Here is a 124,375-nt window from a genome sequence, read left to right on the forward strand (position 1 = left end):
AGATACCATCTCATGCCAGTTAGAATGGCGATCATTAAAAAATCAGGAAACAACAAATGCTGGAGAGGATGTGGAGAAATGGGAACACTTTTACACTGTTAGTGGGAGTGTAAATTAGTTCAACCATTGTGGAAGATGGTGCGGTGATTCCTCAAGGACCTAGAGCCAGAAATACCATTTGACCCAGCAATCCTATTACTGATTGTATACCTGAAGGATTAAAAATAATTCTACTATAAAGACACATGCACACATATGTTCACTGCAGCACTGTTCACAAAAGCAAAGACTTGGAACCAACCCAAATGCCAATCAATGATAGACTGGATAAAGAAAATGTGGCACATATATACCATGGAATACTATGCAGCCATAAAAAAGGATGAGTTCATGCCCTTTGCAGCGACATGGATGAAGCTGGAAACCATCATTCTCAGCAAACTAATACAGGAACAGAAAACCACACACCACATGTTCTCACTCATAAGTGGGAGTCGAACAATGAGAACACATGGACACAGGGAGGGGAACATTACATACTGGGGCCTCTCAGGGGGTGAGAGACTATGGGAGGGATAGCATTAGGAGAAATACCTAATGTAGATGACGGGTTGATGGGTACAGCAAACCACCATGGCACATGTATATCTATGCAACAAACCTGCACATGTATCCCAGAACTTAAAGTATTATAGATAGATAGATAGATAGATAGATAGATAGATAGATAGATAGATAGATAGATGAAACAACAAATACTAGCTTTTTATACAAACACAAATATTTCTTATGTTGGGCTTTTAAAACCATTTAGCCATACTAGAGTATTTCCAACGTTTTAATCGAAAAATACATCATCTAGTATCTTAAAAGAGAATTGCAACTGGTATAATCTTTAGTTTTTAAACCAGTGCTACTCCAAGTACAGTCTGAGGACCAGCAGCATCATTAGGATGTGGGAGCTATTTAGAAATGTAATCATCTGGTTCCACCTGAGATCTACAGAATGAAAATCTCTACAATTCCTGACTCTCTCACAGGAGTTAGGAATGTGTCGTTTAACAAACTCACCAGGTGATTCTGATGTATGCTAAATGTTGAGATATTAATCTAGATACATATGAAATCTCGAAGCTAGAAAAAATCTGGGGGTCTTGTAGTCTAGTCCTTTTTCAACTGGATGAGAAACTGAGATCAGAAAGGGATAAGGTTCATGTCTACGTGGCAGATCTGAGATCCCAACTAGAACTCCTGATCCCAAGCCTGGGTTCTCTTCCCTTCAATAGTCGAAACAAAATGATTTTCGATTAATACTAAATGGAATTTGAGTTAATACTAGGTGCAATTTGGGATCCAAAATATAGTTATCACATATTGCAAATTGTCAAATTAACCAAAAGTTATTGAATTAAAAAGAAGAATGGAAATTTTGTAGTCTTTGGCTGCTGGGAAGAAATCATGCCGAGTATGACCTTTCTCCTCACCCCATCACTGAACAGTAAGCACGTAGGCATTGCGCATACACACAGCTATACATAGGGAAATTTCACTCCAGATGTGTGAGTCTGTTATGAGGAAGTCCTTCCTGCCAATGATGAATTTGGGAAGATCAGACATGTGACTTATTCCTGACCTTAGAGGGAGAACATTAGTTCTTTTACAATGAAGAAATATGCTTACCATAGACTTTTATAGATTCCCTTTATCAGATTGAGAGAGTATCCTTGTGTTCTTTCTTTGCTGAGAATTTTTTTCAGGAATAGATGGAGGATTTTGTAAGTGCTACAAGAGATAATTTTGCAAGTTCACTGCAATAACTTTTTAATATGATTTTTCTTTTTTAGCTTGTAACATTGTGAATACATTGATATATTTTCTGCTAAACCAACCCTATATTTTTGGAATAAAGCCCACTTGCTTATGATATATTATCCATTCAATCTATTTTGTGCTCAATTTGCTAATATGTTTGAAATTTTTGTACAAATGTTTATGAGAAATACAAATCAGTAGATGTTCTTGGTTTTTTGTTTGTTTGTTTGTTTTTTCCTTGGAATTCCCTTGCCTGGTTTTGATACTAGTTTAATAGTAGCCTCATAGAACAAACTGAAAAGTATTCCTGATTTATTAATTTTTGAAACAGTCTATGTGAAATTGATATTGTTTTCCTATTAAATATTTGTTAGAGCTCACCAGGTAAGCAATCAGCCTAGAGTTATCTTTGTGGGAAGTTTTTGTTTGTTTTGTTTTTGTTTTTTTCCACTCCCTACCCCCTCTGCTGTAGGAAGTTTTATAACTACAATACTACAATTTCAAGTTCTTTAACAAATATAGGTGTATTCAGATTACCTATTTCTTTTTGAGTGAGCTTTGATATTTAATGTCTTTCAATGATTCATGGCCTGGAAATTCTCTCAAGGCATTAAACTAAGGTGATTATAGGGCTGCCCCATTTGTTTCCCATCTATCAGAAATTATTGTTCTTGTTGCCTTATGTAAAATGGATTAAAATTATTATTTCATAATACTTATACATTTTAAATTTGTCTTATATGCATGGGTATCCCTGCTTCTTAATTTTCACTAAAAGTGAAAGTTATACATCATGCCTTTCATTGGCCTTTGCATGGTATATATTATCCGATGTATGGTATATCTTTTCCCATGCTTTTACTTTTAATCTATCTGCTTTGTCTTTTCTATTTAAACTTCATTTCTTATATTAAGTATACAGTTGAGTCTGCCTTGAAGAAAAACAAAATTCCATCTGACCATCTCTGCCTTTTATGTAGCATGTTAGGCTATTTACATTTAATATAATCATTAGTATATATTGATGTAAATCTACCATCTTGGTATTTGTTTTCTAATTGTCTTTTCTGCAACTTAGTTTTTTTCTGCCTTCTTTTGGATTAAGTATTATTTTTATTATATTTTATTTCTACTATTGACTTATTATCTACTCCTTTTTATTTCATTGTTCAATGATTGCTTTAGAGTTTGCAACATACCTCAATAACATCACAATCCACCTTCAAATAATATTTTTTAAACTTGTATATAGTCTAGCAACCATATAATTATATGCCTCCATTTCTCCCTCCTGTTCCTTGTTATTCTACTATTTTTGTAATGTTTTTTCTGAGAACTTTAAACTTCACAACACATTGATATTATTTTTGCTTAAAACATCATCTTTTTTAAAAATTAAAAAATGAGTTAAAAGTCTGATATTCATTTTTATCTATCTTTTCTTTCAGATGCTTTTCATTGATTAGTTTACATTTAAATTTCCTTCTGATATCATTTTTCATCTGCTTAAAGGAGTTTGTTTAATATTTCCTGTTGTATATGTCTGCTGGCAATAATTTTTTCAGGTTTATTAGTCTGAAAAAAAGTTCTATTTTGCTTTGTTATTTGAAACATCTTTTCACTGGATAAGGAATTCTATATTGACCATATTTTCTTTCAAATATTTGAAGCTGTTACTCTACTCTTTGCTGGCTTAACAGAAGTCTGTTATTCTTAAACTTATTCTTTGTAATGTGACTTTTTCTCTGACTGATATTAAGATTTTCTCTGATTTTCTATAATTTGATTATGATGTGACCTGGCATTCTTTCTTAATGATTTTTACTGAACTTCCTGGATCAGTGAGTTCCGTCCACCCCCTTTCCTCTGAGATTTCAATTATACATGTATTAGCTAGTAGATATTGTCCCAAGGATCTTGAATCTTTTTGGTTTTTTATAAATCAGGATTTTGTTTTCTCTGTTTGCTTTATTGTATACAGTTTCTATTGCTATGTCTTCAAGATAATTAATCTTTTCTTTTATGATGTCTAGTGTGTTCTTAATTCCATATGGTGTTTTCCATTTTAGTTATTATATTTTTCACCTCTAAAAGTTCCATGTGAAATGTTTTTATATCTATTTTTTCTTATCATTTTATGTTTTGCTCTACATCATTAAACATGTGAATTTTGTTTGTAAGAGTATTTATACATTGTTGATAATTTCATCATTGCTATTATTTCTGGACCAATTTCTATTAATTGATTTTTCTGTTAGTTATCGGTCTTATTTTTGTGCTCTTTTGCTGAACATTTTAATTTTAGTTTTGATTGGTAATGGGCATTGTGGATTTTATATTATCAATTGCTCTGTTTTGTTATTTTCCTTTAAATAATGTTGAGTTTTGTTTTGGCATGTTACTTGGAAAATTTTAATTATCTAAAAGATAAGTTACTTATAATTAGTTGTATCATTTTGAGTCTTCTTTTAAACTTTATTACAGTGTGTCTGTAGTATAAAAACTAAAGTTTCAAGTGTTGTCTTTATATCTTTGAGCCTCACAGGATCCACTCCCATGCTGTGAGTATATGTGACCAATAAACTTCTGCCAAGGTCTTTCTGTCCATTGTTAGGTATCCTGTGTTCAGTCATCTTATACTATTTAGGGTGAGAAATCCCTTCTTTACCAGTGGGGTGAGTAGAAGGTCATCAAAACAGTGTCAAAAGCAGCCCTCCATCTGAGACCAATGCAGCACCACTAAAGTGATACCCTTTCAATAATTCTATCTGATGCACTTCGTTTTACATGATCTTTACACATCCACCGCTAGGACCATGAACAGCTCTCAATTCTGCATGAATTGTAGAAATTATTCTGCCTACCCCTTTATGGCAAATCTTTCTGTGATCCTCAGGTAGTTTTCCTTTCACTCATGTGTAGATCACTTAGCTAAAGACTCAAGGGGCCCCTCTAAAAATCTCTGGAACTCTTTTTGTGCAGTTTTCTGTTAGTAATCTCACTAGCAAATTCTAGCCAGCTCACCCACCCCAAGGTCAGATTTTTTTTTTTTTTCTTTTCAACTTAGCAAGACCACTAGGCTCTCTGTTTCGGTGTCTATACCTGTACAACAGCATGAAAACTGCCTCTAACCAATAAATTGGTAAAATCATAGGGCTCACTTTATTTCCCTTCTTTCAGGAATCACAGTACTGTGCTGTTTTCTTGTCCAATTTGTAAAAACTTCTGTGCCCCGTGTATCTATTTTTGTAGTTGTTTAAGGCAATAGATGTGGGTAAAATCTGGTACCTATTAGTTAATATTGAACAAATTCAAATCACCAGAAAAGTTCTAATTTAAAAATTTTAAGTGCATTTTTAAACAAGTATTTGTTTGCTCGTAAATCTTTTTAAATGTTTTTTCTTTCTTTTTTTTTTTTCCGAGACGGAGTCTCGCTCTGTCGCCAGGCTGGAGTGCAGTGGTGCGATCTCAGCTCACTGCAAGCTCCCGCCTACCAGGTTCACGCCATTCTCCTGCCTCAGCCTCCCGAGTAGCTGGGACTACAGGTGCCCGCCACCATGCCCAGCTAATTTTTTGTATTTTTAGTAGAGACGGGGTTTCACTGTGTTAGCCAGGGTGGTCTCGATCTCCTGACCTCGTGATCCTCCTGCCTCAGCCTCCCAAAGTGCTGGGATTACAGGCATGAGCCACCGCTCCCGGCCTCTAAATGTTTATTTTTCAAATAGAAATGAAAGCTAATTCCCTTTGAAGGAATGCTGAGATATTTACAGATGTATGAAGGACCTAGTCTTAAAGGTTTACTTTGAAACCCTAGAAACTCAATTTTCACTAAGATGTATTTGTTGTTCCTTAGCAATGCTTCCCATTTTTTCTCAATTCCATCTTGCAGATCTTTTGTCATCGTATATCACTGGATTATCTAATCTTTCTATTTCCGTTCTCGATCCTATTTTCAATCTCTTGCTCATCAATGCCAAACAGATTATTTATCACTATCTTCACCATAATACTATCCTGCTCAAAACTGATAGTTTTCTAATGCTTACATCATTAAATCAAAAGTTTAAAAAATTTGAGCTGCCTTATAACCTATACCATAAAACAAATGTTATCTACTACTAGTATTACATTCTGCCTACAATTCAAAAGCCTACAGAATGTGTTTCTAACTTATTTCTGCTAGTAGTGAAGGTCACAGATTTAATGGTATTAAACTAAAATATGATTAGCTTCCTATTTTTAAACATCTACTTGTCAGTATTTGAATGCTGCTTTAAGGGATAATTCTTCTCACTTTTATATATTATAATATGCATCTGTAATATATATGTGTAATATATAGTATATGTCATACGTAATATATATAACACTATATATTACATATGCATATTATACCTTACACATATAATATAGGTTATATATGTGTTAAAGTACTTTACATGTAATAAAATGTTAATTTTAATACAACTCTGTATAGTAGATTCTATATCCATCTCCATTTTACAGTTGAGTAAATAGACAGTTAAAGGCATACACAAATATACACCATAAATATATCACGGTACTTCATATGTGTATATGGTTTCTCTGTTTCCAGAATTGATCATCTTAACCAGCATGGACAATGTAAATAGAATATGTAAGTGGGTAATGTAGAAAATATAAAGGATGCAATTTTTATTTATTTATAGAATCTTGAATTCTATAAATAAATTATATCATAATTCAAGCAACAAAAAGTAAATAGAAAAAGGGTGATGTATGTGATAAAGAGTAAAAGCTCCAATGACTACTTAATAGTCATGTAACTTTACATACCACTGCATCTCTTACATACCATACCACTTTTTTTTTAACTTTTAAGTTCAGGGGTGCATATGCAGGTTTGTTATACAGGTAAACTTGTGTCATGGGGGTTTGTTGTACAGATTATTTCATCACGCAGTACTAAGCCTAGTAACTGTTAGTTATTTTTCCTGATCCTCTCCATCCTCCCACCCTCTGATAGGCCCCCGTGTCTGCTATTCCCCTCTACGTGTAATGTGTTCTCATCATTTAGCTCACTCTTATAAGTGAGAACATGTGGTATTTGGTTTTGTGTTCCTGCATTAGTTTTCTAAGGATAATGACCAACAGATCCAACCATGTTTATGGCTGCATAGTATTTCATGGTATTCCACTTTTTAACTAATATATCTAACTACCATTTGAATAAATACTGTTTGTTTAAGTACCATTAAATATATAATGCAAAAAATAGTTAAAATTAAATAATAAATTTTTAGAAGTACAAAAGGAGTTAATAAATGCATCATGTCATTCTTAAGTCATCAATGGTCAATTAGATCAAACATTATGAGTATAGGGTATACCTGAATAAGTTTATAAATAAGACTCATTTAATAGCTATGTATTGACTAAATTCTGCAGAAATTACACTGCCTTTTCAAGTATCTTTGTAATATGAAAAAAAATTTTGAATGCAGGATTTTGCATAAGCAAAACCTTAACAGAATGAAAAATTGGTACAGAATAGACATAGAATAATGTGACACTAAGCAAATGATATTCAAAACATATGCCACTCATTTAAAAAATTATTTAAAGAGAAATCAGTAGTCTTAAGTGCCTTTATTAAGTTAAATACAAGGCTGGGCGTGGTGGCTCACACCTGTAATCCCAGCACTTTGGGAAGCTGAGGTGGGCAGATCATTTAAGACCAGGAGTTTCAGACCAGCCTGGCCAACATGGCAAAACCTCGTCTCTACTAAAAATATAAAAATTAGCCTGGTGTGGTGGCGTGTGCCTGTAATCCCAGCTACTCAGGAGGCTGAGGCAGGAGAATCGTTTGAACCTGGGAGGCGGAGGTTACAGTGAGCTGAGATCGTGCCCCCGCACTCTACCCCAGGTGACAGAGCAAGACTCCATCTCATAAATAAATAAATAAATAAATAAATAAATAAAGTAACAAGAAAATAAGGGTTTACATCTAAGAAATTAGAAAAAAGGAATAGCAAATGAAAAATAAGAAAGATGCTGAGCATTAAGTATAGGGAAAATAAGAAAACAAATAAAAAGAAAATAAAGATACAGATGAAAGGAATTAAGAAAGCTAAAAGTTGGAATTTTTATCTCAGCAAAAGAATGAAATGGCAGAATTGGAAAGCACGAGAAGAGCATGAGCAAATACAGCCAGCAGAGCTGGTACAGGTGCTTCTCTCTGACTATAAACAGAAAATTGTGGAAGAAATAATTTTTTAAATGGCTTAATACAACTCTTAACTTGAAAGACTCCAGGAGCGATAAATGAAGTAAAATAATTATAGGGAAGGAAGATGAAGCTAATATCCTGGCCCATGGAGTATTCAACCAGGTATTTCAGTAGGGCCTGGGATTCTAAGTCAAACAAGCTGACTGAAGTATGACAAGGTATCAAAACAGTGAAAAATATTTACACACTTCTCTCAGAAAGTGATAGTCAAAGCAGGTAAATTTTTTAAGGATAAGAAGTTTTGAGCAACAAAATTTATAATTCAGAGAACAATTAGGGAATGCACATTCTTTTCGAGCTCAAATGAGACATTTTTAAAGTTGACCAGGTTCTAAGCCACAAAGTAGTCTCAGTGTATGCCGAAAAGCTATCAAGGTATATACCACATTTTATAACTACTTGGCTCTAAAATAAAAGTACTAATGAAAAGATAGCCTTAAAAAACAAGTAAACCAACATCTTAGTGGAAAACATGTGGGCATTTAAAAGAGCAAAGTTCTGGACAGGCCATGAGTCAAAGAAGAAATCATATGGACAGTGATTATTATTAAACATTAAGTCATGAATTACAATTAAACTCTCAAATAGCAAAACTTGTGCAATGTAATTAAGACAGTTTTTAAAGAAAAATGTATAGTCTTAAAATGCACATATTGCAAAATAAGAAAAACTAAGAATTAATGAATAATTCACCCAATAACTAAAAATAATAATACAGTAAATCCTAAAAATAGAACAAAGAGAATAATAAAACTAAAATCAATTATCAATTAATATTAAAAACAAAGATACAAAACAGAGAATAAAATAAACCAAAAATTGTTTTTGAACAAACTAATATAATAGAAAAATCTATAACACGTTTGATGAGAAAGAGAAAGAGAGGAAGACAATGCAAGAAGAAGGAAAGGACAGAAATAGAGAGCAGTAGAGTTGTGCTGGTAAACCAGCTCTCTCTAGGGTGGGAATTGGTTCCTATTCATAGGGGTCTCTGATTTCCATGGTGTAGATCCTGCCACCAATGCTGATTTTAATCTACCAACATGATGCCACTGAATGCAAATGGGGAAGAGATTCATAGACACTTGGCTCTTGGCAGCTGGAACAAGTCAGCTCCAGCACACCACTGGAAAGATCACAAAGAAAAAATATTAGAACGGAAAAACAGGAGCCAGTGGAATAAAAATTTTAAATATTATAAGAATATTCTGAATAACTCTGTCAATATAAATGAAAACTTGGACAAAATGGACAATTTCTTAGAGAAATGTAACTTACCAAAGTAGACCCCAAAGGAAACCTGACAAAAACAAAATTACAGCTAGATAGGAAGAATAAGTTTTAGTGTCCTGTAGCACTGTAGAATGGCTATAATTAAGAATAATATATTATATAGTTTCAAATAGCTAGGAGGAGGATATTGAATGTTCTCAACACAAAGAAATGATAAATGTTTAAGATGATGGATAAGCTAATTACCTTGATCTGGTCACTATTTATTATATGTATCACAACATTGCTATGTACCTATAAATATGTACAATTATTACCTATTGGCACATAAATATGTGCCAATTTAAAAAACTGTTTTAAAAAACCAGATCATTAAGATAGTGAATTAATAGCTTAAATAGTAAAGATAGTGAATTAACAGTTTACAATACACCAATTACTTAACATAACAAAACAAACAAAACAAATGGGCCCAACAGATTTTTAAAATGAGTGTAACCTAATTTTTATTTTATTTTATTTTATTTTATTTATTTATTTATTTATTTATTTATTTATTTATTTTTGAGAAGGAGTCTTGGTCTGTCACCCAGGCTAGAGTGCAATGGTGCACTCTCAGCTCACTGCAACCTCCGCCTCCTGGGTTCAAGCGAATCTCCTGCCTCAGCCTCCCAAGTAGCTGTAACTACAGCCATGCACCAACACACCCAGCTAATTTATTGTTCTTTTTTTGTACTGGAATTACTATTTGAAAGAAAAGATCAACCCCAAATTATACAAACGATTTAGAGGATATGAAAAGAAGAAATTTCTCTGTAGTGATCTCATTTTGTCAGGCCAAGATAGCCTTTACCCCAGAATCAGACGTAAATACTATAAGAAAGGAAAATTTTAAGTTGATGTCACAAAGGCTTCTAAATAAAACCAGCAAATGGAAGCCTTCAATGTTTGTCTGTATGCCTCCATCTGAGTATACCATAACTAAGTTGGAAACATCTACATCAAAAGATTTTTTTTGTATCAGTAAATCTATTACTGTAATTTCCACATTAACAAATTAAAAGAGAAAAATGATATGATAATGTCTATAGGTACAGAAAGTATTTTTGATAAGTTTTAATAATCATTCATGATGCTAATAGCAATTGTAAACTCTTAGCAAACTAGAAATAGAAAAGTATTAGTCTGACCAAAACTATATATTAAAACTTTCAATAAACATAATATCTTTAAGGAAATTATAAATGTGTTCCTTTTAAATTAAGAATAAGACAAGATATCTGCCATTACCACTTGTATTCAGCATTGTACTAAAGGTTGTAATCTGTATAGTAAAATAATAAAAACAAACAAAATGAATATGGAATAGAAAGGAAGAAATATAAACTTATTATTTTTGTTATATTGTTGTGAATACAAAAATTTTAAGACCTGATGAACAAATTAAGTACAATAAGGTTGCTATGAGATCACTATAAAAATGAATAGGGTTCCTTTGCAATAGCAATAGATCTCATTCACAATAATTTTAGAAATGTTAAGTCACTTGGGAATAAATCTAACAAAATAAGCAAGATATATAATTCAAATTATTTAGTGATATAAACCCTAAATAAATAGAGAGTACATCATGTTTGTGAAAAGGATGACTCAATATTTGAAAGCTGTTATTTCTTCCTAAGCTAGAATTGCCATATTTGGCAAATAAAAATATAGAAAAGCCAGTTAATTCTTAAGTTCAAATACATGAATAATAATTTTTCAATATAAGTGTGTCCCAAACATTACTGCATACTGTTGAATAAAAAATTATGACATAGGATAAACAGGCAGATAGATAGATAGATAAATAGATAGATAGATAATAGAGATGGAAATAGTTAGATATAAATATACAGATACACAGTCACGTGTCACATAACAACAGGGATACATCCTGAGAAATGCATCATTAGGTGATTACATCATCTTGTGGACATCATACAATGTACTTACATGAACCTAGATGGTATAGCCTACTACATACATAAGCCATGCAACATAACCTTTTGCTTCTAGGCTACACGTCTGCACAGCATGTCACTGTATTAAATATTGCCGGCAATTGTAACACAGTGGTATGTATTTGTGTGTCTAAGCATAGAAAAGATACAGTAAAATACGGTATTATAATCTTATGGGACTGTTCTTGTGTATGCAATATGTCATTGACTGAAATGTCATTATGTGGCACAGGAGTGTATATAAAATGTGTTTACCTGTACTTCAATTTAACTGGGCATCCTGTATTTTATTGGGCAACTCTATGCTAAATTAATCTATCAATTCAGTACAATCCCAACATAATTTTTTGTAGAATTTAAAAATAATTCTAAAATTCACATGGAAGAGTAAGGCATGTAACGTAAAAATATGAAAATTACTTTTCCAAGAATAATGGGTAGTTTTTTGGCTTAGACCTGTATGTTTAAAGAGACACTTCTAAGAAGTCTAACCCCAAACAGAGGAGTATCTTTCTCAAAGATAAATTCAATGTTTTACCCCAGAACTCAGAAACCTTAGCTCTGTTTATAACTGCATTGGCCTATTGATTCCTTCCAGGTTGCAACAAGAGGGGAAAGGAGAACCCCCATGTCACTGGTTCTTTCTTTAATTCATAGTCTCTTCTCTTTCTGTCGAGGAATCAGAGTGCTTTCAAGTTGATGCAATAAAATACAAAAATAAAACTACTCATTTTGATTGAAAATGAATCATGGCAGTCATTTGACCTCAATAACCACATTTCAGGTGTGATCCTGTGCTATTCCCTATGCTGGTATTACATCCAACATCTCATGAGAAAAGTAAACCAGGTAGACAGATGATATTGGTAAGATGGTAGAATTATTTTACAGTTCTATCCTGGTAGATAGGTGAAAACTAGTAACAGGAAATTTGGGAAAATAATATACTTACATAAAAGTGCAATCATGGGTAGAACTTGTATCAGTTAGGATTCCTTAGGTGCAAGAAACAGAAATCACCTCGGCCTAACAAGCACATAGGAATGCATAAGAGGAGTGGAGAATATAGGACACCTTTACACAGTCTTAGCGTCAGTCTTGAAGAAGTCATGAGCCAAAGTATCTCTGGGGAGAGGAGAAACTAATGGACAGTCACGGCCAGCTGGGATTAATCATCACAAACTGCTTTTTCCATCTTTTTCTGCATTTCACATGAGCTCCAAATTTCAAGGAGAGAAAAGCATCTGATGGTATCACTTGGGTCACATGTCTATCCCTTGGCTAGGAGAAATGGGGACATCTTGATTGGCAGTTCTATGGCTGCCAATAGTGAAGAAGTAGCTTTTCCAGTACAAGTTCAGGGCATCATTTCAAAAGAAAGGGAAATGAATTTTTGGCAGGCATAAACAACAGATGTCCACTGCATGACTGAATAACACAGATTTTGGGAAATGCATCCATGTAGAGCAATCTTATGATTACCAGTTGAACCTTGGTGCAGAACCCCTCTTTTTTGATAAAAGAAAGAATTCTCTCAAGATGAATCATTCTGGGAAGTGGTTAGTAGTAGATTAAGAAATGAGGTGGGTCTTTCTCTGGGGGAGGAAGGGTCTTCCTTCACTCTCTGGGGCTGGAGGCATTGTGCTGAAACCAAGATGTTATTGTAAAGCTACCCCTGACCATGGTGGCTGCTGAGCACCTCTGTTCACTGTGCAAGTAGCAACAACACCAACCATGAAGAAAGATAAGCTACTTTTAGGAGCTTCCAGTATTCATGACAGTGTTTGTGGCATCCTCCTATGTCAAGAAAAGGTGCCTCTCAGTGAGTGGTGGATAACTGATGCATGCTGCTCCCCACACTCCAAAAAAGAAAAAACGAAAAACAAAAAACACTGCCCTTCCCATCAAAAAACAAAACAGAAAAATAGTCACTTGCACTGCAGGGGAAAGTTTCTGTTGCCCAAGATCAAGATGAGTTTTCACTACTGGTGATCAGGGGACAATCTGGTCAGCAGAGTAACCTTCAAGAGAATCGGCAGCCACAGTAACACAGCATAGATGCAAGATGAGAGTGCCAGAGTGAAAGAAAGCACTTCTTCCAGAGCAACTTCTAAACTCTACATATTCAGTGAAACTCCATTTAACCATTCTTGTATAATAAGGTAACATACAAAAACACTAAGAGGAAAACAGATACATATATGCGTGTGTGTGTGTGTGTGTGTGTATATATATATAAAAACAATAGTACAAGGGTGGTGGCCAGTTTGCAATCTTTTGTTTATATATATACATATATACACACATATATGTACACACATATATAAAGTTTTGAATCGTGTTTTATTGTATATAATAGAACAAGAGAGAAATTTCACTTAGGAAATATTTGCTACTAATATTTTCAAACAATTTTTTATTCCCTTTTTATTTGTTTAAGGTATTTTTGATGTGCAAAAGCTTGCCAATTTTGTGACGTCAAAAACGTTATCCTTTTCGTTTGTAATTTCTTCCATTTCTTCTATGTTCAGAAAGTACTTCTGTTCAAAACACCAATGTTGTGGTCTCTATAATTTATTTTTTAAACTTTGGCATAGGCAATGTGCTATTATTTAAGGGACAATTGATTTAACTTATGCTTTATATAAGATCATTTGCCCTAATCAGGAATGCTCATACAAAAGGTAATTATTTAGCATTTAATCAGAAAGGCCACATTTCAAAGACTATACGTACTGCATCTAATTTATCTTTGATGAAATTGGTGCTTATTGATGAAATTAATGGTATGGGAGATACATACATTGAATAAAAGATTTCAGAGACACTTCCACAAGCATTCAGAGTGTCATATCCTACTCACGTAAGGATGGCACCAAGCCGTGATCCCTAGTAAGATTTTTTTGCATGCTTTCCAATGGATGTATGGGTGGCAGAATTTGATCTGCAATTGCTTTCTTTATAACCTGATAGGTTGTGGGGAAGTAGTTGAACTTCATCCACCTCTGAACATTGGAGGCTACTACTAATTTTTAAAAATAACCTAAGAGTTATACAAGATTGAATTGGCTTACACCATTTCATGAGAATGAGTTAAATATTCACCTGTATCTTCTTCTCACTTATTTCTGAGTTTTATCTTTTGTAGCCAACTCTTGACCCACCTGAAGTTTTGAATCTCAAATGGCTATGGGAATGGAGCCATTCACATAAATGTGTGAGGCAAACCGGCATAAAACAGGAGGTGGGAAGAATTGTGCCAAATTGCAGAGCACCAGGGGAGCTGTCACTCCTCCATTCTTGCCAAATGCTGCCATCTGGGAATGTGAGTCCAGTGTTGTTGTATCCTCTGTTTTACTTTTTCCTCCCACATTAAAAAACAGAAAACAAAAAAAAAAAAATTATAGTTTGTGTTAAATTTTTTTGAGTGTTATAATACGATGCAACAAACCATATACATTTGTGGCCCAGTTATAGTACAAGGGTGGTCACCAGTTTGCAATCTTTGGTTTACAGTATAAGAGGTGAATGTAACATATATATTTTTATCTCCAAGTAGGCAATATTTCCCCAAAATTGTTGGAAACAGTCTTTCTCGTTAAGATCTCATCCTTCCACCACCAAACACTGTATACTTATATACTAGCAACTGTCCTACTAATAAGTATATTCTTCCACCACTTCCATATTATTTTCATAACAAATTCCACAATTTTAACTATTACTATTTTTGGAAGCATTTTTAAAACTATGAAAAAATCCTCATCCATTTAAAAACCAGCAGCTCTCCACTGGTATTGTTTTACAAATTTTTCTTTCCTGTACACTTAAGTAAATTTAAGAATAACCTTGTGCATCTTCAACAACATCCTTTGATATGTTAATTGAAATTTTATCTCCTAAATGGTTATTGCTAATATATAAATTTCTTTTTATTTATTTTGTATCTGAATGTTTGACTTACATTTCTTCTGGTTTTAAGAATTTTAAAATGTATTATTTTAGGTTTTCTAAGCATATAATTATCTGATCAATTGATAGCCCATTTTCTGGGCTATGGAACATTTTACATAACATGAAGAGTTTTGAGTTATAGAAAGCTTGAAAGTGTTTGACAGCAAACTATCATGCCTGGAACTATTTTTTTGAGGTAATACCATGATTATTGGATATATTTTTTTTGATTCTTCTCATGTTTATTTTCCTAAAAAACTATTTACTTAAGACCTTTATTGATACCAACTATGTGTCATTGTTCTATGTGCATTGGGTAATAAAGACACACAGAATCCTCTGTATGTCCTTATATATGAAAGAAACATATTCTCAGAAGACAGATAATAAACCAACACATAAAATTGTAAAATATCAGCTAATGATAAATGCCCAGGTGAAATTAAGAGAGTGTGATATTATGCAGAGTGGCAGGCTGAGGGATTTTGAGAAGCTATGGGTAGACAAAACAAAAACCTCTCTGAGAAAGTGACTTTTAAGCTGAGACATCACTGACAAGAAGGAACCATCAAAAATCCAAGGAAAGAGATTCCATGTAGAAAGCACAGTTAGTCCAGATTGCGGGAAAAATTTATTTGTACACAAAGATTGGCATGCTCCAAGTTACCCATGTGACCAGAATTTTCAGACTTATTAGTACAACATAATTTAATACTGTTAACTTCATGTCTTTTCTTTTTTCCATCCTTAATAATGCTTGTCTTTGACATCATTCTTAATAAAATGTGCCTATGATATAGCTGCTACATTATGCATTTATTTTTAAATTAAAAGTTTTGGATTATCAATTCTACTTTCATTTTTATATTTAGAATTTTTTTCCTCTATTTTTGCTTCCTATTTAAAACTATTTTTATTTTTAGTAATAAACTTTTTTTTTTTACTACCAATATTCCTGAGGTAAGTTTAGTCCACACTCAAAAAAAAAAAAGGCTAATGCCTTGTATTCTTTGTATTCTTTCTATTCTTGTTTCAAAATTGTCTCAGATTATATTATTTTTATCATTGTCTAAGATAGGAGATTTTGCTTTGAACGTTTAAATGATATTTTATTCCCATCTAATACTTTTAAATTAATATCCAGTTAATTCTATCATGGTCAGAAAATATGAATTTTTGATTTGAGAAATGTATTGAAGTATTCCTTTCAGTCTAAGTACATGAGTTTATTTTTTTCTGTCTCTTTTTGGTATTTCATGGGCACCTAAATAAGTTATAGTCTTCTCTTGTGGATATAAAGCTTTAAAGCTTCTCATGTATCTATTGATTTAGCCTTATATAATCATGCAATTTCTTCTTGTCATTATCTTTTTTATCAATTATTTAATCTAACAAAGGTTGAGAGCTGCATCAGTTGCCCCAAATTTTTTTTCTTCAAATGTTTTTTATATTTTTAACAGTCTACTAGGACTGAGAAAGTAGGAAAGCCAAAAATGTGAAAGTTTGTAGCTAGAGTATGAAACTATTTGTAGCCAGACATAGGACCTGTAACATGTATAAGGATGTTTTGTGTTGTGACTACTACATGAAAAGCTAACTCAAACTGACTTAAACAATATTGAGGCTGTATAAGCTCACATAATTGAGAAGTTCAGAGAAAAGACAGCTTTTAATTGTGCTTTACTGAGGCCTCCCCATTCTCTTAGTCCCGCTGTTCTTCATGTATCAGTTTCAACTTCAAGTGGCTTTCTTCACAGTAGCAATATGAATGAGCCAGCTCCAGGTGTGACACCTGCACTTGCTGCTAACCAGAGGAGAAGAGAGTCTGTATCCCAAATTATTTACAAAAGTTTGGGAATTTCATATGGTAACAGAGGTCAAATGGTCACATCTTTATAGTCACTAGCCCAGGGGTTGGTATGCACTCACTGGCTTCATCTATTTTACATGCTCCACTTACAAGAATGAAGTACTGTTTCCCAGAATGTCATGGCCCCTCAATGGAAGTCAGGGACAACTGGTGCGTTAGTCAGGGTTCTTCAGAAAACAGAACAAAATGGCTATAAATACATATATAGAAAAAGATTTATTATGAGGGAGTGGCTCATACAATTATGAGTCCCACCATCTGCCATCTGCAAGCTGGAAGCCCTGGAAGCCAGCAGTGTAGTTTCAATCTAACCCCAAAAGTCCGAGAACCAGGAAAGCCAATGATGTAAGTCCCAGTCATGTCTGAAGTCCCAAGAACCATAAGCACCAATGCCATCAGGCAGGAGAAAATTAATGTCCTCACTCAAGAGGAGAGAGTGGATTTGCCCTTCTTCCACCTTTTTGTTCGGGCCCACAACAGATTATATGATGCCCATCTGCATTGGTGAGGGTGATCTTCTTTATTCAATCTACTGATCCAAATGCTAATCTCTTCTGGAAATACCCTCACAGACACACTCAGAAATAATGTTATACCAGCTATGTGGTCATTCATTAGCCAGGAGAGTTGACATATTCAATTAACTTTCACAATAGGGAAGAGAAGAGGGGAAAACCAAATTTTAGTCAGAGGAATAGAAAATTCCTAGGTCTGGCAGGGTGTGGCGGCTCATGCCTGTAATCCAAGTACTTTGGGAGGCCAAGGCAGGTGGACTATGAGGTCAGGAGATCGAGACCATCTTGGCCAACATGGTGAAACCCTGTCTCTAATAAAGATACAAAAATTAGCTGGATGTGGTAGTGCACGCCTGTAGTCCCAGTTACTATGGAGGCAAAGCGAGGAGAATTGCTTGAACTGAGGAGGTGGAGATTGCAGTGAGACAAGGTCATGCCACTGCACTCCAGCCTGAGCCTGGCAACAGAGTAAGACTCCGTCTTAAAAAAAAAAAAAAAAAAAAATTCCTAGATCCCTGGGCATGGGCCTCTGAAGTTAAATAGAGAAGAAAGTCATCAAAGTCATGAATTTTAAGGAAATTCATATTTAGAATACTATAGATGTTAAAAATTGCAGGGTGATCATAACTGAAACAGACCAGGACAGAAACTAGAGAGTACCAATACTACTTAAAAGCTTTTTTTTTTTTTTTTTTTTTTTTTTTTTTTTTTTTTTTCTTGTTAAGGATCCTACTCTGTTGAGCAAAATTAAATCTACCTATTACTGGCCAGGCATGGTGGCTCACGCCTGTAATCCCAGAACTTTGGGAGGCTGAGTGGGGTGGATCACCTGAGGTCAGGAGATCAAGACCAGCCTGGCCAACATGGTAAAACCCCATTTTGTATTTGTAAAAATACAAAAATTAGCCAGGCGTGGTGGCAGATGTCTGTAATCCCAGCTACTCGGGAGGCTGAGGCAGCAGAATTGCTTGAACCCAGAGGCGGAGGTTGCAGTGAGCCGAGATCACACTGTTGCACTCCAGCCTGGGTGACAGAGTGAGACTCTGACTCAAAAAAATGAAAACAACAAAAACAACAACAACAAAAATCTTCCTATTACTTCAAGAAAACTGATAATATTCAGTCTGCAGTAATTTGGAATAAAGCTTGACTCATCCAAAAATTTGAGCATCTTAAAAAATAAGAAGACAGCAAAAGCTGCAGGTTACACATATTTGTTATTTAATGATACACTATTACCTTCCCTGCTACAAGGATGTGTGTAGTCCTATAATTGCATCAGGTCCAACATTTACTTGAGTCATGCATTTCAAAAAGATACTTTCCCAGGGGTGGGGGAAGGAAATATTGCCCTAGAATAGCAATAGCACAAGTTAAATCTGAAAATCTCTAGCATGAGCCAAGATTACATCAAACGTGACTATTTCCTTAATTCTGTCACACTAGCTAATGTTGTCTAAAAATAATAATGACAAAGTTTAAAGGTGGATTACCATGACAATTCTGTTTATGAGCATTCCATATTATGCAAAATAAAGTTTATTTTTAGTTTTCCCTGACTGCAGAGAGACAATAGTTACTCTTAAAGAATCTTCCCCAAACTGGAATTAACAGAATTAAAATTAAAACTTTCTATATTGAAAATGCATCATAAACAATATAATTACTAAGGCTTAAATCTCATTTATGAAATCTTATTTATGAAACTAAAATGTATAACCTATATTACTGAAAATGTCAAGAAATTAGATATGGATTTTACTCAAAAAAAAAAAAAAAAAAAAAAAAAAGGAGGAGGAGAGAACAGAAAGAAAAGAAAAAGGCCAGGCTCGGTGGCTCATGCTTGTAATCCCAGCACTTTGGGAGGCCGACTCAGGCGGATCACTTGAGGCCAGGAGATCTAGACTAGCCTGGCTGACATGACAAAACCCGTCTCTAGTAAAAATACAAAAATTAGCCAGGTGTGGTGGAGGGTACTTGTAATCCCAGCTACTTGGGAGGCTGGGGAAGGAGAATCGCTTGAACTCGGGAGGCAGAGGTTGCAGTGAAACAAGATTGTGCCATTGCATTCCCGTCTAGACAACACAGTGAGGCTCTGTCTCAAAAAAAAAAAAAAAAGATACGGATTTTAAATTTATATTTCTTGGGAAATTATGTTTCAGTTTAGAAAATAATTTACCTGTCCATTCCAAGATGGCTGAATAGAAACAGCTCCAGTCTGCAGCTCCCACCGTGGTCAACGCAGAAGATGGGTGATTTCTGCATTTTCAACTGATGTACCTGGTTCATCTCACTGGGACGGGTTGGACAGTGGGTGCAGCCCACAGACGGTGAGCCAAAGCAGGGCGGAGCATCGCCTCACCCGGGAAGCACAAGGAGTTGGGGGATTTCTCTTTCCTAGCCAAGGGAAGCTGTGACAGACTGTACGTGGAATAATGGACATTCCTGCCCAAATACTGCACTTTTCCAATAGTCTTAGAAACGGCACACCACGAGATTATATACCATGCCTGGCTCAGCAGGTCCCACACCCACAGAGCCTTGCTCACTGCCAGTGCAGCAGTCTGAGCTTGACCTGCAAGGCAGCAGCCTGGCAGGAGGAGGAGCATCCACCATTGTTGAGGCTTGAGTAGGTAAACAAAGTGGCCAGGGAAGCTCAAACTGGGCAGAACCCACCGCAGCTCAGCAAGGCCTGCTGCCTCTGCAGATTCCAACTCTGGCGGCAGGGAATAGCTGAACAAAAGGCAGCAGAAACTTCTGCAGACTTAAACATCCCTGTCCGACAGCTCTGAAGAGAGCAGTGGTTATCCCAGTACAGTGTTTGAGCTCCGAGAATGGACACACTGCCTCCTCAAGTGGGTCCTTGACACCCGTGTAGGCTAAATGGGAGACACCTCCCAGTAGGGGCCGACTGACAACTCATACAAGCGGGTGCCCCTCTGGGATGAAGCTTCCAGAGGAAGGATCAGGCAGCAATATTGGCTGTTCTGCAATATTTGCTGTTCTGCAGCCTCCACTGGTGATACTCAGGCAAACAGGGTCTGAAGTGGACTTCCAGCAAACTCCAACAGACCTGCAGCTGAGAGACCTGACTGACAGAAGGAAAATTAACAAACAGAAAGGAATAGCATTAACATCAACAAAAAGAACATCCACACCAAAACCCTACCTGTAGGTCACCATCATCAAAGACCAAAAGTAGATAAAATCACAAAGATGGGGAGAAACTAGAGCAGAAAAGTTGAAAATTCTAAAAACCAGAGTGCCTCTTCTTCTCCAAAGGATTGCAGCTCCTAGGCAGCAATGGAACAAAGCTGGATGGAGAATGACTTTGACGAGTTGACAGAAGGAGGCTTCAGAAGGTTAGTAATAACAAACTTCTCCAAGCTAAAGGATGATGTTACAAGCCATAGCAAGGAAGCCAAAAACCTTGATAAAAGATTAGACGAATGGCTAACTAGAATAAACAGTGTAGAGAAGACCTTAAATGACCTGATGGAGCAGAAAACCATGGCATGAGAACTATGTGATGCATGCACAAGCTTCAATAGCTGATTTGATCAAGTGGAAGAAAGGGTATCAGTGACTGAAGATCAACTTAATGAAATAAAGTGAGAAGAGAAGTTTAGAGAAAAAAGAGGAAAAAAAATGAACAAAGCCTCCAAGAAACATAGGACTATGTGAAAAGAATCTACATTTGATTGGTGTACCTGAAAGTGATAGGGAGAGTGGAACCAAGTTGGAAAACACTCTTCAGAATATTATCCAGGAGAACTTCCCCAACCTAGCAAGGCAGGCCAACATTCAAATTCAGGAAATACAGAGAATATCACAAAGATATTCCTTGAGAAGAGCAACCCCAAGACACGTAATTGTTAAATTCACCAAGGTTGGAAATAAAGGAAAAAATCTTAAGGGCAGCCAGAGAGAAAGGTCGGGTTAACCACAAAGGAAAGCCCAGCAGACTAACAGCAGATCTCTCGGCAGAAACTCTACAAGTCAGAAGAGAGTGGGGGCCAATATTCAACATTCTTAAAGAAAAGAATTTACAACCCAGAATTTCGTATCCAGCCAAACTAAGCTTCATAAGTGAAGGAGAAATAAAATCCTTTACAGACAAGCAAATGCTGAGAGATTCTGTCACCACCAGGCCTATCTTACAAGAGCTCCTGAAGGAAGCACTAAACATGCAAATCAACAACTGGTACCAGCCACTGCAAAAACATGCCAAATTATAAAGACCATTGATGCTAGGAAGAAACTGCATCAACTAACAGGCAAAATAATCAGCTAACATCATAATGACAGGATCAAATTCGCATATAACAATATTAAACTTAAATGTAAATGGACTAAATGCCCCAATTAAAAGACACAGATGGGCGAGTTGGATAAAGAGTCAAGACCCATCAATGTGCTGTATTCAGGAGACCCACCTCATGTGCAAAGACACACATAGGCTCGAAATAAAGGGATGGAGGAAGATCTACCAAGCAAATGGAAAGAAAAAAAAATGCAGGGGTTGCAATCCTAGTCTCTGATAAAACAGACTTTAAATGAACAAAGTTCAAAAGAGACAAAGAAGGCCATTATGTAATGGTAAAGGGATCAATTCAACGAGAAGAGCTAACTATCTTAAATATATATGCACCCAATACAGGAGGACCCAGATTCATAAAGCAAGTCCTTAGAGACCTACAAAGAGACTGAGACTCTCAAACAAAAATAATTGGAGACTTTAACAACCCACTGTCAATATCAGACAGATCAACGAGACAGAAGGTTAACAAGGATATCCAGGACTTGAACTGAGCTCTGCATGAAGCAGACCTAATAGACATATACAGAACTCTCCACTCCAAATCAACAGAATATACATTCTTCTCAGCACCACATCACACTTATTTCAAAATTGACCACATGGTTGGAAGTAAAGCACTCCTCAGCAAATGTAAAAGAACAGAAATCACAACAAACTGTCTGTCAGACCACAGTGTAATCAAATTAGAACTCAGGATTAAGAAACTCACTCAAAACTGCTCAACTACATGGAAACTGAACAACCTGATCCTGAATGACTACTGAGTACATAACGAAATGAAGGCAGAAATAAAGATGTTATTTGAAACCAATGAGAACAAAGACACAGCATACCAGAATCTCTGGGACACATTTAAAGCAGTGTGTAGAGGGAAATTTAGAGCACTAAATGCCCACAAGAGAAAGCAGGAAAGATTTAAAATTGATACCCTAACATCACAATTAAAAGAACTAGAGAAGCAAGAGCAAACACATTCAAAAGCTAGCAGAAGGCAAGAAATAACTAAGATCAGAGCAGAACTGAAGGAGATAGAGACACAAAAAACCCTTCAAAAAAAAAAAAAAAAAAACAATGAATCTAGGAGCTGGTTTTTTGAAAAGATCAACAAAATTGATATACCGCTAGCAAGACTAATAAAGAAGAGAAGAGAGAAGAATCAAATAGGTGCAATAAAAAATGATAAAGGGGATATCACACCACCAATCCCACAGAAATACAAACTACCATCAAAGAATACTATAAACACCTCTACACAAATAAACTAGAAAATCTAGAAGAAATGGATAAATTCCTGGACACATACATGCTCCTAAGAATAAACCAGGAAGAAGATGAATCTCTGAATAGACCAATAATAGGCTCTGAAGTTGAGACAATAATTAATAGCCTACCAACTAAAAAAAGTCCATGACCAGACGGATTCACAGCCGAATTCTACCAGAGGTACAAAGAGGAGCTGGTACCATTCCTTCTGAAACTATTCCAATAAACAGAAAAAGTGGGACTCCTCCCTAACTCATTTTATGAAGCCAGCATCATCCTGATACCAAAGCCTGGCAGAGACACACACACACACACAAAAGAGCATTTTAGACCAATATCCCTGATGAACATCGATGCAAAATCCCCAATAAAATACTGGCAAACCAAATCTAGCAGCACATCAAAAAGCTTATCCACCACAATCAAGTTGGTTTCATCCTTGGGATGCAAGGCTGGTTCAACATATGCAAATCAATAAATGTAATCCATCACATAAACAGAACCAATGACAAAAACCACATGATTATCTCAATAGATGCAGAAAAGACCTTTGACAAAATTCAACAGCCTTTCATGCTAAATTTCTCAATAAACTAGGTATTGATAGAATGTATCTCAAAATAATAAGAGCTATTTATGACAAACCCACAGTCAATATCATCCTGAATGGGCAAAAACTGGAAGCATTCCCTTGGAAAACTGGCACAAGACAGGGATGCCCTCTCTCACCATTCTTATTCAACACAGTGTTGGAAGTTCTGGCCAGGGCAGACAGGCAAGAGAAAGAAATAAAGGGTACTGAATCAGGAAAAGAGAAAGTCATATTGTCCCTGTTTGCAGAGGACATGATTGTATATTTAGAAAACCCCATTATCTCAGACCAAAATATCCTTAAGCGGATAAGCAACTTCAGCAAAATCTCAGAATACAAAATCAATGTGCAAAAATCACAAGCATTCCTATATACCAATAAGAGACAAACAGAGCCAAATCATGAGTGAAGTCCCATTCACAATTGCTACAAAGAGAGTAAAATACCTAGGAATAGAACTTACAAGGCATGTGAAGGACCTCTTCAAGGAGAACTACAGACCACTGCTCAACGAAATAAAAGAGGACACAAACAAATGGAAGAACATTCCATGCTCATTGATAGGTAACATCAATATCGTGAAAATGGCCATACTGCCCAAGGTAATTTATAGATCAATGCCATTCAATACAAATGACTTTCTTCACAGAATTGGAAAAAATTACTTTAAAGTTCATATGAAACCAAAAAAGAGCCCGCATTGCCAAGAAAATCCTAAGCCAAAAGAACAAAGCTGGAGGCATCACGTACCTGACTTCAAACTATACTACAAGGCTACAGTAATCAAAACTGCATGGTACTGGTACCAAAACAGAGATATAAACCAATGGAACAGAACAGAGGCCTCAGAAATAACACCACACATCTACAACCATCTGATCTTTGACAAACCTGACAAAAAACAAGAAATGGGGAAAAGATTCCTATTCAATAAATGGTGTTGGGAAAACTGGCTAGACACACGTAGAAAGTTGAAACTGAATTCCTTCCTTACGCCTTATACAAAAATTAATTCAAGATAGATTAAAGACTTAACTGTTAAACCTAAAACCATAAAACCTTAGAAGAAAACTTAGGCAATACCATCCAGGACATAGGCATTGGCAAGGACTTCGTGACTAACACACCAAAAGCAATGGCAATAAAAGCCAAAATTGATAAGTGGGATCTAATTAAACTAAAGAGCTTCTGCACAGAAAAAGAAACTACCATCAGAGTGAACAGGCAATCTACACAATGGGAGAAAATGTTTGCAATCTACCCATCTGACAAAGGGCTAATATCCAGAATCTATAAGGAACTTAAAACAAATTTACAAGAAAAAAACAAACAACCGCATCAAAAAATGGGCAAAAGATATGACTAGATACTTCTCAAAAGAAGGCATTTATGCAGCCAACAGACACATGAGAAAATGCTCATCATCGCTGGTCATCAGAGAAATGCAAATCCAAACCACAATGAGATACCATCTCACACCAGTAAGAATGGTGATCATTAAAAATTTAGGAAACAACAGATGCTGGAGAAGATGTGGAGAAACAGGAATGCTTTTATACTGTCAGTCTGGTGTAAACTAGTTCAGCCATTGTGGAAGAGAGTGTGGCGATTCCTCAAAGATCTAGAACTAGAAATACCATTGACCCAGCAATCCCATTACTGGCTATATACCCAAAGGATTATAAATCATGTTACTATAAAGACGCATGCACACGTATGTTTATTGTGGCACTATTCACAATAGCAAAGACTTGGAACTAACCCAAATGTCCATCAATGACAGTCTGGATTAAGAAATGTGGCACATATACACCATGGGATACTATGCAGTCTTAAAAAAGGATGAGTTCATGTCCTTTGTGGGGACATGGATGAAGCTGGAAACCATTATTCTGTGCAAACTATCACAAGGACAGAAAACCAAACACCACATATTCTCACTCATTGGTGGGAATGAACAATGAGAACACTTGGACACAGGACAGGGAACATCACACATCAGGGCCTGCTGTGGGGTGGGGGAAGGGATAGCATTAGGAGAAATACCTAATGTAAATGATGAGTTAATGGGTGCAGGAAACCAACGTGGCATATGTATACCTGTGTAACAAACCTACACATTGTGCACGTGTCCCCTAGAACTTAAAGTATAATAAAAATAAATAATATATATATTGACTATATATATAAAACAAAGAAAAAAATTTATTACTTTTTGCCAAAGACAATATAAGTTATGAAATTATAGGTATTTATTCTTATGCTTTCTAGTAGACTGAAGGAGAGACTGGCGGAACTAGCTCAGAATTTGAGATAGGTCAAATAATGTAATCGTAATAGCTAAGGTTTTTCAACCTTGGCCAAGTTTTTCAAGTTTGGCCAAGCTTGGCCACTTGTCTTAAATTTCATTGTCAAATCTCTGAATAGAGATGATAATTTACCCGTTTTGTGGCTACACATAAAAAAATGATATTTGGATACAGTACGTAGCATGCCTGAATTAGTTTATGGCTCTCCTGATCCTAGGACTCATCATGTCTTTACTGAACCTTAACTGATGCATGTTCATATTCCCCTCAGCCAGTCTTTCTCTGTTCACCATGATTCTACTCTGGGCTACCTGTGAACATTGGTAACCTCAATGAGTTGCAGTTGTCTGATAGTACAATGATGAAAAGATATTCGTGGACCTGGATCGTTGTGGTGAAAAAAATGGTTTAAGATCTTAGAAAAAAACAGGCAATCAACTATTCTAGTTCTTTCCATATTTCAGAATATCTATCACCCTGAGCAATATAATAAATCATTTTTTAAACTTTTTGAACCAGATACTGGATGCCCAACCTTATAATGGCACTCCCATCTTCTTCTTTATATCTAAGGGAGCTGGAAAAAGTTGTTTTTGAGAATTCTTTCATAGATGGTTTCTTGTTTGGTTTTGTCAATCGAAGGCATTCACATGAAAAAAGGTGGAAAGGAGAAGGTGATTTCTTTCCTATTCATTTCTGGTTCTGACATTGGAGTGGTAGGTGACTGCTTATGGCTGAGTTGCTGGACTTCTGCAGGCTCAATGAGCATTTGGGACCCTGACTTCCTATTACAGCAATTCATAAAAAGTGCTCCAGAAGCTTCCAGGAGCTCCCAGAACACCCTTTGCTCCTCCAAACTTAGATGAGCTGGTGACTTTCTGCAGTTACTGATTTCAAGGTATCCTCATCTTTCTTTTTTAGTTCCTTCAGTTTTCCAACACTTTTGCTACCATTTCACTACATTAGAGCCTCTGTCTGAAATACTTAGGGTGGCTTTTGTTTTCCAAACAGAATCTTGCTTGACAAACTTCTGTGAAAATACTTCAAACTTTTAGGTTATAATTATATTAAACTCATACAGTATGCATAGGGCTTCATAAATAAATCCTAAATATGGATGCTTATAAACCATGTAATTTTGATTTCCCAAATCCTAACCATTTTGAGGAAAATGTGACATCACAAAACATAGTTGCTGCTTTGATGACCATAAGCAATTTCCTTTACGTGATGGAGTACATTAAGTGACTATTTTGTTAAAATAATAAGCTAGCTTAAAAAACCTCCACTGTTAAAATACAGCATTTATTCTTATCTTTCAATACTATGCTCAAGGAAACGTTATGTCATCTAATGAAACAAGCATAGACTTTGGAGATATCAAAGCTACTACTGTCAACAGAAGACATCTAAAAAGTAATAAATACATATTATATATGTACAAACAGGTTAGGAAGTAAATGCATGTTGACTTTATAGTCAAACCATAAAGTTTGACTCAGTGACTCTTGGGCTATTTTCTAGCCATACATTATCCTAATTCAGTTGTAATGTCTGTGGTTGATGTAGGAACATTAAGAACCATTAGAAGAGAAAGCACTGATAATCACATTAGGTAAAAGAAAAATACAAGCTAAACTGGCTAGTATATTATTATTTACAAAGGAATTCTACTAGAAAATAATATACTGTTTGATTACTGTAAGAAGAACATCAAATGATAGGACAGAAACCAACCTATCTATCAGCTCTGGGAACAAAGTTTTTAATTAAAATAAAAAAAATTCGCTCTCCAGAGCTTCCTCTTGGTTTGATTTCCATTCATCTGCTAGCTCTAATGACTGGTACGTTCCTGAATCTGGTTTGTTCTGTTTCCAGGCATACGAGAAAGCTGTGTCCATAGCTATCAGATGATTGCCAGCATGTGAAAAGGGAAATTTAACTTGGACTTGGTAAGCAAAATAGCCCCAGACAAGCATTCTCATTTGGTCTCAGGACGCTTTGACAGTGTTAAGTTATAGAAGACTCCAAAGAACTTTTGTTTATGAGTTAACCAATATTTACCAAATTAAAAGTTGAAACTGAGAATGGTTTACAATATGTACTAGTTCATTTAAAAATAAGACCCATTAAGTATTAACATACTTTATATTAAAAAAAAAACCCTACATTTTCCAAAACAAAGCTAACTGAATGAGTTTTACATTTTTTTGTACATCATTTTAATGACTGGTTTAATAGATACAGTCAAATTCTCATATCTGCTTCTGTAATCAATCTATTGTTATATCACGTATCATGTAGCTTCTGGAAAACTCCACTGTACATTTGAGAGAGTGCAAGTAAACAAAGTAACTAGTATCTTAGTAGTATTATGAGAACAATTTACTATAAGACACTCCACAAGAGTCACAAGACCCATACGGGTCACTAGATAACACTTTGAACACCGCCACCCTAAATTAGCCACATCAGTGGTTTCAACATACATTCTATTGTAACACATCATTTTCTCATGAAATGCATTTTCATGGATGTCTTAGAATATTAAGTAAACAAAAAAAAATGCTTTGATCCTTAAGTAAAACAAACAACATTGGACAATTTTGAGTGTTGGAAGGATATGTGGAGAAGAGTAGGCGCTTGGAGACGTGTAGTATTCAGGAAAGCATTTTGTAAGTTGTGGGAAATAGACAATGAGCTATAATCAAACAGGCCACTGGGTAATTCCTAGCAGTCAGCTGCAACTTCTTTACCTTTGATTCAATGAAGCGAAATGGAATCCCAGTTATAGTAACATTGTTACAGAAATATATTGAAACTGTTAGGCTCGGATTTATTTCTTTAAGCAAATAATCTGAAGTTTTGGTACTTAAAATTACTGGAAACCAGTTACTCTTAATTACTGGAAACCAGCGCTCTGACAATGTTGAGAGGTGCTGTCCTGTATTATTCAAAGATATAAACTTCTCACTATCTTTTTTTCAAGTGGCTGATGGAGGTAGGGTGTATAGTATGCCATGCATTCAATTCTGCTCTTCATATGCAACTACTGAAAAATAATGAGAAGTTCACTTTTATTCATATATATAAAAAGTGTGTATAAGTGTATATGTATACGTATATACATATATGTACATATACATAAGTATCATGTGTATATATATGTGTATATATATACACAGTCACATACATGAATGTGGTTGTTTTTTTTGAGACAGAGTCTGGCTCTGTTGCAGTGAAGGCTGGAGTACAGTGGCACGATCTCAGGCAACTTCCGCCTCCTAGGTTCAAGCGATTCGCCTGCCTCAGCCTCCCGAGTAGCTGGGATTACAGGCGTGTGCCACGATGCCTGGCTAATTTTTTTGTATTTTTAGTAGAGACGAGGTTTCACTGTGTTAGCCACAATGGTCTTGGATCTCCTGACCTCGTGATCCGCCCACCTCGGCCTCCCAAAGTGCTGGGATTACAGACGTGAGCCACCGTGCCCGGCCATGTGTGTATTCATTCATTCATTCATTCATTCACTCATGTAACACATATTTACAGAGAACCTCTTTAAATGGGTCAGGCACTATTCCTGGCAGTTGAGATACAAAATAGAACACACATTCCTGGCCTCCCAAGTCTTGCGTCCTCATGTGAAGAGACATATGATGAAGATTAGTAAGTAAAATAAATTATCCATTACATTGTGATAAGTATTAAAAAGTAAAGGAGGAAATATGAAATATCGGGAATGGGAAATGTCATGATTTAAAATGTGGTGACAAGTAGAAGGACTGACTGAAGAGTTGGACATCTGAGCACATATGGAGGAAGCATGACGGGGAAGAGTGTTCTAAGCAGAGGAAACCGCCAACTGCAAAGACTATGAAGTTGGGAGCCTGTGGAGAGCTTTCTGGGAATACAAAGCTGGGTAAACAGTCTGTGGGGTCAAAGATGTAATGAGGGGAGGATTTTAAAGTCATTGTTAGGACTTTGGTTTGTACTTGTGTTGGGAAGCCATAGGAGACTCTGAGCAAGGGAGTTACGGTATGATCTCACTTCTTTTTAAGTAATTTTGGATTCTGTATTGAGAACAGAGTCAAAGAAAAGACTAGTTCTTGGTCTACCATAATACTATAATCCAAACAAGTGATAATGTAGATTGTAGTGGAGGTGGTAAGCAGTTGGATTCTGGATATACTCTGAAGGAACAGCCAACAGATTATATGCCAATGTATATAAGACATAAAAGAGATGAATTAAAGATGGGTTTGAACAAAGAAAAATGCAGCCATTTGAAATACAAAGACCCTGGGTATGAGTGAGAAGAGGTGGAACTAGTTGACTACAGTCTGTGCCTGGATTCAAATCTTAGCTGTGTGTCTCTCTCTGTAAAATGGGAAGAATAATAGTGTCTACCTCATAGTTTATTAGGAGAATTAAATGAGTATATATGAATAAAGCACTTAGAGAAACACCCGGTACATCGTTAGTTAATACTAGCATTACCTCTTCAAGCTGGAATCTTCGAGTACATATCAAATTTTAGCTATTCTCTGTTCTTGGGCTGTGTAGGATACAGGGACAAAACTGAGTGGCTAATAAGAAGATAAAGATAGAAAACTAAGCTTAAAGGATATACACTTCAATATTTCTACATGTATAGAACTTATAAGAAAAACAGTATTGCATACATGCACAAGCATCACTGAACTAGATGCACCCTTCAAGAGATTGGTTGACATATTAATATATGTGAATAAAAACCCTGAAATAAACTGATTTCAGGGGAATAACAGAAAACATACACATTTCTATACCTATAAGGGCACTGAAAACTTCCAATCCTGAATCAGTTAATGAAATCCCAAAATGCGAGAAGACACTGTCACAGAATGTTGAAATACATACTCTTTTAAAGATAAAAGGTCTGCTCTTCCACCCTCTTCATTTTCCTACACATTAGGAAAACTTTATCAGTTCTGAAAAAGGAAACGTACATGCTAAAATGGTGAATTACTGCTAGAGGTCTGATGTTTAAAACCACAGGCTTGCGACCAAAATAACCTATTTAATTTTAGATTCTCACGCAGATTAATTTCTTTCTTCAGTTTCTCAGGCACTATTCTGTTTTTTTAAAAAGGGGAGGGCTCAAAATAAAATACCAATTTTTTCCCGTATTAAATTGCTCAACCATTAAAAAGGTGAATAAATTGGAAAGTCCTAAAGTACTCTCTCCCCTCCATCCCCGCCCACGACCCTCCTTTTTTTTTTTTTTTTCTTGAAGTGGAACAAGCAGTACTTTTGCTAAGGGATCTTCAAGCCGAAACTCAGCTAGGCGCCCCAGGGCTTCCTCGGGATAGCAAAGCTGGATTTTTGAGCAGCACCACCTGCCGGGCCTACACACGTTTTACTTCCTCCACCCCAAATCTCTCTCTGCTGGAACTGCATTCTTTCAGCGCCTCTGGGCCCTAATACAACCAAAGCACACTCTAAAGCAGCCAGAAGAATCCAAGCAGCGAAGTCGCCGGTCCCCACAAGCAAGAGAGTGCGGGCAGGCAGCGAAGCGATGCAGGGACAGAAAAAGGAGACGCCGGAGCCAGCTCGCGGGTGCGCGGCACGGCTTCCGCCCCGCGCGGCCCCGCCTCCGTGACGCGCCGAGTGGTCACGTGACGGCCGCGCGCGTTCCCGGCCGCTGCGGGCTCCGAGGCCAGAGAGAAAAGACTGCGAGGTGGCCGCAGCTGTGGCCGGAGAGGTGGGAGTCGGAGCGAGGCCCTCTCGGGGGAGCAGGGTGAACGCCGGCCACTCTAGGATCCTCACTCGGGGAGAGGAGGCATACCTCGCGGTGTCACCTCCAGCCGCAACGTACTCCGGGTCGGCCTTGCGCTCGGGGCCTGAGAGGGGCGGCGGCGGGGTCAGGGGCCGGTACGTAGATGGACGCCCTTGGGCTGGCGCGGCCCCGGCTGTCCGCGCAGAGGCGGGATGGGACAGCTCAGCCCTTTCCACCACCCCCGCCTTGGCTGCTGGGGCAGGCAAGACGACCGTGACAGCCCATGCGCTGCCCGAGGGCGCCGCAGCCCCTGCCCTAGGTGACGGCCGGAGCTGGTCTCGGTCCGGGTGCGAGGGGCGGAGCAGCGGCCATTACTGCGCAGCCTCTTCCGCCTGAGCCCGCGTCGCTGCCTCGGGTGGCAGGCGGGTCCCTCTCCTCCCCTTGGGCCGTGGTTTCAGGCCTTTACCCGGGGACCTCCTGGCCTCGAGGTGTAGGGGCGGCGATGGTTTTTCGACAGTAGCCTGCTCCCTGTTTCCCGTGTGGGATCAGACAGTTTAGGCCTTGGGTCAGATCGAAGCCAGGGCATACAGTCTGCATTTTTGTCTTTTCCCGGAGTGTCTCTGGCTGCTGCTTTCTCTTCTCTCTCTTCCTCCTTTTTTTCCTCCTCCTCGGTGTCTTGGTCTTGGCTAATACGAAGAGAGCAATCCCTGCACCTTGTTCTAGTGAAGCCCAGCGCTGCATATTCTTAGTTGTTTTGACGGCTGTTGAAGCATCGGAACAATTAAGAGATCTCACAGTATCCCTTGAGCCTCCAAACCCTCTGTGCATCTTGAAAGCTGAGACTGTTGCTTTGTTCTGTTTGTTGGGTGGGGAGTTCTCTTCCTACCCTCCATCCCATGAGAGGAGTGTGGGTCTTCCATTGTTGTCGCTATTTATTTTGCGAAGGCTTCTAAAGAATGTAAAATTGTTTTTAACAGTGTGGAGAAGGAACCGTCCTCTCCACAGGTAAAACCTACAGGACTGTAAGTTTACACACACATCCTGGCAACTAGAATTTTTTATCGTTAATGATTTTGGTATACGTTTTAATTTCTTTTCTACAAGTGCCATTTTAGTGAGCACTTATATCTCAAGTTTTGAACATTTTGTTTAATATTTTTGTAATATTGAAACAGTGTAGAACTGAGGTGAGAAGAAAGCCCAAAGATAGGGAACGCTTTGTTCTTTGTATGATTGACGTTTCAGGTACTGGGCGCATCACCCCCACCCCGTGTGTGTACTTTTCAAATGGGATGTGAACGTATAATGGCATTCAATCCAGTATATAATTATAGAATTTGGAAGACTTAGGACATTTTAGTCAGTGAATCTATATTTAGACTTTTAAAAGACATGGCATGTAAGGACACATGGAGAAAATGTCCCACACTAATACCAGGATTTGTGATTCTTGCTTTGCTGTTTTATGACTAGCAAATATTGTTTGTATAGAGTGCCTGGGTGCCCTAAAAACACATGAAAATAGGTCAAGTAAATCTCGTTTTAAAGAGAAAACCGGAAGAGTGAAACACCACTCTAAAAATAGATTTTGGATGTGTTTGTTTTGGTGCCTTGTGTATCTTAAAGTGGAGGATGTTGTTCAGTCCAATCTTTCATTTAGAATTTATGTCTCAAAGGGGCCAGTGTGTCATGTGGGCAGAATGGAAATACATTTAAATATTTTTTTTCTTTGCTGGTTGTTCAAAACTTGGTAGAATTATAATCATCAGGAAAACTTTCTCCAAATAGCTAGTCTTTTAGACAAGAGAAAGAAAAAATTAACTTTTTTTAAAAGGAGATGTCAACTTACAAAGTGTTTTGTTTCAGTCTCCACCAACTTAAATTGTCAGAGGAAAGGAACAGACTTTTTTAAAAAAGGATCCAAAACGATATTTTGAGTTGAAAGAAGAAAAGGATATTAAATATGTTGTTTTCACAATATCGATCTGTTTAAAGAGTATTATTTTATATGTTAACCATATACTACCAGGAAACATCTAACAGCTCTGACAGTTGGGAATTCGAATGCGTATTTTTCTCCCGTGTTAGTAATAGAAGGTACTGAGCCTTTTCCATTCTCTTACCTGGTTGCCTTGTGCCTGAGGAATCTGAATTTGTGGAACAACATCTTTGTGGATATAGAAACCAATTTATGTAACACTTGGCTACAACCACCTGTGCTTACTTATGGACTGTGTTTAGTTTTTGTGGCGTATTACCTTTTGGGTTAATTCAAATCCAAAGTGTTGTTAACTGACTGCTAATTAAAGCATTTAGAACTTAGAATTACAGAATTATACAGTAGGATGAGATAACAAAAGACTGGGGGTCTTTTGACTTGACCAAGGTCACACAGATAATTTTCCAAAGAGCTTCCTTATTTATGAAATAGTTGCTGGCTAAGAAACATCTGTGTGTGATATGATTAAAAGATAGTATTTGTTCACTTTTACATCTCATGTTTTGAAATAAAATGCAAAGCCCACTTTTTTGTTGTTTTGAGAAAAATTAAAGGATTTAATGCACTAGTATAAAGATTGTGAAGGCAGTAAGTAGATTGCCACATAGTAACGTCTTAAAGGGAAGTGATTCTTTAAAATAAAGTATCAGACCCCATTTAGTTGAAATGAGTTTTGTCTGAAGTTTCCAAGTATGACCTATTCTTTTTCTCAGCTAATTTTTAGCAGGCGATGATTAGGGCATTTAGTTACATATCTCAATTTGGGACTGGTTCATAAAAAATACTAAGATGTGTCTGCTAACTCACATTTAGATTTATCTACTCCTTTTATGTATATATAATTTTTTTTTGAGTTGTATACTAAAAGTGGGAACATTTCAAGTATTTTTTCTGTCACTAAGTGCTTTCATGTAGAACATTTCCTGTTTTGTGTATTTTGAATAAATGGTAAAAATCTTACATTAGCTGTTAATAATTGGAAAAATACAGTAAGTCTTCAAATATTTATAATTGATATTTGTCTTTGTTTTTATATGTACTTATATTGATGTTACATGCTCTTTTTTTTTCTTTGATTAAAGATAATCGCTTGCTTGAATCTATTACCTGAAAAAACTCGACTTTGATCTTGTGACTGACTTGAAAAGTGGGAGTATGAATATTTGGAGTTGTTACAAATTATAAATGGTACAATATTACTTCATTTTTAGTTGTATTTATTTTTCACTTATTTGAATGGGTCAAGATTTAAATTCATTGATAATCCCTAAACCGCTTTGTATATTTTTAAGTTTTACTTGTCACTTTTTTTTTTTCCTTCAGAATTGTTAGGGGCAAAGTATCTAATTTGGTTTTAGACTTTTTCTTTTTTTTATGTTACCTTCTTAATAGATCATCATATTAAGTTTGGTGTAAAATTTACAAGTCATTCATTCCAGTAGGAATTATGTATGTTTGAGTTATTTATGTTTGGCAAATTAATTCTGGCCTGCAGTTAAAATTATGCTGTTGTTTTACATCCCCCTATTGGTTAAAATAAAAGCATCCGTTCTCCTCCAACTTTAAAAAAATCTTTGTTTTCAAATAATATGGGTGTTTTCTGAGGACTTCTTCACATGGCTGTTCTAAGTATTACATGTATGCCCTATTTTGTGCCCAGTTGAAATTATAGTTGACCATTGAACAAGGCTTTGAACTGTGCAGTTCCACTTATACAAGAATTTTTTTTTCTGCCCCTGCCACCCCTGAGAGAGCAAAACCAATGCCTCCTCTTTCTCCTTATCCTGAAAAGGATGAAGACCTTTATGATGATCCATTTCTACGTAATGAACGTAAATATATTTTTCTTCCTTATGGTTTTTTTTTTTTTTTTTTTGAGACGGAGTCTCACTCTGTCACTAGGCTGGAGTGCAGTGGTGCGATCTCGGCTCACTGCAACCTCCGCCTCCCGGATTCAAGAGATTCTCCTGCCTCAGCCTCCCAAGTAACTGGGACTATAGGTGTGCGCTACCACACCCAGCTAATTTTTGTATTTTTAGTAGAGATGGGGTTTCACCATGTTGGCCAGGATGGTCTCGATCTCTTGACCTCATGATCTGCCCACCTCAGCCTCCCGAAGTGGTAAGATTACAGTCGTGAGCCACTGCACCCGGCCTCCTTATGATTTTTTTTAATAACATTTTCGTTTTTTTAGTTTATTGCAAGAAAACAATATATAATACAACATAGAAAATATATATTGATCCACTGTTTATATTATCAGTAAAGCTTCCAGCCAGTAGTAGGCTATTAGCAGTTAAGTTTTTGGAAAGTCAAAAGTTTTCCTGGAATTTTGACTGTGCAGTGGGTAGACACTCTTAATTCCTCACATTGTTCAAGGGTCAACTGTATAAATTCTCAGAGTTAGTAGGTGATGAGTCAGTTTGGCAGAATTGGGGCTACCTAAACCTGTTAACTTTGATTGTAACAGAATATGCAGTTTTCTTTTTTATCTGTCTTTGGCAAAAGTCTAGGTAAATTAACATTGAATTCATTGTCTCTATTAAATGATTCCTGTAATGACTTGTCAGTTTTGTAATGAGGTTAATATGCAAGACATTCTAGACCAGCATTGCCCAGTAAAGTAGCCACTAGCCACATGGAGCTATTGAGCACTTGACATGTATCCAGTCTGAATTAAGTTGGGCTGTAAGTGTAAAATACACACTGGATTTCAAAGATTATGCATACACTTACCCAAGAACATAAAATATTACATTAACAATTTATATTGAAACATATTGAAGTGGTAATGTAGAAACGTTGGATTAAATAAAATATATTATTGAAATTAATTTTACCTGTTTCTTTCTATTATTATTTTTGTAGAAATGGGGGTCTCACCATCTTGCCCAGGCTGGTCTGTAACTCCTAGGCTCAAGCCATCCCCCGCCTCACTACCCCCAAAGTGCTGGGATTACAGATGTGAGATACCATGCTCGGCCTCTTTTTATTATTATTAATGTGGCTAATAGAAAATTCGAAACTGCATATGTGGCTTGCATCATATTTCTGTTAGATAATACCTGACCTTTTCTGTGAGAGACAATACGTTGTAGAAAGACTTGTTTAAAGGTATATTTGAGTTTGAATCGCATCTCCCAATATTGATGGCTTTGTGACTTTAGGTAAGTCATTTAACTTCCTGAGCTTAGGCTTCCTCATTTGTAAAATAGGTACAGTCATATTTCACAGTTGTTTTGAGGATTCAGTGACATGGATTTGGTAGTGTTTCACTAACTGTAATATGCGAATCACTTGGAGATCTGGTTCTGTAGGTCTAGGGTGGCACTTAGGATTTTCGTTTGTGAACAGCTCCCAGGTAGGGCTGATAGTGCTAGTTGGGAATCCCAGTTTGTATAGCTAGGATCTAGAGCATTATATTAGTTTTAATTCATTTTCTTTCCCTGGCGTTTATCCAGTTAGTCTGCACTTTGAAAAAATTATTCATGAGGATATAGAAATTGAAAAAGTCACCAAAGCGTGCAAGATTGACTAAAATTATTTGAACTCTGCACTCAGGGTTACTGTAGGATTCCTGTTTACATCTGTTAAGTTTTTGGTCTGCTTTTAGCTGGAGTCACTTTTGTTGCTTGGATAATACTGCTAAATCTCAGCCAAGAAGACCTAGTTATGTTGTTTTACGCAAATGTATTTTTGAAAGATAATGCATAATTAGAGGTGAAATAAAAGAATGCTCAAAGTCAATCAGAGGGCAGTACAATTGACCCTTGAGCAACACGGGCTTAAGGGTGCCAACTCCTTGCACAATTGAAAATCTGAGTAAAGTTTTGACTTCCCCAAAATTTAACTACTAATAGCCTACTGTAAAGTCAGTTAACACGTTATGTATGTTATATGCATTATATACTATATTCTTTTTTTTTTTTTTTTTTTTTTTTTTGAGACGGAGTCTCGCTCTGTCACCCAGGCTGGAATGCAGTGGCCGGATCTCAGCTCACTGCAAGCTCCGCCTCCCGGGTTTACGCCATTCTCCTGCCTCAGCCTCCCGAGTAGCTGGGACTACAGGCGCCCGCCACCTCGCCCGGCTAGTTTTTTGTATTTTTTTTTTTAGTAGAGACGAGGTTTCACCATATTAGCCAGGATGGTCTCGATCTCCTGACCTCGTGATCCGCCCGTCTCGGCCTCCCAAAGTGCTGGGATTACAGGCTTGAGCCACCGCGCCCGGCCACTATATTCTTAAAATAGAAGAAAAATTACATTTAGAGTACTGCATTTACCGATACTGTGTTTATGTTACCTGTTTACAAGGTGTCTGTCTGAAATGATGGGTAACTGCAGCTGCAGACCCATCTAGGGCACATACCAAGTTAATTTAACTTCTTGTAATGGCATGACTTTTCTTGGCTTCTTGGGATCACTTCTAGCATCACTAGTGGCACTTCACATGGGTCCCATGGTGTTATTCAAGGTTTATGGTATTGCACTAATGATGAAAAATGTGCAGGAACAAGAAATTACGTTTTACTCCAATACACGCAGAGCTGATTAGTGTCACACAGCATATTAAGTGGAAATTCATAATAGCAACAGGAAATTATTACAATATGTACTATAATTTTATATGGCTATGATTCATACTGCATCTTTACATTTGTTTAAATTTCTTGTACCACCTCAAATGGCACCATATGTGTCTGTGTTTGCTAAGTTTTGATACACTTTAACTTATAATTTCTCTACATTTTATAGTACTAAATGATAAAATAGACTATATGTTTTATGCATTCATAATATACCTAATTTTTTCTTTTCCTTTTTTTGATATTTCAAGACTACATGATTCATCTGCAAGTTTTTTCAAATTGTCACAAATCTCAAAAAAAATTTCCAATATATTTATTGAAAAATCTGTATGTATATAAGTCATTTTGTTTATTTCCAACCTGTGTTGTTGAAAGGTCAACTGTATGAAGTTATCGTCAAAGATCTTTGAAGGAAGAAATGAAATCATCAATATTTTGAAAATTAGAGAAAGCCATTTCTAAGAGAATCCTAGAAATTACTTCTGGCAAGAATTAGAAAAAAAAAAATTGAAGAAATCGGCTAAAATAAATATGTCTTTGGCTGTGTTTTTTTTTGAAAATGGCATTAATATAATGAAACTGGAATATGAGTTATGGTCACTGATACATTCTTTTGTTTACTCCTAAACGTAACTAGACTAGAGGAGTGTGATGAGGGCAAGGATGTTCTTTTGAAGGAGAAAGTTCATGTTGATGGAAAGTCATTATTCATAGATACTTTGCTGTTATTTCAGTACAATTAAGTAAATAGTTCTCTGCTCCTGGGTTTGTGTGTGTGTGTGCTTTGTAAGGGGCTTTTTCAAATAATTTTGCTATTGATAAGTTACTCGAATTTAATCATTAGTCTTTAAATAAGGGAAGCAGAATGAGAGAACTGCATCTCCTTGAATTAATCAGATTTTTTTTTTTTTTAGTACCTTTGTTCTAGTGGATATGTAGCAAAGCTTTTATTTCAATATTTGTGGCTATAGCTTTATTTCAACGATGTGAAATAGTTTTATAGAAAAGATTACAGCTTATTTAGGTGTTCAAATATGGGGTCTTTAGAGGATTTTTTTGTACTTGTTTTGAAGCTGCTTTGTTTCAGTTAACTTAGATTCCTTTAAGAATCAACTTTTGTTTCGGAGATAAGATATTTATGGGTAAGACCTAGAGGAATAAATTAGATTGGTTAGAGATAATGTGTAAATGAATTCAAGAGATAAGGAGAATTAGAAACAAGGACATATTTTTTGTGTATTTCATAGGAATAAAATGGTACCTTCTACACGTCTGAATTATTAAAGTACAAATAGTGATTAAACAAAATTTTTAGAAGAAATGTTTTAATTGAATCTCCCACACTAGAAGTTTTAACATTCAATCAATTAGGTTCTGAGAATGATGGATTGGTACATCTTAAAAGACTTGTAAGATAGCGAAGGATAGACAGTGCTAATGACCAACAGCAACACCCAGCAGGACTTTCTTGAGCAAAAAACTTCATGTTCGAATTGTGGGTAAAGGCTGGGCATGGTGGCCCTCACCTGTAATCCCAGCACTTTGGGAGGCTGCAGTAGGAGCATCACAGGACTCCTTCCTGGTTAACAGACCCTGTCTCTTAAAACAAAAGGGTAAAGTAAGAGCAAATTGACTTTTGAGTGATGGTCCGAAAACCTTTGTGATGGGTAAAGGGTAGAATGTCTGTATAATTTTTCTGAACTGGAACACTTTTGTTAGGAGACGAAGGGCAAACTGGACAGATGCTGCGCTAACGTATGTGGTCATCCTAGTGAAGAATCATAACCTTTATTGGGGAAAGAGCTTTGTGAAGCTGTTTTGGCTGTTCAGAAACCCATCTTGGTTTATGCTTAGATTTTTATCTCCATTTTGGAGAATTCATTGCCAATGAACAATAGCTGGGTAAATGATTTGCTTGCCAGAAGATACAAAGATGGGTTGAATTTTATATTTGTAAATGTAGGAACTCCTTTAGATTTTAAGTTATATAAAGAAAGGATTAAAACTTAGATATTTTTATGTATCTTACAGATTCCAGCTGGGTGCCTTGTTCACAATTAGAACTCAAGTGTTATTTGAATAAATCGAATCCTTTGATATTCTATTCCTCACAATAGTTACTTTTAGGAGTTGATTTTTTATTCATCCAAAAAATATCAGTTCAACAAAAATTGATTGACACTTTACTAGCTACTTAGAGATATAAAAAGGTCCCTATCTTCAGGGGGTTCATGATTTCACAGAAGAGTCAGACTTCACAAATGAATGAAATTAGTGCATGTGATAAATTCAGTAATAAAAAAACATACAAAATATATAGAGAGAACAATTAACTTTCTGGAGGTAGTCAGAGAAAATGGTAGGGATAACCATTTCTGTGTAATATATTAAAGAACAAATAGGCATTCATAAGCTGTAAAAGGGAATAGATTGTACCAGGCAGGAGGAAATACAGAGCTACAAAGGGAGGTTTGCAGGACTATGAGTAATTTGATACAACTAGATTATTAATCTATGGGCGGTTGTTGAAGATAAAAAAGACTAGAGACTAGTTATTTACAGTTTATATCTTTAAAACCTTTTAATGTCCTAAGGAGCTTTGTCTTTATTGTGTAGGCTGAGGAGCCAATATTGTGCTTCACATATGGAAGAAACCTGGTTCATTTTGCCTTTTAAGTATATCATTCAGTCCTAGCTACTTGGGAGGCTGAGATGGGAGGATCACTTGAGCCAAGCAGTTTGAGGTTGTAGTGAGCTATGATCATGCCACAGCATTCCAGCTTGGGAAACAGACTGTAGAGTGAGTGAGTGTGTGTGTGTGTGTGAGAGAGAGAGAGAGAGAATCTCAAAGGCTTAGTAAATGAATTTGAGGGTGATAGTGACACAAGATAATCAGGCTGTACAATAGTTCAGGTGAGAGATGATGTAGGTTTAAACTAGAGCATTAGCAATGGGTAGAGAGGATAGATTCCAAAGGGATTAGGAATAAAAGTTGACAGAATTTATGTTGTGGTTGGTTGGGGTGGGGGAGCAGGAGGCTGTGTGGTGAGAGAAAGGACTTTGTCTTTTTCTCCATGAACACAAAAGTAGTTAAGGCATGAAACCTGAGATGTCATATTGTAAGAATTATGCAGAAATGGGGGTTTGTAAAATGTGTGTATATGAGAGATAAAGATAGGAGGGAGCCAAGGGTTCTGTTAAGTAAGAAGTAAAAAAGATTGGGTTCCAGAATGGGCAGGAAAGGAAATGAGATGGTCAAGAGATTGTAGGTCCCCATGAAATTGAAGAGCAGGTGTGGGAATGAGTAGGCTGGAAGAACCAGAGCTTGTGATCTGAGAGTCGGATTAAGATTTCAGAGAGGCAGCAGTTTAGGTGACAACTAGTTTCAAATGTGATCATAACATTTGGTTGCCGGAGAGGAGATTAATTTCTTCGAATTTAGGATTTAAGGAACTGAAAATTGAGGACAGTGTTTCTCAGATTGCATTTGAAGGACTAATGCATGAGTACCACCTGGGGTGAGATTCCTAGGTTTAAACCTATGTCTACTGGCCTAGAATTCCTAAGGAAAGGGGCTGAGAATCTGTATTTCTAATAAGCAGTTTCAGTGATTCTGATCACTGAAGTTGGGACAAGTTTCAGAACCTGTGCAATAGGTGTTGGATGGTTCATTTTCAAGGCTATTTAAATAGGCTCATAGTTATGTCAGCAGTTAGGATGAAGAGGATGATCAGTAGTGAAAAGATGACATTAATCCCTTACAGGTGGTGAGAGAGCAGTTTTAGGGGATTATAGGGTATGTTAAAGTCAGTGTGATAGAGACTTGAAAGAAATAATGATGTTGGAGCAGTAAATTGTCTCCTCCTGTCCTATATATAGGGAGTGTATGAAAATGTGCAGTTTCTGTTTGGAGTAGGCTGCAGCAAGGAAATGAACATAGCCTTCTTTGGTGCCATTGAAGTTGTAGGCTCCTTGAAGGTGGTGAAAGGGTTGAGAGGAAAGTCAAAACAGTGGAGTCCATATCATCTAAAGTCAGAGTAAAACAAAAAGCCAGGTTTCTTAGAACCCCTGTTTAGTCAGTATATTAGGCAGGGTTCTCTAGAGGGACAGAACTAATAGAATATAGATATATGAGTTTATTAAGTATTAACTTACACGATCACAAAGTCCCACAACAGGCTGTCTGCAAAGAGCAAGGAGAGCCAGTCCGAGTCCCAAAACTGAAGAACTTGGAGTCAGATGTTCGAAGCAGGAAGCATCCTGTATGGGAGAAAGATGTAGGCTGGGAGGCTAGGCCCATCTCTCTTTTTCACGTTTTTCTGCCTGCTTTATATTCACTGGCAGCTGATTAGATTGTGCCCACCAGATTAAGGGTGAGTCTGCCTTTCCCAGCTCACTGACTCAAATGTTAATCTCTTTTGGCAACACCCTCACAGACACACCCAGGATCAATACTTTGTATCCATCAATCCAATCAAGTTAACACTCAGTGTTAACCATCACAGTCAGTTACTTTTGAAAGTTCTCTGATTTTAAAACAAATTGTTTGTTCTGTTAAACATTTGGTAGGATAAGTCAGCTTGTATTTAGAGGTTACATACGGCCTTAAGAATATGTTTCTTTAAACACTAGAATTTTGAGATACCTTAGGGAGATAGATGCCCATAGTATGAGAGTCACATGGAACTAAAAGAATATTCAAGTCTCTTCTATTTTGTGTTTACTGTGAGATCTGTCATTTCTTTCGTTATCATGTGTTCTTGATTGTTCTGTGTAATGTGATGTGTGTCCTGTAGTGGACATGGTGAAGTGAAGAAGGAAATACTAAATGAGAAGAAAGAAGGTTAATGACTGAGATGGTACAATTTTTTAAGAGTACAATTCCATGTAGTTAATTTCACTTACAATGTTGTGCAACCATCACCATTATAGATTTTCCACAACTTTTTTTTTTTTTTTTTTAGCATTACAAACAGAAACTCTGTACCCATTAGGCAAATAACTCCTCACTTTCCTTCCCTCAGTCTCTGGTAACCTCTGATACCTTCTGCTTCTATGAATTTGCCTATTCTTGATATTTCATATAAGTAGAATCATACATCTTTCCTGTATCTGGCTTATTAGTATGTTTTCAAGGTTCATCTATGTTGTAGCACATATTTCTTTTTATTACTGAATAATGTACTGTTGTATTTGTAGACCACATTTTGTTTATCCATTCATCTGTTGACAGATACTTGAATTGTGTCCACCTTTTACCTAATATTTCTGCAGTGAACATTGGCATACAAGTATCTGAGAACCTGTTTTCAATTCTGTTGCTATATCCCTGGGAGTGGAATTGCTGGGTTGTATTGGTAATTACGTTTAGCTTTTTGAGGAAGCAACAAATTATTATTCACAGCAGCTACACCCTTTTACCTTCCTACCAGCAGTGTTCAAATGTCCTATTTTTCTACATCCTTACCAACACTATTATTTTCCCCTTAAAAAAGTTGTAGCATCCTTATAGATGTATCATTGTGATTTTGATTTACATTTCCCTAATTGCTAATAATGTTAAGGATCTTTTTGTGTGTTTATTGCTCGTTTGTATATCTTCTTTAAGTTCTTTGCTCATTTTTTGCTCACTTTTTAATTGGTTTGTCTTTGTTGTTGAGCTGTAGTTCTTTACATGTTCTGGATACTGAATGTTTATCAGATACATGATTTGCCAAAATATTCTCCCATTCTGCAGTTTTTTAATTTTTTTAACAGTGTCTTTTGATGCACAAAAATTTTAAACTTACATAAAGCCCAATTTATTTCCTATGTTTCTCATGCTTTTGATGTCATAACTAGGAATCCATTGCAAATCTAAGGCCATGAAGATTTGCCCCTGTGTTTTCTTCTAAGAGTTTTATGGTTTTATTTCTCATATTTAGGTTATTGGTTCATTTTGAGTTAACTTTTATATATAGTGTAAGGTAGAGGTCCAGCTTAATTATTTTGCATGTGGAAATCCAGTTGTCCCAACATTAGTTAGAGGCTCCTCTTTCCCCCATTGAGTAGACTTGATACCCTTTTGGAAATATCAGTTGACTATTGATATATGAGTTTATTTCTGTGCTCTCAATTCTATGTCATTGGTATATTTATATCTATCCTATGCCAGCACCAAACTGTCTTGTTGCCTTAGCTTTGTAGTAAGTTTTGACATTGGATTTTTCAAGATTGTTTGGGTTACTTAGGGTCCTTTGCAATTCCATATGAATTTGAGGATTGCTTTTCCATTTCTGCAAAAAAAGGTCAGTGGAATTGTCATAGGAATTGTGTTGAGTCTGTAAATCACTTCGGGTAGTATTGTCATTTTAATATGTTAAGTCTTCCAATCCATACATCACTTGTCTATTTACTTAGCTCTTCTTTAATTTCTTTCAGTAATGCTTTATAGTTTTCTGTGTACAAGTCTTTCACTTCCTGGGTTGATTCCTGGCTATTTTATTCCCTTAGATGCTATTATGAATGAATTGCTTTCTTGATTTCTTTTTTGGATTGTTGTCTGCTGGTGTATCAAAATGCAACTGATTTTTATGTGTGTCAAACTTGTAACCTGCAACTTTGCTGAATTTGTTTATTAGCTTTCTTGGGGATTCTATGCGATCTTCTATATAGAGAGAATAAATATACTTTTACTTCCTCCTTATCCGTCTGTATACCTTTATCGCTTTTCCCTAATTTGCTCTGCTAGAACTTACAGTCATGTTGAATAGCAGTGGTAAAAGCATGCATCTTGTCTTTAATTTTTTCCACTTTTAAGATAAAGTTTTCCACTGAATTTTGTGAAAGGATTATAAATAATTAATTGATTCTCTTGATTTTAATTACTCTTTTTTCTTTTGCAGCATAAAGAATGAACCAGCAGTGGAAGAGAAAATACTGCAAGCTGGCTGACTGCTGATGAAGAAAATGCTTTATTTTTATGGCAGGCATCTGTGGGATCTGTAATAGTAATGTAAGTGTAGCATCATTTTTTTTTTCAGTGCTGTAGTAAATTAAGTGGATTGGTTTAAAGCACAGTAAATTGAGTATCTGTCATATTTAGTTTTAATTATATAAAATGAGCATTTTCTGTTGACTTATAGGTGCTTTATTAACAATTTATTTACATTAAATTATCGTTAATGTAGATTTCCAAGTCTCCTCAGAGGGAAAAATCTCTAAGAAAAACTGAAGACACAGGAGTTTGCTCATAGAAGGCTAAAATACTGAAGAGATCTCCAGGTCCTCTGGGTTCTACCTTCTTTTTACATAATAATTTTCTTAAATAACTAAGCTAGGCAAGTAGTACTAGCTTTTATAAATAAGACAAACTACTGGGTTATAAAAACTCTAGTTACTAAAAACTTGTTTCACTAAATTAAAGGAATTTCTACATAATTGATTTTTTTAATGTAGTACCTCATTGCTTTTTATTCATATCACTTCACTCTGATCCCCAGTTTTACTAGCTGTGCTTTCATCATTTATCTTTGCATGAAATGCTTTAAAGTGTTACATACTACCTTGGATTTGTCCATATTTAACTTCACCCTATTACTGATGAAACATTTTTGCACTATGAATATATTTGTTTTCTAAAGTAATATAAACCATATGCAACTTGATGTCACTCATGAAAAATGTAGTGAATATTTTATTGACTTTTAATTATAGCATTTTTCTTATTAGACCAAGAGTGACCTTAGTAGATCCTATTTCACATTTTCCCAGTTTGACATAAAACTTGCTATCTGCTCTTCCAGTATGATACTGGTTACATGTAATGATATCTATTAACAATAATTAATTTATTACTTAAAAGTATGACCATATTTTTATTCAGTATTGAAAATTTGATAATTGAAAAATGATACTAATAAACGTTTGTCTTTAAAAATACATCTTTTATTTAATCCTGTCCATTTATCTATCTATATACATTTTTAAATATCTTAATAGGTCAGATAGTCTAGGTGCTGGTCATCAAGGAGCTTACTATGATCTAGTAAATGAGACATGTATGTAATTAAACAGTGGAATAGATGCCATATTAAGGTAACAATAAGATGCTATTGACACTGAACAGAGGGAGAGATTAATTTTATCTGAACGGTTCAGAGTGAACAGAGTAAGTTTCACTTTGCCTCTAAAGAATGAGTAGAATTTTAACAAAGAAAATTAAGAAACATTTTTCAAGCCAAGGGAATGAGGAGGGAAACAACTGCCTAATCATCAACACATTTTAGAGGAGTCAGGTAACAGTAATATGTGGGAAGGCAGGGTAGGAGAAAGAGAATTCAAAATAAGTGCCGGGAATGAACATTTTATTTAGTACTTACTATATTACCAGATTTTACATTTATTTAACATAAAATCAATGTTAATTGATTTTCATACTTAGGGACAGAGTATATTGATCAGTCTTGGAGGAGTTAGGTGACAGTACTAACTAGATGTTGAGTGGTTAGCTTTGTAAACAAGTAGCAGTACCCCATATTGAGCCAGGAGGAATAATGATAAGACAGAGTAAAGGTAAAGATAGATTTTCAGGATTTATTTTTGACTTACCTAATTTCTCAGTGATAGAGGTGTTAGTATATTGATAAACTAGGAGGGAGGAGTTTTATGATAGTCTTTGGGGAATAGGGAAAGAAAGATGTCTTGGCCGAGTAAAAGGTTACTGGGATTGATGGTGTTTAGGAAATCAAAATAGCTACTAAGTGTGTGGGGTTCACAACTTTTGCACCACACAAAAGTGAATTGTATGGTGAAATTTTTGTCACTTAGAATAACTTGCTTGATTATTCTTTATTGCGAATGTCTCCCTTGTTGGCTTTTGTGGTGGTGGTCTATCTTTATTCCCTGTTCTTCTCTGACCGTTCCTTACACCCCTTCCTGGCTATTTTACCAGACAAATATTGGAGTAATTCAAGATTCTGTGGCTGGCCCTTTTGACTGCTGTCTCTACAGGTTTAATTTGGGCATTTACTCATTTTCATGGCTCCAAGGACCATGTATGTGTTGGTGAGTCACCAGACTTTTTTCAGCTTAGATTTATTCTTGGAGTACCAAATGAGTAAATTCAGCTGTCATCTATCTATCTCCACCTGGAGACCTTAATAAAGTCATTATGTCTGAGACAGAACTCTCCTCAAATTCTGAATTTTGGTGAATGTGTCACCACCCATCAGTAACCAAATGCTTTCATTTCTTTTTCCTTAGCATTCTTATATTATTGGAACCTTACATCAGCACCCTGCCTCTAATTATCTTATACTTGCATTACTACCTGGATATTCTAGTTTCCCTTTCACCTACCTCCTCCTGCATTACCATACTTTCCTCCAACCTGCTGTTCAAATGGTCTGGAAGCTACTAAACTGGCTGTTAGTACCTGATGTAAAACCTTTCAGTGAACTCCTCTTGTCTCATTAGTGGTTCATATGTGGACCAGCTTCATAGAAATCCTTGAGCCCCTTGAAATTATGTGTAGGATTGTTCCCTTTTTTGTGTCTGTAATTGGATTCTGAATTCAGACTTTAAAAATCTGATTTTTAATATTTGGAGTTTTTATTGCTGGCTAAAAATTTCTTGAATACTACATATACTAAAGACCTTTTTTGCTTATAATAATTTTGCCTTCCATTTGACTAATTATCCAAGAAGTTTCAAGGAAATCTGAGTTCTTGGAGATTTCCACTAACTCTGCCCATACCCCTCTATATTTTGTCTTCTTAAGAAGACGACTTAGTATTAATAAACTCTTAATAGTCTTACAGAAATATTTCACATGGTTTATCTATTGGAAGAAGGGGATTTATACTTAAAAGTTGGAATATCACATGAAGAATTCAGTGAAAACGTCTTTGAAAATAAGTGATGTATTATACTTATTAATAGAATTGGACTACACTCCAAATTTCTATGTGTTAAATTTTTAGTTTAGTAAACTGGAAATAAATTCCCTTTTTCAAAATGATTCAAAATTAGAATTTTATGAGACATTTATGAGATAGGGAATACCTCTTTTGATTAGCATTAATACTTGCTTTACACAAAGGGAGGGGAAAAGCATTTCTTATTTACATATTGGTATGATCATCTGCATACATTTAGTCTCCTACCTATTTTAAGATCATTGAAAGTATGCAAAATAGAGCCTGTGTAGGGTAGATTAAAATGGTTTTTTAAAAAGCCTTGAAGTATGTCTTACAGGTAGACTAGCAGTTTGGGGTTACTTTGTGTCTATCTTGTTACACATTTTATGTGTATCTTGCTTATTACATGTGCCTCATTCAGAATTAAAGAAGAAATATTACTAAGTTTTTCTGCCCATTTGTTGGTGATAGACTAACAGGATACTTGATGGGCTAAACAGAATCAGAATTTATAAACTGCTATGGCAAATTGATAGTTAAGAGTGCTTCAGATGAAATAATGACCACTTAGCTGACTGGTGTCCATTGTTTTCAGATTAACTTTGTCCAACTTTACTTCATTCTAATGACAGAACCAAAATACCTGCACAAACCGAATTGTTTTGCCTTTCCAATTGTGTTGTTGTTACAATTCATGCCTTCTCCTGGGATGATTGTAATTGCTTAGTTTTGAAATTACGTGTTTTGGTTTATTCATACATGCAAGAGTAAGAGTCATGCAAAATATTGATCATATTAAGTAGGGTGGAGGATAATGTTTTTAGGTTGAAAACTTTTTTTTCTGTAGATAAACGAGCTGTATGTGATGGAAAACTGACTTCTTGGACCAGTTTTACTTAAAACAAATACAGTAGGTTTGGAATTATGTATTTAAAAGCATGGCATTGGTCCATGTGACATGTTGGGTATCTTGTTTACATTTTACCAGACTTTATTTTTATTTATGTTTTAAATTTATGAGCCTGTCCTTTGCTCATAAGGTACTTAGATGGTTTAAGATATAGACTTCTTATATAAAGATGTTGCTGTTGTTTTTCCAAAGTAATGATGATCATCAGCCCATTTTTCTATTTAGTCTTATGAATAGAATTATGAGTAGACTCTATTAAATTATTACTTGTAAATGGATTGCTTTCCTGTTCTTTTTCTTAACTGGAGCTTTAAATAAATATGGAACTTGGAACAAAAAGAATTTCAGGAATTTTATGGAAACTTACTTTTTTGACCTAAATTGAAAGGGATGAAAGTTTCTGAAAACCTAACAAAATGTGTGCACAGCCAATTCTTTTAGGGGAGGAAATAGGCAGGGAATGTTAATTGGCTATTTAAAAAACATATGCCTTAGTTTGTAACTTATTGTTGTTTCAAGTTACAAGATCTTTGAAGGCAAGTGTTTATCTCAAAATATGTGAAAGCTTTTATAGTGCTTAACATACTAAGACGTCCTATTAGGGTTTATTTAGAACAAGCTTATCCAACCTGTGGGCAACATGCGGCCCAGGGTGGCTTTGAATGCAGCCCAACACAAATTCATAAGCTTTCTTAAAACATTATGTGTGTTTTTTTTTTTTTTTTTTTTAGCTTATCAGCTATCATTAGTGTTAATGCATGTTATGTGTGGCCCAAGACAATTCGTTTTCTTCCAGTGTGGCCCAGGGAAACCAAAAGATTAGACACCCCTGACTTAGAACTTTCCATAGGTTAGGAAAAATTTGTACTTTCTTGATGTCTATAACCTAGAATTTTTGGTAAAGGAATTGATTGGAAATGTTATTAAAAGTTGAAAATAATTTGGAAATTAAGCATTTTAGTGATCAGTTCTTCCACTGAAACTGTGTCGCTTCCTTTACTAAATATGTGTCATCTTTTTAAAAACTTAATATGTTGCTTCCTTTACTAGAAAATTGCCATCTTTTTGAGCCTTGTCTATTGAGGAACCAAGAACACAGAAAAGGCAGTAAAAAGAAAAAAAAAAAAAAGGATTGTTTTAAGATTGGATGTGCTGTGATGATAGCCTAGGATTATTGTTTTTCAATTTTTGATGAGCGTAAGCATTCTTAGTGACTATATCTTTTGTAACTACTGGACCCATTTAGAATGGCAGAATTAGCTGGCACAAAGATTGTCATTCATTTTAAGCTTTAATCTCTGACATCTTCATCTTCATTTCTCAGTCTTTTTTACTTATCAGTGGTTTCCTCCCTCTATTATTTTCTCCCCTTTTAATTTTTTTTTTTTTTTAACTATGGGGAAAAAAAAATTAAATGTTTCCTTAGCAGGGCACAATAAGGCTTTCATGACTTGGCTTTTGATTATCTTTACACCTTCATCTCCTGCTCTTCCATTGCTTGTATGACTATTTGACTCAGTGTCTTGCACATGCCTCTGCCTGGAATCTGCTCCACTGCCCAGGCCCCTCTGAATGAACACTAAACTTTCTAACCTATGTCCATCCTCTCATCTCTCTCTCTCTCTTATTTTTGTAAGTATGTTAACACATTCTGATTATGCAGGAATCAGGCCATATTGTAATTATCTGCATATTTGTTTCCTTATTTAACAGAGTACTTGTGTGTCTTATTTATCATTAGACCCATCAGTACTTAGTATCTAGACCATGGTAGGTGTTTGGTAAACGTTTATCTGAATCAGCAAGGCAGAAATTATAAATTTTATGTCAGTGTTTAAGCTGGATACATCCAATTTGACAAATCTTTTTTCTTCCTCCTCTTCAGGGCATCTTCAATATTCATGTTATTTTCTCCCTTGGTCTTATGTGATTGTTACCTTTATGAAGCTTTAGTGATTACAAAGCACTTTTTTTGTCCATTTTTACCTGAGCTTTGTAAACTCTGATTTGCAGGTAAGGAAATTTAGACTAAGGGTTTAACTGCATGCCTAAGAGCACATAGTTAATAAAGAACTCTAAAACTCAGATTTTTAGATTTCTTGTCTAGCGTTCATTTCACTGTATAATAGCTGCCATGATCCTTTTTCCCTCCACTGGATGCAGCTTTTCATTATATAGTTCTTCAGTGTGTTTCTCCAGGGCCGATCTGTAAGTGCACTGATGGAATTTTTATACATTCCCAAAGTATGTACAAGTAAATGCTTATAAAACGTTTTCATTGGTTGGAGAGTTTTTCTTCTACTTTCATCTTCATATCCCCATTGTCTAGAATGTGGCTTGCATATAATGCACATAATAGGTGGTTAGTATTTTCATAATTGTTGAATTAAGATATTGCAAGAATTAAAACATGACTTTAATATTTTATGTATTTTTTCTTAGGATGGCTGGCTGTGGTGAAATTGATCATTCAATAAACATGCTTCCTACAAACAGGAAAGCGAACGAGTCCTGTTCTAATACTGCACCTTCTTTAACCGTCCCTGAATGTGCCATTTGTCTGCAAACATGTGTTCATCCAGTCAGTCTGCCCTGTAAGCACGTTTTCTGCTATCTATGTGTAAAAGGAGCTTCATGGCTTGGAAAGCGGTGTGCTCTTTGTCGACAAGAAATTCCCGAGGATTTCCTTGACAAGCCAACCTTGTTGTCACCAGAAGAACTCAAGGCAGCAAGTAGAGGAAATGGTGAATATGCATGGTATTATGAAGGAAGAAATGGGTGGTGGCAGTATGATGAGCGCACTAGTAGAGAGCTGGAAGATGCTTTTTCCAAAGGTAAAAAGAACACTGAAATGTTAATTGCTGGCTTTCTGTATGTCGCTGATCTTGAAAACATGGTTCAATATAGGAGAAATGAACATGGACGTCGCAGGAAGATTAAGCGAGATATAATAGATATACCAAAGAAGGGAGTAGCTGGACTTAGGCTAGACTGTGATGCTAATACCGTAAACCTAGCAAGAGAGAGCTCTGCTGACGGAGCGGACAGTGTATCAGCACAGAGTGGAGCTTCTGTTCAGCCCCTAGTGTCTTCTGTAAGGCCCCTAACGTCAGTAGATGGTCAGTTAACAAGCCCTGCAACACCATCCCCTGATGCAAGCACTTCTCTGGAAGACTCTTTTGCTCATTTACAACTCAGTGGAGACAGCATAGCTGAAAGGAGTCATAGGGGAGAAGGAGAAGAAGATCATGAATCACCATCTTCAGGCAGGGTGCCAGCACCAGACACCTCCATTGAAGAAACTGAATCAGATGCCAGTAGTGATAGTGAGAATGTATCATCTGCAGTTGTTGCACAGCACTCCTTGACCCAACAGAGACTTTTGGTTTCTAATGCAAACCAGACAGTATCCGATCGATCAGATCAATCGGGAACTGATCGATCAGTAGCAGGGGGTGGAACAGTGAGTGTCAGTGTCAGATCTAGAAGGCCTGATGGACAGTGCACAGTAACTGAAGTTTAAATAAAAATGTCTTCAGCTCCATGCTCAAGGTTGAAAAGGTTACCTGTAAATTTCTGCCCGCATAACATTATACTCATCCCTAGTAGTGCATTTTGGGAGTTGGGGTGGGAAGGGGTATGGGAAGGATAGACCCGTAATCAAAATGTCTAACATGTCTCTGTTGAGAAATTTATTTAATGTAAGGAACTTGGGTGTTAATAGTTGAGAGCTGTTTAGTAATAACCCAGTTTTCTCGAGGTCTGTTTACTTTATAGTTTTTAAAAACTTCTGTAGTTCTTTTGGCCAGTGTGTTTGTATTATCTGTGCATTAATGGTCCTCATCTGACTCCTGCATTGTGTCTTATTTTTCTGCATGGATTGGCATAAGACCATTACTAAAATTTGGCACCTGTGAGATGTTTGATATTATGAGCAGGAAGCATAATTTAATGTAAGAATAGATGTGAATTTGGGATTTCAAAATAGATGAATAACTACTATTTTATAGTAAAGTTATTGATATGGAAATGAAAACAGCCAGTAACTTATGTTTCAGAATGTTTGTAACACACTTCATGGCGTTCCCATAGGCTTTGCTGTCTAGTCTTATAGTTTGAGGTTTTTCTGGTCAGCATTTTTCTTTTTGATTACAAAATTTATAATTTAATAAATACTAGAGTTTATCAGAAACAATTTGTCTCTTGTTTGAGTGTGGAAAGGGTGTGGAAACATTTTGACATTTGTGACCAAAGGTCACTTAAAAAGTGGTAGTTTTAATTGGTTGTTTTCAGCTTTAAATCACCTGCCCAGAAAAGTCTGATTTTTTTTCTTGAGATTATTTAACAGATTATTATTTAAACAGAACCTATAGGCAGTGTGTATATAATAAATATATATGGAAATAAAATTAAAGCAGATACCATTAATATTTTATATTTTCCTTACCATATTCATTAGTAGTCTAACACTCTGGATTAAATGGCAGACTTACAGTGTTAGCAGACATGAATTCACTTTAAACAAAATGTTGTAGACCACAAAATCCACTTTTATTTGGTAGATTTTACATCTATGGCCAAATAGAAAATATTAGGTTGACACAGTAATCTAGAATTTACCTCTGAAAAAAAGTAACGTGAGTCTGTCTAACCATATTTTCCGAACTCAACAGTAGGATCATGTATAAGGCAAATGCAAGTTATTTTTACCATGATTCTCAAATGTGAATTGAATGTTACAGTAGCAAATACTTTTGACCTCTTGTGATGAGTCAGAACTAGAACTTAATTCTTGGACTTTCACATTTTTTAAAAAGTGTATTTCTGGGATGATCATAAACATTTTATGTTGTGCATTTTTACGTTTACTTTTGAAAGACAGTTATAAAAGGTTAGTTGTTTTTCAGGAAAAAAAAAGAAATCTGATGTAAAAATGGAAATTTATGTTGCAAGATGCTTCATGAGTCCCTTCGAGTGGTTTTAATTTTAAAACTACATCAACAGTAGTTGTTTATTACTAGTTGGAAATTCCAGGGCACACAAATGAATGTTCAATTTGTAAAATCAGTTGACTTTCCATGTCATGGCTACCACTGTTTAGTAGATAATTTATAATAGAAAACTAATTATTGAAAAGATCAAATAAAGTTCCAAATTTGTAATGCGTAGTGAGGTACATCTTTTTTTAAATTAAGGGCCATTTCCCATGAATTTTACTCCGGCTGTTTGGAGCAGAAGAAAATAATTGATCATATCCTTTCTTGTTTTCTTGTTCCCTGATCTCTCCCCACTTTTGCTCTTTAATAGCAATACTCATTATTTTGGTAAATTATTTCCAGGTAAGACAGGTAAGACAAAATTTTACGAAAAGTAACACCAGGAATAGGTTTTGTATAGAAGCTCTCCTTTTAAACACTGCTCTTTGCTTATAAGCTAAGAATTATTATTGGAATTGAGAGCAATAATTTTTAAGCCAAAAGTGTATATTTTAGCTAAATGTTCCAGATTATGCAGTAAATACCCAAGTGAATAACTGGCAAGAAATGAGGTAAATGAGTTCAGATATTCAAAAGATGATTAAAAACAAGTCTGCATATTAATAGTAGCCTTCAAAGTAATTCTGATGTTCATATTTAACATCATTTAACATTTATACATATTAGTCACTGGAGCTTTACTTGGAGTACATCCACATGAAAAACCAATTATTTATTAAATTTTCCTTTCTTAGCAATAGCCTCTAAATTTGCAGGCCCACCCCAAACTGTTCCTAAAAGATCTCTTTCATTCTGTAATGCTTCCTCCAAATATAGCTCTCTGCCTGAACAAACAGATTTTTTCAAAGCTCTGATTACTTCCGGTGGCCCTTGGATGAATTGCTTTAGCCATTCTTGTGCCTCTTCTAGAGATTTACTTTCATCTGAAGACTGCAAGACCTCTTCAACCATTCCTATGTGTAGAGCGTATTTTGAATCCAGTTTAAGGGCCCCACTCAGCACTTTGAGAGCTTGTCTACTTCCGATTATTTCAACTAGCCGGGTGGTGCCACCCCAGCTTGGTATTATGCCCATCTCTTTGTGGACGAATCTGATCTTACTCTCTGGAGTCATTAACCTGTAAGAGAAAAAAGAAAAGCTTAATTGTAACTCTCTGAGTGTGTGTATATATGCCCTAATCATAAAGTACTACCCATTCATGATCTGATGTGAACTCTCCACAGATCTTTATAGGTAGATATATTAAAAACAATGTTTGAAAAATATGGTTGTTTTGTCTAGAATTTAATTCACTAATAGTATTTAAAACTTCCTTTGAAAACAGTATCAACATTTTTTGTTGTGCTTGTTTACCCTTTGCAAACAAGAACCTACTCTTTGTTTCTAAAAGCCCAAAGTTGGTATTTCTTGAGTGGTGACCTAATGAGAGGATCTGGATCAAGTGAAAGTATGGGAGTAGGAAATGTTAGGTGCATACTATGAAAAACAAGCATATTAAGTTAAGACTCTCAAAAGTCCTTAGGGGGAAAAAAACCGTTTTAAATACAGCATCTATTCAGCAAATATTTACCAAGAACTACCAATGCCAAGTGGTGTTTTAGGTGCTGAGACTACAGGAATGACCAAAACAAAATCCTTGTGCTCAGGAGCTTGTTTTCAGTTTGGAGAGAGGCACTAAACTATTATAAAGTCAGTGGCAATGAGTGCTTTATAGCAAAAAAAGAAAAAGAAAAAATGAGGCAGGAGACTATTGACTTGAGGATATGTGTGCTGGGGGTGTGCTATTTGGGACGAAGAAGGACTGAACATTTGAGCAGCTACTTGAGGAAGTGAGCAATACAAAAATCTGGGAAAAGATGTTCCAGGAAGAAGGAACTGCAAGTGCAAAAGTCTTGAAGTAGAACTGCTTAGTATCTCTGGAGACAAGTACAGTATAACTGAAACATGGGGAATAAAATGAGAAGCACACTTACAGGCCTTAGTAAGGAGTTCGGATTTTATGTATTTTTTAAGTGTGCAGTTATTTAGAGGAGGTCAACCAAAGAATTAGCGTCTGACACTTTACAAGGGCTGCTCTAGTTGACATGTGCATGACGACCTTATTTAGCATTTCAAAGCTCTTATACCATTTTTTTTAAGGAACTGGCAATACAACTATTGCAGAGTTGGATTTAAACCTAGGCAGGTTGGCTTCAGTATCTTCATGGTACACATAATAGTTAGCTAGGCAAGGTAGAATCAGGTATACCAGTAAGAAAGTTATTGATAGAGGCTTGGATTAGACTGATAACAGTGAGTTTCCCTAACGGGTTCATTTTCCCCAATCATGGGATTTTTATGAATAGGATGATTAATAAGGAAAGAATAGCAATAAAGGGGAGTTAACACAAAGAAATTGGTGGGCATAGCAAACGGCCTCACATTTGCCAGTTCAACAGACTGAGTAAAGTTACACGATTTAGGAAATGCTGCTGATGCGTTTTACTTTGAATGCATGCTTCAAAAAGCTTTCACTTTCAAATTACTCAGTACAAAAAAAGAAGACCTTAAATGCAGGTGATTTGGTTCTATTAGCACTAAGAACAAAAAACTCACTCTTTGACCCCAGAGAATTCTGACAAATGCCCATTTATTAACTCACTGGGAAACTTTGTCTTCACAGTTGTGAATTTTTACAAAGGAAAATATGCCTTGATTATGAACAATTGCTTCTAGAGGCAAATAGCTATGAAAAATAATAGTTTTCAAGAAATAATTTTAAAATTGGGAGGAAGAAAGAACAAGTCTTATAAAAATCTGAATTTATCACAACATTGTAAGAGGAATACTGCTTTGTTAAACAGAAAAGAATGTCAAAAGGAATAGAAATTATAGAAATAATGTCTAATATTCTTAGAATAGGAATACTGTCAATATTGAACCCAATCCTATAGGCTTTTCACATAATACATTAAATATGTAACTGTTCTGAACTGAATCCTGGAATTGGTTCAGAGCTGCGCCTGTATGGAGTAAAGGACTATGCCAGGAATAAATTCATTTAGAATCAGCTGAATATAAAAACTGGTTAAAGTCCTAGATGTTGGATTAATGTAGACGAGCTTATGACAACAAAAGTTATTACCTATGTAAGTACATTCATATTTGGAATTATTTGCTTCTAAAGAAAAATCATCATCATCTCGATGGTGAATTTTTTCCATTTGCCTTACTTTATAAGGTAAAGTATGTCTTTCGGAATCATATTTTACAACTCCAACAAATATTTTACAACTCAACAAATTTTATCTTTGTAAAACACCTTTTGTGATCAAAATCTAACATCCATTCTTTGCAAACTGTATACCTTGGGTGTGCTTGTGTACTGATATACATTAAATATATATTAAATAAATATGACCAAAAAATTCATTGGTGACAAAAGAACACAAGTAGTTTCCTCTAATAAACACAGCATTCAGATGGTAACCTTTACAAGACTAATTTAACCTAAAACTTGAAGTTTAAATATAAAATTTAAAATGCTGAAAAACCTAATTTAAGAAGGACATTGTTATATTATCAACAAGATGTATCCCAAAACAGTTTCCTGATAGATCCTACAGGATTATACACTAATTCCTTCCAGAGTTTAGATGCAGTTGCCTGGTAATATAATTATTGCAAGGGATAATCTATGCAGAGTAATGGAAGACTTAGTTCTTATAATTTTGAAGACTTATGACAGACTTAATTTATAAAGCCATATTAAACTAGCTTTATTTGACAAGTAAAAGAATGGTGTCTTCTGACTGTTTAATAGCATAATCATTGGCAATGTTTAAAATTTCCTCTGACATCCTGGGGCAAAGGAGATGAGATGAGATTAATCAAACGTGGATATACTTCTTGTTACCACTGTCTGGATGAAACAATGTTATAGGAAAAACTACTGACAACTGGGGAAAGAGTTTCACTTTTGACAGGTGATACAAAGTCAAGTGTTGATGGCACCAGGAAAGACTGTTCAGTGAGTTACTACTTTTTGATGTAGTAACTTAAGTTTCAGGTCTTTGAACAAATGTATTCAAGAACATTCTAAAAAAAAGTTACCAAATGTTACTATAATAGGAACTTTTTAGTGGAAAAGTTGCAAAACAAAAACAAAAACAAAAACAAAACAGCCTTTTTTGTAATGTTGATTATTAAAGCAAGGTACTCCTAGTAAATTGTGTGATGAAGGATGGAAATATAAATAATTGAATTGGAAGAATGTACAGCTTTGATGTGACGTGCATATACTCAGGGGCCAGACTGCTGGGCTTGAAATCCTAGCATGGCCACTAGACTGGCTACATACCACACATTGTAAAATATAGTGAAGGCAAAAGAAACGTGGTACAAAGAGGAGAGGAAGATTCATCTCTAGATCTTAGGAAGGTACTTAACATCTCTGCATCTCTTGATAGATACTTTGAACATACGTACTCCACAATTCTTTTATAGTGTCTTTATGTTTTAAAACATCTGTGTGAAATTGCCTCAGACAAGTCTACAAGAGAATACAGTATTACCTACTTTTATTTCGAAATATAAAAGTTGTACATATTTTGTTGTCTGATACATAATAAACTCTATGTATACTAGCTTTTATTACTATTAAGTTGGTGGTATTGATAGGCCAGTAAAAATAACAGTAGTGTTTCTGCTAGTGAAGTAGTATAAAGTTGTCCCCTGGATTAAAATCACATAACCTCTAAATATTCAAAGTAAAAGAGCTATGCTCAACACTGTATAACCAGCAAACACTCTTGTTCTTCGATGCTGGTTATATAAATGGAGACCAAAAGACATACTAAATTTTTATATTGCCAAATAAAATTAGAAATAATGCTGTATTCTACTACAGATACAGTTGAAGCAGAAGATTGCAAGCTGATCTTTTAAAAAACAGATAAGACACTTATCCCTCTAAGATTTCTTTAAAGAGAACTGTTCAATACAAGTAAGATAAATATCTTGAAATTTTAAACCATTGATGTTACAAAATTAACATGATGTTACACATTTAAAGTTTGGAATCACTGATTTAAGTATAAATAAGCTTTAGTTTAGGGCCAGAAACTCTGCTAGTCCGTTTACACTGATTGCATAAAGGGCCAAGGACAACAACGTAAATTGCTCACATGGGGAAATATAGCATAGAAAATTATAGAATTAGCAACAGCATCTCTGACCACAAATAATACTTTTTACAATTATGCCTCAAACATAAACCTACTTGTTCACACATATATTTTCCTGGCACCTTTTCCCTTTTGTTTTCTACCATCTATAACATCACAAAACAAACTATGGAAAAGAGAACCTAAAAATTCTCCCTATAATCTCAGCTTTCTGATTTCCAAGTCTCAGATGATTGGCTTCATGAGTTTCCATTCATTTTATGCAAAGAGACTGCTTGAATAAGAAGGTTTATAGTTGAATGTGTGAAAATTTTTATTTGTGTGTGTGGTTGAGAGGGGGGAGCAGACATAAAAATGTTTTGTGATATTTAAGTCTGATTTTAACATTCAGTAATCCTGGCATGATCAGAGGTAGATTTTCTTGATGTCACAGCTCTGAAGTAAGAACTTCCAAGTAATGTGGTAACTACAAAACAAAGCAACATGGGCAGTGTGACTGCTTCCTGAGGTGGACATCTCCTATTCAGAGTAAAGTTACTTCCAAATCAAAAATGGGATTTGTTATTTTCAAATTGGGGTGGGGGCGGGATTGTCTGTGCATGCATTTATTTGTGTATGTGCAAGTGTGTGTAATATTGTACTTTATTTATTAAGCCAGTATTTTTTTTTTTTTTTTTTTTTTTTTTTGNTGAGACAGAGTCTCACTCCATTGCCCAGGCTGGAGTACAGTGGTGCGATCTCGGCTCACTGCAACCTCTGCCTCCTGGGTTCAAGTGATTCTCCTGCCTCAGCCTCCCAAGTAGCTGGGATTACAGGTGCCCACCACCACACCCGGCTAATTTTTGTATTTTTAGAATAGACGAGGTTTCACCATGTTGGCCAGGCTGGTCTCGAACTCCTTACCTCAGGTGATCCACCTGCTTCGGCCTCCCAAAGTGCAAAAGGCTACCTTGTAAGCTCCTTTGGGATAAGCATGTTTATAGCTCCCTTTCTTTGTAATATACTTTGAACTAATGCGTAGCAGCTGGAAATGCTAATACCTTGGCTGAGGGTTATTTATATTCATGAAAACAGCATTAGAGATTGAAAACAAATCAGATAGGCAGGCTCTAATTGGATAGTTGAGAATTTTATTTCACTAGGGAGATAAAGGAATAAAAATGTGCTTTTCATTTGGTGTATAAACAGCTCAATACCCCAAAGGAGAAATGGGAAAAGAAAATGCAGAGAAGTCATACACATAAATAAGCCAACATGAAAATTTATGCATCACCAAAAATCTCTAAAAAGGCAAATAAAATTTAAATATAATTTTTGATTATCAAAATTATAAAAGATACCTTAAAAGATTATACTCATTGTAAGAAAGGATGCTCTCAAACAGACATTTTCTGCTGGTGGTAATATAAATTGGTAGAATGTTTCCTAGAAGATAACGTAGCAATTATCAAAAGCCTTGTTAACACTGCATATCCTTTGATTAAGTATTTGTGCTACTTACATGATTTATTTTCAGGAAATAATCTGAAATGTGGGTAAAGCCTTTTGCATAAGGTAATTATCACAGCATTAATCATTTTAGAGAAAAATTGGAAACAACAGACCAACAGAAAATCAACAGACATAACTGCAAGTGGAAATCTAGTACATGATCAGGTGTTATCTCAAATCACTGGAACACAGAAGGCTTTCTAAAACAAATGCTGTTGGGACAAATAATCATTTGGAAAAAAGATGAAATAAGATCCATTACTCACACCATACATGAAAATAAGCTCAAAATGGATTAGATATATAAATGTAAAACACAAAACCATTCAAGTACTAGAAGAAACACACATGAACTTCTCTATAACCTTGGTATATGGAAAGGCTTTTAAATTACCACTCGAAATCCAGATGCAACTTTTAAGAAGATTGACAGATATGACTACTTTCGCGCATGTGTGTGTGTGTGTGTGTGTGTGTGTGTGTGTTTAGATGGAGTCTTACTCCATTGCCCAGGCTGGAGTGCAGTGGCACGATCTTGGCTCACTGCAACCTCCCTCTCCCAGGTTCAAGCGATTCTCCTGCCTCAGCCTCCAGAGTAGCTGCAACTACAGGTGCGCACCACCACACCTGGCTAAATTTTTTTATATTTTTAGTAGAGACAGGGTTTCATCATATTGGCCAGGCTGGTCTCGAACTCCTGACCCCGTGATCCGCCTGCCTCAGCCTCCCAAAGTGGATGTGTTTTTTTAAAAAGGCTTGCATGGCAAAAAAGAATAAAAACCAAAAACAAGCAAAGTCAAAAGACAAGCTGAGCAAATATATGCAAAACATACCACAGATAATGACACTATCCCTAATACTTGAAGAACTTTAAAAAAAATTGAGGGAAAAAAACAAATATCCTGTTTAGAAATAAGCAAAATGTGAATAAATAATTTACCAAAATTTTTTTAAAATGGTCCTTAAGACATATTAAACCATAATCAACTTCACTTTAACAGAAATGGGCTGTGTGCAGTGGCTCATGCCTGCAATCTCAGCACTTCGGGAGGCCATGGATCACTTGAGCTCACAAGTTTGAGACCAGCCTGGGCAACATGACGAAACCCCGTCTCTACAAAAAATACAAAAATTAGCCAAGTGTGGTGGTGCATACCTGTAGTCGCAGTTACTCCGGGGGCTGAGGTGGGAGGATGACTTGAGCCCTAGAGGCGGAAGTTGCAGTGAGCAGTGATCGTACCACTATACACCCCAGACTGGGTGAGATAGAGCAAGACCTTGCCTCAAAAAGAAAAAGAAAAAAGAAGAAAGAAATGCATATTACAACTATGCTGAAATGTTGTTCCTTACCCATGAAATTTGCAAATTCAAAAGTTTAATAGTAGGCTCTGTTGACAAGGCTAAGTGAAACAGACTAGAGGGAATGCAGACTTGTCTATCTCTTATGGAAGAAAATTCGGCAATAATAAATATTCATTAACTCATTAATATTTGTTTAACTTTTGATTCAGCAATCCTATTTCTAGTGTTTATCCTTAAGATATGCCACTAATATTACTAAAAAGTATACATAAAGTTATTCAGTGCAACATTCTAACATATTCAAGACATAAAATAAGGCTGGAAACAAGGGAAAAAATTTAAACTGAATGCAAAAACTAAAGCAAGGTATTTTCAAATGAAATCACATTGAGGGAGAAAAGGAAAAATCAGGCAGACAGCTAAGGCTAGTCCTTGGAGAAATAGCCTGAAAAATCACAGCTACAGGCACAAACAGAACAGCCTGGGGAAAAACTAAACTGCAACTACACTAATAAGAAAGCAAGACCCAACAGAGCCTTTTTTCCTTTGTGTGATTAGTGGGCTTCCAGGAAAAAGATTCCTCCCCTTTTCAGGCATATACATGGTAGGCTCTGTGGGAACTTGCATAGGAACGGGGGTGGGCTTACCTGAAACAGACCTGCAAGTTACACAAACAAGAGAAGCTGCACTTTGTGCTTACCCAAGACATACCCACAGCTGCACAGATAAGGAGAGTTACACAAATAGCTACAGATGAGGGGAGTTTCTTATAAAAGCTTTTGGATTCAACTGTAAAAACAGCAACCCACTCGGGCCCCCTCTCCACTGTGAAGAGCTTTCTTCTTTCACTTATTAAACTTTCACTCCAACCTCCCCCCTTGTGTCGACGCTCCTTAATTTTCTTGATTGTGAGACAAGGAGCTTGGATAACACCTCAGACAACGAGACCATTCACCCAAGACCATTTCAACATCAAAGAAGGAAAAACAACAAAAACAACAGTGAACTAATCTAAGTAACTTTTGAACACAGTACAATACTTTACCCTTAGTCTGGGTGAAAAAAATATATGATACACAAAGATAAAACACAATAGCAAAATGTTAAAAATCGTTGGATCTGAATGAATGGCACAGGGAAATTATTTGTGTTACTCTCATGCCTTTTCTGCAAGTTTGTAATTATTTCAAAATTAAAAATTAAAAAATACAATTCCAGTTTCTCTCTCACACCAAATTCAATAGTAAAATATTAAATATTAGATATATAGAAATGTGTACATGCTTTTTTTGCCAAGAGTTGATGCTAAAAGCCAAGCAGTCTGTCATTTTCTATTTTCTAAGGTAGTTTTGAGAGATTTTTCTCTATTTTCCCATGTTTTTAGAATAATATTTTTCTCTATTTTCCCATGTTTTTAGAATAACTAGAATTAGAAAGTAGAATCAAGGAATGAGTGTTTTAAGTACTTCCTGAAGCACATTCTAGAATCTTGATCTTGAAACCAAGCTAACCATTCATACTACAGGTATGTTTAAAATAATATCTATCAGAGAATCCTTTATAAATTAGGTATACAGTCATGCATTGAATAACAACATTTCAGTCAACAATGGACTGTATAACAATGGTCCCATAAGATTATAATGGGGCTGAAAAATTACTATAGCCTGGTGATATCATAGCCATTGTAATGTCATAGAACAATGCTTTACTCACATTTTTGTGGTGATGCTGTTAAAAACAAACTTACTGCACTGCTACCTGTACAGAAGTATAGCACATACAATTATGTACATTACATAATACTTGATAATAATAAATGACCATGTTAATGGTTCAGGTATTTACTGTACTATGCTTTATTTATTTATTTATTTTTTCTGAGAAAGGTTCTCACTCTGTCACCCAGGCTGGAGTGCAGTGGTGCCATAATGGCTCAATGCAGCCTTGACCTCCTGGCCTCAAGCGATCCTCCTGCCTCATCCCCCCCCCAGTAGTGGGACTACAGGCATGTGCCACCATGCCCAGCTAATTTTTGTATTTTTTGTGTCTCACTATGTTGCCCAGGCTGGTCTCCAACTGCTGAGCTCAAGCAATCTTCCTGTCTTGGCCTTCCAAAATGCTGGGATTACAGGCATAAGCCACCACACCCGACCTGTACTTTTTATTTTAGAGTGTACTCCTTTTACTTTTATATGTAGAAATTAAATGTAAAATGGCCTCAGGCAGGTCCTTCAGGAGGAATTCCAGAAGACAGCATTATCATCATAGTAGATGACAGCTCCATGCATGCATGTTACTGCCCCTGAAGATCCTGACTCTATGTAGGCCTAGGCTAATATGTGTGTGTGTCTTAGCTTTAAAAAAAAAAAAAAAAAGATGAATAGAATAAAAATATAAAAAAAGAAAATACTTTTGTACAGCTGTACAATGTATTTTGTATTTTACATGAAGTGCTGTTATAAAAGAATAAAAAAAGTTTTTTTTTAAATTAAAAAGCTTATATAGTACAAAAGTTAACAGTTAATTCTGTCTTCTGGAATTTCTTCTGAAGGACCTGCCTGAGGCTGTTTACATTTAATTTTTTATATATAAAAGTAAAAGGAATACATTCTAAGTGTACAGTAATGTCCTAGGCCTTCACATTCACTCACCACTCACTCACTCACTCACTTACCCAGAGCGACTTTCAGTCCTGCAAGCTCCATTCACCATAAATACCCTATACGAGCTTTCAGTTTTTTATCTTTTATATGGTACTTTTACTGTACCTTTTCTGTTTAGATACACAAATACTTACCATTGTGTTACAACTGCCTACAGCATTCAATACAGTAACAGACTTTACAGGTTTGTAGCCTGTGAGCAATAAGCTATACCATATAGCCGAAGTATGTAGTAAGCTGCACCCTAGATGGTATAATTAGGTTTAACTACATATTATGATGTCTGCACAACAACAAAATCACCTAATGACACACTGGTCATAAAGTGTTCCTATCATTAAGCAATGCATGACTGTATGTAGGTACTATTACTGTTTTCTAAAAAGTAAGCAAACATTAAAAAAAATAAAAATACAGTTTACAAAATTAGAATAACAAAGTTATCACTTTTCACAGGCAATGAAATAGAAATATAAAAGTTAGCAACAAATCTGACAATTAAATTCCCTATGCCAAGCCCATATGTGGTAGGTAGATTGGCCCTGAAGAGATGACCTAATCCCTGGCAACTGTGCATGTGTTACCATACATGGCAAAAGAGACTCTGCAGATGTAACTAAAGTCACATGCTTAAAATAGGAAAATTTTCTTGGATTATCTGAGTGGACCCAATCTAATCATGAGAACACTTAAAAGCAGAGAAAATTTTCCAGCTGTAGTCAGAGAAATGAAGCATAAGGATAAATAAGAGAGATTCAAAGTATGAGAGGAATTTGACTCGCCACTGCTGGAGGAGCCACATGGAAAGCATGAGAAGGAATTCAGAAAGCCTCTAGGAGCAAAGACTCATCCCAGAGCTGGCAGCAAGGAAACAGGGACTTCAGTCCTTCAAGTGCCAAATTCTACCAGTTGGAACCTGGATGAGCCTGGGAGTTAATCCTCCCCTAGAGTCCTCAGAACCCACTCCACTTAGATTTTGGTCTCATGAGACAAGGTTTAGAAAAACCAGCTGAACCCAGCTGGACTTCAGACCTATACATCTGTGAGATAATACTGTGTTGTTTTAAGCCACAAAATTTGTGGTGGTTTGTTATAGCAGCAACAGAAAACTACTACATGTATTAACATTTTCTTAATTTCTATTTCATTCTAAATATCTTTAATTTGTCAAGGTGGACTGAAAATGAGAGGCTATATTGTTTTATCACATTTCTAGCTTTTCATTTCCTCACATCAATGTTGTCACTAAAATGGAAACATAATGCTTGACTAGATTCTGACCATTGAAAAATACCAATTTTTAATTCATGTTAGTTTTTTGCTTTTAAAAAATGGTTTTTAAAAGCCATTTTCTCTTGGAATATTTTACATGAAAAGTATGACTCAAGTGAGGGTCTATTGATGCAAAGTGGAACTGAGTGTTTCTGACATATGTATTCATTACATCTATTATCAGCTGGTGCTCACAGGGTTTTAGGGGAAGGGGACAGTGTTAGAATGCTACATGAGTTCATTTCTTTTATATATTCATATTAAGTATCTCCGTCTGCTGAAGTACTTCCATTGGCATGGATGAAAATGTCAGTTGAGTGAATTCCAGGCAATTCTCCAAGGTAAGAAAGTTAAACAAGCTAAAAGGGCCAACACACATAAAAGAAGGAACGTATCTTTTTAGCAAATAATATCAAAGCTTTCCGTGTTGTTTTAGAACAAGCAGACATTCTTAGGAAATAATTAAAACAATCTGTCATAGAAAATAACTGGTGAGGTATTGATAAAATAAAGGGGAAAAAATCAGCTAGAGGAACTTGTACTGATTTATCACTTCCTGGAAACTGGGGCTACCAATGTAGTTCATTCAGTATGCAATCCTCTCTATTAGCCTCTAACATTTAAGAACTATAGTTGCTTTTGGTAGGTGGGTTTTTAAAAGGCTGAATAGCCTAGGACAGTGCTTGTCAAATTTCTCTGGTCAAGGATCAATTTCTTCATTTTTAAAAAAGCTGTCTAATCGATTGCAGACCAATAATTTTGTAAAATATAACAAAAACATATTACTAGAAAAATGAAACAGAAAACCAAGGCATAAGTTTTGTGAATGGCTGTGCCTAGCACATGTGGGTGCTAAAATATGTTTAATAAACAAACACCACTTTCAGAAAAGCTGGTCCAAAAATGAATAAGATTTCATCAGAAGCTTTTTGACAAAAGCACCTGGTATCTCCAGATACTGAGAGTAGGCAGTACCCTCAGACATCTTGTAACACATAAAATTAAATATTTTATGAAGCTCTAGGATTCATTACATTTTCTTCAATTAGAGAATGACAGCTAGGCAATTTAGCAGTATTAAAGGATTATTTTTCCTGCTATTGTGCTTTTCTGTCCTAAACCTTAACTACACTTAAAACGTCGATGAGAAATCAATATGAAGGATGGTGCAAAAATCTAATAAAGATGAACACCAGAATCTACGTTAGAGGGTTTTCACTTATTCCAAATGACATCTAGAAAGTCTTAATTTTCTTGAATTTTCATTTTCTTTTACACAGAGGATTTTTCAGTGTAATAACGCACACTTGCATATAGCTTAAGATTCTTTTTTTTTTCTTTTTCGTGTTGCCCAGGTTGGAGTGCAATGGCGCGATCTCAGCTCACTGCAACCTCCGCCTCCCGGGTTCAAGCGATTCTCCTGCCTCAGCCTCCCGAGTAGCTGGAATTACAGGCGCCTGCCACCATGCCCAGCTAATTTTTGTATTTTTAGTAGAGATGGGTTTTCACCAAGTTGGCCAGGCTGGTCTCGAACTCCTGACCTCAGGTGATCCACCCACCTTAGTCTCCCAAAGTGCTGGGATTACAGGCCTGACCCACTGTGCCCAGTCTTAAAATTTTTTAAATTATATATTGAGATGTACATTTTATATTTATGTGTTGAAATTATATATTTCATAACTACCTGTATTTCAATGTAAAGTGAGGAATGCATTTAATACTTTCACACATAGAACATTTCCTGTTTAGTCACATATCAAGCATAAAGCCAATGACTGCTTTCTCCTCACATAATAAAATGTAGTAATAGCAGCATTCTAATGCAATCTGCACTGATGACAGCAGAGGGCACTGTCATATAAAATAACCTTTTTTAATTGTGCATAAGAATTCTGCCCATTATTGAACACTAGTTTTCAAGAGGTTAGGATTTCTGTAAACTGTCTTATACACCAAAAAAACTGGAAAATCTCTGTATGTGTGAACATGAAGTGACATATTTTAACGGATGAATTGAAACCTGAGTCATAAATTATAAAAAAGAAAAATTAATATAAAATTTACTGTTTTTCATAAGTTAGCATATGAATCTTTTCTCATTCTATTTCTACTACCATATGATGCCATTTATATAAAGTCAAAAAATTAAAAATTATATTTATTTTGGAATATTTAGCTTATAAAACTATAAAGAAAAGCAAGAAAGTAATTACCATAAAATTCAGGGTGAAAGCCAAGTTATGAATACAACAGGAAAGTTCTTGAAGGAAATTCAAAGTGCTAATCCAGTGAACACATGAATAATAAGGAAGTGAAACAGTCTTATTGCTAATATGAAGAAAGTTTTAGTGGTCTGGATAGAAGACCAAACCAGCCACAGCATTTCCTTAAGCCAAAGGCTAATCCAGAACAAGATTCTAACTCTCTTCAATAGTACAAAGGCTGAGAGAGGTAAGGAAGCTGCAGAAGAAAAGTTTGAGACCACAGAGGTTGGTTTATGAGGTTTAAGGAAAGAAGTCATCTCCATAATATAAAGGTACAAAGTGAAGCAGTAAGGGGTAACATAGAAGCTGCAGCAAGTGATCCTGAAGATCTAGCTAGGGTTATTGATGAAGGTGGCTACACTAGATAACAGATTTTCACCGTAACATCAATGATCATTTGGCAGTATTCCCTGTGAGCCAGTGGTGACAATGGCCATGGGGCGACCTTTGGAAAGGGGAGAGAAGACTGGAAAGGTCTATGTCTTGTGGTCTGAGTTACAGGTCAGGCAAGTCAGAATACCAGCTAGACTTCTAAAGTTTTTGACTGTAGTGTCAGGCTCCCAGACAGCACCTCTGGACTTGTCCAGAGTCTAGTGGAAATCACCACCCTGCAAGGAAGAACACAGGACTGGCTGGCTTTGCCACTTGCTGATTATAGAGTCCTAGTGCCTCAAGTGAACATAGGAGGTATCCAGGGGGTGGTTATGGAAGGCTTGGGCAAGACCCAGTGCTGTGCTAGCTTCAGGTTTGACCCAGCACAGTCCTAGTGGTGGTGGCCATAGGGCTACTTGGTTCACTCCATCCTCAGCTCCATGGGGCTCAGCACAGGGAAAGAGATTTCATTTGTTTGGGAAAAAGTAATGGAAGAGAACAAGAGTCTCTGCCTGGTTATCCAGAGAATTCTTCTGGATCTTCTCCAAGACCATCAAGGCAGTATCTCCACAAGTCTGCAAGAACCACAGCATTACTGGGCTTCGGATGCCCTCTAAAGCAGACACAGCTTAGACCATGACACCTAAGTCTTTCTGAGTATCTGGAAAGTCTTCCCAAGAAGGACCACTACAAACAAGCTCAGACTGTGAAGACTATAATAAATACCTAATTCTTCAATGCCCAGATACCAAAGAACATCTACGAGTATCAAGGCCACCTAGGAAAACATGTACCCACCAAATGAACTAAATAAGGCATCACAGACGAATCCTGGAAAAAGAGATATGTGACTTTTCAGACAGAGAATTCAAAGTAGCTGTTTTGAGAAAACTCAAAAGAAATTCAAGATAACACAGAGAAGGAATTCAGAATCCTATCAGATAAATTTAAGAACAAGATTGAAATGAAAAGAACCAAGCAGAAATTCTAGAGCTGAAAAATGCAACTGGCATACTATTGAAGAATGCATCAGAGTCTTTTTATGGCAGAATTGATCTAGCAGAAGAAAGAATTAGTGAGCTTGAAGACAGGCTATTTGAAATACAGCTGGAGGAAACAAAAGAAAAAAAGATAAAAAAGCGTTCCTACAGGATATAGAAAATAGTCTCAAAAGGGCAAATCTAAGCATTATTGGCCTTAAAGAAGAGGCAGAGCAAGAGAGAGGGTTAGAAAGTTTATTCAAAGGAATAATAACAAAGTGCTTCCAAAACCTAGAGATAGACATCAATATCCAAGTACAAGAAGGTTATAGAGCAGTAAAGCAGATTGAACCCAGACAGAAGTACCTCAAAGCATTTAATAAACTTCCAAAGGTCAAGGATAAAAACATGGTCTGTAATAAAGAAAGGATCCCGAAAGCAGCAAGAGAAAGGAAACCAGCAACACACAATTAAGCTCCAATATGTCTGGCAGAAGACTTTTCAGTGAAAACCTTATAGGCCAGGAGAGAATGGCATGACATATTGCAAGTGCTGAGGGAAAAATCCTTTCATGCTAGAATAGTATATTCTGCAAAAATATCCTTCAAACATGAGAAATAAAGATTTCCAAACAAAAGCTGAGGGATTTCATCAACACCAGACCTGTCCTACAAGAAATATTAAAGGGAGCACTCTAATCGGAAAGAAAACGATGTCAATGAGCAATAAGAAATCATCTGAAGGTACAAAACTCACTAGTAATAGTAAGCATACAAAAAAACACAGAATATTAAAACACTGTAACTGTGTCTTAAGTAGAAAGACCAAATGATGAACCAATCATAAATAATAACTAAAACAACTTTACATGACATAGACAGTACAATAAGATATAACTAGAAACAACAAAAAATTAAAAAGCAGGAGGATAAAGTTAAGGCATAAAGTGTTTATTATTTTCTTTTTGCATGTTTGTTTATCCAAACAATGTTCAGTTGTTATCACCTTCAAATAATGGGTTATAAGACAGTATTTGCAAGCCTAATAAGATACAGTATTTGCAAGCCAAAAAATGTAAAAGATACACAAAAAAATTAAAAGCAAGAAGCTAAAACAAATCACTGAGAACATCATCATCACAAAAAGGAAGACCGGAAGAAAAGAAAGAAAAGACCACAAAACAACTCAAAAAACAAATAAAATAGCAGGAGTAAGTCCTTACCTACCAATAATAATATTGAATGTACATGGACTAAACTCTGCAATCAAAAGACATAGACTGTTGATGGATTAAAAAAAAAAAAAAAGACCAAATGATCTGTTGCGTACCAGAAACACATTTCACCTATAAAGACACACAAAGACTGAAAATAAAGGAATGGAAAAAGATATTCCATGCCAATGAAAACAAAAAGAAAACAGGAGTATCTATATTTATTTCAGACAAAATAGATTTCAAGACAAAAACTGTAAGAAGATGAGGAAGGTCACTATATAATGATAAACGGGCCAATTAAGCAAGAGGATATGACAATTTTAAATGTACATGCCACCCATCACTGGAGCACCTGGATACATACAGGAAATATTATTAGAGCTAAAGTGAGAGATAGGCCCCAATACAGTAATAGCTGGAGACTTCAACACCCCACGTTCAGCATTTGATACGGTTTGGATTTGTGTCCTCACCCAAACCTCTTGTAGAATTGTAATCCCTAATGTTGTAGGAGGAGGTGACAGGATTATGGGGGCAGCCTTCCCCCTTAGTGTTCTTGTGATAGTGAATGATTTCTCATGAGATCTTGTTTAAGTGTGTAGTACCCTCCCCTTTTTCTCTCTTTCTCCTGCTCCAGCCATGTAGGATGTGCCTGCCTCCCCTTCACCTTCTGCCATGACTGTACATTTCCTGAGGATTCCCCAGCCATGCTTCCTGTACAGCCTGTAGGACTGTAAGCAAATTAAACCTCTCTTCTTTATAAATTACCAAGTCTCAGGTAGTTCTTTATATCTATGCAAGAATGGACTAATACAGCACTGGACAGATCTTCCAGACAAAAAAAATCAACAAAGAAACATCAGACTTAATCTGCACTATAGAAACAATTGTACCTAATAGATATTTATGCAATATTTCATCCAACAGCTGGAGAATACACATTCTTTTCCTCAGCACATGGATCATTCTTAAAGGTAGACCATATATATTTGGTCAAAAAACAAATCTTAAAACATTCAAAAAATTAAAACAACATCAAACATCTTCTGTGATCACAATGGAGACTAGAAATCAATAACAAGAGGAATTTTGGAAACTACACAAATACATGGAAATTAGACAATATGCTCCTGAATGGCCAATGGGTCAATTAAAAAATTAAGAAGGAAACTGAAAATTCTCTTAAATGATAATGGAAGCACAACATACCAAAGCCTATACAGCAAAAGCAGTACTAACAGGGAGTTTATAGCTATAAGTGCCTGTATGAAAAAACAAGAAACATTTCAAATAACCTAATAATGCATCTTAAAGAACTAGAAAAGCAAGAGCAAGCCAAACCAAAAATTAGTAGAAGAAAAGAAATACTAAAAATCAGGGCAGAAATAAATGAAATCAAAATTTAAAAAAATATTGACTGGGAATGGAGGCTCACACCTGTAATGCCAACACTTTGGGAGGCCAAGGTGGGTGGATCACGAGGTCAGGAGTTCGAGACCAGCCTAACTGACATGGTGAAAGCTCATCTCTACTAAAAATACAAAAATTAGCTGGGCATGGTGGCACGCACATGTAATCCCAGTTATTCAGGAGGCTGAGGCAGAGGAATCACTTGAATCTAGCAGGTGGAGGTTGCAGTGAGCTGAGATCACACTGCTGCACTCCAGCATGGGCAACAGAGCGAGACTCTGTCAAAAAAAAGAAAGAAAAGAAAAGAAATACAAAAGAGCAATGAAACAAAAAGTTGGTTTTTTTTGAAAAGTTAAACAAAACCGACAAATCTTTAGCCAGACTAACAAAGAAAAAAAAAAAGAGGAATTCCAAATAAATAAAATCAGACATGAAAAAGGAGACATTACAACTAATACTGCAGAAATTCAAGGATTATTAGTGGCTACTATGAGCAACTACATGTCAATAAATTGGGAAATCTAGAAGAAATGGACAAATTCCTAGACACATACAACCTAGCAAGATGGAGTAGAAAGAAATCTAAAACCTGAACAGACCTATAACTAGTAAAGAGATTGAAGATGTAATAAAAAGTCTTCCAGTAAAGAAAAACCCAGGATGCAATGGCTTCATTGTTACATTCTGCCAAACATTTAAAGAAGAACTAATAGCAATCCCACTCAAACTATTCCAATATTCTGAAAAATAGAGGAGGGAATACTTCCAAACTCATTCTCTGAAGCAAGTATTACCCTGATACCAAACCAGATAAAGACACCTTGAAAAAAGAAAACTACAGGCCAATATCTCCAATGAATATTGATGCAAAAATCATCAACAAAATACTAGCAAACTGAATTAAACAATACATTAAGAAGATCATTCAACATGATCAAGTGGAATTTATCTCTGGGATGCAAGGATGGTTCAACATACACAAATGAATCAATGTGATACATCATACCAACAGAATGAAGGACAAAAGCTATATAATAATTTGGATTCATGCTGAAAAAGCATTTGATAAAATTCAATATCCCTTCATGATTAAAAAAAACACCAAGAAACTAAGTATACAAGGAACATGCATCAATATGCTAAAGGCCATATATGACAGACCTTCAGTTAGTATCATACTGAGTGGGGAAAAGGTGAAAGCCTTCTCTCTAAGATCTACAACGCAACAAGGATGCCTACTTTCACAACTGTTATTCAACATAGTACTGGAAGTCCTAGCTAGAGCAATCAGACAAGAAGAAGATAAAAGGGCATCCAAATTGGAAAGGAAGAAATCTAATTATCCTTGTTTGTAGATTATACAATCTATGTCTGGAAAAAGCCTAAAGTTGAGAAATAAAAAATCAACATACAAAAAATCAGTAGCTTTTCTATATGTAAACAGTGAACAATTTGAAAAAGAAATTAAAAGAGTAATCCCATTTACAACAGCCACACATAAAATTAAATACCTATGAATTAACCAAAGAAGTGAAACATGTCTATAATGAAAACCATAAAACACCAACGAAAGAAATTGAAGTGGACATCAAAAATGAAAAGATATTCTACGTTCATGGATTGGAAGAAACAACATTGTTAAAATGTCCATTCTACCCAAAGCAATCTAGACATTCAGTGTAATTCCCATCAAAATACGAACGACATTCTTCACATAAATCGAAAAAAAAAATCCTAAAATTTATATGCAACCACAACAAACACAGAATAGCTAAAACAATCCTCAGCACAAAGAACAGCCCAGGAGGAATCACATTACCTGACTTCAAATCATACTACAGAGCTACAAAAACCAAAATAGCATAAAAACAGACAACCAATGAAACAGAATGGAGAACTCAGAAACAAATCTACAGATATACAGGCAACTCATTTGCAACAAAGGTACCAAGAACATACACTGGAGAAAACACATTCTCTTCAATAAATGATGCTGGGAAAACTGGATATTTGTATGCAGAAGAATGAAGTTAGACCCCTATCTATCACCACATACAAAAATCAAATCAAAGACAAAAAAACACCCAAAAAGCAAACAACAAAACACATACACACACACACACACAAAGGAAAAAATAGATTAAAGACATATTTAAGACCTCAAACTCTGGAACTACTACCAGAAAACACTGGGGAAAATCTCAGGGTCACTGTACTTGGCAAAAATTTCTTGAGCAATATTCCACAAACCCTTTCTCACATTGTTATTAAGAACTACTTGACACTGGGCAATTTGTGAAGAAAAGAGGTTTAATTGACTCATAGTTCCATAGACTGTATGGGAAGCATGGCTGGGGAGGCCTCCGAAAACTTACAATCATAGCAGAAGACGAAGTGGAAGCAGGCATATCTTCACATGACAGAGCAGGAGAGAAAGAGCGAAAGAAGTGCTACACACTTTTAAACCACCAGATCTTGTGAGAACTTACTCACTTATCATGAGAACAGCAAGGGGGAAGTCTGTCCCCATGATTCAATCACCTCCCACCAGACCCCTCCTCCAAAACTGAGGATTACAATTCAACATGAGATTTGGGTGGGGACACAGAACTAAACCATATCAACAATTGAATTCATAAAGATAGAGAATAAAAACATAATCACCAGAGTCTGGGAAAGGTAGTGTGGAGTTGGCAGGGAGATGGGGATGGTTAATGGGTACAAAAAAAATAGAAAGAATGAATAAGGTCTATTTGACAGAACAGGGTGACTACACAATACTATAATAATAACTTAATTATACATTTAAAAATCACTAAAAGAGTATAACTGGATTATCTGTAACACAAAGGATAAATGCTTGAGGGGATAGAAACCCCATTTTCCATAATGTGATTATTACATATTGCATGTCTGTAGCAAAACATCTCATGTACTCCATAAATACATACATCTACTATGTTAAAAATTAAAAAAAAAAAATTGTTTTCAATCCTCATGGTTGGCTTTCGACCCTCGTGAAGATTTAAGGAGTTCAAGACTTCAGTGGAGGAAATAACTGCAGATGTGATGGAAGTAGCAAGATAACTAGAATTAGAAGTAGAGCCTGAAGATGTAACCAAATTGCTGCAATCTCATGATAAAACATGAATAGATGAAGAGTGGCTTCTTATGGATGAACAAAATATGTGGTTTCTTGAGATGGAATCTTTTTTTGGTGCAGATGCTGTGAACATTGTTGAAATGACAACAAAGATTTAGAATATTACATAAATTTATATTTGAAAAATCAATGGCAGAAAGAAGTTCTACCTTGGGTAAAATGCTATCAAACAGCACTGCATGCTACACAGAAATCTTTTGGGAAAGAAGAGTCAATCAGTCAACAAACTTCATTGTTGTCTTAGTTTAAGAAATTGCCACATCCACCTCAATCATCAGGAAGCACCACTCTGATCAGTTAGCAGCCATCAAAATTGAGGCAAGATTCCCCACCAGATTACATCTCGGTGAAGGCTCAGATGCTTGGTAGCATTTCTCAGCAATAAATTACCTATTAATTAAGATAGATGCATTTTTTTTTCAAATATAATGCTATTGCATATTTAACAGACTATAGTATAGTGTACACATAACTTTTATACACACTAGGAAACAAAAAAATTCGTGTGACTCACTTTATTGTGATACTAACTTTATAGGGGTGGTCTGGAGGAAACCAAACCTGTAATATCTCAGAGTTATGCCTGTACCAAGATGGCAGATTTAAACCCAATTATATCAATACAACATTGGCTATATATATGGAACAAACACTCCAATTAAAAGGCAGAAATTGTCATTCTGAATAAAAAAGCAAAACCGTAGTATATGTTGTCTACTAGAATCTACTTTGAACAAGGCAGCCAAGTTAAAGATGAAAGGACAGAAGAAGATACACCACAAAAATCTTAACCATAAGAAAACTGGGGGCCAGGCATGGTGGCTCACGCTTGTAATCCCAGCAGTTTGGGAGGCAGAGGTGGGCACTGGATCATGAGGTCAGGAGTTCGAGACCAGCTTGGCCAACATGGTGAAACCCCATCTCTACTAAAAGTACAAAAATTAACCAGGAGTGGTGGCGGGCACCTGTAATTGCAGCTACTCAGGAGGCTCAGGCAGGAGAATTGCTTGAACCCAGGAGGTGGAGGCTGTAGTGAGCTGAGATCATGCCATTGTACTCCAGCCTGGGCAACAGAGACTCTGTCTCAAAAAAAAAAAAAAAGAAAAAGAAAAAAGAAAGAAAATTGGGATGGCTATATTCATATCCGAAAAAATAGACCTTGACTGAATCCTGGGCCAGAAAAAAAAAAAAAAAAAAATTAGTATGATAACTGAAAAAAACTGAATGAGGTCTGTAGATTAATTACAAGTATTGAATCAATGTTAATTTCCCATAATTGCACTGTGGCTACATATGATACTAACATTTGGGGAAACTGATTGAAAGGTATGTGGGAGTTACATGTATGATTTCTGCAAGTTTGTAATAAGTGTATAGTTAGCGCAAATGAGAAGTTGAAAGTATTTTAAAAATTCAAATTTCTGTTCTTCCAAAGATACTACTAATAAAAAAACAACTCACAGGCTGTGAGACAGTATTCTTGCTCCTAAGGCTGTGGATAGTATTTAGTATTACAGTCGAGATAGACATAGACACATGAGCATACTTCACCTCTGCTACTATAATTATTGCTATCCCAAGGAATTTTGTACAGAATATATAAAAAACTCCTACAGTTCAATAATAATAAGACAAATCAATTTTTTTTAAAGAGTCAAAGGATTTGAAGCAACAAAGAAGAAGATATATCTAATGGCCAATAAACACAAGATCCTCAACACCAGTCACCGTGGAAATTCAAATCTGAAATCACAATGAGCTCTCACAATGGTTCCCACCCATCAAACGGATAAATCTAAACAGCTTGACAGGTGCAGCTGGAACTTTCTTCCACTGCTTATGAGAATAAAAATTATACAACCCACCTAGAAAATATAAGAAACCAATATATTTGCTGCTTAAGTTAACATACACTTACACTTACCATATCACCCCAGCAATTCCACTCTTAGATTTTCACCCAAAAGATATGACAACATATGCCCACACAAATACTTATACATGAATGTTCACAACAGCTTTATTTATAATAGGCCAAAACCAGAAATAGCTCATGTGCCCATTAATGTATGACACTTACTGTGCTACATAGGCATAGAAAGCAATACTACTAAGCAATAAGATGAACAAACCACTGAAAAATGCAAAAACAGATAAATCTCAGAAACAAACTTTAACATCCACATAATAAAATACTTTCCAACATTAAAAAGGAACAAAGTATTCATAAATGGTACAACATGGATGACTCTCAAAGTAATTATACTGAATTAAAGAAGGCAGACATTAAAAAGTACATACTCTATGAAATGTATTTATGTAAAATTCTTTTTTAAAAATCTATTTTAAAATGAGAAAGTGATCAGTGTTTACCTTGGTGGGAACTGACTGGGAAGAGGTATACGAAGACATATAGATAGGGGTGATAAAAATGTTCTCAATCTTGATTGTGGAGGTGGTTACATGGATGTATATATGCATCAAAATCCATTTACACCATATAATTAAAATGGATTCATTTTATTGTATATAATTTGTAGCTCAACAAATTTAATTTTTTATTTATTTATTTTTTTTGAGACAAAGTCTCACTCTGTTGCCCAGGCTGGAGTGCAACGGTGTGATCTTGGCTCACTGCAACCTCCACCTCCCAGGTTCAAGCAATCCTTCCACCTCAGCCTCCCAGGTTGTGGGACTACAGACAGGCATGTGCCACCACACCTGGCTAATTTTTTGTATTTTTAGTAGAGAGAGGGTTTCACCATGTTGGCCAGGCTGGTCTCGAACTCCTGACCTCAGGTGATCCACCCATTTCAGCCTCCCAAAATGCTGGGATTACAGGCATGAGCCACCATGCCAGGCCTAAAAATGTTTTAAATGTACAACATGATGTTTTGAAATATCTAGAGCATTACAAGCCAGCGCAGAACGACTTTCTCTTCAGTGTCTGAAAGTGAGACAAAAAGTTTACTAGAAGTCTTCTCTTAATGTATACTCCAATATTTTTCTTAGCTAGGGTCAAGCGTATAATGATTTTTTTAAAACATGGCAAGGCCAGGGTTAGCCCAAAGACTGAAAAACATTCCAAATGAAAAGACAATGAGTTTCAAAGTATGCCAGAATGTTACCATATTGGCATTGGTAAGAGACAGTTGTATAAGGTAATCTTAAAACTCTAAGCCAGAATATTATGTGAATACTTACATACACTTTAGGTTAAACATTATGCTAAAACCTATATATTCACTATCTTATTTAAATTTATAGATATTTAAGGGAGATACTTCATTTTATAGATAAAGAAACTGAGATGAAGAGAGGTAAAATACTTGCTCAAAGTCAAATAGGTAAAAGTGGCAAACTGGGATTCAGCCTAGGTCCACCTGACATCAGTGCTCAGGCTCTTTACTGTTTTGCCAGTTTACCTCTAATTATGCTATATATACTACCTTTTGCATTATAAAGAGGCTCCAGTGTGTGAGCCTGTACAGATAACTTATGGAGCATTGTACTGGTCCCTTTATAGCTAGCTGTGTTAGTAGGCCTTGGGAATGGTACTGAGAAAGCAGTTTAGATGTCTAAAGCATTAGATTTTACAAAATGTCATTTCTATATAATATAGCTATCAAATACTGAAAATAATTATAGGGACTGAAGAGCTATTGGTCCCAAAGAACTTTCTCTATCTTTACTCCCTAATCTTCCCAAAAGTCCCACAAAGTTGCTATAAATCACAGCAGAAAGAAGACAAAGGGATCTCAGAAAATCTCTTTTTATTGGTGAGAAAACAGCTACAGCAGTCTCTCTTTCTGCATTCTATTTTTCTTTTTTAACGTTGCTTACTTTGTTTGTATAATTCTTTTGGATTTTAAAGTTTCATATATTTCCTTAGCTTTCCTTCCAGGAGTTTTGCTAATATGGATTTGCTCTATTCAAAATCTTAAAACCTTGTGTTTTGTTAATTTTTTGAAAATGCATAATAATGAAGTGATCATGAAGTTATATTAGATAAAAATTATCTAATGACTGACAAAAAGAAAATATTCAAAAAAGAAAATAGGTTTATCCTATTTAAGAATATATAAAATATTGATATTAAGACAAAAATGAATTTGAGCAAGTTAATTATATTTGTGCAAGAAATTAATGCAATTTTCATCCTACCTGAAATCACATGCTGTAGTAAATTCTGCTCCTCCACCCAATGCCCAACCTTGAACCAGCGCAACACTTATTAAAGGAAGTCTGTATATTGAAGAAAAAACTGATGTTACAATTTTTAATTTCAATATTCACTTACAAATGTTATTTTTAAAAAATCTTAAAATGCAGTGGAAACAAAATATTGCAGTCTTCATAAAAACAAACACACATCAAAGGATAGCAGAAGCTTGAACCTTTACATCATGAGAAGAAAAACAGTGTAATACTAAAGATACAGTAGTTCACAATAAATGCCATGTAAGTTCATCAAAATACCTCCTTGAATCATTACATATTTTTAGGCTATAGCCATATTGTAACTTACTCCCAAATAAATGGATGCTTTTGTCTAATTTATAGCTCCTGGAACTTCTCAGCAGCAGTGGTTCTTCAGAATAATTCCATGTGATATCATCTTTGTCCATTTTTATTGGTATCAGGTTAAAAGTTGGAAAATCAAAGCTATATCCAAAGGTTCGAAATGTGTTACAGAAGATAGAGCTCCAAAACTGTGTTATGAAGGTTCCTTCAAAAATCAACTCATTGCTGCCTGAAATAATCCACATACTAATCCTATATAAAGGCATGATTTTGCGGTAAAAATAAATCTTTTACCTTTCCTGTTTGCAAAGACCCACTTTGCAGGGGTGTGTGAATACAAGGTAAATCTAAAAAGTTTTGCAAGTATGGAATTTTTGTAGGTTCTAACCTATAATGCAAAGGTGCAGGTCTAAACTAATTGAAAATTTCCTAATATACACCGCTCCCATGTAGAAAGAATTATTTTTAAAAAATAGTAACTTTTCAGATTTATGTAAGAAAAAGTCAAATGCAATAGGAAAAGGGAAGTGAACAGGGGTTAAGAAAATGAAGATACTATTTTAGAATAGTAATGTTATGATTCTATTACTCCCTCTAGACTCTCAGATACAATGAGTACCAAAAATACAGCAGTGCACAATTAATAACCTTGCTTAAATAAGAATTTCCTTAGTTTTCATAATTTTAAATTTGTCTACATTTGGAATGTGAAAGTAGGAAACTAATCAGCCAAAACATGTCACAGTTTGTAACCTCAAACATACTTTGACAGGCCAAGAAGAATTTTTCCTCTTTGCTTCTTTACCTAGGTACAAAGTCAATTCATCTTCCTCAGAAAGCTGTAAAAACTTTCTAATCCATAGTTCTTTCTCTCATCTCTGGATACAGACCACTTCACTACACATTCTACTAATTTGGAATGTTAGGTAACCTTTATGTGTCACATATAGATCAGCGTCTTTATTATTCTGCTCTAACACCAGTATTTAACTTTCCTAATATCTACTCCTAAATACAGCTAGTTATATGAGCTCTTTAGGGGATATGTCTTAAATTCTTCTTATCTTTCATTTCTTTTATTTTTAAAATATATATGTATATACCTCATTAAATGATTATCCTTATATGTAATTAAATGATTATCCTCTATAGCACAAAAAATAGGACATCATTAGAATAGATGTAATTTAAAAATTAGCTATTATTTCTTAACTAGTACAAATGATGGAATAGTAAAAAGCTATTTTTGGTCTTTTAGAAATCGTGTTTTAAAAAGAAGGATGCATTACCTCATAAATCTTGTTAAGGTGTTTTGCATGAACATGCATACGGCCATTCCATCCTTTAAATAAAAATAAGCAGAAACACAAAGGTATAATGCAAATATATTACATTAAATTTTTTTAATTAAGTTTTTACAAAGTAATGAAGCCAAAAATATGTATTTTTTAAACAATGATGTTTCCATTTAAAACTCTTTGATGTTGTCTGAAATGCAAATAATGCTGTATTTGACTTTGTTGACATCCTAGGGCTCCTTGAGCTCAGCTTTGCATGAGGTATTAGCAAAGATGTAGGGATAAGTGACAGATCACATACTCTAGATCACTATGGAGTTCTACTCAGGGTAATGATGGGGGGAAAGGCGTAAGATATACCCATCTGTTATCCTTAAGACGATAAACTTATCAAAGAAGAAGGGAAAGAAGGGAAAAGTTATGTTAAGTTTTGGTTTTTTAAAAAAATATTTCTAAGGCTTTATCTTGGTATTGCCACAACTTATAATTTTCTTAAACAAATTTCCTAAGAGTACTCCAAACTCATTGCCTTGTCTTTTTTTTAGCTCACATACTTTCTTCAATCCAGTGTAATCTGGCCCTCTGCCTTATCCCAAAATCTCTCCTGAAAAGCTTTTAATAATCTCCTACTTGTCAAATTAAATGACTTTTCCTTATTCATCTTTTCTCTCTTCATAACACACAGTACTTTTCTTTAATCAGTTTCTTCATTTTCATATTTGCTCTCACATTCTAGTAACATTTTACACTCCAGATTCTCTTATTTCTTTGTTTGTTGTTTTCCAGTCTTCTTCCTTGGCTCTTCTTATCCAACTAATCCCCTAAATCCATGCAGTTTCAAAAATCCAATCCATGGCCGGGCGCGGTGGCTCAAGCCTGTAATCCCAGCACTTTGGGAGGCCGAGACGGGCGGATCACGAGGTCAGGAGATCGAGACCATCCTGGCTAACACGGTGAAACCCCATCTCTACTAAAAATTACAAAAAACTAGCCGGGCGAGGTGGCGGGTGCCTGTAGTCCCAGCTACTCGGGAGGCTGAGCCAGGAGAATGGCATGAACCCGGGAGGCGGAGCTTGCAGTGAGCTGAGATCCAGCCACTGCACTCCAGCCTGGGTGACAGAGCAAGACTCCGTCTCAAAAAAAAAAAAAAAAAAAAAATCCAATCCATGATTTACTCTCTTCTTTATTTATCATTTCTTTTTCTTTTTTTTTTGGAAGTCTCATCTACTTCCATATAAAGTGCTAAAATCTACTAGACATTTTCACATTCTGATAGCACCTCAAACTCAGCACAGCAAAACCAACTGAAAGTAAAAGAACTGAGTTTGAATCCTAGTGCTGCCACTTAATAACAACATGAATTTGAGCAAGTCATGACTATGTAATTCAGTTTCCTCATCCATAAGAAATGAGAAATTTTTTTAAAATTTGCACTATTTGACTTAAAGGATGTTTAGAAAGATGACAATATACCTAGAAACTCTGTAAAAGATTGCATAAGAGTTCTGTGTTAGTGGAAAAAGTTAGTGTAAGAGTTCTGAGCTAGTGGTCAATAAGGCTCAGAATTTTGGTACTATGTTTGGCTTTCCTATTTCACAATTCTCTCACACTCAGTTATTTACCAAGTACTTCTCCTTGGATATTCCTTAGAAATATTTCAAATATCGATCCCTTCTTTTATATTTCCGCTGCTGTTGCATTAGTTCATACCTGTGTTACTCAAGCCTTGATAAGTACAATAAGATGGCTTTGCTTTCTCCCACCCAAGGACTAATCAGACCCAACACCGATTAACTTCCAAGATTGGCAAGACTGGGTGCATTCAGGGTGGTATGGCCGGAGATAACAGCTTTGCTTCCTCACTGATTTCTGTATTTAATTTCTTTTTCCTCTTAAATATAATCTTCCATCCTGCTACCTAATAATCCTTCCTGTAGGATGATGATGTCTTACAGAATACAACCTGAATTTCTTGGCAAGACCACCTGATTCCAAACTATCTTATCAACTTTGACTACCATACCCCTCATCCAAGCATCCTAATTTCACCACACAAACTACTTGTCATCCCTCTAACACCTTACACTTATTGTGGCTCCTGTGTCTTTGCTTTCATCATTCCTACTAGTTGGAGTAGGCTGTCCTTCTCTTTACCTATTTCAAGGAATGCCCAGATCATATATTTTTCCATCAAGATTTTCTAAATCTCACAATAAAAATTTTCTCTTTTGCGTTTCCATAGTATTTTTATTTTTATGCCTTAATTATAGTACTTATAAATTGTGTTGTATGAATATGTGTTCAGATGCATTATCAGACACATCATCTTTACAAGACGGGACTAGAGAACATAATAATAAGTTCTCAATAATTTTGCCAGAGATACAGAAATACAACAACTATCAAAGTATAAGTATTATAAAAAGTGCTTGAACAAACTGAGAAGAGTGTCAAAGAAGAAATTATTCATTTCAATTGGGATGGGGGTAGTTAGAGAGGCTTTAGAGAGGAGAAGGGAACGTGGCATTTGCTAGGTCTAGACAGTAAGTCCCTTGATGGTGATACTATGCCTTCTCCCTCCTCAGATGCTAGTAAAATGTTTTGCACATAGTGTTTGTTGAACTTAACAAAATTAGATGAATTTTAGATGGAGAACTATGTTGATTTATAAAACAAATGCAGTCAAGAAAAAGTAAAAGCCAATGTGGAAGGAATTTCCTAATCCAAAGCTGTTATCAGGAAGACCAGTGTAGCTCACAAAGTGATGAGAAAATTAACACAGGCACAAAGAGCTAAAAAGTTTTCAAAGTGAACCGGTTTATCCTCTGCTAAAAACCTTTCCAATAAAACCTGTTCTATTACCTACATCAAATAATTTTAATATGCATATTTGCTCTTGCTAGATTTAGATTACTTAAAATTCCCATGAAGTATATAGAATTGGTAGAAATAAAGGAAAAGCAAGTATTGGCCTGTGTACTACTATAATTTTCATTCAGAAGACAAAAGGCACACACTAAAAATGTCTATTAGAAGTCGTATGAAATAAACGGTTAGAACAACAGTTTCTAAAGCCAATCTGCCTAGGTTTGAATTTGGGCTCTAGCACTTTCTAATTAGTTTGACTTTGCCCAACCTGCTTAACCTCTCTGTCCTACAGTCTCTTATCTGCAAATTGTGCTAGTAGTAGTACCTATTTTATTAAGGGAGCTAGTAATGATTAAGCAAGTTATGGCACCAAATGAGGTTAGAACAGTGTCTGACATATAGTAAGAGAATAAAAGTTATCTATCATTATTATTAATATTACTAACAATACTGGCAATAGATAATGAGTATGTTTTGGTTTTAAGTGTATCATAAAACAGAAGTTTAAGCAGTATTGGCCAACATGCTCTAGAGATAAGAAAGATTTCATTAAATTTGTCTCCCAAAGTTATTAAACCCACAATGGTTAAATGCTCTGTCCTCTCACTGGGTTGAAGAAAGCAAACAAGCCAGTAAGAGATACCTGTGATAGAGTAAGCTGTGGGTGAGGAACCAATAAAAAGCTAGACCTGCTCTAATGTATAAAAGCTGGAAGCTGAGAAGTACTAAAACAAGGTTTTGAAAGTTGCTGCAGACAGTGGTATTTTCATGCTTATCTGGATGATACCTGAGATCCAACCCTACTCTTCTAGATCCTTCTCATAAAACAAGGATAAGAAGAACAATGCTCAGCCAAAATGCCAAAAGGAAGGATTAACATCATATTAAGCCATGTTTACAGTAGAAAAATGCCCAGCCTGTAGAAGTATCTTATTTAGAAACATAAATAAGCCTCTTTCTTAAGTGTTTATTATATGGATTTATTAACTTCCTCAAAATACACGGAAGGGTTTAGAGAAAATTAAAATAGCTTGCCTTTTTTTTTTTTTTTTTTTTTTTAGCTAGTGTATTGCTCTGTCACCCAGGCTGAAGTGCAGTGGCGTGATCTTGACTCACTACAACCTCCTTCTCCTGGGTTCAAGTGGTTCTCCTGCCTCAGCCTCCTGAGTAGCTGGTATTACTGGCACCTGCCATCATGGCCAAGTAATTTTTGTATTTGTAGTAGAAACAGGTTTCACTATGTTAGCCAGGCTGGTCTCGAACTCCTGACCTCAGGTGATCTGTCCACCTCGGCCTCCTAAAGTGCTGAGATTACAGGTGTGAGCTACTGTGCTTGGCCGCTTGTCTATAAATTAATCAGGGTATGGAACTGTACAATAGTAGTAGCAAACACAAGGAAGTTAGACAAGAACTTTGAGGTCACTGTAGAAATATAAGGAACAGAGATCTAAGGAACAATAGATTGGGAGAAAAGTAACAAGGAAAGTTAAGGGACAAAGGAGGAGACAGATTAAGAACAGAAAGGTTTCTAAATGCCACACTTTTCCTTGAGGCATTATACCCATCCATTGCAGACTAAGCAGGTTTTATTTCCCTACGTTCTAAAGCCTATAACTGCACTTTGATTACATATTCCCTCTGAAAGGAAACTTCTTGTAGCCTACAGGACATCTGTGGCATCAAATCCAAGTCTTAATATTTAAATATATTTTTTTTCTATTTTATTCCTTTGTCTTTCCCATACATAACTTTTCAGCAGGGTTAATCTTTGTGTTATCCTAGTGGATCTCCTGGCCTCTACCATCTGAACCAAGAATTACCTGCCTAATAGGGACAGTTGGAGCTCTTTTCCTGCACAATAAACAAAGCATACCAAGATGCGACCAACTTCTTATGGGATCAGTTACACTAAAGAAAAAAAAGTGGAATAATAGATAACAAATATAATAAAATGTTGATAGGCTTGACGCTCTTATGAGTACATGAGGGTTTCACTGTATTAGTCTCTGCTTTTACCCATATTTGGTAATTTATATTAATAAAAAGTTTTTGAAAACTGAACAAATAGCAAAAACATCAAAATAATTATATTTTTATGATAAAAAGACCATTTAATAATCACTTCCAAACATTTTATTACAATTAGAAGGAATTATAATCCAGTTGCTAAAATTGTCATATATTTCAGTTATCTCATCATCCTCAGAAAGCAAATTCACCAAATTAAGTAGATGCTAGTGATGCATCTGTAACAACAAAGACACTGACAGACAAACTGTTTACAACTTAAAGTCATGGTAAGTTTCAGAATGTTTCAGCCATGAGGGGGAGATGCAATTATATATTGCAGCTGTAACTCATATATAACACATGTATGAGCCTCAAAAGTCCTGAGGTCATTTTAAATTTCAGCTTTACACAGATTTATAGTTCCTTCTCAAGTATATAGGAATATAGTTTATAGGAAACATCAGGAACTTTACATAAACTACTTCTAGTTCTTGTTAATTTTAATATCATAATGTGATAAACACACCCCATATGTATTATTGCAATTCTTGGATGTATTGTTACATACATACAATTCTTGCACGTATTGTTACAATTCTTAAAATTATCCATAAATATTCAAAGTGTTTATTTTTATGCTATATATTTCTTATACTGTGACTTCAGAGATTTCATAAAAGGATAATAAAGAATTCATCTACCCTATAAAATGCTTTAAATAGCCAGGTGTCGGGCTGGGTGCAGTAGCTCACGCCTGTAATCCTAGCACTTTGGAAGGCTAAGGAGGGTGGATCACCTGAGGTCAGGAGTTTGAGACCAGCCTGGCCAAAATGGTGAAACCTCGTCTCTACTAAAAATACAAAAACTAGCCAGGTGTGGTGGCGGATGTCTGTAATCCCAGCTACTTGGGAGGCTGAGGCAGGAAAGTTGCTTGAACCCAGGAGGTGGAGACTGCAGTGAGCCGAGATCACACCACTGCACTCCAGCCTGGGTGACAGAGCCAGACTCCGTCTCAAAACAAACAAACAAAAAACCAGCCAGGCCTGGTGGTTCATGCCTGTAATCCTGGCACTTTGTTAGGTGGAGGAGGGCAGATCACTTGAGGTCAGGAGTTTGAGACCAGCCTGTCCAACATGGTGAAAACCTGTTTCTACTAAAAACACAAAAATTAGCTGGGCATAGTGGCCCATGCCTGTAATCCCAGCTACTTGGGAGGCTGAGGCAGGAGAATCACTTGAACCCGGGAGGCGGAGGTTGCAGTGAGCTGAGATCGCTGCCACTGTACTCCAGTCTGGGCGACAGAGCAAGACTCTGTCTCAATAAAATAAAATGAGATCAATGTTTTAAATAAAATAAGAATCTGATCTGAGTTCTAAGCACACTCATTGTAAAGCAGATTCACAATTCCACATTTCCTTGATGAGACTGGCAGATGCATATAGCAACAAGTGACAAACACTTGCAGTAACACTACTCCTCAGCTGTCAATCAAGATTTACTTCAGGCGTTGAAAAGAGCAGATTACTTGGAGAATGTAGGTACTAGAAAGAATAAACTTTACTAAGTGATTCCTTATTTGAAGCTGGAATAAAAACTCTCTCCATGTTTTCCTGCATGACTTACGCCAGACCAATGATGTATATATACTACATATATATAATGATGTATATATAAAGCAATGAGCATGTTTCCACTTCCATCTTTAAATATAGAGAAAAAGAATAGTGGCCATATGATCTAAAGAGGCAGAAACAACCTTCTAACTAGAAGAAAATAAGAAAGTAAAATAACCCTTCATCTTACTAGAGATGTTTTCCTAACCAGCTTCTATCAAACCCACAAGAGTCTATTATATTATTCTGTCTTTAACAGTGTCTTTCATGAACTAAGGTGAACAGTGATACAACCATTCGAGAGATGAAAAATACATATATATAGGTTGAGCTATGAAAATCTGAAATCTAAACACTCCAAAATCTAAAATCTGAAATCTAAAAGCTCCAAAATCTAACTTTTTGAGTGCTGACATGATACCATAAGTGGAAAATTCCACAGCTGACCTCATGTACACAAACTTTGTTTCATGTAAAAAATTATTGAAAACACTGTATAAAATTACCTTTAGGCTGTGTGTTTAAGGTGTATATGAAATATAAGTGAATTTTTTGTTTAGAGTTGGGTTCCATTCCCAGGATATCTCATTATATATATACACACATATACAAATACTCCAAAATCTGAAAAAATGTAAAATCTGAAATACTTATAGTTCCAAGCATTTTGGATAAGGGATACTCAACCTGTATAATCGAATGACTTGCAGGTGACATAGCTAATAATTAGATCTTGGGGGAAAAAAATCTGTCTTTTCAAATTTCCAGATTAGTGCTATAACCATTCAGATACATCACAAATTTAAGTCTAGTGAAGTGCTACAAATTATGCATCATCTCATTAATGAAAATGTTTATTAATCTCAAGATCTTTGAAATAAAAATAATAGCTACCTTTTTCAGATACAGCGCTAGTAGGCACTTTATATATATTATCTTGAATCCTCACAATAGCTCAGCGAAATATCTACAATAATCCTCATTTATAGATTAGGAAAATAAGATTTAGAAAGATTAAGTGACTTGCCTAATCACTTAGCCAGAGAGTATTGAAACCAGCTTTCAAATCCAAGTTTATCAAAGCCAGTGTTCTGATTATCTGAAAGATTCTTTCTCACATATGCAAATAATAATCATATACTACATACAGTGGTATGAGACTTGTATAATATCATGAAAACTTTATTACCCACCTACAGCCCACATCTATAATTAAATGGAAACAAATATTACTTACTTTTTTCCCTTTCTAATTTCATTTCCTTCCTTTTTTTCTCCTAGAAGATGTGGTAGAGGGGGAAGGAGCACTGAATTCATGAAAAACAGGTTCCTTGTAAGATTGATAAAGGAAGATGACAGCATTTTTACTCTATCAGAGTAATTCAAAAGCATATTTTTAAAGTTGTTACTACTTCTTGAACTTTACTATGTGCCAGAACTAGGTGCTTTATGTACATACCTCATGTAAAACTTCTTATCATGAAATGCTACAGAGCTTCCACTTAAAAGCATTCAAATTCTTGCTGATTTTAATGATGACCATCTTTGTTCATTGCTAATCTTCCTGTCCTTCATTTTTTTCAGCCCTTCACACTACTGCACCCTCATCTTTAAAAAGCGAAACAAATAAACAACAATAACGAAAGTACTGACTTCATATGACTGCTAAAGGAAAAGTGATGATATTGAATTTGATCTATCATCTTTTTTTGTTTGCTTTTTTTTTTTTTTTTTTGAGACAGAGTCTTACTCTGTCGCCCAGGCTGGAGTGCAGTGGCGCGATCTCGGCTCACTACAAGCTCTGCCTCCTGGGTTCACATCATTCTCCTGCCTCAGCCTCCCGAGTAGCTGGGACTACAGGCGCCTGATACCACGCCCAGCTAATTTTTTGTTTTTGTATTTTTGCAGAGACGGGGTTTCACTGTGTAGGCCAGGATGGTCTTGATCTCCTGACCTCGTGATCCGCCCACCTCGGCCTCCCAAAGTGCTGGGATTACAGGCATGAGCCACCGCACCTGGCTGATCTATCATCTTAATATTATTAATTTATATTACCTATTTAAAATGTTATAGTAGCTCCCTCTAGCTTACAAAGCACTTTAGAATAGCTAACTCAATCCTCAATAGATTTTAGTGAGATAGATTTTATATATCCCATGGAGCTAAGGCTAAGAGGAAGCTGAGCAACTTTCTCATTTAGTTGAGTGGCGCTGAGTAGCAGACCTATGTCTAAACCCAAGACGTCTCACTCTGCATTAAGAGCTTTTCTTGATCCTATTATAGTCACAGGTAGGCTCAACTAACCCAGGAATGTACTATATCAATGTAATTGAAAAAAAGAAACACCTAACACCTAGATCTTAGTTTCTAACACCATCCTCTACCATTTTCCATAACCAGGACTCCTTGAAGAAATCACTCATTACATAATTGGAGCAGGGAAAATTCAAGATTAACGTGGAGTATCTTATAATACTAGAAAGTAAGGGAATACTCAAAAAACAAAAGGATGTGTCAAAGGAAGACAGGACTTTGGGCCTTTGGTCTTTGGGCTCCCAATGGCCAAAGCTGGAACAATTTGAGCAACAAAATGAATAATGAATATAAAATAAATATCCATGAGTGCATATTGATATAAATAACTGAATAAATAAGTATATGAATAAATGGGGGAGAAGACCCAAATCCCCCTTACATAAGAATAATGGACATATATGTCCCCCCTCCAGGAGATGGAATTTATTTTCCCTTCCCCCTTGAGTGTAGACTAAACTTAGTGACTTGCTTCCAAGGAGTGGAGTATGGAAAGTAAATTTAAAATAGAGTAACCAGGCAAACACTACCTTGGCCAGGTGACCAAGGTTAACATCATTAGTGGTAAGTCACCTTGACAGCATATTCCCTTGATGTGATGTGATGAAAACAGAAGCTTACCTCTGGTCTTTCTCTCAGAATCCCACAACCCCAATCTAATATGAGAAAAACACCAAATTCCATTTGAAGGATATTCTGCAGAATATCTAACTAGTACTCTTCAAAACTGCCAAGGTCATGAAAAACAAGGTAAGCCTGAGAAACTGTCATAGATAAGAGGAATCTGAAACATGACAGCTAAAGGTACTGTGGTATCCCGGATTTGATCCTGAAGCAGAAAAGGGGCACCAGTAGAAAAAGTACTGAAATATGAATGAAGTGTGGAGTTTCTTTTTTCTTTTTTTAACTACTTTGTTGAATTATCATTATCAGGTAAAAAGCTGTACATATTTAGTGTATACAACTTGATGAGTCTGTGGACAAGTATACACCCATTAAACCATCACCACCATCAAGGCCCTAGACATATACACTACCTCCCAAAGTTTCCTCCCACCCCTTTTATTATTAATATTAATTTTGTGTGTATGTGTAACAAGAACACTCAACATCAATCCCTGCCCATCCCCACCACCAAGCCCCTGACAATCACCATTCCAGTCTTGGCTTCTCTGAATTTTACTTTTTTTTTTTTTTTTTTTTTTGACAGGGTCTCACTCTGTCACCCAGGCTGGAGTGCAGTGACACCAACATGGCTCAATGAAGCCTTAAGCTCCTGGACTCAAGCAGCCTTCCCACCTCAGCCTCCCAAGTAGCTGGGACTACAGGTATGTGCCAGCAAACCCAGCTAATTTTTTTATTTTTTTGTAGAGACAAGGACTGGCTATGTTGTCCAGGCTAGTGTTGAACTCCTGGTCTCAGGCAATCCTCCCATCTCAGCCTACCAAAGCACTCATTTTATAGGTGTGAGCCACCATGCTAGGCAGAGTTTCACTATTTTAGATTCCATATATAAATGAAATCATACAGCAGAGTTTCATTAATAGTAAAGTACCAATGTTGGATGATATGGTTTGGCTCTGTGTCCCCCAACCAAATCTCATGTCAAATTGTAATTTCCAGTGTTGAAGGATGAAGGAGGGGCCTGGTGGGAGGTGACTGGATTGTGGGGGTGGATTTCCCCCTTGCTGTTCTTGTGATAGTAAATGAGTTCTCATGAGACCTTGTTGTTTAAAAATGTGTGGCACCTCCCCCCGCCCTCCGGCTCCACCATGGTAAGATGTGCTTGCTTCACCTTTCCTTTGCACCGTAACTGTAAGTTTCCTGAGGCCTACAAGGCATGCTTCCTGTATAGCGTGCAGAACTGTAAGTCAATGAAATGTCTTTTCTTCAAAAATTACCCAGTCTTAGGTAGATCTTCATAGCAGTGTGAGAACAGACTACTACATTGGTTCATTAGTAGCAACAAATCTATGTACCACAGGAATATGAGACGTTAACAAAAGGGGAAACCGGATGCAGGGTGCATAGGAACTCTGTATTCCATCTGCAACTTTTCTGTAAATTTAAAATTATTCTAAACTTAAAAATATTTTTAAAAAAGAAATCAATTCACCTTAAAAATAAAGAGACAAAGTGGGGCATTTGAGGGGGCTGGAGCAACATTAACAGCAAGAGAGAGAGAGAATCCCTCCAAAATATCTAACACAACTGAGAGTGTTCTGCTAAACTAGAAATTATAGTAATTTCAAAGTTTTTAACAAGAGCCCTTTGCAGATATACTACTAATAAAACCTCAGAATCATTTGCTTGTTATATTGTTCCTCCTATAATTCTAAAAAAGAAAACAAACCAAAATATCCTATAATCCTTTGGAAGTTATTAAAGTCATCATAATAACCATTAGTAAAATATAAATGTCACAGTCATACATGTCTAATAAACATGTAGAATCTAATGCATAATTCATATAACACTTGCCTCTGGAGTTCCTAGTGATTTCACAGCATTCAGATCAGATCCTGAAGAGAAAGTATTTTTTGCCCCACGGACAATGAGGCCTTTCCCCTCTGTCCAATTTTCCAATTCAATTACTTTTTCCAGAAGTTGTAGCATCATAACACCTGCCAGAGATGGGAGGGGGAAATCACAAATATATGAAGGTGACTGCAAAAATAGAAATAATTTATAAATCATAAGGTGTCAAGCATACTCTTAGGTCCTATATTTTATAAATATTTACTGAATGTCTATCGAATGCCTACTGCACTGGCACTATGGAGTATACAGGAGAGAGATATATGGCAGGCCCTGCATTGTAAGTGTAAATTTATTATGTGTCTATCTCTCCATCTATCTTAAGAAATCACACAAATATATGATGATGTAGAAGAATAAGAATATACCATGCTGTCCTAAGAATAAGAAAATGATATGGTAATAAGAAAAAATTATTTCTTAGGGTAGAGATAAGACATAGACCTGACTTCTCAGCAATGCATGTCTCAGTCAATAAAGCTTTATGGGTATAACATGACTGTAAGACTTATGATACATTGGACACACGGTATACAGAACAAAGTGCAATTCCTATACTACTGACATCAGAATAGGATGTTAGTTGAGGAAATGAGTAATAAATACCATCTTTCTCTATGGTTAACAAACTGTCCTCTGAGGGGCTTGAGTCATACGATGGAAGTTCTTCACAGGCCTACCAACCATTAATTCTATGATTTATAGATTGTTACCTTGATATCACTCCAAAGTTCTACTGGAGCTTCTTTATAATAGACAAATTTAAACAGAAACAGCTGGGACTGGCATTTTAAGATCTAATCAATAACTTTTAGATATGCTTATCTTTGGTGATCTTCCAAGTTCATACAGTTCACGGTTTTCAACATGACTAGTTTTATTTTCCTCTGCCTAGGCAATGCTTTTAGAAGCCAGTGTATAAAAATCATAACAGAGGGTTAAAAACTGGCAAAAAATTAGTACCACAAGGTTCCAAAACATGGCCCCATTAAATTATGTACACTTCTTTGGAATATAAATCCCACAATGTGAAAAACTTATTTTCTTTGCCATTTTCTGAAGTAACCAGGAGTGAGGTGGTTCCACAATAAATGTTATATTAATGGTACTAACTCACAAATGACTAACGTAGCTATTCTTTCTTATGGCTAATTATGACCTACAGTCATGCATCAACAATATATCACATATACTATGGTGGTTCCAATATTAAAACAGAGCTAAAAAATTCCTATCACCTAGTAACCATCATAGTCATTGTAATGTAGTACAACGCATTATTCACATGTTTGTATTACAGCTGCCTATAGTATTCAGGAAGTAACACACTGAATAGGTTTGTAGCCTAGGAGCAGCAAGCTATTTCATATGGTATAGGTATGTAATAGGTTATGGGTGTAAGTACACCCTATAATGTTCACACAATGACAAAATCACCTAACGTATTTCTTAGAGTGTATCCCCATCACAAAGCAACAAATGACTGCATTTAAAACTGTAACCCTTTCCAAGGATGTCCTAGATGCTTCAGAAATATCATTCTTTTGTTTCAAGTGATTTACAGTCTAGTAAGGGAAAGAAGAAACCCACACTTTTAGTATAAGAATAAATCTGTATAGGTTAATATGCGCCTTTAATCATTCATAATATTTAAGCTTCTTAAAAGCAGATCAGGTGCGGTGGCTCACACCTGTAATCACAGCACTTTGGAGGTGGAGGCAGGCGGATCACGAGGTCAGGAGATTGAGACCATCCTGGCTAACATGGTGAAACCCCATCTCTACCAAAAATATTAAAAAACTAGCCAGGCGTGGTGGCAGGCACCTGTAGTCCCAGCTACTTGGGAGGCTGAGGCAGAAGAATGGCATGAACCTGGGAGGCAGAGCTAGCAGTGAGCTGAGATCGCACCACTGCACTCCAGGCTGGGTGACAGAGCCAGACTCCGCCTCAAAAATAAATAAATAAATAAAATAAAAATAGTTAAATAAATAAACAATGCTGGCCTTTGTTTTAAAACCTTTCCTATGGTGCTGATTTTTTTAACCCTTTCCTACGATGCTGAAACGCTGGCTATGAGAATAAGAAAAATCCATACCAGTAGTTTACTATTAAACTAATCTTTTCAACTTCGCAAAGTAAACCTCAAAAGATGGAAGAGACCTTAAAGAATATCTAACTGAATGATTTTTAAACAAGGGCCCTGAGTGCTCATTCATCCTGTCTCAATCCAACTTCACCAAATATCATTACCCAAATCAAAGCACGACTCCTTTTATTAGTTTTATATATTATGCATCAAAATAATATTTGTTTCTAATTGAATGAAAAATTATTTGTAACTTTTCAGAAACAAATCATCACTATTGATCCAAATTTAACTTTCTAGAGAAATTTTACCTTTCAATTTCTATTTTTCCTGGACTAATATTAAATTGGTTTTTACTCCCTAAACCAACAGAACATATAGAACTACAGAGTCTCATAAGGTAGTCACTAGTCACCTGTATATATTGAGCACTTGATATGTGGCTAGTCCAAATTGAGATGTGTCATAAGTATAAAATAAATATCAGATTTCAGAGACTTAGTGTGAAAATAAAAAGAAAAATACCTCATAATTATTAGATTAGTGACATACTGAAAAAAATATTTTGGATATACTGAGTTATAAGTGAATTGTTAAAATTAATTTTACCTTTTTTTATTTTTTTAAACTATGGCGACTAGAATATTTAAAATTGCGCATGTGGCTCACCTTTGTTTCTTATATTATGTTTCCATTGTCAGCAATGGTACAGAGAAATCTCTCTGAATTCTGATAAGTGGAGAGAAAAGTCATCTTGGGTTTAAAGACTCACCACTGGTAATTTACAAAAAGTTTACAGACTATTGAATTATGTCTATAGTACGACTGTATATAAAGTAGATATATGAAAATTTTGTGAGATTTTATGAGCCCCAAATTTCAAATGCTACTAAAGATTATAATTATGAAGTGCATAACTGAAAAGGGGAGATTAGTAAAATCAACTTGAAAATAGGAGTGGTGAATATTCAACAAGGCTACTCATTAGCTCTTGCATAACATAGTTGTAGCATAATTCGAATTTGAGCTTCAGCAAAAATTACAAAGTACCACATGTCCTGCATCTTCAGTTCTCTTAAATATAAAATTCTTATATGCTAAGAGTGTTGACTAGAAAATAGAAGGCATTCACTAGTATCTAAGAGTTAGGGAAGAGTCCACAGCTAGACAAGTGCCGTTTTTCTTCTGTAACCATTGAATTAAAAGGTTAAAAACTGACACTGATTTTATCTCAATTCATAGAAAAAAATTAAGCTAAATAATTCTTTTCATTAACAGGCTTTTCTCTTTAGTTTCAGGAACTCTTTGAAACTTCTTCCTCCTTGTTTCCTAGAAGAATTAGCTGAAAACAAAGAAGTTATTAAACAGTTAATGAATTTCAATGGAAAATATAATCAAGATTAATTTAGGTTTCCTTTTTATTATTATCTGTATTAATGAATTTTCTGAAAGCATTCAAATATCCATAATTATTAAATATTACTTAAAGTGTTTCTGGTTCATATTACAGAGTTGTTGTTTTTGTTATTTTTTTCATGTTCTACCAAGAGTACCAGGACTTTAAAACATTCTGTCACCAGAGCAAGGATAAAAAAATATGTGATAACAGGTTAGATTTAGTGTCATTCTTCAGGAATAAAAAGATCCCCAATACCTGAGAAGGCATTCATTTTACTTGGATTGTTCAGAGTAAGAATGCCAATGCCACTGTCTTCTTTCTGAAGGTCAATGGATCCACCAGGAAACTGCTGAAGTTTTTTTTTCACTTCTTCCTCATAAAATCCATGGGATGTACTATAAAGTGACAATCCTGTTTGATGTAGCAATTTTGTCCTTCCAGACAGAGAGGATGTCTTCAAAAGACTTTTTGCCATTTCTGGAAAAGAGAAATAAGTATGCAGTAGTACAGATGAATAGGCACTCATTATGTGTTAACAGGCTGTAGTAATGGACCCTTCTGTGGAACTGGGAATACTTCCCCATTTCTTTCTTTCTTTTTTTTTTTGAGACAGAGTTTCACCCTGTTGCCCAGGCTGGAGTATAGTGTCAGCTCACTGCAACCACTGCCCCCTGGCTTCAAATGATTATCATATCTCAGCCTCCTAATTACCTGAGACTACAGGTGCCCACGACCATGCCAGGCTAATGTTTGTATTTTTAGTAGAGGCAGGATTTCACCATGCTGGCCAGGCCAGTCTCAAACTCCTGACCTCAAATGATCCACCCACCTTGGCCTCCCAAAGTGCTTGGGATTATAGGCGTCAGCCGCCCCGTCAGCCGCCCCGCCTGGCCACTTCCCCATTTCTAAAAGCACTCTTTCAGGAAATGATCAGTATGGAATTCCTTTCATTTTTCCCGCCTTCTCAAACCAAATAATTCACAAAGCATATCATTTCAGTATATATCACTGAGAGACAATGGCATAATTTCCGTATATTTACTGTGTTCTAATACAATAGGAAAGCTTAGAAAAAATGCTGCTCTGTATTTTGCACCATCTCCTGCCTCCAGGTAGTCTTTTGCATCACATGCTTCTTCATTCTCCAACTCTTAACTTTTTCAAAATCTAAGAATAAATATAGTCCAAGTGTCCCTTTGGAAACAGCCTCTATGCAGAAATGCTACAAGAGCAATCCCACTCTCTAACAGAAATTTTATTCTTAACATTATTCTTACTTTCTGCAAAGCTTTCAGGCAAAAGGCTGGAAAGAGTCCTAAGAAAAATGGGGAGGGAAATACGAATGTCTGTGTGGTTTTTCTGTTCCCCAAGGTTCTGTCACTCTTCTCCTCTTATTCTTTCACCTCCTGAGTAATCTCTCTCTGCCCATAAGCTTTTCTTGCCCTACTTAAACATTATTGTTGATACAAGACTACATTCAGAAAAGGATACAAAATATAAGTTACAGTTCAATGAATTTTCACAAGGTGAATGCATTCTAGTAAATAGCACCCAAATCAAGAAACAGAACATAACCTGAACTTCACAAGATTCTCTGTGTCGCCTTTCAGTCAAAACCCCTCAAGTAGGCCGGGCGCGGTGGCTCACGCCTGTAATCCCAGCACTTTGGGAGTCCGAGGCTGGTGGATCACGAGGTCAAGAGATCAAGCTCATCCTGACTAACACGGTGAAACCCCGTCTCTACTAAAAATACAAAAAATTAGCTGGGCGTGGTGGCGGGCACCTGTAGTCCCAGCTACTTGGAGGCTGAGGCAGGAGAATGGCATGAACCCGGGAGGTGGAGCTTGCAGTGAGCCGAGATCGCACCACTGCACTACAGCCTGGGTGACAGAGCAAGACTCCTTCTCAAAAAAACAAAAACAAAAACAAAAAAACCCTCAAGTAAAAGTAACTTCTTGACTTCTAATACACAAGATTACTTTTGAACTTTATATAAATTGAATATTATATATTGTGTGTCTGGTTTCAATTTTATTAACATCCATTAGTGTTATGTGTAATCAGAGTCTAAATAGCCCATTATTCTCATTGCTATATTCTATTTGTGAACCCAAAATATCTGAGACAGGTCTCATCGCAACCAATTCAGAAAGTTTATTTTGCCGAGGTTAAGAATGCGCCCAAGACACAGACTCGGGAGGTTCTCACCATACATGCCCAAGGTGGTCGGGGTATGACTTACTTTTATACATTTTGAGGAGACACGGGACATCAATCAATATGTGTAAGATGTACACTGGTTCTGACGGAGGTAAGACAGGACAACTCTAAACTTCTAGGGGGCAGGGTGGTAGTGGGGAGGGGAAAGGAGGTGGATGTAGGCGAGGTCTTCCAGGTCATAGGTAGATAACAGACAAAAGGTTGCATTCTTTTGAGTACCTGATCAGCCTTCTACTGAATACACAGTTTAGTCTGGCTCAGTGAATCTGCATTTTCACATAAACAATAGGGCAGAGGAAGTAATCAGATGTGCATTTGTCTGAGGTTAGCAGAGGGATGACTTCCTTTTTGCGGGCAGGGGAGGGGTGTTTGAGCCAGTGTCTCCTTTGTGGCCCAGGCTGTATTGCAGTGGCACCATCTCCACTCACTGAAACCTCAGCTTCCCAGGTTGAAGCGATTCTCATGCCTCAGGCTCCCGAGTAGCTTGGACTACAGGCATGTGGCAATATGCCCAGCTAATTTTTCTATTTTTTGTAGAGACAGAGTTTCGCCATGTTGGACAGGCTGATCTCCAGTTCCTGGCCTCAAGTGATCTGCCCACCTTGGCCTCCCAAAGTGCTGGAATTACAGGTGTGAGCCACCACGCCCAGCCCAGAGGGATGGCTTTCTGTCCAGCGCCTATGAACATAAGCTATCTGTTTAAATGTCAGAGTGAAATTTAACAGAAGTTAGTTTTAGGGTAAAGATTGTGAGGATCACAAGGAATTTCCTTGTGGGCAAATTGTGAAGGAGGTATGTAGCTGTTATCTTTTCAGCCATCTTATTTAGGAATAATATAGGAGTAAGGTTTGCCTGATGTAGTTCCCAGCTTGACTTTTCCCTTGGCTTAGTGATTTTGGGGTCCTGAGGTCTATTTTCCTTTCACATAGTATATAAATATACCACAGTTTATCTATTCTAATCTTAATAGACATTTGAATTATTTCTAGCTTTTGGCATGACTATAGAGTAGTTATTCTGAGGTACATACTTTGTGTCACTAGTGGCTACAGTACTGAATACATAAAAGGTACTTAGTAGATAATGAGGGAGAATGTAGGCAAGCAAAAAAAAATAACTCATCAGGCAGTCAAAAGGAATGCCACAAACTTGTTTTATAGCTTTAAAAATGTATCTACTAGGCCGGGCGCGGTGGCTCAAGCCTGTAATCCCAGCACTTTGGGAGGCCGAGGCGGGTGGATCACGAGGTCAGGAGATCCAGACCATCCTGGCTAACATGGTGAAACCCTGTTTCTACTAAAAATACAAAAAACTAGCCGGGCGTGGTGGCGGGCGCCTGTAGTCCCAGCTACTCGGAGGCTGAGGCAGGAGAATGGCGTGAACCTGGGAGGCGGAGCTTGCAGTGAGCCGAGATTGCGCCACTGCACTCCAGCCTGGGTGACACAGGGCCAGACTCCATCTCAAAAAAAAAAAAAAAAAAAATGTATCTACTATGTGAGTTATAAAATGGTATCAAAAACTGTCAGAGAACATGCCTCATAAAGGTTACAATATCCCCTTTCCACTTTAAGTCACGTGGCCTTCAAGTGACATTTTTACCAAAGTGTTTCCAATGAATACTTATCTGAACACACAGTGGGATGTAATCTCCTCAAACAGATATATTTCAAAAACTTGAGAACAGTATTTCAAAACTTTACCAACTAAGGTGGCTTGTAACTACAATATTGAAGATACCAAGACATTTCTTAAATCTCCTCAAGGAGACTGAAGTGTAACTCAGAGAAATCGTGACCTAATACACTATATTTTAGATTGACAAAAAAAAGTAGCGAGATGCTTGTCATCTTAAAAAATGATATCTAAGAATAAAAACTGGATGTTGTTTTTCCAAGAAAAGAAAGGTGTTCTAACTTGCCATCATGTCTTTGATGGGACCTGCTTTAACTGTCATAATTTTATTCTATCCCTTAATTTCAAATTTCTTATCATCTTTCTTTGTATCCTCCCTCCCACCGAAACTCACCAGTTGCCAACAGCTATGGCTACCGAATAAAGAATAATGAAAGCACTGGGTGACCTACTTAATGAATTGTGATTAATAAGGTTTGGGTCAATGTGATATACAAAACTAATAAGCAACTAATAAGGAAAGTCAAATGTTACAAGTTGCAAAATATCTAAATATTTAGTATTTTCAATACTTTAATGTCTTCATCTATGGCAATTCCATACTCCTTTTCCAAAACTCATATAGTGTAACTTATGTGACATCCTTCCATCCCATCACCTTTCCTGTCAAATTAGAAAAGGATATTAACTGATTCTATGGTATTAACAGATTTTAAGGTATCTAAGGCCTCCTGAAGAACTAGAAAGCTAGTGGGAACAATGATCAAACATGATTTTGCAACATTCCAGGATATTTTCAGTTAACTCAAGGGACCTTGCAAGATTTTTAAAATAAACTTCAAAATAAAAGAATCTAATTGGAACATGGAAATGTTTACTGACACAATAATGGCAGAATGAAAGCTTACATCACAGATGTTCTCACCACCTAATTTAGTGCAATAATAGGTACTTTACCAGTACTATATAAAATTACTGGGCATGTAGAAGAATGAGAGGATACTGTGAAACTAAACAAAATTTTTAAATGCCAAAAATTACTGCCATATACTTAAATAATAAATTATTTAATTTTAAACAAATGATTCATTTGAATAATGTTCCTGCAACTATGATTTTAATTCACTGAATATTATTCCCCATATTTAACTTATCTCTTTCCTTTATATAGCTCCATTACCCAAAACTGCAGTCTGGTTCAAAGACCTATTTCCCTGCTTTCCTAGAGGGAAATAAAAGTTCTGTCTATGGAAAGGAAGTATTTCTGAAATTATTACCATTAGTTATCTACCATTATTAGAAAATGAGCTATCCTGGTCAAATAAACTCTCTCTCTTTAACTGGAAAGCAAAACTTTCCTGGGCAAGGACAAATTCTTTTGTTGAGAGTTTTCTTGCTCTAAGGCACACAGAACTGTATTTTTAAATATTTTACCCTGAAGGAGAAATAAAGTGATAAGCACAGAAAATTCAGGTCTATGGAAAACAGAAGCAGGGAAAAGTTTTATAAATAAAATGTTGTTACCAATTACAAAGTACGAAGTGGTTATGAAAAAAACACCAGGGATTTTAGACACTAAGTTATCACTCAAATGGAAATATCAAGTTACCTCAAAATCTCTTAGCTAGTGGAAGAAACCTAAACTAAAAATTTCAGACATTATTGAGAAATGCCAAGCAATGTGGCTTGAAACAAATTGGTTAATCACACTGAGGACTAAGCTCTGATTTTTTAATCTTGCCCAAATTCCCACCTAAGGGGGGTCTGGGGACTCATGCCCTACAAACGATAAATTCTCATCAGATGGGTTTTATTTGACCCTATATATTGTGACTTACTTTTCAATCTGACTCTGGCGTAGCATTATGAGACAACAAGAAGATATTTAATTCCTAAATATATTTCCTTGCCATACCTTGAAATTGCCCTGCAAAGTTTCTTACGGGAAAAATCCACATTCTATAGAGCATCTCCTTCCCCCTGTTTTCCTTGCTTTCTTTCCAGATCCAGGAGATAATCAACTAAGAGCCAAGCACCCTTCTGGGTCTGATAAGAAACATTTTACAACTTGCTCTCTCTCTGAAGTCTGCTGAGATTCCTCTCCCCAAAAAAACTTGGTCTCCACAACCCTTTATCTTTAACCTGAACATTCCTTTCTATGGATCCCTGTCTTTAGACAAATTCAACCAACTGTCAACCAGAAAGTTTAAATTTACCTATAGCCTGGAAGCACCCCCACTTTAAGTTGTCCCTCCTTTCTGAACCAAACCAATATATTTCTTAAATGTATTTGATTGATGTTTCATGCCTTCCTAAAATATGTAAAACCAAGTTGTACCCCAGCCACCTTGGGCACATGTTCTCAGCACCTGAGGGCTGTGTTACAGGCCATGGTCACTCATATTTGGCTCAGAATAAATCTCTTAAAATATTTTACAGAGTTTGACTCTTTTCATCAGCAACACCTATATTCTCATGGTAGGATGTATTTGTTATTAAGTTTATGTTTGTAATCTCCATTCATAACCATAACTCTCCCATACTCAACCACTATTCTTTCTGTTTCACCTCCCCTTTCACTACCCTTAGACCGAAGTTCAGTGGTCAAAGTCTGTGAGAAAAATAGGAAAATATACCAAAATATGTCATTCAAAATGAGTTCTGAAGCTCCCTTTACTTTTTTAAAGGCAAAATTTTAAAAACATAGTAACTAGATTAGCACTTAAGACAAATATTTTAAAACAGGATGGTATTCTTTATTGGATTATTTAAAGTAGATAAGTAGACATTTAGCTGCATTCTCAGAAATAAAAACAGTTATTAGTTTCTTGGCATATGGACCATTAAATTTACATTTATATGTAGACTTTTCTGGTCAAGAAATGGGATCCAAGTGTATAGACACATATGCATATGTTAAGAGCATTTGGTGAGAGGTAGTTCTGTAGCAATTCAACAGCTATTTACTGAATTCCTGTTAGTGATCACCCCATTGTTAGCTATTTCAGAGAGAAACAAAACATCTTTAAAAGTTTGCAGTTTTGTCAGAGAAACAAAATATTCACACATAAAGCAAAAATAACTCAAATATCTAATTGAAAATAGAGCAAAGTCTCTCCTTTTATTGAGCTCTACTAGAGAGTTCCATTAAACTTAATGTATAATCTTAACTTCATAAAAGGATATCTTTTTTTTTCCACCAGTAAACTTTTATCATGTAGTCTAAGGATTTTCTTTAGGTACAAATGGATACAATAACATTAAATCAGTGCATGGAATTATGATGCTTTATTGGCTTTCATTCTAATTTTTAAAATTCTAAGCAGAAGTACAACCAAAATCAAGCAACATACCAGCTCTGCTGGGGAGTAAAGTAAATATCAAATGTATATACTCATATACACATATATAAAACCAGAATTATCCCACATATGTGTAACCAGAATTTTTATGGTTATGAAACAGTGCAATACTAGTGTTTCACAGCTATATATTACTTCTATAACAAATGACTTTTGTTCACTGAGTTGAAATTTACGTTACATTGCATTTCACCAGAAAGAAAAGAAACACAGATGTGAAGAATGAAGAAAAATATCAGTTGAGTCACCTAACCAGTGCTGAAAAAGTTAAGTTTCAGAAGACGGGTATATTCTATTTCTTAACCTAGATAATGTCATCCACAGTTATTTACTTTGTTGTTCTTTAAACTCATCTGATACATTTTACTCTCTATATATGTGTGCTACATTACATTTACTTCTCGGGAAATATTTTCTTCCTGTCCAGGAATTCCTTCCAGTCTCCTAAACTGCTAGTTGCAAAACTAGTTTCTTAAGAACTCTGCTTTATATATTGCATCAGTAGCCACTGACAATAATTACAACCTATAGATGTCTGAAATTTCTTTGTTGACAAGTCTGGCAGCTAAGCAAGGGTCCTTATTAAAGGTAATGATATTTCTTAAAAAATCATGCACAACCAGAAAACATAACAGAAAGGTACATATGAGATAAGCTGTAGAATTTTAGGGGTGGTCAGGACAGGGACTGCATCTTACTCACAGCTCTTTTTTTTTTTTTTTTTTTTTTGAGACGGAGTCTCGCGCTGTGTCACCCAGGCTGGAGTGCAATGGCGCGATCTCGGCTCACTGCAAGCTCCGCCTCCCAGGTTCACGCCATTCTCCTGCCTCAGCCTCCGAGTAGCTGGGACTACAGGCGCCCGCCACCACGCCCGGCTAGTTTTTTGTATTTTTAGTAGAGACGGGGTTTCACCATGTTAGCCAGGATGGTCTCGATCTCCTGACCTCGTGATCCACCCGCCTCGGCCTCCCAAAGTGCTGGGATTACAGGCTTGAGCCACCGCGCCCGGCCTTACTCACAGCTCTTAACACAGAATTTTACATTAAATTTTTGTGGAACTTAATGACACATATTGTGGTTATTACTATATAGGTAATACGGTACCTAGTCATCATTTTCTAAACTAAAGATAAAATCTATATTTACAAAATAAGAAAAGAGAACTATTTCAGGCCAGGCGTGGTGGCTCACACCTGTAATGCCAGCACTCTGGGAGACCAAAGTAGGCAGATCACTTGAGGTCAGGAGTTCGAGACCAGCCTGGCCAACATGGCGAAACTCTATCTCTACTAAAAATACAAAAATTAGCCTGGTGTAGTGGCACACATCTGTAATCCTAGCTACTCAGGAGGCTAAGGCAGGAGAATAGCTTGAACCCAAGAGATAGAAATTGCAGTGAGCTGAGATCGTATCGCTGCACTTCACCCACAGTGACAGAGTGAGAGATTGTCTCAAAGAAAGAGAAAGAAGAACTATTTTACTCTTGGGTTCTTTAAAAATGCAAACCCAGGGGTATAGCTACAAGTGAGGGTATCATAGCCAAATAATCTTTCACTGGCCTCTGGTCAGCTTGCCAAAGAGCCGCAACTTCTCCATCGCTCCTAGCTGAGGAATCTCTGCTCCTCTTCAGAAAAGGAGGGCAAGAGCTCCTTGTCTGGTTTTATTCATATTTACAAAACGGATTTGTATGCAACATAATCTCTACTGCATCACTAATAAAAATATTAACACTTTTTAAGAAATGAGGTTAATAGCCGGGCACAGTGGCTCACGCCTGTAATCCCAGCACTTTGGGAGGCCGAGGCGGGCGGATCAAGAGGTCAGGAGATCGAGACCATCCTGGCTAACATGGTGAAACCCCGTCTCTACTAAAAATACAAAAAATTAGCCGGGCGTGGTGGCGGGCGCCTGTAGTCCCAGCTATTCAGGAGGCTGAGGCAGGAGAATGGCGTGAACCCAGGAGGCAGAGCTTGCAGTGAGCCGAGGTCGCGCCACTGCACTCCAGCCTGGGTGACAGAGCGAGACTCCGTCTCAAAAAAAAAAAAAAAAAAAAAATGAGGTTAATAGACAATACAAAGTCATTCTACATAGCTATATATAATACATATTTTATAAGGGTCTGGTTAGTGGTATTCTTCCTACTTTAACTATTAGAACAGATTTTTCTCACAAGGCTATTAGGTATTATGAGTCAAGGATAACCTGACACACTTTCTACAACTTTCTCAGAATGAGAGGCAATTTACCCAGTACATATTGAGGTAAGACTTGACTTAATGTGTCCCTCCCTTCTGCATTCTATTTACTGAGGCAACAAAGGGAACTTGCTTTCTCCCTCTCTCCCTTTCTCCCTCCTCTCTCCTCTCTGCAACCTAGGGCTGCCTTCAATTTGGGAAGTGTCCCATTCAAAGAAGGCCAAATAGACTAGAGCTCAGGGTTCCTTAGGAATGCTTCTAGTCTAGGGAAGCTGTCAAAGTCACGTACCAGTTCAGTTAATAAACCTGGAAGGCCTACATATTCAGAGTCAAATATAGTATGCCTGGGTGCTTTTGCCTAAAATATGCCATTAATCAGGTATGAAGATACAATTCAATGAAGGAGATCCACATGGGGCAGAGGCCCTGATTTCCACCTTGATAATATCTTCAGAATGAAAGTGCTAAAGAAACCTGATAAGGACATAGATGGTTGCTTTAAAAAAAACCTTTTTTTTTTCTTTTTGCGTGTCTTCCATAATCCTGTTTAGGGGAAGAAACAAGGAGTTAATCTAGAAAATAAAGAGTAGGGACTTACAAAAGCATTAGCATTTTGTGGGAAAGTAGAATCAGTAAACAACATATCTTCTGCTCTCATTGTAAAGGGGTCTGTCTGCTCTGTCTTGATGCATTATCCCTCTCACCAACATCAACACTACAGCATTTAGTATGAATGCCATCAGATATCCTTTTATCCTCAAATCATTAAAACATTAAATATTTATGTAATGGTAGTATTTTGTCTCATTAGTCATCTTTGATCTATCACTGAAATGCCAATTTTTCCAAGAAAATCTTATAATACTTCACATTTCCTTTCACTATTAATTCCATATTTTCTCTCTTCTCTCATTCTATTCTCTCCCACTACCATCTCTCCTTTTCTCTCCTCCTCTTACATTCCTTGTCTGTGCCAAAAAACCTGAGAACACTGCTTGAGCCTGCTAGATTCACTGACCCCAAGTTTAGAAATCCAATTCTAAAAATTTTATAATAGCCTATTATGTATACTTTCATCCCAGTTCTAAATTCAGAGACTATCTTAGACAAAAGCTCAGCGATGAGATGACAAGGTGTTAGTCATTATTAATCTACTATAGAATCTAATAGTACAAAGTGAACAGAGCTTAAGATTCAGGTTCTGTAGAAGCATGTAGTTAAACGATTGGTATTTTGGATTTCTTCCAGAATCACAGGAAGATGAAAAGATTCTGAGGCATTTACAATTTTATAAGCTTTCTTCGGGGTAAAACTTATGTTTAAAACTTGCCAAGCAGGATGTCTTGCAGCCCGCAGCCCCACCACAAAGAAGATTCGGTGCAGCTGAGCAGCTCACTACCAAGCCTCTGAAAAGAGGAAAGAAAGCCCATCTGAGATCAAAGGTCGCACTTTCCATTTTTTTCCAAGTTCTGCAAAGGTGATCTGTTCCCCCTTAGTGCACAGGAAATAAGTGAGATTTTCTCTTAAAAGCCCTTACCTATTTCACCTTATATTGTAATCACTAAATCCAAAAGACTAACGCAAACTCATACTTAGAAAACAATTAGCCTAGAGCACGCAATAGAAATCAGAAGCATTTGATTTCAGACTGTCTGTATATCGCCTGTTTTTAAAAGTTCTGATTCGGTTGTAGGCTGTCATAATATAAACTACCTTTCAAGGTTCATTACATGCCACCCACAACCCTCTCCCTCACACAGGCAAAATGCACAACTTTCAGTTCCTGAAATCCTTCTGATTTTTTCGCCATTTCAAGCTTTCGCATATGCGATCTCTCTTCCCGTTACATTTTTGTCTTCCTCAGAGTAACTTCAAATCATCTCCTCTAACATAGGACTACATAAAGTCCCCTTATTGTCTGCTCTCACAACATCTGTATCTCTCATCACCACTCTCTCACTCTTTGCTGTAATTAGTTTTTTAACCAGTTCTTCCCATTAGTCTTAGCTACAAGAGGGTATTTGCAGTGCCCAAGGATAATTTTCTTAAGCGTAAATTCCATACAGGGACTTAAGAATTTGGCCACAAATCAACTCTCCAACTATCCTGTTTATTAATCTCACCACTCACCCTGTCTCAACGCCATGCTCCTTCACAGGCCGGCTTCCCTTCCTGGAATGTTAATCACTGCAGTAATCTCAACTGATTATACGGTCGCCTTTCAGGCCAGAACCCAATAAGAAATCAAGAAAGGATCACCCGTTTTATTACTGCGCTCCTCCCCCGCCCTCGTAGATTTCACAAATACACTTCTCACCACAAGCTTGTCTCTCCCAAGAGAACGCTAGTTCTTCGAAAGGGGTCCTTTGTTTTTCTTGCCCTTGTCCAGTTCCTCTGCGTACCTCTAGCACCTAGAGCAACAGGTGCTATACAGGAGGCTCCCAGATGTGGAACAGAGAAAAGAACGGAGTGTTTATTTAGATGTTGCCTGAAGTCCTTAACAGCCCCTTCAACCTATAACTTAACTGTGGTTTTAATCCCCTACACGTGTAACCCCTGTATGTGTGTGCAGCGTTAAAAGGATTACTGCAGCTCAAAAATTCTCCAATGAAAAAACCTCTACCAGAATGGACTTGCTCATCTTTCGTTCTTGAAAAGTTGGCGGCATGATACAGGAAAAGTTTTAGTTATGCAAGACAATTTAATACATAAAAGACAATTACAGAAGTCACAGGGAACATTACCTAACTTAGCACAGGGCCTCGAATGTACTCCGAAATTAAAGTGTGTAGAAAGCAAGCCTCCTTATGCTTTTGAAAGTGTAATCTCGCGATCTGCCGGCGCGCTCTGCGAAGACCGATTCATCTCTTCCCCGAGCCCTTCTTCCCCGCCCGGCGTACAGTCGGCCCGTGGCGTTTAGCACCGCGTCTCCACGTCCAGCAGGTGGCAGGCCTGCGCGGCGCTTACAAGGGACAAGCCGCAGAGCCGGCGAGGCTCGCCGTCTGGGACACGTTTGGAGAAGCGAGCGCTACAGTCCATTCCACGGCGACATTTTAGGATTCTCCCACTAACAACACTAAACTGAAGCGCTAAGGCCAACCCTTACGACCTCGTAGCCCCGCAGGCCGCGGCGGTGACTTCCTTTTCCGCTACCTTACACACGCTCTTCCGCTTTGCGTGCCTTTGTTTCTGCTCCCCCCGGGAACCTCCTCCGCGCCTGTCCTCCGTTCCTGTATGTCCCCTCCTCTTCGCGTCGCCGCCTTTACTATCCCACGCTTCTTTTCCTTTCTCCGAGGACTTTATCCTGTTCCCCTGCCGGTTCCCGTGACCCCGGAAATCCCGCCTCTGCCGCGAGGCTCCCACTTTCCTGCAGCCGTATCGCTCCCCCTAGTGTCGCGAGTGAGCCCGGGTGGGCGGTCTCCTATTGTTCTTGGCTTGGAATTTTCGCTTTTGCAGCACAGGGTTAGGGCTGGGAAAGGAGGCTGCTGAACCGTGCTTGTTTTGGCTCCGATAAACGTGGGAAAAAGGGGAGGCAAGGAAGCCAGTGTAGGCAAACAGCGAGAGGGGAGAGGACAGAAAGGTACCGAAGGTCGACCCTTTTTAGATATCTCATCCGAGTTATTGAGGGGAATGGGTATTTAGCCAGTTTTTTTGTGTTTTTGTTTGTTTGTTTTTTGTTTTTACCCGAATACCTAGTGTGTGTCCTGAATGTGTGGATGTGACGAGGTGTTTATAAAGCTCAGTAAGTGTAAAATTCCGTGCCAATACATTTTGTATGCCTCAGACAGGAAGTGCTTTGGAAGATCCTTGAAAGGGGAGGTCATTTTACGCCAATATTGAGATCGTTTTGTCAGAGTCGTGGGACTAAGGGTAGACCTTAGGTAGTCGATGTCAAAGATAAGCGCAGCTGGACGTTAAAGCGGTGAAGACATTTGTTCAGTTAACTACTGACAGGAAAGAGCTGAGCACTATTTCGATTTGTGCAGAGGTGACCTGGGCATTTTTAAAGGGGCCTTTTAAAAGGAGAAAGGGGATATGCGGGCGCTCAGTAGAGAAAGTGAACCTACAGAGTTGTTAGTGTAAATGTGATTGGGCCAGCTGTGTGTGTGTGTTTCCACAGTTACCGCAGGCTTGTATCCTCCTACGGAGGATTTTATCCTTCTTGATTACATTTCCAGGGAATGGCTCTCTGGTCCTTGAGCGAGAACTTCTGAGTAGCAAGAAATAAGTATTTACAATTGTAGGCCCTTTAGTAAATGTTTTAAGAACGGGATGTCAGAGACCTATCATCAGTTCTGTGCTGGTTACATCACGTAGTTCAGCTTACTGAGGCAGTCGTCCTGGGCACAGGACCTTATGCTGCTAAAGCTGTGCTAGAGTTTGGTCAAGTCTCTGAGCACAGGGGTTTGGATGGAATGATCATGTGCCTGGAGTTCTGCAGTGGTCATAGGTATGATTTGAATAAGTGCAGGAAATATTCTAGTGGGAGGAACAGAATGTGCCAACACGCCGAGCAGAAAGGATAAAGTTTTACGGTACGGAGATGTATATCATAGGGAATAAGTGGGAACCCAGTTTGGACTGATTGGAAGAAGTCATTATTAGAAGTACCATATTTAATTCCAGTTTGTTATATAATTAGCACCTTAAGCCATTACACTCTTGAACAGGAAAGTCGCTTGATTAAATGATAATTTGGGAGAATTTATCATTTTGCAGAGTGAGTGGGGATGATTAGATATATGATTTATGCTGTAAGTATGTATATGGTTATGTGATACTACAGCCTTCCAGGGTGGAAGCTGTAGATACGACGGCTTAACTGTTGGACGTGTTTGGGAACCTCCCTGGTAGTAGCTTGCTTAAGTAAATAGAAAAAAAGGGTGAAATTTGTTTGTTGATACTATCTCGTGCTTTGTCTTTTTTCCAAGGATTTGGTTACTTGCCAGTTCTCAATTATATCTCCTCAATAAGTACTGACAACAAGTTGAGATAAAATGTGTAAAAAAAATTACATGAAAGCTATTAAAAGAGGACCAAAGCCCAATAAGAATTTGGAGGTGGGAAAAAGCTTGGCAGCTGGTGAAAATTCCAGGAGGGTGGCACAAAAGACATATTTTCAGTACTGTAACTATTTAATAGGCTAACAGATAAAATAGCATATTTTTTTTACTCCCACTTAAGTAATGCCTATTCACCCACAGCTGTGGGAGTATAATTGGAGGCAGATGGGGATCCGCAGGGAGGTATATGTTCAGTGGTGTTAGGCAATACACCAAAATAATAACTTCTGTTAATATTGGTTTGTATTTCATGCAATTTCCCTCAATACCCATATGTGCATTAGTAATTAACTCTTATAAATTGGAATAGACTTTGAGACTAAACAGAAAAGATATTTAAGCATCCTGAGAAGACAGGCAGATGGGATCTAGGAGGGCTGAGACCAAAATATCTGGTAGTTACTCTGCATACCATGGAGAAAGAGGGAAAGTTTTCTAACCCAAGATTTAGTCTTCCTCATTTAAAAAATTTTCCTCCAATAATATTCTCAGGGCTCATTTATATGTATAGCATTTTGGTTTACCTGCACATACCACTTAGTATGAAAATACCTTTCACTGCAATAAACATTGAGCTAAACTGCAAACTAGAGGTTAATGTACTCTAGTGCTTCATTGCAGAGCCACTGAGAAGAGCTATAGTATCTCTGATGGCTGTGAATTTAGGCCATGGGCACTCAGAAAATTTACAGAAAAATTCCTATGCCTTAGCTGAAGTGTGGAATTAGAAAGCTACAAGACTTGGCCAGACACGGTGGCTCACGCCTGTAATCCCAGCACTTAGGGAGGCTGAGGTAGGTGGACCACCTGAGGTCAGGAGTTCAAGGCCAGCATGGCCAACATGGCGAAACCCCGTCGCTACTAAAAATACAAAAAACTAGCCGGGCGTGGTGGCGGGCGCCTGTAGTCCCAGCTACTCGGAGGCTGAGGCGGGAGAATGGCGTGAACCCGGGAGGCGGAGCTTGCAGTGAGCCGAGATCGCGCCACTGCACTCCAGCCTGGGCGACACAGCGAGACTCCGTCTCAAAAAAAAAAAAAAAGAAAAAGAAAGAAACCCCGTCTCTACTAAAAATACAAAAATTAGCCGGGCGCAGTGGTGGGTGCCGGTAGTCCTAGCTACTCTGGAGGCTGGGGCAGGAGAATCACTTGAACCCGGGAGGTGGAGATTGCAGTGAGCTGAGATTGTACCACTGCACTCCAGCCTGGGCAACAGAGTGAGACTCTGTCGCCCTCCCCCCACAAAAAAAAAACACATAGGAAGACATCAAAGGAGGAAGAATGGAATAAAGAAATTACAAAACAGTCAAAAAGACAATCGTAATTCCTTACCTATCAATAATTACATTAAATGTAAATTAAATTCTCCAATCAAAAATAGAGTGGTTGAATGGATGCAAAAACAAATAAAATTCAACTATACACTCTCTCTAAGAGTCTCGTTTTAGCTTTAAGGACACATACAGTCTGAAAATAAAGAGATGGAAAAAATATTCTGTGTAATCAGTAGCCAAAAGAAAACAGGGATGCTAAATTTCTATCAGACAAAATATATTTTATGTCAAAAAGTTTCACAAGAGAAAAGGTCATTATAAAATGATCTAGGGGTCAATTCACCAAGAGGATGTATTAATCATAGATTCATATGTGCCCAATATCAAAGCACTTAAATAGATAAATATTACCAGAACTGAAGGAAGAAATGGACAGCAATATAATAATAGTAGGGGACTTCAACATCTTATTTGCAACAATTGATAGATCATCTAGACAGAAAATAAAGAAACAGCAGAGTTGAATAACATGGTAGACCAAATAGAACTAAGAACCATACAGATTATTCCATCCAACACTAGTGGAATACACATTCTTCTTATGTGCACATAACATTATTCAAGATAGATCCTGTGTTAGGCCACAAAACAAGTTTTAGCACATTTAAGAAGCTTGAAGTCGTGTCATGTAACTTTCTCTTTTTTTTTTTTTTTTTTTTTTTTGAGATGGAGTTTCACCCTTTCACCCACGCTGGAGTGAAGCGGCATGATCTTGGCTCACTGCAACCTTTGCCCCTCAAATTCAAGTGATTCTCCTGCCTCAGCCTTACAAGTAGCTAGGATTACAGATGCCTACCGCCACACCTAGCTAATTTTTGTATTTTTAGTAGATACGGGGTTTCGCCATGTTGACCAGGCTGGTCTCGAACTCCTGACCTCAGGTGATCCACCCACCTCGGCCTCCCAAAGTGCTGGGATTACAGGTATAAGCCACCACGCCCAGCCATGTCAAGTAACTTTTTCAAACACAGTGATATAAAACTAGAAATTAATAACGAGGCAAATTGGAAAATTTGCAAATATATGAAACTTAAACAACATGCTACTGACAACCAATGTGTTACAAAAGAAATTTTACAATAAAAAAAAATGTTGAGACAAAGGAAAATGAAAAAAATATCAAAATTTATGGGATATAACAAACATAGCTCTAAGAGGGGAGTTTATAGAGACAAATGAATGCCTGTAAGAGAAGAGGAAGATCTTGAACAACCTTTCTTGATGCCACAGGGAACTAGAAAAAGAAGAAGCTAATCCTAAAGTTACGGAAGAAAGGAAATAATAAAGATCAGAGCAGAAATAAAGGAAATGGAGATAATAAAAATAACAGAAATCAAAGAAACAGTTGTTTTTTTGAAAACATAAACAAAAATTGACAAACTTTTAGCTAAACTGTGAAAAAAGAGAAGACTAAAAATTATAAATGAAAGAGAAAGCATTATAACGGATACAGAAATATAAAGAATCCTAAGAGCCTATTATAAACAATTACACAACAATATATTCGGTAACCTAGAAGAAATAGATAAATTTCTAGAAATATACAATCTACCAAGATTAAATCATGAAGAAAGAGAACATTTGAACAGACCAGTAATGAGTGAGAGGTTAAATTTATAATAAAAAAACTACCAACAACAGCAAAAAAAAAAAAAAAACAAAAAAAAAACCCGGGACAAGATGGCTTCACTGGTTAATTTTACCAAACACCTCAAGAAGAATTAACGCTAATTGCTCTTACTCTTTCAAAAAAGTAAAGAGAAGACAAGACTTCCAAAGTAATTTTATGAAGCCAGCATTACTTTGTTACAAACGCCAGGGAGGGAAGAAAATTACAAGCCAATATCCCTCATATTGTCTCAACAAATTAGGTATGGAAGGTTTCTTGGTTTGTTTTCTCTGGCTTATAACAAACTGAAACTGGGTAATTTGTGAAGAAAAGAAATTTATTTTTCACAGTTATAGAGACTGAGAAGTCCAAGGGCAGGGGTTGTATCTGGTGAGTGCCTTCTTGCTGATAGGAACTCTGTACAGAGTCATTAACCAACTCAGGTCATCACATGGGGAGGAGCTGAAGATGCTAGCTCACATCTCTCTTCCTTTTTTGTGAAGCCACCAGTACTACTCCCATGATCATCTATTAACCCATTAATTCATAAATGGATTAGTCTATTCATGAGGGCTCAGCCCCACCTCTCAGTACTGCCACTGTGAGGATTAAATTTCACCATGAGTTTTGGAGGGAAAAAATATTCAAACCATAGCAGAAGGAGTGTATCTCAACATAATAAAGACCATATGTGATAAGTTCACAGCTAATATGTCATATTAGATAGTGAAAAACTGATAGTTTTTCTTCTAAGATCAGGAACAAGATAAGGGTGCCCACTCTTGCCCTTTCTATTCAATATAATGCAGGAAGTCCTAGCCACAGCAATTGCAGGAAAAAAAAAAAGACAAGCAGATTGGAAAGGAAGGAGTGAAATTATCTGTTTGCAGATAACATAATCTTGTATGTAGAAACTCCACCAAATAACTCTTAGAACTAACCCACAAATTCAATAAAGTTACAGAATAAAAATCAACAAGTAAAAATCAGTTGCATTTTTATACACTAACAATGAGCTATCAATAAAAAGAAGTTAACAACACAATCTCATTTGCAATTGCATTAGAAAGAATAAAATAAGAATAAATTTGACCAAAGAGATGAAATACCTACACACTGAAAACTATAAAACATTGATAGATGATGTTGAACAAGACACAGATAAATGGAAACTTATTTCACTTTCATGGATTAAAGATATTAATATTGTTAAAATGTTCATACTACCCAGAGAAATGTGGAGCTTCAATACAATTCGTATGAAAATTCCAATGACATTTTTTCACAGAAATAGGAAAAGCAATCCTAAAATTTGTATGGAACCACAAAAGCCTCAAATAGCCAAAGCAATCATAAGCAAAAAGGAATAAAGCAAGAGGCATCACACTACTTTATTTCAAAATGTACTACAAAGTTAACAAAAAACAGCATGGTGCTGATATAAAAATGCATGTGTAAACCAATACAACAGAATTGAGAGCCAGAAATGAATCTACACATTTTTGGTCAATTCATCTTTGACAAAGATACCAAGAAGACACAATGGGAAAGGTCACTCTCTTTAATAAATGGTGTTAGGACAACTAGATAACCACATACAGAAAATAAAATTGGATCCTTATCTCATACTATATCCAAAAATCAAATTAAAATGGATTAAATACTTAAATGTAACACATGAAAATGTAAAACTAAGAGGAGAAAAACAGAAAAAGGTAAAAAGGCTTCTTGATATGGATCTGGGTGTGGTTTTTAAAAAATATGACCCCAAAGCATAGACAACAAAAGCAGAAGTAGACAAATGGGACTACATCAAAATAAAAAGCATCTATCTGCACACAAAAGGCTCAGTAGAGTAAATAGACCAGCTGTGGAATGGGAGACAATATTTGCAAACCATACTTCTTAAAAGGGGTGAATATTCTAGTTTATAAGGAAATCGAGCCTCCCACTGCCACCACTGCTGCCCCCCAGAGAGTGCTGAGCCCCCATTGGTCTGCCGCCACCACCCAATCCAGAAACAGAACATCTAATCATGGATAAAAATGAGCTGGTTCAGAAGGCCAAACTGGCCGAGTAGGCTGAGCGATATGATGACATGGTAGCCTGCATGAAATCTGTAACAGAGCGAGAAGCCCAATTATCCAGTGAGGAGAGGAACCTTCTCTCAGTTGCTTGCAAAAATGTTGTAGGAGCCCATAGGTCATCTTGAAGGTCGTTTCAATTATTGAACCAAAGATGGAAGGTGCTGAGAAAAAACAGCAGATGGCCCGACAATACAAAGAAAATTGAGACAGAGCTAATAGATATCTGCAATGATGTACTGTCTCTTTTGGAAAAGGTCTTGATCCCCAATGCTTCACATGCAGAGAGCAAAGTCTTCTATTTCAAAATGAAAGGAGATTACTACCGTTACTTGGCTGAGGTTGCTGCTGGTGATGACAGGAAAGGGATTGTGAATCAGTCACAACAATCCTACCAAGAAGCTTTTGAAATCAGCAAAAAGGAAATGCAACCAACACATCCTATCAGATTGGGTCTGGCCCTTAACTTCTCTGTGTTCTATTATGAGATTCTGAACTCCCCAGAGAAAGCCTGATCTCGGCCAGGTGCAGTGCTCACATCTGTAATCCCAGCACTTTGGGAAGCTGAGGCAGGTGGATCACGAGGTCAGGAGTTCGAGACCAGCCTGGCCAACATGGTGAAACCCCGTCTCTACTAAAAAAACCATTCCTACTTGCTGGCCATGTACTTGGAAAAAGGCCGCATGATCTTTCTGGCTCCACTCAATGTCTAAGACACCCTGCTTCCTTTGCTTGCATCCCATGAACTATTTCCCTCATCCTATTTACTGCAGCTCATCTCTCCTTAATTGATGAGATTGTGTTTATCTCCCTTTAAAACCCTACCTATCCTAAATGACCTGTCATTGTCTGTCTTTCAAATCCTTCCTCTTTCTCTTCCTCTATTCTCTAAATAATGATGGGGCTAAGTTATACCTAAAGACACTTTTCAAAATATTTCCTCAGTACTTTGCAGAAAACACCAAACAAAAATGCCATTTTAAAAGAGGTGGATTTTTTCTACACCTCTTTAAAACGTAAGCTTCTTTTCTACACCTTTTTAGAATGTAAGCTTCTCAAGAGCAGGGACAATGTTTTCTGTATGTTCTGTTGTGCCTAGTACACAGTAAATGCTCAATAAATATTGATGATGGGAGGCAGTGAGTCTTGATGATAAGGGTAAGAAACTGAAATACCCCCCCCATAAAAAATTCTAGTATATAAGGAAATCAAATAATAGCAAGTAACCTGATTTTAAAACGAGCTAAGCTCTTGAAAAGACTTTTCTCTAAAGAAAACATACAAATGGCCATATATATATGAAAAAATGCTCAGCATCACTAATCATCAGTGAAATGAAAATCAAAACCCCAAGAACCTATCACCCCACACCTGTTAGAACGGCTATCATCAAAAACACAAAAAATAATGAGTGTTGGCAAAGATGTGGAGAAAAGGAAACCCTAACACACTGTTGGTGGGAATGTAAATTAGAACAGCCATATGAAAAACAATATACGGAAGTTCATGAAAAAATTAAAAATAGAATGATCATATGAGCCAGCATTTTTACTTCTGAGTTTTAAAAACCTATAGCATATACACAAAGAAAAAAAAATGTATTTTTTTTTTTATTTTTTTTACTGAGTCTCACTCTTGTCATCCAGGCTGGAGTGCAGTGGCATGATCTCGGCTCACTGCAACCTCCGCCTCCCGGGTTCAAGCGATTCTCTTGCCTCAGCCTCCCAAGTAGCTGGGACTACAGCTGCTTCCCACCACCATGCCTGGCTAATTTTTGTACTTTTAGTAGAGACGGGATTTTGCCATGTTCTTCAAGCTGGTCTCAAGCTCCTGACCTCCAGCGAGCCACCCGCCTCAGCCTCCCAAAGTGCTGGGATTACAGGCATGAGCCACCAGGCTGGGCCATATTTTCTTTATTCAAAGGAAGTAGAATCAGTATGTCAAAGAGATATCTGCACCTTCATGTGCATTGTAGCATCATTCACAATAACTAAGATATGGAATCAACCTAAGTGTCCATTGAGGGATGAATGGATAAAGAAGATGTGGTATATATGTACAATAGAATACTAGTTAGGCTTAAGTAATGAAAAATTCCTGTTATTTTCAACAACATGAGGGAACTTGGCAACATTATGCTAACTGAAATAATCCTGGCAGAGAAAGACAATACTGTATGATATTACTTACATGTGGAATCCAAAGAAGTTCAACTCATAGAAGCAGACAGTAAAATAGTAGTTACCAGGGGCTAGGGTGGGGGTGAGGTGGAAGAAAATGTAGAGATGTTGGTCTAAAGGTATAATATTTCAATTAGGATGAATAAGTTATGGAGATGTATTGTACAGTATGGTGACCCATAGTTAATAATGTATTGTATACTTGAAAATTGCTAAGAGTATATTTTAAATGCTGTCGCCACACACACAAAAAAGATAAATATATGCAGTGCTAAATGTGTTGATTACTTTGGCTTAAACATTTCACAATGTATACATATGTTTAAACATCACATTGTATACCATAAATATAAACAATTTTTGTCAATTATAGCTTAAGAAGACAGCGGGGAAAAAAAAGACAATCTGTGAAATGAATGAAAACAAAAACCCAGCACAACAAAAAAAGTATGGGATATGGCTAAAACAATGGTTAAAGGGGGAATTTATAACTGTAAATACCTATACAAGAAAATCTCCAATCAATAATAGGACCTCCAATTTTAAGACACTGAAAACAAAACAGTAAACTAAATCTAAAACAAGCAGAAGGAATGAAATAAGCAAGATTGGGATGTGATATGGGTTTGGGTCCATGTCCCCACCCAAATCTCACCTTAAATTGTAATCTCTACATGTCAAGAGAGGGACCTGGTGGGAGGTGATTGGATCATGGAGGTGGTTTCTCCCATGCTGTTCTTGTGATAGTTAGGAAGTTCCCACAAGATCTGATGGTTTTAAAAGTGGGAGTTTTTTCTGCACTCACCAGGTCTCTCCTGCCACCTTGTGAAGAAGGTGTCTGCTTCCCCTTCACCTTTATCTATGATCATAAACTTCCTGAGGCCTCCAAAGTCATGCAGAACTGTGAGTCAGTTAAACCTCTTTGCTTATAAATTACCCAGTCTCAGGTAAGTATCTTTATAGCAGTGTGAAAATTGACTAATACAGAGAATTGTTACTGGGAGTGTGGTCATGCTATGAAGATAACCTGAAAATGTTGAAGTGACTTTAGAACTGGGCAACAGGCAGAGGTTGGAATAGTTTGGAGAACTCAGAAGAAGACAGAAAGATGCGGGAAAATTTGGAACTTCTTAGAGACTTGTTAAATGGTTTCGACCAAAATGCTGACAGTGACATAGACAATGAAGTCCAGGCTGAGGTGGTTTTGTTAACTGAAAAGGGGTCCTGATCCAGACCCCAAGAGAGGGTTCTTGGATGTCACACAAGAAATAATTCAGGGTTAGTCCACAGTGCAAAGTAAAAGCACGTTTATTAAGAAAGTAAAGCAGTGAAAGGACAGCTACTCCATAGACAGAGTAGGATGTTCCTGAAAGTAAGAAGAGGAACCCTTCCACCCTAGGTACAATGCTTGTATATTTATAGGATAAAAATAGCTCTTGGGGAGATGTGCTCTGCTACAAGGGTTTGTGATAAATGGTTAATTTTCTTAATTACTATATTTTATAAGAATCAATATTATTATCTTTAAAGCAAAACTAGGAATGTCCTTGTTCTCCAGATATCAGGATATCTGGACAATCCCAAGTCTGGGTCTGTTTCAATAAACATCATAAATTTGTTCCCTTAACCAAAAACATCTAGAGGCTAGTAACACCTAATTTTCTGGAAATGTAGCCCAGCAAGTCTCAGCCTCATTTTCCTAGCCCTCACTCAAAATGGAGTCGCTTTGCTTGAAAGCCTCTGGCAGTTTTAGATGTAGATGAGGAACTTTTTGGGAAATAGAGCAAAGGTCACTTATGCTATGCTTTAGCAAATATACAGGCAGCATTTTGTCTCTGCCCTAGAGATCTGTGGAACTTTGAACTTGAGGGTATCTGGCAGAAGAAATTTCTAAGCAGCCAAGCATTCAAGATGTGGCCTGGCTGATTCTGAAAGCATTCAGCTATATGCACTCACAAAGAGATGGTTCAAAATTGGAACTTATGTTTAAAAGGGAAGCAGAGGTCTCTGTTCCACAGGATGGGGTTTGTTAAAGTTGTTAAGAATAAGGCCTACTTTGAGAGATACCAAGTGAAATTTAGAAGATGATGAGAGGGTAAAAATGATTACTATGCTCAGAAATGCTTGGTGATACAGGATAAAAATAAATACAACACACCCAAATATAGGATGATCGTTCATGTAACAAAAAGAGGTATCTTTTTCAGATTGCTTATGCCTGTATAGAGGGGGATATGATAGTCTGTGCAGCATATGCACTTGAACTGCCAAAATATGGTGTGAAGGTTGACCTGACAAATTATGCTGCAGCATATTATACTGGCCTGCTGCTGACCCACAGGCTTCTCAAAAGGTTTGATGTGGACAAGATCTATGAAGGCCAAGTGAAGATGACTGGCAATGAATACAATGTGGAAAGCATTGATGGTCATCCGAGTACCTTTACCTGCTGTTTGGATACAGGCCTTGCCAGAACTACCACTGGCAATAAAGTTTTTGGTGCCCTGAAGGGAGCTGTGGATGGAGGCTTCTGTATCCCTCACAGTACCAAATGATTCCCTGGTTATGATTCTGAAAGCAAAGAATTTAATTCAGCAGTACACCAGAAGCACATCATGGGCCAGAATGTTGCAGATTACATATGCTACTTAATAGAAGAAGATGAAGATGCTTACAAGAAACAGTTATCTCAATACATAAAGAAGAGTATAACTCTAGACATGATGGAAATGTATAAGAAAGCTCATGCTGCTATATGAGAGAATCCAGTCTACAAAAAGAAGCCCAAAAAAGAAATTAGAAAGAAGAAGTGGAACCATTCCAAAATGTCCCTTGCTCAGAAGAAAGATTAGGTAGCTCAAAAGAAGACAGGCTTCCTCAGAGCTCAGGAGCAGACTGCTGAGAGCTAAACCAATTTTCTGTAAGGGTTTTCAAATAAAGACAATAAACTTATGGACAGAAAAAAAAAGGGGGAAACAGAACATAAAAGTTTGGAAAACTTGCAGCCTAACTATATGGTAGAAAAGAAAAACCCATTTTCTGAGAGGAATTTTAGCCAGCTACAGAAATTTGTATAAGTAATGAGGAGCTGAATGTTAATAGCCAAGACAATGAGGAATTGTCTCCAGGGCATGTCAGAGATCTTCACAGCAGCCCCTTCCATCACAGGCCCAGAGGCCTAGGAAGGAAAAATAGTTTCCTGGGCTAGGCCCAGGGCCCTGCTGCTCTGCGCAGCCTCAGGATCCAGCACACTGTGTCTCAGCCACTCCAACTCCAGCTGTGGCTAAAAGGAGTGAAGGAACAGTTCGGGGTCATTGCTTCAGAGGATGCTAGCCCCAAGCCTTGGTGGCTTCTATGTGGTGTTGGGCCTGCAGGTGCACAGAAGACAAGAGCGGAGGTTTGGAAGCCTCTACCTAGATTTCAGAGGATGTATGGAAACATCTGGATGTCCAGGCAGAAGTCTGCTGCAGGGTCAGAGCCCTCATGGAGAATTTCTGCTAGAGCAGCGTAGAAGGGAAATGTGGGGTTGGAGCTCCCACACAGAGTCTCCACTGGGACACTGCCTAGTGGAGCTGTGAGAAGAAGACCACTGTGCTCCAGGCTACAGAAAAGTAGATCCACTGACAGCTTGCACCATACACCTGGAAAAGCTGCAGGCACTCAACACCAGCCTGTGAAAACAGCCACAGGGGCTGTACCCTCAGAGTCACAGGGGCAGAGCTACCCAGGGCTGTGGGAGGTCACCCCTTCCATCAGCATATTTGGGATGTTAGAGATGGAGTCAAAAGAAATCATTTTGGAGTTTTAAGATTTAATGAGTGCCCTGACAGGTTTTGGACTTGCATGGGGCCTGTGGCCCCATTGTTTTGACCAATTTCTCCCATTTGGAATAGGAACATTTACCCAATGCCAGTACCCCCATTGTATCTTGGAAGTAACTAACTTACTTTTGATTTTACAGGCTGATAGGTGGAAGGGACTTGACTTGTCTTAGAAGAGACTTTGGATTTGGACTTTTGGTTTAATACCATCATCAGTTAAGACTTTGGGGGACTGTTGGGAAGGCATGATTGTGATTTGAAGTATGAGAATGACACAAAATTTGGGAGGGTCCAGGGTCAGAATAATATGGTTTGGCTCTGTGTCCCCACCCAAATGTCATCTCAAATTATAATCCCCATGTGTTGAGGGAGGGACCTGGTAGGAGGTGATTGGATCATGGGGGACATTTTTCCCCATACTTTACTCATGCCGGTTTTCTTTGCACTAATTTAAACTTACTTCAGTTGTCTAAAAGATACCCTAATTGTGAATCCTCTGGGATGCTCACTGTTGTCCCCATGTACACTAAGAATCTCTACAGGGGGTTTTAGTTAGCCTAAGTTTAGCAAATGCCTAGTTACTTTTCCCTTTTTAAATTCACACTTTCTACAGATAGCAAGGTGTTACAAAAGTAGATTACAAACTACAAATGGCAGTTGGATGTTGAACCTAAATTCCACAGAGTGTGAGCGATATACAAGGGGGGACTAACAAATAGTGATTGTAGAAAGGAGGAAGGGAAGGGTAAACTGCATTGCCCAAGGGGGGACTTCAGAGGCCCTGACTTGCTGGAGAACCTACCCAGAAGTGGAGACACCAAAAAATATTCAGGTGGCCACTTGCCTATTACTGTAGGTGCTGTTCATCAGGCCAGGAGTCTGGGAACTCTCAGTTTCTTTGAACAAGAAGGGCTTGAGCAAGGCAGTTATATGACAGCACATAGGAAGGGGCTTGCAGCTGACTATTAGGAAAATAATACTTCCAACTTTAGGGTAGAAAATGGCAAGACCAATAGTCCCCTAGGGGGAGGGACTATAACCCAGAGTCCTAGAGGGAATGTCAATGCCGGCAACCCCAGAGCATTTAGTGGAGTGACCAAAAATATCTATGCTGAAAACCTAGAGTGTCCGAAGTTCAGCCAATGAGTGTTCTCTCACCAAATGCCAAAAACCTTGAGGCACCCCAGAGGTGGCCAAGACTGAACCCCAGACCAAGTTGGGATCGCAGAAAAATTTGACTCTGGTGTTCTCGAGTCCACACAATGGGGGACCTCTCACAACCAAGTATCCCACCTTAAACAATTGCCAAATACAGTTAACAGAAAGTGAAAGCAAACATGACCACAAACAAATGATTGCAATCAAAACATACATTTTTAGAACTAAAAATAAAACAAATGGGGAGCAATAAAATGAAGTGAGAGGGAAAAAAAAAAAAAAAAAACAGGAAAAGTGCTGACAAGGATGTGCTTCAGGTAAAAGTTACTGCAGGTAACTTTTAACTGACCACTTAGCCAAAGGCCTTTATTTCCTACCTTACCTAATATTATGGTTGGGGAGGAGAAGAGAGGAGACATTCACCCATTGCACCAAGTGATCTCCCATGCATGACTTGGGTATAGGTCTCTCCAGGTTCCCCCAGCTTGGGTGGGCTCAGCTGCCATATTGTGAGAGGGGCAGCACAGGGACCTGTAATCCACTGACCTGCTGGTTGGAGCAGTGGGTCCCATGAGGCAGCAGCACCATGGCTACTTGCTCCTCCACTTTGCTCTGCTGCCTGCGAGGGAAAGATGATGGCTCTTAAAAGAGTCTTTGGTTATTGTTACAGCTCTGTAGTGTTAGAAGCTATTTATTGTTACAACTTCAGTGTTACAGCTCTTGCAGCCTCAAGATCATAGACGTTTTTGCTGTCTCTCTCCTTGTGGTATTGCAGATTGCATCTTTCACTGTCACCAACTTCTGTCTCTTGTTGTTATCTCACTGCCTCTCTGACTGCCGTCTTTCATTGTCTCTCTCCAATCACTACCTCTCTGTACTGTCTCAGCATCCAGGTCTCACCGTCTCCACCAATCAATAACTACCATCTCCACCAATCACTGCCGTCTCCACTGTCTTCCTCCCTTCCCTGGTCACCAGATGATGCAAGACAGGCAAGCCCCAAAATTGAGTCCTAGCCCGGGCGGGTTCTTGGCTTAGCCCAGGAAATAATTCAAGGGCGAGTCAGTGTCATTAAACAGCAACTTTCATTGAAGTGGCAGCATACAACAGCAGCAGCAGAAGTACTGCTCCTTGCAGAGCAAGGCTACTCCATACTCCCAGAATAACAGCCCAGAGGCAGTTTTGCAGTCATATTTATTCCCACTGTTAATTATATGAAAATTAAGGGGTGGTTTGTGCAAAAATTTATACGATGAGAGTGGTAACTTCTAGGTTGTTGGGTCATTGCTATGGAAAGGGATGGTATGTTGTTGCCATGGCGATGGTAAACTGACATGGCACATTAGTGGGCATGTCTTATGGGCAGGTGCTTCTGCATCAGATCTGTTTTAACTAGTACTCAATTTGGTCCAGTGTCTGAGCCCCGTGTTGAGTCCTGCCTCCTATCTCATTTTTTTTTTTTTTTTTTTTTTTTTTTT

At 36.8% G+C, this 124,375-nt stretch overlaps 2 protein-coding genes and 2 pseudogenes across 14 annotated transcripts; 3 read left to right on the forward strand and 1 right to left on the reverse strand.

Annotated features, from left to right (window-relative positions):
• Positions 1-31,297: 31,297 nt before the first annotated feature.
• Positions 31,298-53,704, forward strand: RNF146 (ring finger protein 146). Of its 11 annotated transcripts, none has more exons than XM_025381777.1 (5): positions 31,298-32,056; positions 45,371-45,480; positions 45,656-45,749; positions 51,181-51,308; positions 51,738-53,704. In XM_025381777.1, the coding sequence occupies exon 5, from the start codon at positions 51,739-51,741 to the stop codon at positions 52,816-52,818; it is 1,080 nt and encodes a 359-aa protein (XP_025237562.1). In that variant the 5' UTR covers positions 31,298-32,056; positions 45,371-45,480; positions 45,656-45,749; positions 51,181-51,308; position 51,738; the 3' UTR covers positions 52,819-53,704. The 11 variants fall into 11 exon arrangements, with proteins under 11 accessions (XP_025237562.1, XP_025237561.1, XP_025237557.1 ...); XM_025381779.1 differs by lacking the exon at positions 45,656-45,749 and adding an exon at positions 50,346-50,492 and having other exon boundaries at positions 31,799-31,886; XM_025381776.1 differs by lacking the exon at positions 45,656-45,749.
• A 120-nt stretch (positions 53,705-53,824) lies between these two features.
• On the reverse strand, positions 53,825-110,276 carry ECHDC1 (ethylmalonyl-CoA decarboxylase 1). Of its 3 annotated transcripts, none has more exons than XM_025381780.1 (6): positions 107,782-110,276; positions 96,498-96,719; positions 92,701-92,843; positions 81,407-81,459; positions 79,758-79,838; positions 53,825-55,409 (listed from the first exon to the last, which is right to left on the reverse strand). In XM_025381780.1, exons 1-6 carry the CDS (start codon positions 107,795-107,797, stop codon positions 55,001-55,003), a joined length of 924 nt encoding a protein of 307 aa, XP_025237565.1. In that variant the 5' UTR covers positions 107,798-110,276; the 3' UTR covers positions 53,825-55,000. The 3 variants fall into 3 exon arrangements, with proteins under 3 accessions (XP_025237565.1, XP_025237566.1, XP_025237568.1); XM_025381781.1 differs by lacking the exon at positions 107,782-110,276 and adding an exon at positions 97,520-97,552; XM_025381783.1 differs by lacking the exon at positions 81,407-81,459.
• Positions 110,277-115,659: 5,383 nt separating this feature from the next.
• Positions 115,660-116,253, forward strand: LOC112623417 (annotated as a pseudogene).
• A 3,669-nt stretch (positions 116,254-119,922) lies between these two features.
• Positions 119,923-120,827, forward strand: LOC112623294 (annotated as a pseudogene).
• Positions 120,828-124,375: the final 3,548 nt, after the last annotated feature.

The sequence above is a fragment of the Theropithecus gelada genome, chromosome 4 (genome assembly GCF_003255815.1).
Source record: "Theropithecus gelada isolate Dixy chromosome 4, Tgel_1.0, whole genome shotgun sequence".
Classification (NCBI taxonomy): Eukaryota; Metazoa; Chordata; class Mammalia; order Primates; family Cercopithecidae; genus Theropithecus; species Theropithecus gelada.

Bases quoted from the DNA above. Each gene is read 5' to 3' on its own strand.
- RNF146 (XM_025381771.1), top strand. From the start codon at position 51,706: ATGACTTTAATATTTTATGTATTTTTTCTTAGGATGGCTGGCTGTGGT.
- ECHDC1 (XM_025381780.1), bottom strand. The intron at 92,844-96,497 runs GTATTGGGGATC...CATCTCTGGCAG, and splicing joins TAAAATGAATGCCTTCTCAG to GTGTTATGATGCTACAACTT. The intron at 55,410-79,757 runs GTAGGATGAAAA...TTTCTCTTACAG, and splicing joins ACTACAGCATGTGATTTCAG to GTTAATGACTCCAGAGAGTA.